Source organism: Mustelus asterias, chromosome 9 (genome assembly GCF_964213995.1).
Source record: "Mustelus asterias chromosome 9, sMusAst1.hap1.1, whole genome shotgun sequence".
NCBI lineage: Eukaryota > Metazoa > Chordata > Chondrichthyes > Carcharhiniformes > Triakidae > Mustelus > Mustelus asterias.
The window spans coordinates 51,522,729-51,666,907 of NC_135809.1; the positions used below are offsets into that span (position 1 = coordinate 51,522,729).

Sequence of the window (144,179 nt, forward strand, 5' to 3'; positions counted from 1 at the left end):
TACTGCCCAAGGACGTGGCAACCTGGGAGCTGGTGATTTGGCAGGCTGAATACAAGAGTCCTACTTTTGTTCTAATTTCTAACATTAAAAGCTCTCTTGTGGAAATAATCATTGGAGTTTTCAATAAATGCTGAATTCATCATGGGAAATAAATATCATGAGGTCATCCTGATCTTGTGAGTACAGTCTGCCAGACAAATGACTGAGGTATAATCAATTTAATACTGCAAATAATGTTATCATAATAATCACACCAAAGGAATCAATTCCACATGAAACCGCTTTATATTTAAACAGCAGCTTGAAGTCTCCACAAATACGCTTAATTATAGAACATACACAGCCAGATAGGGAGATTACTATATGGATTTTGAGGTGGAGAGAGTGATGCAGAGCCAGGGAGGTTTTTAGAGGAACTTCAAAGGACATCAATGTCTTTTTATACTGTTATAAAGGCACCCATCATTCATAAGGGATGGTGTAAACACCTTGTGGATTCATTTATTAAGACCAGGTACATGAGAACATACATATGTGGATAAAATACTTGAAGACATCAGCAGCGGGGCTGTGGGTGCTGTGTTCTGCTCTAGGACAAAGCAAAACTGAGGCTGGATCTCGTGACACACTTCCCTTAAAGTGATGGAATGCTATCACTTAAAGACATATTACAACATTCCCCTTTCATTTTAAAGATCCAGAGTCTTGGGGTGGGATTTTCCGGCCGCGCTCACCGGAAAATCATCCCCGAGGTCAATGGACCTTACCATGGTCTGCCCCTCGCCCGCTACAATTCCCATGACGGACGGAACGGGAAAATTTGCTCCTTGACGTCCCCGGACAGGCTAAACTTATGATGAATTTTTTCTTGAAGTATTCCTGTTGCACTTTAATAAAAAACTGTTTGCCTGGTAATCCTATTCTTTGTTTCCTCCATTGGTGAATTCTGAAGTTAGGCGGGGAAGGAATGTGGTAGTATGGCCCTTTAAGGAGGTATTAACTGAGGGCCACGCATTCAGGTCGGACACTATGGATTGTCAAGGTGGGAGGCTGAGCCAATGGGTAGCAAAGGCGCATATCTCAGGGCGAAGAGGTCCTACAGCTGGAGACTGGGAGGGAGGCTGTATGGTTGCATTGTTGATTCAATCTGACCTTTTGTTGTAAATACTTATTGTTGGCAATAAATCCCTTATTACTTTGATCCACATCAAATCGCCCTCGATTTATTACACCTTCTCACCTCTCTCTGCTTCTTTTCTCCTTTAAAACACCCCTTAAAACCTACTTCTCGAACAAAGCGTGTGGTTATCAACCCTAATATTTCCTTATTGGCTCAGTGTCAAATTTTACTTGATAATGCTTCCACAAAGTACCGTGGGACATGATACTATGTCTAAGGCACTATTTAAATGCAACTTGTTATTAATCTGTAATCAGCATTGCATAAGCTAATTGTTCATCTAAATACAAGTTTCGCTGGTGTGATTAACATAAATATTGTATTGTAAGAAGTGGATTATCTCAAATTAGTTTGTTTTCAGAAGCATAATTCAAACAGAATCAGTCAATTGCTCCTTTTCAGTTAATCCCCCAACAACTGATATGTGGAGTAAAAGAGGTTGGAATTAGCAGAAACTGCTGTTTGTCTGTGTACACAGCCATTTGGACTCGTCCCAGTTGTAAATAAACTTCAGCTTTATCCTTATGTTAAGTTACCATTAATATATTAAGCAAACAACAAATTATGGAAATTGAATTCTACTGCCACACTATCAGACAGATAGCTTAATGTCATGAAGCTGCTTTTGCAGTGTTCAACTGTATCAAAGTTTTGTACTTGCTGGGATATTATGGTTAACTTGGCAAGCGTTTTGCTATTGAAAATAAGCTCCAGTGGCAAATCTGAAAAATGGCTCGAAGTAAGGCAGGTTTCTATGCAACACGTGTGGCATGAAATCTGTGAATAAATATTTCCTAATTTCACTCCTGAAAGATCTGTCTAATTTTTAGATGATGCTTCCTCGTGCTGGACCCCCGAACCAGCGGAAATGTTTACTCACTGTTATACCTGCTTCCCTTAACATCTTGTAAACTTTGATGGAATCAGCTCGTAAACTTCTAAGTATAAGGGAATACAACCCAAGTTTATGCAATCTCTTCTTGCAACTTAACCATTGGAGTCCAGCAAGTAACATGGGCAGCACAGTGGTTAGCACTGCTGCTTCATAGTGCCAAGGACCCGGGTTCAATTCCAGCCTCGAGTCACTGTCTGAGTTTGCAAGTTCTCACTTTGTTTGCGTGGGTTTCGTCTGGGTGCTCCGCTTTCCTCCCACAGTCTAAGGATGAGAAGGTTAGATTGATTAGCCATGCTAAATTGCCCTTTAGTGTCAGGGGCACTAGCAGCGTAAATATGTGGGATTACAAGGATAGGGCCTGGGTGGGATTGTTGTTGGTGCAGGCTCGAGGGGCCAAATGGCCTCCTTCTGTGCTGTCGGGATTCTATGTTTCTATGAACATTCTGGTAAGTTTATGCTGTACTCCCTCTAAGGCCAGTATACCCTACCTAAAGTATGCTGCCCAGAACTGCTCACAGAATTCCAGGTGTAGTCGAACCAGGGCTTCGTATAGCTGAAGCATGACTTCTACCTCCTTGTAGTCTGGTTCTCTAGGTATAAAGGTCAGGATTCCATTAGCCATTTTGATTATTTGATTATTACACAAAATAACATCTGTTCATTAGATTTTAATGATCTATGTATGCGGATGTTCAAGTCTCTTTTAACCTCCACTGTTTCTAACTATTAAAAAATATATTCATTTTGGTTCAAAGTGGATGACATTGCCTTTGTGGAAATCTGTTGGTCACAGTTGTGCCCATTCAGTGAACCATGTTTATCTCTTTGTAATTTTATGCTTCCACCTAATGTAGTCATAATGTTGCCTATCTTTGTATCAGCAGCATACTTCAAAATGCAGCTTCTTATCCCATCATACAAATAGAAAATTAATATGGTGAAAAGTTGAGACCCCAACACAAATCCTTGCCGGACACCACTAGTCACGTTCTGCCGCTAATGCTTACTCTCAGCGTCCTGCCGGTCAACCCCCTTCTCAGCCAGCTCAAAAATTTGCCTTCCATCCCACCTTAGCTAACCATCTCTTAAGAGGGATTTTATCAAATACTTCAGGAAGTCCATATAAATAACACCTATAGACTGGCCCTACATCCACAACTTCAATCACTTCTTCAAAAAATTCAATCAGATTTGTTTGGTGTAGCCTACCCTTTACAAATCTATGTTGCTTTTCAATGAACAATTGAAATGTCCAAGGCATTCAGTCATCCTTCTCCTTAATTATAAACTACAGCATGCGGCAACATGGTGGCAGTGGCTAGCAATGCTGCCTCACAGTGCCAGGGACCCGGGTTCAATTCCCGACTTGGGTCACTGTCTGTGCAAAGTCTGCATGTTCTCCCCGTGTCTGCATGAGTTTCCTCCGGGTGCTCCAGTTTCCTCCCACAGTCCGAAAGACGTGCTGGTTAGGTGCATTGGCCATGCTAAATTCTCCCTCAGTATACCTGAACAGGCACCGGAGTGGGGAGACTAGGGGAATTTCACAGTAACTTCATTGCAGTGTTAATGTAAGCCTACTTGTGACTAATAAATAAACTTTTTTTAACAGTAATTTCCTGACAACAGATACTAAGCCAACTGTTCAATAATTCCCTGGTCTTCTTAAGTCACCCTTCTTAAACATTGGAGTGACATTTGCAATTTTACAATCCAAAGGAACAGTTCCTGAATCAAGAGAAGATTATTTACAAGATGGTTGCATCTGAAATGTTGCCTTCTTCTTCCTTTAAAATCCTGGGATAGAAACCATTTTCCCCTGTGATTTGTCACTCTTTAGTGCCATTATTTTCTTCATTATCTTTATTTTGCTTGGGTTAATTATGGTGAGTCCTTGACCCTGATCCAACATTAGTTCCCCTGAGATTTCTAGCATACTGACCTCTTCCGCCATCCGAAATATTGATGCGAAATTCAGCAAGGTTGCTATTTCCTTGTTTTCATTGACAATAAGTTTTTAAGGTGTCCACATGACTCTTTTCCCTAAGTATTAAAATTCCTTTGTGTTGATTTTGATATCACTTACAACCTTCTTTACATACTCCTTGTTTTAAACTCTACTATGGGATTTTCCAATCCCACCGTGGCAGGAATCATCATAGTAAGAAGTCTCACAACACCAGGTTAAAGTCCGACAGGTTTATTTGGTAGCAAATACCATAAGCTTTCGGAGCGCTGCTCCTTCGTCAGATGGAGTGGGGCTCCAAAAGCTTATGGTATTTGCTACCAAATAAACCTGTTGGACTTTAACCTGGTGTTGTGAGACTTCTTACTGTGTTCACCCCAGTCCAACGCCGACATCTCCACATCATAGGAATCATCATGGCCAGGATGGAAAATTTGATGAACGAACCAAAGGTTCATTGACTTCGGGTGGAAATTTCTGTTCCCGCAGTGAGCAGATCCTGAAAATCTCATCCTATGTGTTTGCTGACTCTTTGATATCCTTAGTATCTTTCTCATTTGCCAGGATCTGTGCTTTTCCTAATTTTTGCAAGCTTTCCTATTTAATTTGTGTTGTTTCTTACCATCTCTGTTGACCATGACTGCCTTTTGGGAAAGCAAAAATCTTGCCCATTAGGGGTATAAACTGGTTCGAAATTCCTTTTTGAATTCTCCCCACTGGCCATATATTGTTTTACAGATTGACGGATTTGCCCAGTCTCTGTCTCTTCCCATTGAATTCAGTATTTATTTTGTGCTTTGTCCTTTCAGACAAGTCTCTTCTGAAACCTATCTTGCTGGTGGCTACTCAAGTCCAAAATTGAGACTTCAGTCCTCTAAGCTGTTCTGCTAACCTTGTGTAGAGCTCTAGAACTTGCCTACCAGATTTCAAACTACAGCAATCTCTTCACAGCCAGGATGGGTAGCAGCCAGTATGCAATTGCCTTCATATGTCCAATACTGCACCGTTCCCTGACATTCTCGGTGACTTCAGTATTGCTCTTATGCTTGTGAGTGCAATTCAAGGAAGTTGGTGGGAATATATGCACGTTGAGCAAGAATTTTTTTGGACTTGACAGGACTTGCAAGCCCATCATCATTCATTGTTCAGGCTCATAAGTAAAGAATGGTTGCTTGGGCATTGCAACGAAAATTTGTACCTGTGGACAAATACAAAGCTCAGGCTGCTATTCTTTGGAGAGGGTAATGAAGGGAAAATCATAGAATCCCTACAGCACAGAAGGAGGCCATTTGGCCCATCAAGTTTGCACCAACTCTCCAAAAGAGCATCTTTCTCAGGCCCACCCCCTGCCCTATCCTGTAACCCCGCGCATTTACCATGGCTAATCACCTAAACTACACTTCTTTGGACAATAAGTGGCAATTTAGCATGGCCAATCCACCTAACCTGCACATCTCTGGGCTGGGTGGAAACAGGAGCACCCAAAGGAAACCCAAGCAGACACGGGGAGAATGTGTAAACTCCATATATGATAGGCACCCAAGGCTGGAATTGAACCCTGGTCCCTGGCGCTGTGAGGCAGCAGTGCTAACCACTGTGCCACCATACCGTCCAAAATTCAGGGACAAAAAGAAAATCAGGACAACAAATCATAAATATAACTCAGAGAGGCCACAGGATGTTTGTTGTGTGATCTGGGGACATTCAGGTGCAGCAGTATTTTTCAGTTAAGGCAGAGTAAAGTGAATGTTGCTTCAGATCAGGTTGTGCTACACCTGTGATAACAGGTGAAAAAATCAGAACACAGGTCTCATAAAAAGTTAATCAGAAAATAACAATTAAATGTAAAAGTCATAAACATTTGCAAAATAAAAAGTAAATTCTGTGTGTTATAATCGTGTTTCTTCCCAAATGTTTTGCACTGAAATTGAATATAACAAACAGACCCATTTGTTTTAACTGTGCATATTCAACTTTTGCTCTTACTTTGTTGTAAGTCTTATTTAATCGCCTAAATAGAATCACCAAATGTCAACACAGTACAAGTTCAAGGTGTAAAGCATTACAATCAATCTTTCTGACACGTCCATAAGAAATGTACCCAGGTCACTGACTTTCATTACAACGTTATCTGGCCCAGTGATTGTACAATCAAAACAAGCAGGGGCAGGTCTGTGGTTCGTTGCTGGACTTGTATCTAAACAACAAAGCCCCATGACCTTAAACACAGGAAATAATTGAGTGCACTGTATTCATATCATGAACTAAAAGTAAAGCAGCAAAAGATAATTTAAATAGGTCATTTTGAAAAGATTTATCTGGCTTCTAAACAAAAAGGGAGAAATAGAATTTGCGTAAAATGACATATTCCAGCACTCTCTGGCAAAAAGAGTGGAGGACAGTTACGACGGGAATAAAAACTACTGTTGATAGGTGTCGTAGCAAAACCAACATACAATTTTCAAAGACCGAGAGCTGGAAAGGTATTATACTGTAATACAGAGACAGGCATTATAAATATAACATAGTGCAATTTTCATTGATATCTACTGCACCCTCCCCCCTCAACACAAGTTTACCAAAATAATTCTTTTGAAACCTAGGCCAATGTGAGTTTTTAACAAACTGACTGGATTTTACTTCCTTTCTCCTCTCTCATTTCGTCATTCACTTTTATTCTCCTCTTTTATTTACCCACTCAGCTCCATCATTTTCTTTTCCAGTCTCTTTCGCTTTCTCTCCTTCCTTCTTTTGGTGATTATTTAATCCTTCCTCTCTTTCTTTCTCCTTCTGCCCCTGAATCTTCCTGATTCCACCCTTACCTTCCAATCTGGCATTATATTCCCTCCCTGTCACTCTTAGAATTGAAAAGCAAAGAAGTTTTGCTGGACAGACCTCACCTAGAATACTGTGCACAGTTCTGATCACCACGTTTTTCAAAAAAAAGACTTAGAAAAGCGATACCAAAAATGCAGATATACTTATCAGGAGATGATAAACGGGCTGGGTTGCTTTTCTCTTGAAAATAGAAGACTGAGGGAGTGAAGTCTTTTAACTTATGAAATGTTTCGATTGAGTAGATAGAGAGAGAATGTTTCCACTTGTGAAGAAGAGCTTAACTAGAGACCATCAATGTAATTTTCCCATCCTGCCTGCAATGGCTTTCCTGGTGGGCGGGAGCGGAGAATCTTAATGAGAGCCAAAAAATCAGAATCCTGCTGGCATGAAATCAGTTTTCAATTCTCCAGATAGTGGCTTAATGGCAGGTCAGTTATCCCACTGACGAGTGATATGATGGCACATGCATTCATCACCATCTCATGAATGTTCTACTGCTGGTGGGAATTAGGTGGCACCTTCCAATCTTGCATCACATCATTGAGAAATCATGCCGGTCTGAATAAGAATATTTGGAAAAGAGTGGTATGCAACAGTTGGATCTCACTCTACGTATGACTTCGAGGTGAGTGCAATATTCACAGCCTTCCTGCCCCAGCCCTGCACCAGTCTTGTTGCGATGTCAATGACACACCGCGCTGTGTGACTCGATGGGTGACTCGATATTCCTGAAGGATACCAGTGGTACTCAGGTACTCATTCCAACCGGGGAGGGGAGAAAGGATAACTGACACATTTGAGGCAAAGGGGCAAGAAGACAATGCAAAGAGTTGGGAATGGGGGGTGGAGGGTGGAAGGAGTAATGATGAAAGACAAGCAGGAAAGCTTGTCAAGAGGGTGGAGGACGAAGGGGAACAATGGCAGACAGAGGGGAGACCAAGGGGTAGGAAGCCAGGGACTGACAAGGGAACCTGAAACGCAGCCTAATACTTGGATGGATGGGATATCACATGGAATGGGAGGGAATGCATGCAGACTCCAGAGTAGGTAAGGGAGGAGGTGGTGTTAGTGTGGCACAAGTGAGATGGATTGCATTCAGACTCACTCCCAGGTCCCTCAGATATTCAAAGGACCTGAGTGTTTACATGGATGGTGCTTGGTGATAAGGGGTATTCAATGAAACATTGGCTCGTGACACCTGTGTGTCAGCCTCAGAATGCTTCAGATGAGAGGTACAATGCAGTTCACAGCACCACATGGTTCCTAATTGAGCAGACTATTGGCATTCTGAAGATGTGCTTCTGATGTTTGGACCACTCAGGTGGGCACTGCAGTACACTTCAGGTAAGGTATCCTACATCATTGCTGTGTGTTGTACCCTTCACAACCTGGTACTCCAAGGGGCAAATTCCTTGCCAGAGGGAGAAATTAAGGAGGATGAGAGCTCCTCAAAAGAAGAAGATTAGAAACCCGAAGAGGGTGAGCTTTCAGGGGAAGTTACCATCGAGGAGGCATGCTACGGCTCATGTCAATTTAATGGCCACCAGATTCCAGGAGGGATAAAGCGAAGGCAAGTCCTGTCCCTTGATACCATGCCATTGCATTGTAACTAGTCACATGGACAGCAACTTACCATTCAGACTTGCACCTTCCAGCCTTATGATTCAGCAGACTGTGATCTCGAAGGTAAGCAGTGCACCCTATATGTGCTTACTCTGGGAAGTGAAAGTCAACACAACAGCAAGAATACTGTGGAACTTACTTGATGCAGTCGACACCACATTAATGAGAAACTACAGCGGCCAATGAGATGAAAATACGATTGGGGATATCATCCTCCTGTTCAGCTCTTGTCCTTTGGCACAAACACTGAGGATAAACAATTGCAGCGAATCCTTCAAGGCAGCTGAGCTGCCCTCACAAAATGATGCATCTTGAGGATAAAAGGTTACAAGTGCATTAATCACACACTTCCAACAAATTATTTAATCACATCTCCCTGATGTCACACAAGGATACAGAAACGGGGAACATGCCAGAGTGGGTCGCCATCGTTGGGACTGGGAGATGCCGCCGACGGAATGGAACAGAAAATTTCAGCCACTGAGTGGGAGCATGGTTGAATGTCAAAATAAGAGGATTGATATGTACAAAATTGGGACACGTTCAGTGCACCAAGCCATTCACATAAATATCAAATGTATTAACAAAAGGGCAATATTTTTACAGTGGTTGCACACCAGTAACCCAAAAGTGATTTCCATCATTTTTTAATTTTCCTAACCCTACCACTATGCCTGGGTACAGACCCCACACCCACAGCAGAGTGGAGATAGCCTGCTGACTGCTTTGTCCTGATGAGTGATTACCTTTGCCAGACGTCCCCTGGTGGCCCTGAGGCCAGATGGGCCCCAGCCTGATAACGTTCTCCTGCTCAGGGGCAAATTAGCCTGAGGAGCTGGAGTGGATGGGGTCACAAGCAGAGGGGATTCAGAGAAGCTGGACATCCTTGAAGTGTTCTGAGTGGAGGCCCCTGAGGTGGCAGAGCAACTGAGATCATTCATCCTCTTGCTGCTCTGGATGGCGTTGTGGGTGCGATGGCCAGCTGCACTGACCTCCTCTGCCTTGGCCTTCCAGGCCCGAGAGGTGAGGGTGGTGCGCTTCTTGGAGCCATCTCTGGGATAAAGCATATCCCTCTGCTGCCATGCAACTCTGATCGAGACCTTGAGGATGTTGGGGCAGAAGCAGAGTGCAGCCTTCTTTTTCTGGTTGCTGGATATCTCTAAAGACAGCTGGGCTGGAGAGAATGAAATGTGTGCACTCGGGTAACATTTAAGTATGGCGCTTCAACCTTCGACCCCATGAGGTAACAGTGGACTAGATGAATCAGCTCCCGGCCTGCCAAAAGATACTCACTTGTGCATAATTAATGATCATCCAAGCGTGGAATCAGGTGCGATATCCTGCCATTCCAACAAGTGGGAAATGCGTCACAGAACCCGCCTGCCATCGCACTTCATGAAAAAAATTAGGAAGTTCCACCTATCATTCAGAATGAACTTGCTCTAATTTTAAGGTTAAGCCCCATTGTTCTGAACTCTCTTGTCAGAGGAAATATCTTCCTTGTAGCCTATCAAATCATTTAATTATTTTAAAGACTTCAATTAGATGACTCTTTAATCATCCACATTAAAGAAGATACAAATTTAACCCATGCAATCTTCTCTCAGTGTAACCCTTTAGCCCCAATATCACTTGTCAAACTTCCCCACAATGAACTCTGTTTGCCACAGTTTTGTCTACTCATTTAATTTGTCAATGTCCCTTTGCAACGTTCTGCTTCCACCTACACTATTTATGTTGGCAGAGAACTCATGTTGTGACAAAAATTAGATATATAGCCCACTATTCCTTCATCTAAGTTATTTATAAATACAGCAAAAAGCTGTGGTCTCTACAGATCACTGAGGGACGCCATCAATAGTAACATTTAAATACAGGCCTATTAACCCTCCTCTCTGTCTTCTAACCCCACTCCCTATGCAAGTCACTTGAATGCCTCCAATTCCATTATGATCACATTTTTCTAAATGGTCTTTTATGTGGAACCATATCAAAAGTCCATATCAGTAACATCTATGGACAATCCCTTTTCTAAGTCAACTATCTCTTCAATATATTCAACTGGATGCATTAGATATAACTTAGCCTTTAAAATTCATGCTGGTTCTCTCTGATCAGCTCACATGCTCAGTCACTCTGTCCTCACTATCAGGTTTTAGTAACTTATCTGCAACTGATTTTATACTTATATTTGATTTGATTTATTATTGTCACATGTATCAACATACAGTGAAAAGTATTGTTTCTTGCACGCTATACAGACAAATCATACCGTTCATAGAGAAGGAAACGAGAGAGTGCAGAATTTACTGTTAAAGTCATAGCTAGGGTGCAGAGAAAGATCAACTTAATGCAAGGCAAGTCCATTCAAAAGTCTGACAGCAGCAGGGAAGAAGCTGTTCTTGAATCGGTTGGTACGTGAGCTCAGACTTTTGTATCTTTTTCCCGAAGGAAGAAGGTGGAAGAGAGAATGTCTGGGGTACGTGGGGTCCTTAATTATGCTGGCTGCTTTGCCGAGGCAGCGGGAAGTTAGACAGAGTGAATGGATGGGAGGCTGGTTTGTGTGATGGATTGGGCTACATTCTCGACCTTTTGTAGTTCCTTGCGGTCTTGGGCAGAGCAGGAGACATACCAAGCTGTGATACAGCCAGAAAGAATGCTTTCTATGGTACATCTGTAAATGTTGGTGAGAGTCGTAGCTGACATGCCAAATTTCCTTAGTCTTCTAAGAAAGTAGAGGCGTTGATGAGCTTTCTTAGCTATAGTGTCAGGGGGGACCAGGACAGGTTGTTGGTGATCTGGACACCTAAAAACTTGAAGTTCTCGATCCTTTCTACTTCGTCCCCGTTGATGTAGACAGGGTTATATTCTCCTTTACATTTCCTGAAGTCGATGACAATCTCCTTCATTTTGTTGACATTGAGGGAGAGATTATTGTCGCTGCACCAGTTCACCAGATTCTCTATCTTATTCCTGTACTCTGTCTCGTCATTGTTTGAGATCCGACCCCACTACAGTGTATCGTCAGCAAACTTGGAAATCGAATTGGAGGGGAATTTGACCGCACATTCATAGGTGTTTAAGGAGTATAGTAGGGGGCTGAGAGTGCAGCCTTGTGGGGCACCCGTGTTGAGGATGATCGTGGAGGAGGTGTTGTTGCCTATCCTTATTGATTGTGGTCTGTGAGTTAGGAAGTTCAGGATTCAGTCGCAGAGGGAGGTACCGAGGCCCAGGCCACGGAATTTGGACATGAGTTTTGTGGGAATAATAGTGTTGAAGGCTGAGCTACAGTCAATAAATAGGAATCTGACATAGGTGTCCTTGTTACCTTAGTTTATCACTCTTATACTTCTGAAATAGTGAAGTGACAGTGCAATATTCCTGTCCAAAGGCACAATTTCTGAATCAAGGATATTTTAGGAAATGGTTTGTAAAATTGTGTGGCCAAATTCTTCTCCAACTCCATTTTCTAGTTTGCTGATGACACCACTGTAGGGGTCAGATCTCAAACAATGATGAGACAGAGTACAGGAAAGAGATAGAGAATCTGGTGTACAGGTGCGATGACAATAATCTCGCCCTCAATGTCAGTAAAATGAAGGAGATAGTCATCAACTGCAGGAAGCGTAGTGGAGGACAAGCCCCTGCCTATATCAATGGGGATGAAGTGGAAAGGGTCACATTTCTGGGTGTCCAGATCACCAACAATCCATCCTGGTCCCTCCACGCCAACACTATCGTTAAGCAAGCCCGCCAAAGTCTTTCTCAGGAGGCTAAGGAAATTTGACATGTCTGCTACGACTCTCAACAATTTTTACAGATGCACCATAGAAAATATCCTTTCTGGATGTGTCACATCTTGATGTAGCTACTCCTCTGACCAATACCCCAAGAAACTACAAAGGGTTGTGAACGTAGACCAGTCCATCACGCAAACCAGCCTCTCATCCATTGACTGTCTACACTTCCCGCGGCCTCGGTAAAGCAGCCAGCATAAACAAGGACCCCATTCATCCAGGCATACTCTCTTCCACCTTCTTCCATCGGGAAAAAGATACAAAAGTCTGAGGACACATACCAACTGACTCAAAAACAGCTTCTTCCCTGCTGCAACCAGACTTTTGAATGGACCTACCATACATTAAGTTGATCTTTCTCTGCACCCTCGCTATGACTGCAACACTACATTCTGCACCCTATCCTTTCCTTCTCCCCTATGTACTCTATGAACAGTATGCTTTGTCTGTATAGTGTGCAAGAAACAATACTTTTCACTGTGTACTAATACATGTGACAATACTAAATCAAATCAAATTCAAATCAAAATGCTGTTCAGCATTGGACTGAATCCCATTTGCATGATACTATCCAACTAAGTCATGTGTATTTTAAATCCCAAAACAAACTGAAACTTGATTATAAACACAATGGGGTTGGCACGGTGACACAATGGTTACCACTGCTGCCTCACTGCGCCAGAGACCCAGGTTTAATTCGCGGCTTGGATCACTATCTGTGCGGAGTCTGCATGTTCTCCCCGTGTCTGTGTGGGTTTCCTCCGAGTGCTCCAGTTTCTCCCACAGTTCAAAAGAAGTGCTGGTTACACTACATTCTGCACTCTCGTTTCCTTACTTTTTTCCAATACTGTATGCGAATACATGTGACAATAATAAATCAAATGGTTAGGTGCATTGGCCATGCTAAAAATTTTCTCTCAGTGTCCCCAAACAGGCGCCAGAGTGTGATGGCTAGAGGATTTTCACAGTAACTTCATTGCAGTGTTAACGTAAGCCTACTTGTGACACGAATAAATAAACTTTTTTTAAACTTTAAAACAATCACCAACTTACGTGGTCTCAGGAATCAAATTGTGGAAACTCGACTTTCAGTTGTTCAACCCCACACTCTGCAGCTTAGTGCTCAGGACAGCATGAAGTGAATAAAGGGCGGAATTTTACCATTTTTTAGTGAAGTGTCACCTCAGGCGACAAAAGCGGAGGGTGGCCTTCCGCTTCTGTCAGGTTTTCCTGCCATATTTTTAAATACTTTGCCAAAAAAATTAAAGGGGTGTGTCCCACGATGTCATGCTGGTGGGCTGTCATTGAGGCTGCCCCACCAGCAAAATGGTGGCCAAATGTAAATGAATAGAAATTGAAACTCCACTCTCTCCCCCACCCCCATGCACAACCCACCACCCAACCCCCCCAATGGAATTGTCCCAGGCGCTTCCCTCACAGAACTCTGTCCCCATCCACCACCACCAAGGAACCCCCTCCACCGCACAACGCCGCATCACAAATTTACTTATTTCATACTGCCTGGGCACTGTCCCTGCCATTGTTCCCTAATACTGCTTGGACAGTGCTTCCTGGCAGTGCCTGAGCATGACCTTCACCACCTATGTGCCTCTGGTGGGTTCTGCTCACCAGGTGCATATGGTCGGGGACCTGATGTTATTCATGATGGCATGCCCTCAAATCGATGTGAATGGACAATTAACATGGAGGGACTATCAGGTGCAAAGTCCTGACAATGATATTTAAATTGATGCAAATGGAAACGCTAACTTTTAGAGTTGGGATCCCCGTTATGTCATTGGCAGGGGCTGGGGACAATCGATTGGTGAATCCCGTCAGCGTAAAGGCCGTCTGGGACTCCCACATGATTCTCCACCCCCTCCACCATTCCCACCACCCATCCCCCCAAAAACAGGAGTGGAAAACCCACCCCACCCCCCTCCCCAAAAGAGAGTCAGGGATATTTCCAAATTTTGCAATACCTTGCACCAGTGATGGAACGTGGTTTGCAGAGGTAGATTCAAATTAGCAACAATAGATTTATTGGAAGAGATGTTCTTTGCTCAGAGTACAACTGAAAGTAAAACAGCAGCCTGAAATACCTTAAGGACATCACCATCAAATCATGTGATCAACTCTTAAAGGAACCTGCAACCCTTTTAAATATATAACAGTGACAGAAATTGCCAGGTCGCCGCATCGATCCACTCGTCTTCAACGAAAATATTGTGGCTAATTTTGAAAAGTTTCAGGAGTGACATATTTACTGTGGTGCTGCATTTTCTGACAAGTTGAAAATGATACATGTTTATACCCCATTAAACCTCATGAGTCCCAAAGCCATCAAAAATTTGAGTCATACATAGAAACGTACATGGAAAATAGAAGCAGGAGTCGGCCATTTGGCACTTCGAGCCTGCTCTACCATTCATTATGATCATGGCTGATCATCAAATTCAATACCCTGATCCTACCATCGGGAACATTCTTTCTGAATATACCCTGTCTAATCCTATTAGAATTTTATAAATTTCTATGAGATCTCCTGTCACTCTTCTAAACTCCATTGAATATAATCATAACCGACTTAGTCTCTCCTCATAAAACAGTCTCATCATCCCAGGAATCAGCCTGGTAAACCTTTGCTGTACTCCCTCTATAGCAAGGACATCCTTCCTCAGATAAGGACACCAAAACTGCACACAATACTCCAGGTGTGGCCTCACCAACACCCTATACAGATGAAGTAAAACATCCCTATTTCTATATTCAAATCCTCTTGCTATGAAGGCCAACATACCATTTGCCTTCTTTACTGCACGCTATACCAGCACACTTACTTGCAGCGACTGATGCAAACGGACACCAAGGTCTTGCTGAGTATCCACCTTTCCCAATTTACACCCATTCAAATAATAATCTGTTTGTTTTCCAGACAGGAGGAAAAAGATGAACCTGTGATAATGCTGAAAGAATTCAAGAACATCTGCCTAGCTGTAAAAAACATAATCCTTGATAGACAATTTCACAAACCAAAAGGCAGATGAGTCAATACAATCCTACACAGCCACCCGAAACATACTGACAAAGAAATGTGCATTTGGAACTCTCACTGAAGGGTTAATCACAGATTGAGTTGTTTGTGGAATGCATGGCCCCAACCATTTTGCTAAATGCTGCAGATCCAAACTACAGCAATCCTTCTCTGCCATCAGCATTCTGGCAGTGGTGCGACGGTCCAGAGATAGGAGTGTCAGTAAGGTGAACCAATTGGAGTTCAAACAACGCAGTGAATCTAAAAAGCCTCCAACAACACTGTATGGCGGCAGTGTTGACAATGTCATAGGAAAGAGTGAGATCTTCACCACTCTGAACATAATTAACAGTAACATCAGACTTAAAGTCAAGATTGAAGCTGAAGTAAAGGATAATGTACTTACCAGTCAAAAGTTATGGGAAGTAGACAAGTATGCAGCACCAAATCCCAGCACCAGGATGTACCTTGTAATTTATGGTGTACAGACTATCCAAGCTGAGGGTGTAGCAATCCTCCACTGCACACAGGGAAATCTCAAGTTCCATATAATTGACCCCTAGTTCTGGACTCCCCCACCATCGGGAACATTCTTTCTGAATCTACCCTGTCTAATCCTATTAGAATCTTATATGTTTCTATGAGATCCCCTCTCACTCTTCTAAACTCCAATGAATATAATCATAACCGACTTAGTCTCTCCTCATATGACAGCTCTGCCATCCCAGGAATCAGCCTGGTAAATTGACTTTGAGACAGCATTGCTTTGGGGCTCATTCAACCTGGTCCACAACTGCATGCTCCACAACTCTCAGCCACAGAGATAACAGCTTTTAGAGACATCTTCCAGTGTGACGTCATTGGTAAGCCATCAGTATGCACCATATGAGACTAGATGATTCAATATCACCAATGGTCTATGATCCGAGAAGTGCAGTCACAAAACAGAAAGTTGTTAATGAGCTGCATCGGATGATGGCACTAGATGTCATAACTCCTTTAGATGAGGCCAATTAATGGGTTTCAGCAATGGTGGCCGCAATAAAAAATGATGGCATGGCAGGATATGTATTGACCCAATGCTATTGAACAAGGCGCTGCTCAGACCACATCACCCAATGAAGACAGTGGAACAGCCAATTTTAGACATGCCAAATGCCAAGGTGTTCGGCATCTTCGATGTGAAATGCTTATTCTGGCAGACCCAGTCAGATGAGGAGTCCTTGAAACTAACCACATTCATGTCTCCGGCAGGCAGATAGTGTTTTCTTCATATGCCCTATGGGATCTACATGGAGATTGAGCTTTTCCAGTGGGGCATGGAACAACACTTCGCAGGCCAACCAAGCTAGATCATTGTTGATGACATTCTTCTTTGGGATCGTATCATGCAAGAAGATGCTGCATGTCTTTGTCTCGTCATTGACGGAATCAGGACTACCCGATTAAGGCTTAACCCTGCAAAATGCACATAAGGTACCTTATGTGAGCAATTTACTCACAGCTGATGGTGTAAAACCTGACCCAGACAAGACAAGGGCTATACGACAGACAGTCATCCCAATGAACAAGCACGCCCTACAGCAGTTTTTTGGTTTGGCAAATTATCATTCTAAGTACATTCTGTGTTATAGTGAGTTCACTGGACCTCTTTGTCAACTTCTCTACCAGGATGGTGAATTGTGCTGGTAAGAGCACCACACAGCCGTCTTCAACAGATTCAAACAAGTGCCTGCAGTCCCATCAGTGTTACAATACTTTGATGTTCAAGCATCTGTATCCCTATCAGCAGACTCCTCCTAATATGGACTTGGTGCAGTCTGCATTTAGAAAGGCCAATAGCCTTTGTTTCTGGGGCCACTCACTGTCACTGGGACTCGTTATGAACAGAAGGAAAAGGATGTTCTTGCTTTAGTCTTTGCCTGCCAGAAATTTCATGACTTTACATATGGTCGTTGAAACTGTTGAAACAGATCACCAGCCACTCATAACTATCCTAAAGAAGCCTCTCCACATAACTATCCTAAAGAAGCCTCTCCACATAACTATCCTAAAGAAGTCTCTCCACACTACGTATGCACAGCTGCAACGCAATGCAGTGTTACAATGTCAGTATTATCTACAAATGTGGCAAGGAGGTGTACTTGGCTGATGCCTTCTCCAGAGATTTCTTACCCACCACTTTGCAGGCCGATCATGAGGAAGGAGCAGCGCTCCGAAAGTTTGTGATTCCAAATAAACCTGTTGGACTTTAACATGGTGTTGTGAAACTTCTTACCAAGAAAACATAGGCATTACGGCAAATGGTGTGTTGTCCTCTTGTCAAATTCAGGAACTCAAAGATGTGTTACAGGCAGAGACCACCTGCAGACAACTGCCCGACGTCATTCTGGAGGAGATGGTCAGAGTCCTCAAGGGAGCTTTCCCATGAGCTCTGCACATTCCTCGCCATCAGAGATGAACTGACACTACAGGATGGACTGATGCTGCGTGGCCAGAGATTCGTCATCCCTACTGCCCTCCAGAGGTACGACACCCAACAACTTCACCAAGGACATCGTGGCTTGGAAGCAACCAGATACAGAGCTATGGAATCAGTGTACTGTCCTCAATGTACGCAGACATGGAAAGGGAAATTTACAGGTGCGAACTGTGCAATGCACTCAAGCTGCATCAAGCAAAGGAACCTCTGCACTTACACGGGGTCCCAGACCTCCTACGGTCATTCACAGCAGCTGATGTCTTCAAGTGGAATGTAAATGATGGCTGGAATTTTCCGGCCATTCACGCCCCACTGTTCCTGCTAGAGAGGATGGAAAATTTGGCGCTCAGCCATATCTCCATTCACAGCAGTGGGATGGGAGAATCCCGCTGGTGTGAACAGCCAGAGAATCCCACCCAACATTTCATATTAGTTGATTTGTATTCCGGGTGGTTTGAACTTGACACCTGCCAAACATAATGGGCAGGATTTTCCAGCCGCGCTCGGCCCGAAATGGGAAAATCCCGCCTGAGGTCAATGGACATTTCCATGCTCCGCACCCCCCTGCCCATTCTGATTCCCGTAAAATACTCATCATCAAGTTGAAGAGACACTTTGCCACCGGCATCCCACGGAAGCGCATGACAGACAATGCTCGCCAATTTGTCTCCACTGAATTTTGCAACTTTGCACATACATGGGACTTTGGGTATGCTACAAGCAGTTCCCCATATCCACAGTCAAACGGTTTGGCAGAGTGGGTGGTTCACTCAGCTAAACACCTTCTCGGGAAATGTGCATGGGATCACACAGACTACTATGCTACACGTATCAGCGTGCAAAATCTACCATGACAGGGTCTGCTCTCTTCAGCACAATGCCTTCTTTCCAGGTGCACCAGAACCATGATTCATAATGCCAACACCCTACTGCAGTCAAATCTCGAAAACCAACCTGCATGTGGCCCTCCTGCAATGCAGATTGAAAATCAAAACACATTATGATCAAAATGCCCCTAGACTTGGCCGTCTAAAACCAGTCAAATGGTCAGGATTCAGACTGCGCGTAGCCATGACCAGTTGGCTGTGTACATGGTAATGTGTCACAACTGAACAACTATGTGGCCTCAAACAGTGTCCAGCAATCACCGCCACCTCCTGCAAGTAGCAGAACCAGCACCAACAAATTACAGACCACTTCCATTGTCCAGTTTATGGAACCAGCCCCCTGCACCAGCAGTCTCCTGCAGAGGCCAACATAACTACTCCTGCATCTGATGACCACACCGATGAAATGTCTCATATTGTTACCAGTGAGGACACTAGGTCACAGGAAGACCTCCATATGACCTATTGCTATAATCACATGCTCAGGGAACTTGAGCAGGCCGAACACAAGATTCCAGGACTTTATTACCACCTAGCCTAGAACTGACCTTTGAAGTGTAACTTCCTGTCCAACAGGAAAGATGGGAGAGTAGGAGACGCAATGGGCCAGGCACCAGTTTCCACAGCCTATGTTTCATTATATGTATGTAAATAGTTATGCATTATCAGTTGCTCCATTGGTACATAGTTTCTTATGGAGGACACTATCACATCTCCAGATACCACCGTGTATCCCGACTAAACAGGGAAGGTATAGACCAACGATCGCTTGACAACGTGATGACACACTACCAGGAAGGTCATGTGGTGGGAGTGTGGGAATCAGTTATCCCCAGGGTCTTGGGAAGAGCACAGTTATTGTTTGTAACTGTGAGCTTAGAAATAAGCAATGTTTGTTCAAAGTCCTTGATGTCGGTGACTAAAGGAACCCACAAGGTTCCACACATATTAAGTGACCTTTACAGGAGGATTTTCCCCCTGTTGACAAAACAGTCAAGTTTTTGAACACTGCTCACCACCCAGGGACCCCACTCCCCTGCACATTGTTTAGGAAGGTGAGCGCAGGTTGTCGCAGGTGGGCCAATCCAATCCTGTGTTGGCTGCAATATTCCGCTTCCCTCTCTGACCTCCGCACACATTCTAAAGCCTGTAGATCAATGCTATTTCGGCAGCCTCAGCTAGAAGTTAATGCCAGGGCACACTGTCAGGAGGAAGAGTGTCCCCACCACAAGATCCTTTGTTTATAAGCACACATTTATCATGGCACCACCGAGACAGGGAAATTGAATATGAGGAATCATGTGCGCAAACACCCTCAATTACTCAATGTGCTGAAGTTTCAACCATGAAACTTGTTCCCAATTGAATCCACAATTGAAAAGTGAGTGGGGCATTTCTAAAATAAAGTAATATAGGGTATTAAGAGGAGACTGGCTTTATAGCAATAATCCACACCTTGCAGCTGTGTACATTATGGATCAAAAGTGAAATAGCCTCTCAGAGTACACACATTTATTTTTAACAAAAGATATATTAACAATGCTTGAATAAAACAAGATGTGATTGATATTGAAAAGGAAACACAAAGAAATTGAAAAGTTGCTAGGGCTATGGTGAGCTGACTCCCAATGGTACTGTGATGTGATTCACTGGGCTTGCCCATTACACATTTCAGATCAAATAAACTGGCCAAGTAGTCTGCACAAACCACAAATGATTTGGTTTGCTAATGTACAGAGCTTCAGAGCAACCAACTCCTACACAGGCACAAGGTAGAGCAACAAGGACTGGAAGGATAATAACCATGAACACAATTGGCAATATACTTAAATTATTCCTCATTGTCTGTTTCTTTGGAGGAGGTGGAATACCTGGTAAGTTCCTTTACAAGCAGTGTGACTGCTTATTTTAATTAAAGCTGTTGTTTTCTTTTCTCTTAAATGTTTGATGGTTTCATTTAACCAAAAATAGATGTGTTTATTCTGCAATGCACTTTTTAAATAGTATCCTTGGATAATTATGATGTCTTGCTTTCCAAAAATGTAATTTTATTAACTATATTAAATATCATTTTTACTAAATTTTGGAAAACAAAGTTAGAAAATTATTGGTTAGTTTAAAATAAAATGATAAGAATATGAGAATGGTATAAAGGTATGCATGTAATTGTCTGATTCTTTCATTTATAAAAATAATTAAAATGTGATCCAACCTAATGGCCGAATTTCATGATGTCAATTTCACCAAGTTTAATGAAAGGGTGAGTTTATTTTCATGTGATTTCACTATCTGCTGGTTATACTTTGTTATGTCTGGACTTGAATCTCTTGGTCATCCTTCCACGTTCCATCCTCTATGAATTTGAGCTCATCCAGATTCTGCTACTTGTGTCCTAATTAGAACCAAGTCCAATTCACACACTGCGCCTGTGCTCACTGACCGATGTTGGATCCCCAACCCAACAATGCCCTTGATGTTAACATTCTCATTATACTGTAGTATCCAAATCCCTCCATGGCTTCAGCCCCCTCTATCTCTTACAAACATCTTTCAATCCTCTCCCCCTCTACCCACACCCCCCTCCCCTTCCCCCATCAAGATCTTTGCGTTCCTCTAATTCTGGCTTCTTGCGCATCCCCGATTTCCTTTGCTCATCCTTTGACCACCATTCCTTCTGCTGCCTAGAATCTGGGCTCTGGAGTTATCTCCCTAATACTCTGTGCCTGTCTTCTCTCTCTCTCTCTCTCTCCCTTTACGCCACTCCTTAAAACCTAACGCTTTTACCAAGATTTGCATTGTAAGTACCTCTTTTTGTAACTCAGTACCAAATTTTGTATGATAATGATCTTGTTGAGTACTTTGAGGCATGTTTACGATATTAGAGGTGCTGTAAGTTGTCCTGCTGAATTCAGTGTTTGGAATTCATGAGGAAATTTTAAAGCAGATATATCTTTTCTTCCAATATGGACACATGCTACACATTTCATGCAGAAAACAACTGATAACTTGAGAAACTTTAAAAGGATAAACAATATCAACAGTGGCCCAGGGGCGATTCTCCCAGCCCGGGCCGAGAGACTCAAGTGGAGGCCGTGTAGGGGGCTTCCCGCTGAGCTCCATGGCCTCCACGTGTCTCCGGCTGCTGGATTTCTGGCAGCATCAGCTCCGTGCCAGAAATCAGCGCAGAGCTGTATAAATTATTTAAATGACAATTGCAATATAATTAGCGGACCCGGGATTGAAGTCCCTGGGCATGTTAGCCTGTTTGCCCCCGCCAGGAATGTTTCACTTCAGTGGGGTTTACAATTACTCCCCACTAGCAGGAAGCTGGCGGCCTGACCCTGCTGGAGTGAAAGGGGACCACAGAGGCCCCCCAGGTGTCAGGGGTAAAGGGGGGGTGCCCACTGGACATTGCCAGCTTGGCAGTGCCCCAAGGGGCAAAGTGGCAATGCCTAGGGGCACTTTGGCACTGCACACCGGGTATTGCCAAGGGGCCGGGGTCACAGCAGTGGCAGGACTCTAAGGGGGAGATCAGTGGGGGATGGCGGGGGGGGGGGGGGGGGGGGGGGGTCCTGCTGCCATTCTGCATTTGGCAGTGACAGAGGGAGGGCAGCGATCGGGGCTGTCCATCGGCATCGGCGGGTGGGGGGGTGGGATTGGCCTGCCAGTGAGGAGGGTATTCGGGAGTTCAGGACTGCCAGGGAAGGTGGCAGGGAGGGGGAGGATCAAAGCGGGCCTGGGGGGGGTTGGGGCATGCCAGCGACCGGGGCACGGTGGGGGAGGGGGGTCGCATGGCCAGCGATGCGTGGTCACGGGGCTGGCCAGTGAATGAGCTGGTCAGCAATCGGGATGCTGGCATGCAGGACTACTGCACGTGCGCCGGTCTCTGCTCTGATGGATCAGCACATGCGCAGTGACCCGCTTAGCGCTATGCTGCTGGCCTCTCCAGTGGGAATAGGCCCCACCCACATATTAACGCTAGTGCACTTTGTGATGCACAGAGTGTGGGAGATTCATTTTGAAAGTTCCGCTGAAACAAACAGTGGGATTTACTCCAGTTTTTATGCAAATTCAACACTTAGTGTGGGATTTTATGACGTCGCTTGGGCAAGGCTCGTAAAATCACACCTGAGGCCAATGGAGATTCCATTCTGTGAGCCTCACCCGACCCGATTCCAGGGTGGGTGAGGCAGTAAAATTCTGGCCATGGAATTTTTTTTGGAGAATCCCACCCCTCATTTGACTTGAGGGAGTGGAGGGGGAAGTCGTTTATCTTTACTGTAGTTTACAGTACTATATACTAACCATGTCAATTGGCACATAAACAAACCTCCAGAGCAAAATATTATTCATACTGGCCTAGATCCAGAACACATAAATTGTCACACATAAAGCTTGCTTTAGAGTTTACATTTCATCCAATTCAAGGTCCAGTCTGACCTCCAAATTACCCAGGGCAATAAATATTTTATTCATAGAATCCAGCACAATTTTACTGAACCAACTATTCACCTAATGCTATATTGGAGAAAAGTAAAGCACAACTTCTTATAATCCTCAAAATGTACAGTCACACAGTGAAGGTGAAATAACAATAAGTCAGTGTAACCACCAGGAGACCCTCTGACAAAGACCATCAGGTTCATTAATGCTCAGTCTGCCCACGAGACAGTGCAATCTCTAGTGCTTTACCTATTAGTAGTAGTGTTAACTCCTGGAGAAGGGAGAAACTAAACACTAAGAAATAAAATTTTCAGAAAATCTCTGGAAAATAGCTCACAAAATCATTAAGCAATCAAACTCCAGGACCAAGTCATGTGAAACCATGGTATAATTAAGCAAACTCACCGACGTCACTTTTCCAACATATTGAATTGTCCTCCTAATTCAGCAACTGCTCATTTTCCCTTCTTCAAAAGGAAAGTAGCAATGCCAAGTGTGATAGCATGGCCCCCTTAAGGGGTGATCCCTTTGTGGGCCATGTGACCAGGCTGGAATCAATAGAACATTGAGCCAATCGTACGCATTCCTGGAACTCGAAGGCTTCACTTGGAGTTAGGGCATTTTTGGGAGGAGACCTATATAGTTGTGCTGTTTAACCCTTTGTTGTATATACTTCTCAACCAATAAATCCTTTAGTTTGTTACTTGCCACATCGAGTTGCCTTGAGTTATTACACTGGCGATGAGGACAAACTGGATCAGTCATTGAAACCTGTAGTGCAGAGTTAGAGGGAGAGGAGAGTGATCACTTGAAATTCAAATGAGAAAAAGTACAGTCTCCATTTTAAAGATGCCACTAATTGGGAAAATAAAGCTATTCGAACCAAAATTGAGAGTTGGGGCAACACATTGAGAGGCTGCGGTGTATTTTCGAAGCAAACAAAATAGCAGCCAAGGAGAAACCGAAGGTGACATTGCTCACAGTCTACGGCCCAAAGACTTAAATCTATTGAGGACTTTGATGTCACCCAATGCTCCAGACACAACAACACTTGACCAGTTAGTCAATTTAGTTAAGGATCACTATAACCCCCTGACCTTCCGTTATCATGCAGAAGTACAAATTCCATTCTGCCGGTACAGAGGCAGGAGAGACGATCTCTGGTTTCATGGCCAGACTTTGACAACTGACTGAACACTGCGAGTTCCAGCCTTCGTTGGGTGACATGTTGAGGAATCACTTGGTTTGTGGGATCAACAACCTCAACAACCAATAGAAGCTGCTGGCTGAAACCAAGATTTCACTGGAAAAAGCAGTAGAGAAGGCCCAAGAGACTGAGTGTGCTGAACAAGGTGTGTGTGAGCTGAAAGGTGTGCACAATGAGGTGAAGCAGTTGTGGCGGGAAACAGCTGCTCCTAGAAACAGACTGAGTGAGGGCCCAATGGAGCCTGTGAAGAGTCCTTTAGCACCAAGGTATATTTTCTGTTTGGGGAAGACCACCTGCAAGAGATGTGTCAATGCAAGATTTTAATCTGCTTCAGATTTAAACAGAAGAGTCAGCTGCAGGCTGTGTGTAGAGCAAAGCACAGAACACTCCAACAAAAAGGGAAATAATGAAAGGAAATGATGAATACAATGCCTGTGACTAAGCTGGCGGAGGAACCAAAGGAGGGATCTGAGGCTTACACACTCAATCAAGTCCAACTCAGCAAGAAACCTCCCATTGAGATTATTTTAATGGTTAACGGCTGTCCCCTGAAAACAGTGATTGACACGAGTGCTGTGGCCACTGCCATAGGCGAAAAAACATTCAGACATCTCCTGAAGGGACTGCAACACTTAAGTCTTAGCCATTCTAAGGCTACTTTGGTGACATATACTGGAGGGACATTGAAGATTGGGGAGAAAACCATTGTGTCTGTATCATATAGGAACCAAAAGAGAAGATGCTATAAAATCTCAGTAGGTCTGGTAGCGTCTGTAAGGAGAGAAAAGAGTTGACGTTTTGAGTCCAGATCACCCTTTTTCTTTTGGTTTCAGATTCCAGCATCCGCAGTAATTTGCTTTTATCATATAGGAATCAGTCATCTCAGCTACCCATCATGGAGATTGAAGGACAGAGGCCCAGTCTCATGGGACTGGCTAAAAAAAAAACTTGTCTGGCTGGAAATATTTAATGACCAGTATGGGAATTCAAAGAATTCCTATGTCAGTATCAGGAGGTATTCCAGAGAGAACTGGGTTGGATAAAAAGGATTAAAGCTGAAAATTTACCTTCACTCTGAGGCTACACCTAGGTTTTTCCAAGCTCGCCCAGTGCCAGATGCATTAAATCAGAAAGTAGATGTAGAACTGAAAAGGCTGGAAGGCCTGGGCATCATCAAGCCTGTCCAGTTTTCTGAATGGGCTTCACCCATTGTCCCCGTCCTGAAACCAGACCGTACCATGAGGACCTGCAGGGACTACGAACTAACAGTAAACAGGGAAGCTTAGCTGGATCATTACCCCATCCCGAGGGTAGATAACAAAGAACAAAGAACAGTACAGCACAGGAAACAGGCCCTTCGGCCCTCCAAGCCTGTGCCGCTCCTTGGTCCAACTAGACCAATCGTTTGTATCCCTCCATTCCCAGGCTGCTCATGTGACTATCCAGCTAAGTCTTAAACGATGTCAGCGTGCCTGCCTCCACCACCCTACTTGGCAGCGCATTCCAGGCCCCCACCACCCTCTGTGTAAAAAACGTCCCTCTGATGTCTGAGTTATACTTCGCCCCTCTCAGCTTGAGCCCGTGACCCCTCGTGATCGTCACCTCCGACCTGGGAAAAAGCTTCCCACTGTTCACCCTATCTATACCCTTCATAATCTTGTATACCTCTATTAGATCTCCCCTCATTCTCCGTCTTTCCAAGGAGAACAACCCCAGTCTACCCAATCTCTCCTCATAGCTAAGACCCTCCATACCAGGCAACATCCTGGTAAACCTTCTCTGCACTCTCTCCAATGCCTCCACGTCCTTCTGGTAGTGCGGCGACCAGAACTGGACGCAGTACTCCAAATGTGGCCTAACCAGCGTTCTATACAGCTGCATCATCAGACTCCAGCTTTTATACTCTATACCCCATCCTATAAAGGCAAGCATACCATATGCCTTCTTCACCACCTTCTCCACCTGTGTTGCCACCTTCAAGGATTTGTGGACTTGCACACCTAGGTCCCTCTGTGTTTCTATACTCCTGATGACTCTGCCATTTATTGTATAACTCCTCCCTACATTATTTCTTCCAAAATGCATCACTTCGCATTTATCCGGATTAAATTCCATCTGCCACCTCTCCGCCCAATTTTCCAGCCTATCTATATCCTGCTGTATTGCCCGACAATGCTCTTCGCTATCCGCAATTCCAGCATAGATGGCCTCTATGCTAAGAGAATAGGGGGCCTCAAATATACTAAGCTATACACAAGTCGCGCTGATAAACAACTGGAACAGGATGAGGACTTCAGAAAGTTAATTATAATAAATACCCAGAAGGCTTCCATGAAGAAGCTGTTGCCGTTGCGACTGGCAAGTTTTTTTGCTGTCCTACAATACTACACCTCACACCAACGCTGCAGTCACACCTGCAGAATTGCCAATGGGTTGGCACCTGCATGCCTGTTTGGACCTAGTGTTCCCAAATTTGTCAGGGAGGGTGGAGGCTGGGCAAGCCTCTAAGAAAGAGTGTCATGACTCTCAGGAAGGGGATAGATCGTTTCATGTTGACTGATATGGAAGCTCGCCACCACCCAGTGAACTTGTACCTCACACCCTCAACAGACAAGCTGAAGCTTTCAGAGTTTTAAATTGGCCTTTATTCATGCTATAGTGAGGAAGTCCACCTTCCACAAGGTGATGTACAGACTTGCTGAGTGATACGTGACATGGGCAGATATACTTTTGCTTATCTTACAAGTGATTTGCATCTCCCAATTACAAGTGTACATTTGTTCTGAAGCCATTAATATCCAATTATAACTAATACTTCTGATTACTTCATGAATATAGTTAACCAGTTACAGCTGCTATAATGCTTGTCTAATTAGTATGATTAATCACCAATGAAACACACCTACATGGCTACACCATCCAAATATGACACATGTTGTTATGGCTACCACCCGTGGTTATTGGAGTTTTCACTCTCTTGTCCTTTGGTCAGCTAGTTTGTGCTGCCCATCTGCAAGTGTGGGAACTGCACTGAAACATCTTCATAGCAGCTTCATAAGGAACCGTGCTGTACTTAATTCAGAGGGGTACTTAACTGCATTCAATGATTTTAATCCCTTCATTGATGAACTGAAGTAAATCATTATTAGTAAAGAAATGGTTTTGGGGAAATTGATGAAATTGAAGGTGGATACATCTCTCGGTCCTGATAATCTTCATCCCAGAGTATGGACCAAGAATTTCATAGCTCAGCATTTGGAAGGCAGTGGTATAATCAGATAAAGTTGGCAAAGGGGAAATTATACTTGATGAATCTGTTGGAATTCTTTGAGGATGTAACGAGTAGAGTTGACCAAGGAGAATCAGTGGATGTGGTTTATTCAGCCTTTCAGAAGGCTTTCAACAAAGTCTCACATAGCAGACAAATATGTAAAGTTAAAGCACATTGGATTGCAGGTAATGTCTTGAGATGGTTAAAAAGCTGGGGCGCAGATAGGAAGCAAAGAGTTGGCATAAATGGGTCTTTTTCTGATTGACAGGCAGTGACTAGTGTGTGACTACCGCAGGGATTTGTGCTAGCACCCCAACTGGTTCTGGGGCGTGAAGCTTATTCTGCCGATATAACAGGACTTGGCTCACCGAAAATCAGGCAGGACCAGGTCATAAGATCACACTCCTTGATTTTGTTTTAGCAGAGTGTCATTGGATCTGGAGAGAAACACACCAGTTTTCTCGACAGAAACAACACTGCCATTTTTTAATAAGGTTCCTCCCCCATGTGATTCTGTGCTGAGCAATGCGCTGCTGTATAAAATGTAAACTGTTTAAAAACCCAGGGAATGTAGCAATTGCATCAAAATCTATTATACTTGTGTATCAGGCCAATGTGTTGGGCGGGGGCAGCGAATCCTACCCGGAGATCAGTTGCCATGTAATGTCACTGCGTTATAAGGATCTGGCACGTCTAAGATTAATGTGGGACCGAGTACAATCCTACCCACCTAAGAGAACACAGGACCCACAACAAGGGGTCTAGCGTTGGACAGAGCTGTGTGCACAAGCACGCATGTAGACGGCTCCTGTCTTGAATCCTTTACTGTATATATGTATATAGTTCTTGTAGTTAATAAATGAGTACAGTTAACCCACTTAAGACTTAATTAAGACCTACAAAATGGTGTCCGATACCCTACAATAGTCACACTTGCCTACCTTGCACCATCCTCGCAGATCCACTGTAACTCGTCTGCGACCTTTCTGTGACATCTGACACCCAGCTCCACTTATGTCAACCCCCCTTTCTCTTGCCCTCTGCTTTGTCGGTGATTGCTGTATCTTTTCAGCTCTGATCAAATGGCCAAAATACTGACATTGTCTTTTCCGGATATTTCTTTTGGGAGTTCTATTTTGCTCTTGCAATTTCAAGCACATTGTCATTTGTCTTACGGTCTGTAATGGAGGTTTAAGAATATGTCTTCGCATTTCAAAGGCCTCCATTTTCCACTATATAAGGAACAGGAAATTGGATAGACCAAGCAAGGTCTAAAAATATAGAAATATTACTCTCTTTGTGGTCAAAAGCAAGATACTGAAAATGGTGGCAATCTGGAAGGTCACAAACCTCAAATGCTAATTTTGTTTCTCTTTCCACAGATGCTGCCAGACCTGCTGAGTTTATCCAGCATTTTCTCTTTTTGTTATTTTTTAAAAATGGTATTTGGTACAATTTTGGAGATAACATTAAACACTTTTCCCTTTTTCCACAAGGTGTCAGTGGCTTTATCAAGATACAGGGTCTCCCAGCCACTATCACAATACAAGAAGATACTCCTGCAGGAATTGCTATCTTTAACTTTTCAGTTGTGTCAACAATCACTGATGAGTTAATGTTAACACCTAAAATAGCAGCTACCAACCCAGTCAACAACTTTTTCATTGTCTCCGTTACAAGAAGATTAGACTTGGAGGTAAGACCATTTTTAAAAATAAGGAGTCTTACTACTGTAAAGGAAATTCAATTAATGTCGGGAATAAGAGAAAATCTGTTGAACATCTGTTCCTGTAAACTTAAACCCCTGGAATGGAATTGTTCCACAATAGAAAGATTGCTCATCATTCATTCGCCATTTCTTCTTGTGGTGCTTGGAAACTGTCTACAATTTGTACAATGTTAGGACTGTGGAAGGCAGCAATCAGCCAGATTTATATACACAGCCAAAATCTGGCAAATGGTATTTACCGCGGTAAGAGCAGTATTATGTATTTGGGGGGGACAAACAGATTACACCGACGCTTCACAAGGAACCAGGACAAAAATCACTTGAAATAGTAAAGTATCTTAGTGTTACAATCAAGAGAAATTCATGACCAATATTCAAAAACCAGAACCACAGGTAATTGTGTATTAGTTTACCTTAAGTGGACTTCAGTATAAAGCGAAGGGCACTAACTTGTTCTTGTCCAAGACCTTGATTGGATCACCTTTGGAATATTGCGCCCAGTTTTTGTTCCTTCATATGGCAAGTGATATAAAGGCTTTTGAATAGTTAAGTCATAATGGATTTATAGTGGAACTATGGTCCATAGAATCCCTACAATGCAGAAGGAGGCCATTTGGCCCATTGAATCTGCACCGACTCTCCCAAGATTCCCCTCTTAGAAAAAGTTAGAAAGGCTTAAAAAAGTTCTATCTATTCACTTTAGGGATGTGTACATTTAGTTGATTTTCCAGAAGTATACAAAATAATTAAAAGCACTCAATTATGTTCCCATTGAGTGACTATTCCAACATAATTGGTTGGGAAGACCTGGGTGTCGCATGTACAAGGAGCACAAGACTAGAGCTAGATTAGGTTTTGGGAGGTTCTTCTCATTCCAGCAGCTAGTTTGAACAAGTTACCAATTTGTGCAGCGAGTGACTCTCTGAAAACTTTCAAAAGAGAACTCGACTATTTTGTGGCTGGGACAGTGGTCCTGTCTTGTAAAAGGTAGATGACATTGCAAAGAATGCGATGATGGTTAATGTGACCCTCTGGGTCAGAGAGATATTTTCTGGAAATTGCCTCTAAATGTCCATAGGAGATTACTCAGCTGCTGATGGATAGGGAATGTGTAATTATGATGCTTCTTGGATCACAATTGTCCTGGACAGGCTTGATCCATCAGATGGTCTTTTCCAACTTGGCATTTTCATACCTTTGTGTTATTATTTTCTTTACTCCTCAGTACCACAGTTTTGTCACTTTTGTGATGACTTTGCAAGATGGTTATGTTTTTAAAAAGACCCTTTAAATTTACATTCTTTTCTGAGATGTGGGCATCACAAGCAAGGTCAGCATTTGTTGCCCATCTTCAACTGCCCTTGAGGAGGTGGTGAGCCTTGCACCTTAAACCACTTAATCCTTAAACCACTGCAGTCTATCTGTTTTGACTTTCTGTAGTAGCTTGGTACAACTGATTGGATTGCTAGGTGGCAAGGTGGCTTAGTGCTGCCTCACAGCACCAGAGATGCCGATTCAATCCTGGCCTTGGGTCACTGACTGTGTGGAGTTTGCACGTTCTCCCCGTGTCTGCGTGGGTTTCCTCTGGGTGCTCCGGTTTCCTCCCGCACTCTGAAGATGTGCGGGTTAGGTGGATTGGTCATGCTAAATTGCCCCTTAGTGTCAGGGGGATTAAGCAGGGTAAATATGTGGGGTTACGGGGATAGGGCCTGACTGGGATTGGTGTTGGTGCAGGTTTGATGGGCTGTATGGTCTCCTTCTGCACTGTTGGGATTCCTATGATTTCAGAAGGCAATTAATAGTCAACCACTTTGCTATAGGTCTGGAGTAACATGCAGTCACGTGCTACCAAATAAACCTGTTGGACTTTAACCTGGTGTTGTGAGACTTCTTACTGTGTCACATGCAGGCCAGACCACGTAGGACATTAGTGAAGAGTTATTCCCCCAAAGGACGTTAGTGAATTAAATGGATTTTTATAGCAACTGATGGGATTTTCATGGTCACTATTTTAGAGACTAGCTTTCAATTCCGGATTTATTAGAATTAATTGAATTTAAATTCCACCAGTTGTTGTGGTGGGATTTGAACTATATCCCCAGCGCATTAACCTGGACTTCTGCATTACTAGTCAAACAACATTATCATTACACCACCATCCTCCTGCAGTGAAACAGAACGTTCTGAGAAGGGAGATGGTAATGTCATACTAAACCCGCATTTAAGTTAAGCCCATGTGACCTGATTGCCATGGAGATAGATATTAAAGGCGAAATCTAGTGAAATACAAAGTGATAGTTTTCACACCTTTCCACAGTAACTCATATTAAAGGGACAGCTTCATTGAAAACAGGGAGAGACAAGGCAGATACTTCTGTGTGGAGAAGGAACAAAATTACTGACGTGAGGGCAGGGTGCATGTTGGAGTCAATTTACTGTTCGAAAGGAAGGGAGCAGAACTGACAAAACGTTTGGAGATTTGAGCAATAGTGAGTTACCAAAGTGGGCCTTGCTGGTGAAAGTTGGATCTGGAAGATCGAGGATAAGGGAAATGACTTTCGAAGGACACTGTAAGTTTCGGCCTGGTGTAGCAAGGAGAAGCGCGTGGTGGAGAACTGGGAGTGACTTGGGACATGTTTGTGTATTGTTGCAACATCTGCCGGAAGTGAACAAAAGTTGTAAGATATCTCTAAATGTGAAGTACCTTTCTGAGGGTGGCATGGTGGCACAATGGTTAGCATTGCTGCCTCACACTGCCAGGGACCCGGGTTCAATTTCGGCCTTGGGTGACTATGTGGAGTTGGCACATTCTCCCCACATCTGCATGGGTTTTCTCCGGGTGCCCTGATTTCCTCCCAGTCCAAAGATGTGCAGGTTAGGTGGATTGGCCTGGCTAAATTGTCCCTTAGTGTCCAAAGATGCGTAGATTAGGTTGATTGGCCATGGTAAATGCACAGGGCCAGGGTAAGGTGCTCTGGAGGAGAGTCGATGTACATTCAATGCCCTACTTCTGCACTGTGGGGATATTATGGTTATTATGGTTCTATGGATTCTATGGTTTGATGTATTAGTTGTCTGTTAAGTAATGTTTAATCTTTGATTATTTAGTTGGTTTGCATTATGATGGCCACGGGGAATTATCAATAGATCTCCCCGTGGACTTCGTAGAAGATGAGCTCCCCTATAGACGAGCACAGTCTCACCCAATAAGGAAAGAGCAGCGGGGATTTAAAACCAGCTGGCTCTACTCAGGCAGTTGAAGGACTTCAGGGTTTGTCCTGTACATTATAGTAGCTGAGCGCCACTTAACGCACGTTGTAAATAAAGATGACGGAAGACTGGCCCCGGCGGGAGTATTGCAATTTATTATAGCAAAAGTTATAACATTTGAAATCTGTTCTTCATTGTTCCCATCTGTTTCTGGGAAATTCATCTTTTAAAAAGTGATTGGTCTCTTGTAGCACTAGTGCAAATAAAAGAACAAACAGAATATAATTCCAACTGCTCCCATTCTTTTGACTCAATGCTATGAAACTTCTGAGAAAGCCAAGTCGAGGGTGTGGGTAGATAGTACCAGGATTGGTTTATACACAGAGGCAATCTATGTCCTCTATTGTTAGTGTTCAGCCATGATCAGATTTAAGTGTCACCTCCACATAGTTTAAACTTTGCATGAGTGCAAAAGAATTGGACAGATCAAAAACTGCTGATGCTTGAAACCTGAATCTAAAATAGAATATTCTGGAAACACTCAATGAGTCAGACAGCATCTAGAGAGAGAGACATAGAGTTGATATTAAACAGTAGTTCATCAATCTGAAACATTGGGCTGAATTTTTATCCTGGAGTTGGATACTGGGTGTAAGGGAATTTCCAGGCTCAACTCACTACCCTCAGAAAGAGTTCCGAGACAGCCACAGGTTCTGGATGCTGGGATGGGCTGGCTAAAAAGCTCACCTCTGAGCTGCCGGACTTTGTTCCAGTTGTAATAATGACGGAATAGCCCTCAAGCCCTCGCTCTTCCTCATATGCCCCATGCACCATCCGTACAAATCCATGTCTTTTCACTGACCCCTTAGCCTTCATGCCAAGCCATGGCTCCCACCCATCCCTATGGCCCCTCATATCCATCATGCCAAGCTATGGTCCCCACCCTTTCCCCTTGGCCTCACGTAACATCCATGCCAGTCTATGGCACTTCCATGACCAGTCACCCATGATACACTCTGTACTGAACAATGAACCTTACAATAACATTAAGACGTATCATAGAAATCATAGAAACCCTACAGTGCAGAAGGAGGCCATTCAGCCCATCGAGTCTGCACCGACCACAATCCCACCCAGGCCCTACCTCCACATATTTACCCGCTAATCCCTCTAACCTACGCATCTCAGGGTCAATTTTAACCTAGCCAATCAACCTAACCCGCACATCTTTGGACTGTGGGAGGAAACCGGAGCACCCGGAGGAAACCCACGCAAACACGAGGAGAATGTGCAAACTCCACACAGACAGTGACCCAAGCCGGGAATCGAACTCGGGACCCTGGAGCTGTGAAGCAGCAGTGCTAACCACTGTGTTACCGTGCCGCCCATGAACGTATGAAAAAGTTTTAATTGTTATGGTCCGGGTCAGAAACCCCGAAGTGTTTTATGGAGCCCACCTGGATCATAAGTTTAGCACCTTGAATTTGACTAGGATAAGCATGTTTTGTTTCACTTCAGGTACGATTCAAATGACCCACTAGGGATCTTTTGTCACCCAAAGTTGATTTAAGATTATAGTTAACATGTATAGTAGAAATATTAACAATAACTGTTATCAATTACAGACAAAACAAAACAACAACAATAATGTATAATCCCTAACAAATATATCTAAGATGTTCTAATCAAACCAATCCCTTAAACATAACCCTTCCACAGGTTTAATGCAACAAAGTCTAATGCTCATGTGACACTGGAACTGAGTCCTTTGGATGTATGCTGCAGTGCTCTTGATACAGTCAGAACAGTTTGAAGTCAGAACAGCTTCCCGGAATATCAGGGAGAGACTTTGGTCAAGCCATCAACAGCAGATTTTCTACCGCAGGGAGGCAAGAAGCCTTGCCTTCAGCTAATCAGCAGAACTTTGAAAACACAGGGAGAGAGAGAGAGAGACATTGCTTTCAGTCTGATGTCCACTTCCTTCTCAACTAAGCGCTGCTGCCAGCCAAAAACAGAAAATGAAACCTTGAATTCCCAAGGAAGGAAAAAAACTGACCAGAACTATGACCTTCCTCCTAACAATGCAGGGTCATAAACAAACCAGAGTAAAAATAAACAAACCCCATTTAAACCACCAGAGGAACAATAAAAGGACCCCTACAGAAAGCCCGGCAACACTGAGAGCTGGGAGCCACAGGGAACATGATTTTAAAAAAACTCTTAAAAGTACCCTCACATCACATAATATTATTCATAACTTTCTAATGATAAAAAACTGTCTTTACTACTGCCCCAAGAAAAGTGTCAATGATCCAGACCCTTTAAAGTATCAATAACAAACTATATATGCTTGACACCTTTTTATCTTGTGTAAATAAACATTGTGCAATTGGTAGAATAGATCAGAGAGTAGAACAATCAATCAAGCAGTGGTTTCCATTGGGTGCAGCTGTTTCAACAGAGTAAAGGATGCCTGGGTTTTCAGCCAAGGATGAATGATAAGGTTTGGCTTAGAGTCCAGACACCCATTATTCATTATTCGATTAAAACAGCTGCGTCAAAGGGAAAACATTTGATTGACATATTTTGTTCTCTGATCTATTCTGTCAATGGCACAATGTTTATTTAACCCAGATAGAGAGGCTTCAAGTGCGTACAGTTTCTGCTGAGACTATAACGTGTATGGCTGTGATAAAAGCAATTTTTACAAATGAATTACTTTTTTAAAGAGATTTTTCCCACACACCATTGTAACTATACAATTCAGCAGAGTGTATGCTGGGTGAACGAACATGGAAATGCCGTAGATTGGCATGGAGGATATGAGGGACCATCAGGGGAGGGATGGAGGGGCATAGATTGGCAAAGGGGCACAGTAAGATCGTTTGAACTTACCTCATCAAAACTGGCTCATGACTCTTCTTGGGGGCCTTGAGTCATGCGTCCTTGAAAATCTGGCCTGACTCAATGAAAATCGCAGAGGGCTAGGGAATGCCCATCTCCACAATGGAGTTGACCAGGTTGAGAGTTCAGGATGTGAGCTTGTGACCACACCTGCCCACACCCTTATCCTGCATTGGTAAAAATTGGGGGTGCTGAGATGGGGAACACGAATCCTGGAATTGGGTTCCGGCCTCCATTTTAAAAGATCCACAGAGTCTCTCTGACTCTGTAGAAATCCAGCCCATTTGCTATGTTGCTTTCATCATGGATGCTACCTGGTCTGATTAGTTTTTCTGACATGTTCCATTTCTATTTGAGGTGAATTGACACTTGATTCTGCAGCTGCCTTTCCACTTAGTTCCCCCTCCTGGTGAGCAGATATTTGGGCCTAAGGGTTATTTTATAACTTGGGTAGCCAAGAAGAAAATACAGGAGCTGAGTCTTTATACCCTCATAAACCTTTATTTAGAGAGACACACACATAGCATATCGTGCACCTTGAAGAAACATCCATGGTTTCTAGCTGCTCGTAAGTAGATGTGAGTCTCCAATTAATGCTCATGGCCTGAATATAATTAATGGCCATTTGATAAACAATCAACAAAGTTTTCACCAGAAAGATGTGAATTTCACCAGACAATCCTAATAAACATCCCATCAGAACTTGAATGAAAATCTTAGCCATTGATAGGAATCGTGCCTGCGATCATTTGTAGTGTTTTCTCTAAGTTATTTGTTTTCCCCATGTCCACACGTGAGTGAGATTATAAATTCCCAAAGTGAAGACGGTTTCTCAGGCTCAGTCCCATTCAGCCGTGACATTTGAAAGAGATTGTAGACTGAACACCTTTGTCATTATGATGTCCAAAAATGTGCTGGTCAGGTGGATTGGCCATGCTTAATTGCCCCTTAGTGTCAGGGGGACTAGCTAGGGCAAATGCATGGGGTTATGGGGATAGGGCTTGGGTGGGATTGTTGTCAGTGCAGACTCGATGGGCAGAATAGGCCTCCTTCTGCACTGTAGGATTCTATGATTATACCAAGTGGAGCGGAGGTGATGGCCTGGTGGTATTATTATTAGACTATTAATCCAGAAACTCAGCTAATATTCTTGGCATCCGGGTTCAAATCCCAACCCCCTTCCCCCCCCCCCCCATGGCAGATGATGGAATTTGAATTCAATAAAAAAAAATCTGGAATTAAGAATCTACTGATGACCTTGAAACCATTGTCAATTGTTGAAAAAACCCATCTGGTTCACTAATGTTCTTCAGAGAAGGAAATCTATCGTCCTTATCTGGTCTGGCCTGCATGTGACTCCAGAGCCACAGCAATGTGGTTGACTCTCAACTGCCCTCCAAGGGCAATTAGGGATGGGCAATAAATGCTGGCCAGCCAGCGATGCCAATGTCCCACAAATGAATAAAAAAGAACTAAAATATCAGTTTCTCGGCCCTTTCAATTAAAGTGCATCCATTAAACATGGCCCTTGTAAATGTGGCTGTAAATGGAGTAATGTAACCATCACCACAATCCCCTTCCAACGCCTGTGCAAAAAGTGTCAACTCCGCCACATGGAGAAAGTGCTTTTCTTCTTCTTAGTTTTAATTATTCCGACACATTTTTCTGGAACTACAAGCTGCAAGATGTGTGAAGTAAACTCTCATTTTGTTTTTCAGGTGATTGTCTCAGAAAATGCTGGACTGGACTACGAAACTCAATCTAATTACGCACTCTTAATCTATGTTGAGGATGATAAGGGGAATGCAGACTTTCAAATGCTAACAGTTTTATTAAGTGATGTTGATGAACCCCCAAGATTCCTGGATAATCTAGCAAACGGAGGTAGGCAGAGCTATACACACACTTGTAAAAGGGGAATGAGCAGTTTTCATGGATGGCATTATACAACTATTTTCAACCTCACTACAGGCACCGTTTAGAAATGTACCCTTAATTTTGATCTATTCATTTTTTATGGAAACATGGTTATAACATAATATAGGTTCAGAAATAAATATTTGAAGATGCACAACATTTTGAAAAGTCAGGCATAATGGAAACGAAGGAGTAGCAGCCCTGATAGTGAAGGATGACATAAGATCAGTGGTAAAGAAGCACCTTGGCTCAAAACATAAGCATGTAGAATCAGTATCATTGGCAGTTAAGAAAAACAAGGGTCAAACATGCTGGTGGGGATAGTCTATTGACTTGCCCAACAGCTGTTATACCATGGATAGCGCATTAAGCAAGAAATAATTGGAGTTTGTAACAAAGGCAGTGTTATAATCAGGAATACCTTAATCTTCATAGAGACTGGGCAAATCAAACTTGCAAAGGTAATCTGGAAGGCATGTTTGTAGAATGCTTTCATTATTGTTTTTCTGGAACAGTACATTAAGTAACCAAATAGGGATAAAGTTAGCTTAGATCTAATACTATGTAACGAGGCAGGTTTAATTAGAAATCTCACTGTAAAGGTTCTGCTGGGTAAAAGTGATCATGATATGATTGAATCTACATTGAGGGCAACACACTCCAGTCCCAAACAAAAATCTTAAACTTAAACAAAGCCAATTACACAGGCATATGGGGAGATCTGGCAATGGTCAATTGGATGAATTGTCTCAAAGGTATGGCAGTAAACAAACGGTTGGTAAGACAGAAAGGAACAATTAAAAATAGTTAACAAAGCACAGGCCATTAAAAACAGAAACTCGGCAAGAAAGATCCATTCGGTTCTTACTTGTTAGGTTAAGGTTAATGTTAGATAAAAAGAAGAAATTGATAATGTTGCAAAGAATGGTCGAAAGCTTGAGGATTGAGAAAGTTTTAGAAATCAGGAAAGGCAACCAAAAAGTTAATGAAAAAGGAGGGAAGAGAATGAAAGTAAACTAACCAGTAATATTAAAACAGATTGTAAGACCTTTTACAAGAATATAAAAAGGAAGAGGGTAGCTAAAGGAAATTGTTGGCCCTTCAAAGGATGGGAGAGATTATCATAGGAAATGAGAAAATGGCAGGGACATTGACAAAACATTTTGTGTCTTACTTCACAGTAAAATACAAATATACAGACTAGAATAAAGGGGTAACAAAAGGGCTAATAAGATTAAGGAACTTGAGATAATTAATATCAGAAGAGAAAAGGTAGCGGAGAAACTTCAGGGGCTAAAAGCTGACAAAACCCCAGGACCTAATGGGTTACATCATAAGGTTCTAAAAAAGGTAGTTGCAGGGAGAGTGAATGCACTGGATTCTAGAATGGTTCCAGCACATTGGAAGTTAGCAATTGTAACATTGTTGTTCAAGAAAGGATGAAAAGAGGAAATAGGGAACCACAGAGCAGTTAACCTGGCATCAGTCACCAGGAAAACACAAATCTATTATTAAAGGAGTCTTAATTGTGCACTTAGAATATCACAACATGATCAGACACCGTCAACATGGGTTTATGAACATTGTATCACCTGCCAACACAAAGGCCGGAATTCTCTGGCCGTTCATGCCAGCGGGATTCTCCATTCTACCAGCAGCTCATCCCCGGCTTGGGGTGACGTCAATGGAAATTCCCATTGACAGCGGTGGGACCAGAAAATCCCGCCGCTAACAAACGATGTGCCACTTCCCACCAGCAGGAAACACGCGTCTGGGAGGCCGTAAAAGCTCACCCAAAATGTCTGCTGAATCTAGTCTGTCCCGCGCATGTGCAGGAAGTGAATAATATTACTTTGCTGCGTCCAGTAGCAGTACACCTCTGCACGTGGATTACGTCAGCATGCAAAATGAAAGGTGGCATGGTGGCACAGTAGTTGGCACTGCTGCCTCACAGCGCCAGGGACACGGGTTCGATTCCCGGCTTGAGTCACTGTCTGTGTGTAGTTTGCAATTCTCCCCGTGTCTGCGTGGGTTTCCTCCGGGTGCTCCGGTTTCCTCCCACAGTCCAAAGATCTGTGGGTTAGGTGGATTGGCCATGCTAAATTGACCCTTAGTGTCAGGGGAATTAGCAGGGTAAATACGTGGGTTATGGGGATAGGGCCTGGGTGGAGACTTGATGGGCCGAATGGCCTCCTTCTGCACTGTGGGATTCTATGAATTGCAATATATGTATCCAGTTATTATATTTATGCAAAAACCATGTTTTTGCTTTAACGTCATTTGAAATTGGATATTGACATAATTGTCACAAATTGAATCTTAAGTTGTTTTCGGAGAGGTTGCTGTCACTGGCAGTCAAGGAATTGTTCACATGATTTTACTGAAATTGTAGAAAGGTGCTGACTGCAAATGGCTGGAGATTGACAAGTAAAAGCTTAAAATGCAAACAGATCAATTTAATTACAAAAGATTTATAACAATATCCTGTCTCCTACAACTGTCTGTACACAGGATAGAGTTATCAGGGAAGAGCAAATTGTAACTGAGCTTTATGCTTATTTCTTAATAAACACTAAATTGAACGATGAAACTTCGCCTGCATTTGCTTGCTATAGTTGTGTTGAAAATGATCTGGTCTCAAGTCCTCCAATGACCTTCTTTCAATAAACAATATATTTAATAGTTATTTTTCAGGGTTTGTGTGAATCATAGGAGCAAATATAAAATATTATCTGAGTTATTAAGTCATGGTAGCACCTTATTGATCACAAACTGTCTACATATACATCATAAAATTCCTACAATGCAGAAGGAGGCTATTAGGCCCATCGAGTCTGCGCCAACTCTCTGACAGGGTATCTTACCCAGGCCCTCTCCCCCACCCTATCCCCATAACCCCGCACATTTAAACGGTTAATCACCCCAGACTATACATCTTGGGACACTAAGGGGTAATTTATCAGGGCCACGCCACCTAACCTGCACATTGTTGGGAGGAAACTGGAGTATCTGGTGGAAAGCCGCGCAGACATGAGGGGGAGGGGGGGGGAATTTTATGAGATTGATTCTAGCATGATTTGATTTTTTGAGTTGATTTATTATTGTCACATGTATTAGCATTCAGTGAAAAGTATTGTTTCTTGAGTGCTATACGGACAAAGCATATTGTTCATAGAGAAGGAAATGAGAGAGTGCAGAATGTAGTGTTACAATCATAGCTAGGGTGTAGAGAAAGATCAACTTAATGCGAGATAGGTCCATTCAAAAGTCTGATGGCAGCAGGGAAGAAGCTGTTCTTGAGTCAATTGGTATGTGACCTCAGACTTTTATATCTTTTTCCTGATGGAAGAAGGTGGAAGAGAGAATGTCCGGGGTATGTGGGGTCCTTAATTATGCTGGCTGCTTTGCCGAGGCAGCAGGAAGTGTAGACAGAGTCAATGGATGGGAGGCTGGATTGTATGATGGATTGCCCCCCCACCCCCCATAAGCCATGCCCCCATAGGCCCTGCCCCATATGCCCCCCTCCCATTCCGCCTCCCCCAATAGGCACTGCTCCATGAAAATGGGAGAGTTCCTGATCCTTTTTTTGGCAAGTTTTCACACCCAATTGTATGCACTGAGTCATTGGAAAAATGGTGTAGACAGTTTCTGGCTGCTGTAGGCAGTGGGCTGGGCTTAATTCGTGCATTACATTCTGCCCGTAGAGAGAGCTACTGCGCATGTGCAGACATCTGATTCTGCACATGCTCAACCGGTGAGGCCATAAAGGCAAGTGAGCCGGGACGATTGAGCGCTCAGTTCACTAAACACATGTAAATTCAAATTTAAATATATTTAAATAAATGATTCAGCTTTTCACCCAGCAAGAGGCTGACTTCTCCAGAAATCCAACTTTCATAAAATCGCAAGAGCTGAGAAATCGGGCGTGATCCTTATATTTTGTCTCTCACATGATTTTACAGGCTCGCTCCACCCATCGATGGGCGGGGTGAGTTGGTAAAATTCCACTCGGGAAGAATGTGCAAACTCCTCATGGACAGTGACTGGAGGCTGGAATTGACCTCAGGTCCCTGGCACTGTACGGCAGCTAACCACTATGCCGTCTGGCCAGTTTGAGATCAGTACAAGAGCTGCCTTTATTTAATAACTCACGTTTTATATTTTCTCCTGTAATTAAATGTACTGTTATAATACATTTGAGAATCCTGCTTTGATAATCAGCTAATGTAACAGCCCATTGACAGGTCAGGTGATGTGACCCCAGACCCATTGAAACTACTTAAAATATTCCACCCATTTGATTTGATTTATTATTATCACATGTATACAGTGAAAAGTATTGTTTCTTGCATGCCAAACAATTCATAGAGAAGAAAACAAGAGAGTGCAGAATATAATGTCATACCTAGGGTGTAGAGAAAGATCAACTTAATGCGAGGTAGGTCCATTCAAAAGTCTGATGGCAGCATGGAAGAAGTTGTTTTTGAGTATTGGTACGTGACCTCAGACCTTTGTATCTTTATCCCGACGGAAGGAGGTAAAAGAGAGAATGTCCAGGGTGTGTGGGGTCCTTAATTATTCTGGCTGCTTTTCCAAGGCAATTCCAAGGGCAGTGTAGACAGAGTCAATGGATGGGAGGCTGGTTTGCGTGATGGATTGGGCTACAGTCATGACCTTTTGTAGTTTCTTGCGGTCTTGGGCAGAGCAGGAGACATACCAAGCTATGATACAACCAGAAAGAATACTTTCTATGGTGCATCTGTAAAAGTTGGTGAGATTCGTAGCTGACATGCCAAATTTCATAAATCCATCGTGTTAAATATTTAATGAGAATTGAGTTTATGATATGTCAATGCTTTCAGTAATGTGCAATCTTTCCAAGTTTGTGGGGGGAAAAAAGGGCAGTCACAAGTATCGTCCATTTAAATTATTACAGTGTACTTGTGTCCAAATGTTTCAATCAATTAATTTGATGCTTATTGTTCAACATTGGTCAAGTGTCATGTTAATTAAAGTAAACCCCAATTATTTCACAAAGTGTCAGGCAGAAACAAATTTTGAATTGTGAAACATTACCTTTATTATTATAAAACTCCAGCTGTGATTATTTGAATGTCTCCATTTTTGGCCTTGGCCACTGTGCACTCTGTTGCTCATTATGATGTTAGGGAGCAACAGAATCAATTACACATGCCTGGCATCGGCTATGGCACTGGCAGCTAATGCAACCTTTATGAAAGGAAGATCATGTTTAACCAATTTATCAACATTTTCTGAGAATAAAACCAGTAAGGTAGATAAAGGGGAAATAGTAGATATCGGAAATTTGGATTTCATTGAGTCTATTAAACGCTGAGATAGACAGATTTTCTGTCGCTCGGGAAGTTGACGGATATGGGGAACGGGCAGGAAAGTAGAACGAAGGCAGAAGATCAACAATGATCGTATTGAATGGTATAATAGGGACTGTATAGTTTACTCCTACTCCTATTTCTTATGTTCATGACACACTGTGGTAGATTTTGATTTTTAATTCAAGAAGGACTGGCCGTTACATAGGCTACTCAAGTCCTTAAATTGTCTCAAAGCATCTCACAACCAATTAAATACTTTAGTGTCATCATTCTTGTAAAGTAGGAAATGCCTCAGCCAATATATGCACAGTAAACTCTGGCAAATAACAATTAGGCTATGACCAGATAATTTGTTTTTAATGATGTTCGTTGAATGTTAAGTATTTGTCCCAGGACACTGGGGAGAACCTCCTTACTGTTATAGGTAGATGACTACAGAGGCATGGCAGAAAAGAATCCTGGGCCTCTTTTGAATGGGCATTCAAAGGCGACTCAATTAAAAATTGGCTCACAGGAATGTCAATTAGTTAGGATGTCAGATGGGGTAGGAGCGAGGATGGGGATAGCAGTTGCACATAGTTCATGGTCCAAACTGGTACCATCTAGAATTTTGGTGGAGCTCTGACCAATTCTATCCTGAAATACTACAATCCAAAGAATAGAATCCTACAGTGCAGAAGGAGGCCATTCGGTTCATTGAGTCTGCACCAACAACAATCCCACCCAGGCCCTATCCCACAAACCCACATATTTACCTTGCTAATCCCTCTAACCTGGGACACTAAGGGGCAATTTAGCATGGCCAATCAACCTAACCCGCACATCTTTGGACCGTGGGAGGAAACCACGCAGACATGGGGAGAATGTGCAAACTCCACACAGACATTGACCCAAGCTGAGAATTGAACCCAGGTCCCTGGAGCTGTGAGGCAGCAGTGCTAACCACTGTGCTACCTTGCTGCTCTAAAATAACAATCGGGACCCTTTGTATGTTATACTTGTATCTCCAAAGGAGGCTTGCTGCCTGACACAGGCAGGCAGTTTAGTTGCCAAGTGATGGGTCCATGTGAAGGTAGTTGTGGGCCGTTTGCCAGGGTTAACAGGACAATAAGGGTACTGGTCCCACTTCCATTACAACCCATGGCATTCTCTTTCTCTTGACACCCTAAGCTCCAAACATGATCAAATTATTCCGAACTTGCTGTCAGTACCTGTTATTTCCAATAAAAAAGATGTGCACTAGAGCAGGCTTAAAAATGTTCTTTTAGTTCTTTGATTTCTCTGGGGAGCTTCAGCTTTGCTACATTATTACAGTCAGTAAATTCAAAAGTACTTCCATTGGTTGTAAAGCGCTTTGGAATTTCTGGAGCTTGTGAAAGGTGCTGGGTAAATAGAGGCTCTTTCTGTCACTGAGTAACTAAATACTAACACGGCTGCTGAGATTCGCAAGAGAAAATAACAAACATATAATACCAGAAAACCTTTTAAAAATTCATTTATGGGATGTGGGTATCACTGGCTAGGCCAGCTTTTATTGCCCATCCCTAATTGCCCTTGGGAAGGTGGTGGTGAGCTGCCTTCTTGAATCATTGCAGTCCATGTGGTGTAGGTACACCCATAGTGCTGTTAGGGAGGGAGTTCCAGGATCTTGATCCAGAAACATAGATTTAATCCAAGTCAGGATTGTGAGTGGAAATATATTACTGTTCCTTCACTGTCACTGGGTCAAACCCCCTCCTCAACAGCACTTTTGTAGTGCAGTTGTTTTGACATAATTTCATTAATACATATAATGTAGGGTAGGTAGGAGAATGGGTTTAGGGAACACAGAACATTCACATCCAGGCAGATGGTTTCGGTCACAATAGTACGAGATGAAGAGAAAGACCTGGAAAGAATAATCAAATATATATCACCTTAGCTCTGATGCAGAAGGTAGCATTCTTGCCTCTGAATCAGAAGTTTGTGTGCTTTACTCCAGGGTAGCTTGTGTTTCAAGGTTGTTTGGTATCTCACTAAGAGGTCTCGAGGCTTGTGTGGTTGAACATAAGCTGGTACCCATAACTATGTACATTTCCAAGGTACAGCCTTGCATGGACGTTCTCTCCATGCTGGTTCCTTCCAAACTACTACTACACAGAGACTACCATTATGTGGCTGGAGGATTGGGGGTAGAATATTAGATTGGATTGAGGATTGGCTGACTGACAGAAAGCAGATGGTTGGGATAAATGGGTCCTTCTCTGGCTGGCGGTAACTAATGGGGTGTCCCAGTTGTCAGTCCTCAGACCTCAACTGTTTACAATCTATATAAATGATCTGCAAGCAGGGACAGAGTGTAACATAGCAACATTTGCGGATGATACTAAAATGGCTGGGAAAGCAGGCAGCAAAGAGGATAAAAAGACTCTACAGATGGACATAGATCAGCTAGGAGAATGGTCAAAATTTGGTAGATGGAGTTTAATGTGGATAAGTGAGAGGTTATACATTTTGGCAGAAAAAATGGAAAGGCAAATTATTACCTAAATGGAAAGCAGATTCAAAATGCATTTGGGCAGAGGGATCTGGGTGTCTATGTTCATGAATCACAGAAAGTCGGTATGCAGGTGCAGCACGTAATAAAAAAGGCAAATGGGATGTTGGCATTTATTGCAAAAGGGCTGGAGTACAAAAGTAGAGAAGTGTTGTTGCAATTTATTTTATTTATTTATGAGACAACATCTGGAGTATTGTGTCCAGTTTTGGACTCCTTATTTGAGGAAGAATGTGGTGGCATTGGAGGCAGTTCAGAGGAGGTTCACCAGATTGATTCCGGGGTTGATGTATGAGGCGAGATTAACCAGTTTGGGCTTGTACTTGCTGGAGATTTGAAGGATGAGAGGGGAACTGATCAAGGTATAAAAATTTTTAAAAGGGATTGATAAAGTAAATGTAGACCAAATATTTCCTCTTATGGGGCAATCTAGAACAAGTGGTCACGGTATAGGTTGAGAGGTAGTAGATTTTAAACTGAGATGAGGAGAAACTACTTCTTGCAGAGGGTGGTGAATTTGTGGAACTCGCTGCCCCACAGTGCAGTGGAATCTGAATCGTTGAAAGGTTTCAAGAGGGAGATAGACATATTTCTAATAAAAAAGGAAAAGAGGGATATGGGGAATAGGTGGGGAGGTGGATTTGAAACCAGGGAGAGATCAGCCATGATCTGATTGAATGGTGGGGCAGGCTTGAAGGGTTGAATTTGCCTACATCTGCTCCTAATTCCTATGTTCCTATGTACATCATACCATGGTAAGAAGTTTAACAACACCAGGTTAAAGTCCAACAGGTTTATTTGGTAGCAAAAGCCACAGAAGCTTTCGGAGCTCTAAGCCCCTTCTTCAGGTGAGTGGGAATTTTGTTCACAAACAGAGCTTATAAAGACACAGACTCAATTTACATGAATAATGGTTGGAATGCGAATACTTACAACTAATCAAGTCTTTAAGAAACGAAACAATGTGAGTGGAGAGAGCATCAAGACAGGCTAAAAAGATGTGTATTGTCTCCAGACAAGACAGCCAGTGAAACTCTGCAGGTCCACGCAACTGTGGGAGTTACAAATAGTGTGACATGAACCCAATATCCCGGTTGAGGCCGTCCTCGTGTGTGCAGAACTTGGCTATCAGTTTCTGCTCAGCGACTCTGCGCTGTCGTGTGTCGCGAAGGCCGCCTTGGAGAACACTTACCCGAATATCAGAGGCCGAATGCCCGTGACCGCTGAAGTGCTCCCCAACAGGAAGAGAACAGTCTTGCCTGGTGATTGTCGAGCGGTGTTCATTCATCCGTTGTCGCAGCGTCTGTGTAGTTTCCCCAATGTACCATGCCTCGGGACATCCTTTCCTGCAGCGTATCAGGTAGACAACGTTGGCCGAATTGCAAGAGTATGTACCATGTACCTGGTGGATGGTGTTCTCACGTGAGATGATGGCATCTGTGTCGATGATCCGGCACGTCTTGCAGAGGTTGCTGTGGCAGGGTTGTGTGGTGTCATGGTCACTGTTCTCCTGAAGGCTGGGTAGTTTGCTGCGGACAATGGTCTGTTTGAGGTTGTGCGGTTGTTTGAAGGCAAGAAGTGGGGGTGTGGGGATGGCCTTGGCGAGATGTTCGTCTTCATCAATGACATGTTGAAGGCTCCGGAGGAGATGCCGTAGCTTCTCCGCTCTGGGGAAGTACTGGACAACGAAGGGTACTCTGTCGACTGTGTCCTGTGTTTGTCTTCTGAGGAGGTCATACCATGGGCAGTACTATTCTCCAGTCCCACATAAACCCTTACTAACTCCTTATACTAATGCTTATTGTCCCATTGTAGTCTTGAGGGAATCAAGCACTGGTGGACTAATGAGACATTAAGTAGACGTCGCATGTAATCTCCAAGGTAAATGTAAAAAAGATCTTATGACATTTTTTGAAGAAAAGTCGGGAACTTCTCCCCAGTCCTGGTAACCTTTCTTCCCGAACCATCGTAATTAAAAGCAGATTATTTATATTGTCATGCACAAATTTGTACAAATATGTTTTCTATATTATAGTTTTGGGATGCCCTAAGATCATGAAAGGTGCTATATAAAGGCAAGTCTTTCTTTCTTTCACTCTACTCTGGATGGTGCAGGTTTGAAGGGCAAATGTCTTTTTGCTGAGGGCTTGGTCTTAAAACAGAGGTCAACAAAATAAGTAACTCTCAGTTCTGTATAGCTCCTGTGTAATTGGATTGATTACTGGCCAGAATGTCAGTGGATACTTGGTTTTGGTGTCAGAAAATTGTTCTCCCATCATCTGATGAAGGAGGACCAGTTCTTGCAGTTTTAAACATAGCACCAGGATGGAGCAGATATCTGCCACCAGTTAATCATGGAGAGATCTCACTTTGTAATCTTGAGGATCATGTCAATCTAATTTCAAGTCTTTTGTCTTTACAATAAAGATATTTCAAATCTTCACAGCCGATGACAATTTTAGGAATGTGTAATTAATCGACTTATGTTAGTGTCTGTCATTGCTGGAAACCAGGGCTTGGATTGTCCAATCTTGTTCATCCTGCCATTGCTACCAGCGAGAATGGAGAATTTGGCGCTCAGCCAAAACTCCATTCACTACCGTGAGACCGGAGAATCCCGGTCGCAGGTGAGGTCAGAGAATTCCAGCACAAAGTTGAAGCAGAGTACTCAAAACATAAACCACATCTACTGATCATCAAGTTTTTTTTAGCTGCCTCTAAGGGTAGGTGAAATTAGCTTATAAGGGGCCTCAACTTTATCTTGCAGCACCCAGCCTTGTGTAGGATTGAGGTGCTTACTAGGATCACAGAAAAGGGGAGGGCACTGATATTGTAGCCCTATAGAAATATCTGTGGGATATTTTGGAACTCTCCCATTTTCCATACTATTGGTCTACCCTGGTAGGATCTTTTGGAGAGTAACTCTCAAAAGAAATTTCAGAGCTGTAGTCGAGACAGCCCCTCGTGCCTGCTCTACCATTCAATAAGATCATAGATGATCTGATCTTGGCCTCAATGCCACTTTCTTCATAACCCTTAACTTCTCTACAGTTCAAAAATCTGTCCAACTCAGCCTTGAATATGTTCAATAATCCAGCCTTCACATTTCTTTGGAATAGAAAAGAAATTTGTCCTCACCGTGATTTTAAACAGGAGAACCTTTATTCGGAAACAATGCCTTAGAGTTCCAGATTCCCCATCAGGGGAAAAATCCTCTCAGCATTTACCCTGTTTCAATAAGATCACCTGTCATTTCTCTCCAATGTCTATAAGGTCAACATGCTCAACCTTTCCTCATAAGGTAACTTCTTCATCCCAGGAACCCATCTAGTGTACCTTCTCCAATGAAAATATATCTCTCCTTAAATGAGACCTAAACTGTAGGCAACACCCTCGGTGTGGTCTCACCAATACCCTCTACAGTGGTAATGAGATTTCCATATTTTATACTCCATCCCCTTGCAACAAAGGACACAATTCCATTTGCCTTCCTAATTACCTACATGCGGTATTCCATGTACATGGACACATTGATCTATCTGTATTGCTGAATTCTGTAGTCTCGCTATTTGGAATAATACTTTGCTTTCAATTCTTTCTACCAGAGTAGATAAACTCACATTTTCCCACATTATACTCAGTTTGTCAAGTTTTTGGCACTCACTTAACCGATCTAGTCCTTGCAGATTATTTGTGTCCTCCTCACAACCTGCTTTCTTGCTTATCTTCAAATCAGCAGCAAATTTGGCTACAACACACACTGCTCTTTCATCCAAACCATTCACATAGATTGTAGAATGATCCCTGCAGCATCCCACAGTTGCAATTTGCCAACCTGATAATTACCCATTTATCCTAATTCTCTGTTTCCTTTTGGTTAGCTAATCCTTCATCCATGTTAATTTATTACCTTCAAAACCATCTCTTAAGTAGCACCTTATCAAATGCATTTTTTCACTTTATCCACCCTGTTTGTTACATCTTCAAAGAATTTTGTTAAACTTGTCAAATGCTATTTCCCTTTCATAAAACCACATCAAATTTACTTGGTTATATTATGATTTTCTAAATGTTCTGATACTACTCCCTGAATAATAGATTCCAGCATTTTCTCAATGACAGATTTTAAGCTAATTGGCCTATAGTTTCCTGCTTTGTCACTCTACTTTCTTAATTAAGTGAATTTATACATTTGCAGTTTTCCAATCCAGTTGGATCCAGTATTTCTGCAGTTACTCCTTTTTAAGACCAGACCTGCAGGCCATCAGATCCAGGGCACTGTCAGCCTTTAGTCCAATTTCTTTGCTGAGTAAATTTTCTCTTGTGATAATGATTGTTTTAAGTTCCTCTCTCCCTTCGATCTCTGATTATCTACCTTTATTGAGATGCTTTTAGTGTCTTTTACAGTGAAAACCGATACAAATTATCTGTTCAAAATGTCTGCCATTTACTAATTTTCCATTATTAATCCCCCGTAGTCTCATCATTCACTTTAGCTACTCTCTTCCTGTTTATATACTTATTTAGTAGAAGCTCTTACTGTCTGTCATTATATTTCTAGCTAGTTCACTTTCAATCTATTTCTCCCTCTTTTTTAAAATCATCCTGGTTTCTAAAATCTTCCCAATCCCAATCTTACCACAAATCTTTGCAATATTATATGCCTTTTCTTTCACTTTGATACCATCCTTAACTTCCTTAGTTAACCATGTAAGTTCATTCTTCTCATAGAAGTTTTCTCTCTTAATGGAATTTACCTTTGCTCAGAACTGTGAAATAGCCCCTTCAGTGTATGTCACTGCTTATCTATTGTCTTACCTTCAAATGCATCTTTTCAAAGCACTTAAGCAATTCTGTCTTCAAACATTGATAATTGCCTTTTCTTAAAGGCATTAGTTTCAGACTGAGGTTCCTCAGCCTCAAATTGAATGATCCCTCAGCCCTAGGAAAATCTTGGCTCTGAAATAATTTATTAATCCAGTCTCATTATACACTACCAGATCTAAAATAACCTGTTTCCTGGTTATTTCCGTATTATATTGTTTTAAGTAACTGCAGCGAATACTCTATGAAATAGACCTCAAGGCTCCCTTTGCCAATTTGATTTGCTCAATCTGTTTGAAGATTAAAGATGTCCATTAATATCTTTTTCTAAACGCCCACTATTTCCTGATTTATTATTTGTCTTGCGAGCTGATACTTGGGGGTGGGTGTTTACAGACTGCTCCCATCAATAACCTATTCCCCTTGCTATTTCTTATTTCCACCTGGTCTGATTTTACATCTTGATCTTCCCAACCAAGATATCTCATTACTTCACTGATCTCATAGTTTATTAATTGAGCTATCCCACCTCTTTTTCTTTTCTGCCTAAGCTTTCACAATGCCAAATACTCCATAATATTCAGTTCCTTGGTCACCTTGCAACCACTTCTCTGTAATGACCATCAGACCATATTCATTCATTTTTATTGGTATCTTTGATTCATCTATCCTGTTATGAATGCCCCTTGTCATTTTAAAATCATATTTCAACCCTATTTGTTGGTGCATCCCTAAGTTTTTAAACTCTGTCCCTTCCTGTCACATTCTGGTTATTATTACCCATTTTGCTATCCTGCACTATTGCCTTTCCCTTCCTTTAACTTTCTAAACTTCCCCTTATCGGAACCTTCATCCCACCACACATCCCCCTAACTATTTCAGTGAATGCCATATTTATTCAATTCAACAGTATACTGGTCCCATTATAGCTCAAGCAAATCCTGTAGACCATGACAACGGGATCCTTCCCTTCCCATTCCCAATTCCCCCCTCTGTCCAGAGAAGATTCCTTAAGCTTGGCATAGGCAGGCAACACCGTCTTCAGGACTCAAGCTGACAGCTGAGTTTCTGTGCTGGTATTTCTACTGTCCCCTACCACATTCTCCTCATATCTGCATGGGTTTCCTCTTGGTGCTCCGGGTTCCTTCTACAGTCCCAAGATCTGTAGGCTAGCTAGGGGAATTAGCCATGGTAAATGTGTGGGCTTACAGGGGTAGGATGGGGAGAAGGCCCGGGTAAGATACTTTGTAAGAGAATGAGTGCAGACTCAGCGGGCCGAATGGCCTCTTCTTACTCCCCCAATTTGAGTGGCCCCCTGTACCATGGTGCTGTGGTCAGTTTGTTCAACTTCCCTGTACTTGTACCTGTTAGACAATTGCAAAAAATGAGGCTCCTCCAATGCTTCACTCTAGATCCCATAACTGCCTTACCCATAGCCACATCCTCCTGACCCTAACTACAGATCCAATCTGTACTTAACTTAAGGTGTGTGACTACTGCTTGGAACAAAGTATCTGGGTAACTTTCTCCAATATCACAGTGTCTGAAGCTCAGTCTCCAGATCATCAACTCTGAGCCATTGTTCCTGTGAACTACAAACAGTTACTGCAGGCAAGCATCAGGTTGGTTTCCACCAGCATCTACTATGCTACTACTGCAACATGTCACCCGCTCTACCCTCTCTGTTGTATTTTGTTCAGCTACTTAGATTCTCAACTTTTGAAATAGTCTCAATTATCTATTAGTAATTTTTAATCTAGGTCATAATCTTATTTCATTTATTATATTTAGGTTGTTATTTGTAACTTAGCCCACAACCCTATTTAACCCTCTTTGTTTGTGTATCAATCAGAACCTCTTAGTCCCACCTCACCACATTCCCACACTCACAAACAAAAATAGAAAATGCTGGAAAATCTCAGCAGGTCTGAGCAGCACGGTGATACAATGGTTAGTGCTGCTGCCTCACAGTGCCAGTGACCTGGGTTCAATTCCTGCCTTGGGGTGACTGTCATTGTGGAGTTTGTACGTTCTCCTCATGTCTGCATGGGTTTCCTCTTGGTGTTCCGGTTTCCTTCCACAGTCCCAAGATCTGTAGGCTAGGGGGATTAGCCATGGTAAATGTGTGGATTGACAGGGATAGGGCAGGGAGGGAGCCTGGGTAAGATACTCTGTAAGAGAATCAGTGCAGACTCAGGGGGCCGAATGGCCTCTTCTGAACCGTAGGGATTTAATGGTTGCATGACAGCATCTGTGGAGAGGGAACATAACTAACATTTCGAGTCTGGATGACCAATCAGCTCTGACAAAGGCTCATCCAGACTCAAAATGTTACCTCTATTCTGTCTCCACAGATGCTGTGGAGATGCCGGCGTTAGACTGGTAAACACAGTAAGAAGTTTAACAACACCAGGTTAAAGTCCAACAGGTTTATTTGGTAGCAAAAGCCACACAAGCTTTCGGAGCCTTAAGCCCCTTCTTCAGGTGAAGGGGCTTAAGGCTCTGAAAGCTTGTGTGGCTTTTGCTACCAAATAAACCTGTTGGACTTTAACCTGGTGTTGTTAAACTTCTTACTGTGTCCACAGATGCTGCCAGACCTGCTGAGATTTTCCAACATTTTCTAATTTTGTTTCAGATTCCAGCATCCGCAGTAAGTAGCTTTCACTTACACTCACAAAATTGCCTTGCGCACAAGTAAAGTTGCTCTGTGCTAATCCTCTTATTATCAATTCACTTCCTGTTTTAAATTTCCTGCTGAACTTAAACCAAAGCCCTAGTTGAGTGGAAAACAAATAAATACTCACCAGCCACTTACCTGCTTTCCTTTGGTATCACACTGATTGTTTTCCCACTTTTATTTTTGAACTCTTGATTCAAAAGCAGTCCATCCACTCCTGCTGCTGTTCCCAACCTCCTAGGTCCAAGCCTCAAGCTTTGTCAAAGTGCCCCTTTGCTGTTTGTTTTTTCACATTTGCTACTGTTCCCAACAGAATCTTACCAAAAAATGACATTGTTGTTTCAGGTGAGAAAACCACTGTGTTGTTCTCCAGAGAAACATATTGGTTTTCTCTCCAGATCTTATGACACTCTTCCAAAAGATATCAAGGTGTTTCACGCCGTCAACTCACTGGCAAAATCCAGCTGCATTGAGATCAGGACGTTATGTTTAAAGAGTGCCCCGATCATAAACTGAGTAAACCTCTTCCCCCTTAACCCAGCACAGAGGTCTCAGGGGCTCCCCTCTCCACCCCCAGTTGGTGTTGGCACTTCTCTCCCACACTCCCCCAATTGGAGTCAGCACCTTTCTCCCCCATCCCAAATCATCAGCTGCACCCACCCCATCCCCCACCACCGCCACCATACCCACCCCCGCACCCCCCAAAAGGCCATTGCTGGAATCCCCTGCTCTTCGATCCATTCCTGGCCACAACCAAATCTAAATGAATCCCCCCCACCCCGCCTCATGAGGCTCCCACTGGAGTCCATCCCTTGACACAAGTTGGCACTGCCAGGTTGGGGTTGACATAGTGCTAACCTGGCAGTGCCAACTATATCAAAGGGTCTCCATGGCGACATATACGTATAGCCTCCGGGGAGACCCCCATGACAGGTTCATGTCTGGGTGTACCTATCGTAAACTGTGCCGGTGTGACGTCACGTCAGCGCAGTGTCATTATACAGGTGGGGGTGTCGATATATGGCAAGAGTGTGGGTTAATAAGATTCAAATTTATTGAAATGCATGTAAAGCATAACGGAAGTGCACCCAATGAAGTCAGGCAAGTGATGGAGAAGATCCAAAATCGCGACATTGTCGACGAGAGCTTGAGCCCCCGCCAGCATTCACACAGACGGTGAGCATGTGCTCAAAATTGCCCACTGTCTGTACAGCGGAGTGATTTACTATCTTGGCATTTCCTTGCTCTCTGGAGTACTTTTCTTGTTCAAACATTTAAATAATTCCCTCTTACATGTCTTGATGAACTTAACTGAAATAGCCACTTATGGTAAAACATTCCATATATTAATGATGTTTTAGCTATCCAAAGATATCTTCTACCTCTGATACCAATTCTACGTTTACAAGCCCTTGTTATTAATTCACCAGTGGAAGTCTTCCAATATTTAGACTTTCAAACACTGCAGTATTTTGAAAACGCCAAGAGGTTCCCCAATTATGAAAAGTCACTGTGTATTGCCACAGTATGCTACTAGTGTATGTAATCACTAGTAGCATATTGGTTTTATACAAGCTACGCTGCCGTCATTATAGACATCTAAAAAATGCACCAATCAAGTTTACAGTAAGGTGAATGGTGCACTGTCACTTCAGCTTCTCCCCCTCTCTGCCATTGAACCTGCCACCAACAAAATTAAGAGCAAATGGAATTGAAAGAATCCCGACACCTAAATTAAAAAGAACACAAGTTAGACTGTTAGAAGGAAACATTAGACACTAAGATCCAGATGACATCAATTGTTATCTACTCTCTTACAACATTTCAGCTTCAGCATTACTTTGTTGAATGTTGTTTTTTCGTTAATAAGGAGCATTATTCTAACAGGTTCATGAATAATTGTATCTAGAATATCACATCAATATGCTCATTTATTTTGTGTTACTTCACAGCTGTATATATTGACTTTTTGGAGAATTTAGCAGTTGGTGAAATGATATACAAAGTTCAAGCAACTGATCCTGATAAGGATGACAACACTCTCTTTGTAAGTAACTTCTGAAATAGATGAACACGTATTCTAACAAATGCAGAGGGCACTCTGTAAAGTATACTTCTGCATGCTGTGCTAATTCAATGTTATTACAATTACACAGCTCTTCTTTGGAGCTCCTTCCTGCCTGGTTGATGCTCTGTAATCGTAAAGCTAAACATGAAAACGTATGGGTTACAAAGAGTAAGCCATTCAGTCCATCAAGCCTGATCCACCATTCAGTAAGATCATGGCCGATCTGATTGTGGTCTCAAACTGACATTCCTTAACCCTGGTAGCCTTTGGCTCCCTTGTTAGTCAAGAATCTCTTTACCTCTGCCTTAAAAATATCCATTGACTTTTTCTCCATTGCACTCTGGGAAAGGGAGTTCCAAAAATTCATGATCCTCAGAAAAAGTTCTCATCTCCATCTTAAATGGGTGATCTCTTGTTTTGTCCCCTAGTTCTAGTCTTCCCCACATCCATCCTGTCAAATCCCCTCAGGATTTTTATGTGGTTCAATCTGATCATCTCTCATTCTTCTATCCAATGGATACAGGCCCAACCCGTCCAATCTTTCCTCGCAAGATAACACCCCAATCTCAGGCATCAGTCTGAACCTTCTCTGAACTGCTTCTAACAAATTTATATCCTTTCTTAAATAAGGAGACCACGAAAGAAAAAATGAAAATGATGTATTTTCATGAGAAGCTCCCATTTCACTGAGGAGGCTTCAGGCCAATCTACATCCAACAACTGCTCTGAAAACTCTGCTCACATTATGACAGCTGTGAGAAAATCCACCTCAGCAGCTTATAGAATCCATAACATTCTAAAAAAATAAGTCAATTCACCCTATCTCGCAATGTTAATATAACCTTTAAAAAAAATCCAGGCTCCAGATTCATATCTTTGCCAAAAACTAATCAGTCCTCCCCCAAGCTATACCCTATCCGCGCATGAAATTTTATTGAAATTCATCCATTAGTTCTGTGATATATTGCATTCAGACAAAGAGACTAACAAATGGGGGTGAAAACCTAGCTTAAAATAGCAACCTGCATTTTTTTCTTTCCTTTTTTGAAAGGTGGGTCTCATTTTGGTGTATTGATGCACCAGTGTCTGCAGGATTACCACACCCATGTGACAATCTTTTCACCTCCAAGCTTACATTGCAACTGGCAGTGGAGTGTGGGGAAAAGGGCATCACATTCAGAGTTGACCTTGCCCTCATCAAGATTTTTCACATGCTCCTTTTCCTAATCGGGATTACTGGATAATGAAGGGAAGGAACCCACTTCGCAGACTAGCAAACTGTGGCTAATTGTATCACTGTAAATCATAGAATCCTACAGTGCAGAAGGAGGCCATTCGGCCCATTGAGTCTGTACTACTGACCACAATCCCACCCAGGCCCTATCCCCGCAACCCCATGCATTTAACCTAGCTAGTCCCCCTGACACGAAGGGGCAATTTAGCATGGCCAATCCACCTAACCCGCACATCTTTGGACTGTGGGAGGAAACCGGAGCACCCGGAGGAAAGCCACGCAGACACGGGGAGAATGTGCAAGCTCCACACAGACAGTGACCCAAGCCGGGAATCGAAGCCGGGTCCCTGGTGCTGTGAGGCAGCAGTGCTAACCACTGTGCCACCGTGCCGGCCTAAACCAGTCAAGATCAGCCAATTCAGCACAAAGCCTGTATTCTCTCCCATGTCTCTGAGATTCGGGACCACACTGCGAAGTGCTTTTGCCTGCTGGGGTACAGGAGAGTTCCATGATAAAATGTTTATCAAAACAAATCATTAAACATCCAGCCAATCTCAAAGGCAGAAGTTCACACCAAAATAAGCTTTACTGGATACTTGGTGAAAATTTCAGCAAAGCCCAGTGTTTTCCAACAACTATTCTGTAGGAACCAGTTGCCAATAGTAACTTCCTATTTCCAATTTAAGGATTTTTTGAGGTCATATTACTATTTAGTTTTACTTGACTTAAAAGAAAGATGAAATGCAAAATATACCCGATAACAAGTGAAAATGTTTAAAGTATTACCTTTCTATTTTTCTGAAATAAAAGATGGGTATCTGTTGCAAATTCAATTTTTTTTGCACATTTTCAAATTTAAAATGTTATCTTGCGATGTGTAAATCCAGTAACTGAAGTATTGGAACAGCCAATAACTTGCATAGACAGATAGCAACGGCCATAAGAAAGTAATATAATTGTAACGCAATAAACACAACATAGCTCAGAAAATGATCTATTTCTAAATTATGCCATTACATGGTGGTATTCTGCACTTTGAGAGGCTTGTGGTTTGCTGGTCCTTAACTAATCTTTAGGAAAGTGCTTCCCAACCAATGTGCCTCAGCACACTGATGTGTGAAGACCTCCCCAAGTGTGCCGTGAAAAAAGATTTAAACTGATTTAAAATTCATGTAATTAAACTAGAACTAACCTTCGTCTTCAGCTTTGTGGTTGGCATCTCCAAGATCCGACTGACCTCAGGCCTCCCACGCAAGGACCTGCTGGGAGAGAGCGGCACGTGTGTGGTTTAGATGTTTTATATTGGTCAGGCCCATGCAAGGGGCCATTGGGACTTGGAGCTGAAGACAAAGGTCCCTTGTGCCTGCACAAAAAGGGAAAACAGAAAAAGGGGGCAAAAACCCTGGGAGAAGCAAGAGAGCTGGTGTCCTGTTGCCGTGTTTGTGAACAGAACTCCCACTCACCTGATGAAGGAGCAGCGCTCTGAAAGCTTGTGGCTTGTGCTACCAAATAAACCTGTTGGACTTTAATCTGGTGTTGTGAGACTTCTCACAGAAGCAAGAGAGGGACAGGGAGATTTTTTTTTTGAAACAGGCAAGAGGACAGGGAGAAACTAAAAACAAAGTTCCCAGCAATGGAAGAAGACAGAAAAAGTAGGAGGTATGCCTCATTTTATTAATAGTATAAAGGTGTGCCAGGACATATAAAAGGTTGGGAAGCATTGCTCTGGGATTCCTCTCTGAAGTGTTTCGAATAGCTCATCACATTCTTCAGGCTGTCTCAATGCCCAATTTCACTAAACATTTGGGTTCCTTCACTGTTGGGGCCCAGTTAGTGGCTCCTACTTGTTCCCATCAGGGATATAGGCTACTTCCGTGGCCATTGCATTGCAAAGCCAGAGTCCCTGCTAAGTGTGAGTGTGTATAAGAGTGAGTTTAAATCAGAGTAGGAGAAAATTCAAACATAATCTCTTTCCATTTTTAGAAAACAAATGTTGATCAAACTGTTGCATTTCAGAAGGTAACTAAATGCTTTGGCTTTATTTCAGTATTCAGCGAACTCCTCCATGGTTACTATGATTTCCAATGGGGCAATTCTTGCAGCAAAATCATTTGATTATGAGAAAGATTTACACAGGTAACAATTATTTTCCTTTCCCTTTCAAAATTATCTTTTTTGTTCATTCATTTACCATTTAATATATGGATTACTGATTTATATATATTTTTAACAGCTTCATTGTATTGGTGACAGTAAAGGATGCAACAGGTCATAGCATCTCTGGGATTGTGGTGGTTAATTTAATTAATGTGAATGACAATTGGCCTGTCTTTAAGCAGTAAGTACATAAATATTATTTTTTCCTTCGCTCTCAGGTGAATGCTCAGTGAAAACCTTTCATCAATGTCACAATGTAACCAACGGTAACATGCTGTGAGGGTCAGCTGACCCAGTAGACAATGTAACCAATGGCAAAATGATGTGATGGTCAGCTGACCTGGTATAAATAGAAAGCAGATGGGGATTGTGGGAGCTTGTGTGGCCCAGGGTATGGCCCTGAACTGCTGGTGTAATGAAGTTTCTTTATTAAACATTTTTCTTTCATTTACTTTCTGAAGTTAGTTCTTTTATTGCTTGTGACTGAAAATCCTTACTGCTAGATGAACAGTCAAGGCACATGCAGCTGTAAGAAAAAGGGCTATGAAAATAAGGTTAAAAGTTTTGACCCTATTCCATAATAAAACAATATGCGCAGGAGGCAGTCCAGAGAAGGTTCACTAGGTTGATTCTGGATATGGGTGGATTTTCTTGAGGAGAGGTTGAGTAAGTTGGGCCTGTGTGCGTTGGAATTTAGAAGAATGAGAGGCAACTTTATTGAGAAATATAGAATTCTCTGGGGGCTTGACATGATAGATGCTGGGAGGTTGTTTCTCCTTGTGGGACAGTCTAGGACCAGAGGACATAATCTCAGAGCAAGAGGTCACCCACTTAAAATGAGGAGGAATTTCTTCTCTGAGGCTAGTGAATCTGTGGAATTCTTTACAGCAGAGGTCTGTAGAGCCTGAGTTGTTAAGTGTGTCCATGGCTGAGATAGACAGATTTTTAATCAGTAAGGGAATCAAGGGTTATGGGGAAAGGCAGGAAAGTGGAGTCGAGGATTATCATTTCAGATCAATCATGATTTCGTTGAATGGCGGAGCAGACTGAATGGGCTGAATGGCCTACTTCTGCTCCTATGTTTTATAGCTACATTTCAATTAGTGACTGTTAACTAATCCTGATGGATAAGTTCTGATGAAGAGAGGCACTTAAGAACATTAACTTTTCTTTCCCCTTTAAATTGATGAGAAGTATATTTCCATGCATTGCTATTTTTATTTCAGATTGCTTTCATTTAAAAAAGTATTCTTTCTCGGGATGTTGGCATTGCTGGTAAGGTCGACATTTTATTGCTCAATCCTAGTTACCCTGGAGGTGGCGACGCTCTTCTTCCTGGACTCCTGGTAACAGATTTGATGTATCTGGATGGCTTGCTAAACCACTTCAGAGCACACTTAAGGGTAAACCATACTGGATGAAATTAGGAAGGACAATATGTTCTCTTCCCTCATGGACTGTAATCAATCACTTGACTCTGAGGGCTTCATGGTCATTTTTATTGATGCCAGCTTTTGATTTCCAAATTTAAAAAAAATATACACCTTAATGGGATTTAAGCTCGTGCTCTGACTGATTCATCCTGTAGCAGAACCCCCCACCACACTATCATACCTGATTTACAACTTATCCTTTGATTATGAAAATTTACTTGAGAAAGTGTATGGGATTCATCTTTACCTTGATTTTTGGTTACAATTTCAGACAAATGGATTCACTGGTTTTGCTGTTGTTATAATTTATTAAGAAGTTTAACAACACCAGGTTAAAGTCCAACAGGTTTATTTGGTAGCAAAAGCCACACAAGCTTTCGGAGCTCTTAGCCCCTTCTTCAGGTGAGTGGGAATTCTGTTCACAAACAGGGCATATAAAGACACAAACTCAATTTACATGAATAATGGTTGGAATGCGAATACTTACAGCTAATCAAGTCTTTAAGAAACAAAACAACGTGAGTGGAGAGAGCATCAAGACAGGCTAAAAAGATGTGTATTGTCTCCAGACAAGACAGCCAGTGAAACTCTACAGGTCCAGGCAACTGTGGGGGTTACAAATAGTGTGACATGAACCCAATATCCCGGTTGAGGTCGTCCTCGTGTGTGCAGAACTTGGCTATCAGTTTCTGCTCAGCGACTCTGCGCCGTCGTGTGTCGCGAAGGCCGTCTTGGAGAACGCTTACCCGGATATCAGAGGCAGAATGCCCGTGACCGCTGAAGTGCTCCCCAACAGGAAGAGAACAGTCTTGCCTGGTGATTGTCGAGCGGTGTTCATTCATCCGTTGTCGCAGCGTCTGCGTAGTTTCCCCAATGTACCATGCCTCGGGACATCCTTTCCTGCAGCGCATCAGGTAGGCAACGTTGGCCGAGTTGCAAGAGTATGTACCGTGTACCTGGTGGATGGTGTTCTCACATGAGATGATGGCATCCGTGTCGATGATCCGGCACGTCTTGCAGAGGTTGCTGTGGCAGGGTGTGTGGTGTCGTGGTCACTGTTCTCCTGAAGGCTGGGTAGTTTGCTGCGGACAATGGTCTGTTTGAGGTTGTGTGGTTGTTTGAAGGCAAGAAGTGGGGGTGTGGGGATGGCCTTGGCGAGATGTTCATCTTCATCAATGACATGTTGAAGGCTCCAGAGGAGATGCCGTAGCTTCTCTGCTCCGGGGAAGTACTGGACGACGAAGGGTACTCTGTCCACTGTGTCCCGTGTTTGTCTTCTGAGGAGGTCGGTGCGGTTCCTCGCTGTGGCGCGCCGGAACTGCCGATCAATGAGTCAAGCGCTATATCCTGTTCTTATGAGGGCATCTTTCAGCATCTGGAGGTGTCTGTTGCGATCCTCCTCATCCGAGCAGATCCTGTGTATTCGGAGGGCTTGTCCGTAGGGGATGGCTTCTTTAATGTGTTTAGGGTGGAAGCTGGAGAAGTGGAGCATCGTGAGGTTATCCGTGGGCTTGCGGTACAGTGAGGTGCTGAGGTGACCGTCCTTAATGGAGATGCGCGTGTCCAAGAATGCAACCGATTCCGGAGAGTAGTCTATGGTGAGTCTGATGGTGGGATGGAACTTGTTGATGTCATCATATAGTTGTTTCAGTGAGTTGTTTCCAGTTTGTGAACAGAATTCCCACTCACCTGAAGAAGGGGCTTGGAGCTCCGAAAGCTCGTGTGGCTTTTGCTACCAAATAAACCTGTTGGACTTTAACCTGGTGTTGTTAAACTTCTTACTGTGTTTACCCCAGTCCAACGCCGGCATCTCCACATCGTTATAATTTATGACAGAGTAGATAGGGAGAAACTGTTCCCGCTCATAAAAGGATCAAACATGAGAGGGCACAGATTTAATGTGATTTGCAAAAGAAGCAAATGTGATGCCAGGAAAACCTTTTTTACAGTGAGTGGTTTGGGTCTGGGATGCACTGTCTGGAAGTGTGATGGAGGCAGGTTCAACTGAGGCATTCAAGGAGGCGTTGGATGATTGTTTGAATGGAAACAAAGGCAAGAGAATAGTGCTAAGTCAGAATGCTCATCTGGAGAGCTGGTGCCGACATGATGGGCCAAATGGACTCCTTCTGTGCCATAAAAACTCTATGATTCTGAATTGGTACATGATGTGCCAGCTGTTGTAATTTTTCTTGTTATCTGTTCCAGAAACAAAACAATATTTGAAATATCAGAAGAAAAGCCCCCACACTCAGTCATTGGGAAGGTCACAGCCTATGATTCTGATGATGATAGTGCATCGAGCAGTTTGATTTATGTTATGAGCCCTGCAAATCGGTACATCACTATTAACTCGGGTATGTGAAATGAAAGTCAAGCTCCTCCATTAAAACATCATCCGAACTTAGAATTTAAAATGTACCAACTATTTTGGGATTGCGCCCAGGTTCAGAAACCAAAGACCTGTACAAAGCATAAACTCCATGGGTGTGATTTACTGGGCCTGACAACGATGGGTGCAAATCCCGTAATGGCCACTAAATCTCCTGAGAGGTTAAACAGGATTTGCACCGGCAAGATTTCTTATCACGATTTTCCCGGGCTCTCCCCAATGACACAATCAGATTCACACTCAGGAAGGGCACCAACTTGATTAACGTGAATTGGAATGTATTATCATATACTTAGCGGGCTTAATGCCGCATCTTCAACCCTCATCAAATCTTCCTACCCTCCAGCCATGACGTCATGCTAGCGTTAATCACTACTGCTCTTTGAAAATGGGAACCAGGCACCATGACCTCCCCAGAGGGAGGAAGGAGATGTGTACCACTGTCTAAACTGAGCACCAGGGAGACAAAGGGGGCAGAGGCCTCTGTGCAGCTCCGGGAGCTGGGGGTTGGTGAGAGAATCATAGAATCTCACAGTGCAGAAGGATAATTATATCGATATGAATAATTACTATTCGGCCCATCGAGTCAGCACCAACCACAATCCACCCAGGCTCTATCCCCATAGCCCCATGCACTTACCCTAACTAATCCCCCTAACACTAAGGGGCAATTTAGCATGGCCAATCCACCTAAGCCGCACATCTTTGGACTGTGGGAGGAAACTGGAGCACCCGGAGGAAACCCACGCAGACACGGGAAGAATGTGCAAACTCCACACAGACGGTGACCCCAAGCCGGGAATCGGACCTGGGTCCCTGGCGCTGTGAGGCAGCAGTGCTAACCACTGTGCCACCCCTGGTCAGCTATCGGGGGGCAGATGGCTTTACTTTGCGGCTGATGTCAGTGGTCTTGAAGTTTGCAGTTTGTGCTGTGAGACTCTGTGTCTGGTACCAAGGCAGCTGTGGGACACATGGGGAAGGGAATGGAATGTGATTGGAGCCAGGCCGGATGGGCTGAGTGGATAAGACCTTGAAAGAAAAAGCAACTCTGCCCAATCTGAGGGTGGAATGGAGGTGGGATGTCAACCTAAAGATTAGCTATCCAGTCCGCTTAAATACAGAGGAATGACAGCAATGAACTCTCTGAATTATCCAGTCTGACTAAGCAGGGTGCCTGTTAACTCTGCCACTCCCTGACGGAGAAAACAATTGTGCCTTGTTACATTCCTGAGATTCAGGCTTGTGACACAAATTGGCCCTAAAGAATTAACCCTCAGCAACATCAGCTCCTCACAGTCTCAAAGTCAAGGCTAGGTGTCAGCCTCAGGTGCCAGGGCTCTCAGCTTGGTGGGGGATTAGGGGCGAGGGTCTCGGGTTCACTGAATCGTGCCTCAGTTCTATCACTGCAAACAAAATGTTCTCAATGTGGGGGCCAAACCGTCTGCCTGACATTGAGGCCCAGTGAGGATAACTGTCCAGATGGGGAGAAGTGTCATTCCACTGGGGGTAGATTTAAGAGTCTGTGGCATTAAAGTCGTGAACAACAATAACATTTAATTCAGTAACACCCCAAAATTTGACAAGTGACAATGCTCCCCAACGACTAATGCCTAAATTCACCCATGCCCACACTGTGCCGCTACAATTCCTTACACTTGCAAATCCTCCCACTATATCTAGGTGTGTCCCCAGGATGCACATCAGATGTGGCGGCTGCCTGCTGTCTTCTATACCCTGTTGCCTGAGATGCCCTTGGTGGGCGTCCTCTGGAGGATGTCGGGGGCCCCAGCCTAGTTTTGGGTGGCGCTGGTGTTGTCGCGTGACCCTGTTCAGCTCACTGTGCCTGAGTTGCATGGGTCTCAGAAAGGGGGGATTCAGATTGGCTGGTCACTGCCAGGCTCTCCTGGGTAGAAGAACCCCGGGATGTGCTTCAGAGGATCCTTCTCCCTCTGGGTGCTCGTGGGCCTCTGGGTTACTCCATGGGATGGAGGGGCACCTGGCATCCTCTGGTGCAGACACAGGCCCGCCAGTGTCTGCACCATGCAGTTGAAGCCCTCAGCCATGGCACTCTGGAATTGAGCACTGCTTTGGAGTTTCCCCACCATGGATCTTACTACTAGCCCCAGGCTTTCCATTGCAGACACCACTCTTGCAATGTTGGCCTGGGTGCCACACATTGCCGGTACCATCTGCTGCAACAAAAGGTTTTGGTACTCCTCCATTTGGCCCCGCACTCGCATGAATGACAGTGTGACACCCCTTTCTGGTACTCCCGGCTTTGCCTTTGCATCTCTAGCAGCTGAGGGATGAACATGTCCAGACGCGTGGCACGTGCCTGGGGTACAGCTGAAACCTGGGATCCGGCTGTCTGATCCCTGAGACATTCCTGCCTCCAACTAATGTGCATCAGAAGCAATACGGTGCTCACTAGATGGTGGTCCAGAAGCCTTCCTGCTACCGAGGTGTGTGTCTCTGCACTGGTGGATGGTTTGAGTGGTAGCCATGACACCTCTTCAGTGTCCTCCTCTGAGATGTCCTCCGATGTTGATTTGAGGATGGATGGTGGGACCCTGCTGGTGGACAGGCCAGGCTGTTTGGATGATGTTCCTGAAAGGATAGGGCCGTGGTATTAATACATGGCCAGGACAATGATCCGGGCCTTGCCAGGTGGCAGCATGTGGGGGTCAAGGTGGCATTCCAAGATGGCAATGTGGAGTGCAGAGAGGAAACCCTGACAGAATGGAGTAGGTCATTCATCTTCTTGTGGCATTACCCTCTTGGCAGCGTAAATCCCCTTATGGCCTCTGTGCTGCACAGAATGCCAGAAATTCATTTTAGTAAGCTCGCCAGCTCTTGTTTTCCCACCCTTTGGGCACTTAGTTTATTTTTCGGAAAATTGCGCCCATAATGTTTGGGCATGTATTCATTAATCATAGGGGACAGGAAAGTATATCATTCATGCCGGATTCATTTTTTAAAATCCCACCAAAGAATCTGTATGAATAAGACTGGTAAACAAGCAAAATAATGTGAGGGGCAATTTTTTCACAGAGGGTGGTGAGTGTCTGGAACGAGCTGCCAGAGGCAGTGGTCGAGGCGGGTAAAAGTTTGTCTTTTAAAAAGCATTTAGACAGTTACATGAGTAAGATGGTATAGAGGGATATGGGCCAAATGTGGGCAATTGGGACTAGCTTAGTGGTAAAAACTTGGCGGCACAGACAAGTTGGGCTATAGGGCCTGTTTCCATGCTGTAAACCTCTCTGACAATTAGCATTTGGAGATTTAAGCACATTTTACAATGTAAGATCTGTGGAATAAATGGGGCCACATGACTCAGAAAAAGGTTTTTACAAACTTTATGATGTTTTGCATGAGTATCAGTAAAATATTAGAAGGCTCACTATTTTTTCTGTTGTAGGTTAATAAATGACAAATTCTATTAAGATGTTCACATAATTCCAAATACGACACAACAGATTGGCAAAGGAAAAAGAAACAATTGGGCTGTCAGAAGAATCACATATATAATATGCGACACAGAAATAGGCTCTTTGACCCAGTTTTTCCTTTCTTTCTGCGCTGGTGTTTATTCTCTGTTTCGATTCCATTTGTCTCATCTCAGCCTTTCAGCACACAGGAAGTCCTCCCTGCACAATGCCATTTTGTGTTAACGTCACTCTCTAATTAGAACCCTGCTTTCTCATCGTCCTGCTGCAGTTTCATGTTGATGTTACCGTGTGTCTGGATTTTCCCATGTTAAACCATGTGTTGAGCCTGTGAGAACTGGGCAAGATGGGCAGGCAATCTTGCGAGGGGGTTATGAGCCTCAGACAAACTGGGCAGAATTCTCTGCTCTGGGACAAGTCCCATGGTGGGGGCAGGAATGGAGAGTATTTCCCACGGCAGTCGACAGGAAACCACGCCATATCTTTTGGTGCTGACCTCCTTAATTAAGCACCCAGGGGTTTTGCACTTGTATTCCATGGCAAGACGGGCATGTTGGTATGAGTTCTGCCATCATATTTGGGTGCCATATTGAAAAAGCACCCAAAATCACCAACCCAATGTTGAAGAAAGAAGATGGACCTTCTGAGAAAGAAGATGGACCTCCAGGAACACTAAGGCTGGAACATGGACCTCCTCGATGACAATGAATCTGAGAGACCCACTGTATACGCTCCCCCCATGCACTGCTGTGAAATTCTGGGGTCTATGGTTGCTGGCGGCCTCCATCCTGAACTGCAGAAGTGGCCCCAGGCATTCTTCAGGAGAGTCCTGACTTCTGCATGCTGGACCGCATAGTTGTTGCAGTGAATCGGGAGTGTGGGTTTGGGGGGTGGGAGATTCTGTTTGGGCCTTTATTTGCATCCTATTAATGGGATGCAAATCCATTTCCTGCCAGCCTCTAGCGAGTTTTCTGATCTGTCATGGCGGGCATCAGTGGAAATTCACACCAGCGTAAAACTAATTTTTGGAATCGTGACTCATTCTCCTCCCGCGCCTACCATTGAATCCACCAGCAGGGCCAAGGGAGAATTCCACCCTTTGTTCCACACAATGTTGTGTTTTCCAGGAATCAATTAACAGCATTAAGCAAGGATTTATATTCCTTTCCTTACTCATGTACCCATCTGCTTTCCTTTTGAAAGCATCTTTGTTTTATCCACTTCCTGTAAAAGCAAGTTGCATATTTTAACCACTCTGGAAAAAAAATCCTTCCTTATTTTCTTATTGGATTCTTCAGTAGCTATCTTATATTTATGCTCCCAACTCGTGGAAACATTCTCATTGCCTTTACAATGAAGAATGGATTGGATAGGGTCAAGACCTCTATCAGGTCTCCTCGAAGCCTTCACTTTTTCCAAACAGAAGCTCCAAGCTGTTCAATCTTTGATGGCTGTAATCTCCACAGGTCGGGAACCATCTTTGTACGAAGATAAGAATTAGGAACAGGAATAGGCAATTCAGTCCCTCGAGCCTGCTCTGCCATTCAATATGATCATGGCTGATCTAATCACAGCCTCAACTCCACTTTCCTGCCGTTCTCCATAACACTGCAACCCATTACTAATTAAAAATCTGTCCACCTCCTCCTCAAATTTATTCAATGGGCAGAATTTTACCGGCTCGCCCTGTGCATCAATGGACAGAGCAAGTCGGTAAAATCGTGTGAGAGCCGAGGAGTCGGCATGATCCTAAATTCTCGGCTCTCACAATTTTACGAGAGCCAGATTTCCGGCGAGGTCATCCTCTTGGTGGAAATGGGTGAGAGGCTGAATAATTTATTTAAATATATTTAAATTTGAATTTACATGTGTTTAGTGAGCTCTTCGCTCAATCGTCCAGGCACACTTGCCTTTATGGCCTCATCAGAGAGGTTCTCTCCGGCGAGGAAAACACCTGTTCCCCACGAACAGGGAACAGTCCTGTTGACCTCACTAGGCCATTGAGACCCCCAGGAGAAGACAAGAGCAAGGAAGGTGCCCCTTGGGTAGTGCCAGCCTGACAGTGCTACCATGGTACCTTGGCACTGCCAGCCTGGCACCTGGGCAATGCCCACTGGGCACCTTGGCACTGCCAGACTAGGCAGCCAGGGGGCGGGGCTTATGGGGATGGAGGTTATAGGGTGCGGCCTGAATGGGGTGGGGTCTGAAGGGGTAGCCCGATGGGGGAAGAGTGGGTCTGCTGCCACTCTGCAACGTGATTCGGGGAGGCAGGGGGGCCCACTGCCATGTGTGGTTAGATATGCTGGTTAGGTGCATTGGCCATGCTAAATTCTCCCTCAGTGTACCCAAACAGGCACCGGAGTGTGGTGACTCGGGAATTTTCACAGTAACTTCATTGCAGTGTTAATGTAAGCCTACTTGTGACACAAATAAATAAACTTAAATCTTAAACTTAGCAGCAGGGGTCTGTCATCTTTCTCTCTCTCTCTCTGTCAGACCCCTGCTTTTGGAATTGCAAATATGCAACTTCAGTGGTCTGCACATGCGCAATAACTCCCTCTCCTGGCAGGCTGGTGAATTAAGCCCAGCCCACTGTCTGCAGCAGCTAGAAACAGTCTAGCCCATATTTTCAAAGACAAAGTGCATAAGATTGAGTGTGAAAACTCACCCAAACAGGAATCAGGAGGTCTCCCATTTTCTCTCAGTTAGAATCAATCTTGTAAAATTCCGCCCAATATCCCAGTATCCACTGCACTCTGGAGTAGTGAATTCCCCAGATTCATGACACTTTGAGAGAAGTAGGCTGGGATTCTTCCAAAAAAATTCTAAGAGCCGAATTCGCGTAAAAACGGGAGTAACTCCTGTTGGTTGTTGCCTCAGGGAGATTCATGCTAAAACCCAGGGAGCGGGGCTTTTTCCCGCTGGAGAGACTGGCAGCATAGTGCTGAGCGGGCCACTGCGCATGCGCTGATCTGTCATGGAGGAGATTAGCGCATGCACAGTAGCCCCACACTGCTGGTGTCCTGATTGTTGGCCAGCCTCACGACACCCCAATCATTGACCTCCTGGATATCTCGGGGCCAGTCCTGACTCTCCCCCCTCACTCTCCCCTGCAGCTCCAACCCCCCCCCCCTCCCCCCCGGCAGCCCCCTCCATCCCAAGCTTGCGATTACCCCCTCCCCTTCCTCTGCCACTGATCCCGACTGCAGAGTGGCAGCGGGACCCTCCACCCCTCTGGCCCTGCCCCCCCTTGGCACTGCCTGATGCCAGGTTGCCCCTTGGGCATTGCCACTTTGCCCTTTGTGCAGTGCCAGGGGGCCAAGCTGGCACTGCGATGTTGGCAATGCCCAGGGGCACCCCCCCTTACCCCTGACCTGCTGGGTAGGCCTCCACGGCCACCCTTCACTCTAGCGGGGTCGGGCCGCTTGTTCCCCATTAGTGGAGAACTGTTGTAAACCCGGTGAAGTGAACCACTCCTGGCAGTGATGGGGGAGGGGGGTAGGTTAGTGGACCCGGAGACTCCATTCCCAGGCCTACTAATGGGATTCAAATGCAGGTATAAATATGGAGATCAGCTCCGCATCGATTTCAGGCATGGAGTTGATGACACTGGAAATCCTGGCTCCGGAGACTCGCAGAGGCTGTGGCACGCAAGGTGGGGAGCCCGCTAAACGGCCTCTGCTAGAGCAGTGCAGCGGGCTGGGAGAATCGCCCCTGTAGTTTCTCCTCATCTCTGTTTTAAATCGGTTACCCCTTATCCTAAAACTATGAGCTCTTGCTCCAGATGGCCCCACAAGAGGAAGCATCCTCTCCATGTCTACTTTATCAATACCTTTTATCACCTTATATCCCTCAATTAGAGCTCCTCTCATTCTTCTAAACTCTAGAGAGTACAGGCCTAAACTGCTCAATCTCTCTTCATACGACAAACCCCTCATCTCTGGAATCAATCTAACGAACCTCCTCTGAACTTCCTCTAATGCCATTACATCCCTCCTCAAATAAGGGGAACAAAACTGTACACAATTCTCCAGAACGATCTCACCAATGCCTTGTATAATTGCAGCAACACTTGTATCTTTTTGCACTTTCACTAATTCTTCCAGCTCGCTTTATTCACCAGCCAAAACCCAAAGTGTTCTCCATTATTCCTTCTCTTTACTTCTTAATTTACATGGCGCAATGGGTCGAAGGTGACTCATTGTGGCTTCGTTAAGAATGAATAATTATCAATATCGTACATATACAAGGTAAGGGTCTGACTGAACTACTCTCTTTTCCTCGCTGGCTCCAACTGAGATTCCTCCCCATTCCCGGAGGCACACCCTTCCTCCTGATTATTTCAGCTTCCAGCGCCCCCTCACGATCATGTGGCCCATAAAGGAGTCACTTTACCACACCCAGTTTTACTGAATGGATTGACACCTTGCTGGAGTGCATTTGAAAAGATAGCAGCACTCCTGTAGGGGCGGCACGGTAGCACAATGGTTAGCACTGCTGCCTCACAGCTCCAGGGACCCGGGTTCGATTCCCGGCTTCGGGGAAGGTGACTGTCAGTGTGGAATTTGCATGTTCTCCCCATGTCTGCGTGGGTTTCCTCTGAGTGCTCAGATTTCCTCCCACATTCCAAAGATGTGTGGGTTAGGTAGATTGGCCACGTTAAATTGTCCTTTAGAGTCAGGGGCACGAGCAGGGTAAATACATGGGGTTATGGGGTAGGGCCTGGGTGGGCTTGTTGCCAGTGCAGACTCGATGGGCCAAATGGCCTCCTTCTGCACTGTAGGGATTGTATGATTCTATTCTATTCTAACCAACACAGTCACGTTTGAGTGACAACAGGCTGTTCTAGCACTGGAATAAGGGAGGGGAATGGAGTCACAGTTGAGTTAGATCTTACTTTGACCTGGTGCTCCAAAGGTTTCCAGCAGGGATTCCTCTTACTAATATTTGCAATGCTTTATTTCCAAAAATATTCAGAAGTCTATAAAAGCAAAACCTTCGTGCGGTCTGATGGTTTTCTGTTGCAGTTACAGGTGAGTTGATCGTGTCAGCTATAATTGACAGAGACAATGGACCTTTCAGGGTTATTCCAACCCAAGAGTTTGACGTTGTTGCGAAAGACAGCCCTTCTGGAGAACATACAGCTTCACTGACAGTAATAGTCATCATAAAAGACATCAACGATAACCAGCCCTTCTGTTTTCCACATACGCACAGGTACCTTGTTAGTTAACTATTTTGTTCCTGTAATACCAGAAGAATTCGACTGGGCAATGTTAAATTTCATTGCACAATGGGGACTGGTCATTTACAGGAGGAGGGAGATTTGCTCTGTGTGCAGGTTGTGGCAAGACTGGAACAGATTTTTAACTTGATGACTTTGTTTAATAAGGTTCTTTACTTTTTGAAAGTTGAAAAGATTGATTGGCATGGGCTTGTATTGAAGGAGAAAATACTGAAGAATACTTGTGTCAGCCTGGATTTGAATCTCCTCCTTGTTTGTGTGGCACCGGGATGCTGGAAACAGAAGGGAAAAAAAACACACACTCTTCACATTTTAAAAGTATTTTGTCATCAGTTAGAAGTCCTGGTCCTGGAAGAGGTGATGGTTATGTCGGCAAGAACCAAGGCGATACATCCACACTGAGCATGTATCAGGGTTCAACTGTCAATGTGGATGTACATTTGGGCAAATTGTGCAGATTATTACATACTCAGTCTTGTTCTGTTCTTCTTCACGTGGCATTTTATGATACTGAGGAGATCTGCCACCATTGTGTTCATGAAGGCTATTGAGACAAAAACCACAGAGTGCCTGAATGATGCTTCAAATCACTCTGTGTCCTTATAAAATATGCATTAGCTGATAGCTTCTTTAGCCATGTTGGGTTTTCAAAATGGTTAATGCCAGCTGATGTGCTCCCTTTTTAGTTTCACCAGTGTGTAGTTCATGCCTCGTTGAAGTTTCACCCTATCTCTAATCACTAACTGCTTATCAAGGGCACCCCGATTATCGAGAGCTTCACTAGCGTCCATTGGTATCCAGTCTGGCGTAACAATCTTCTGGTCCAGAGGAAGAGGAGCTGGCTGTGGAGCCAGCAGGCAAGGCAAATGCATTCACTTCGTAGGAGCTTAAAATAGTATTTTTACATTGCCATCATGAATACCCAAAGCAATCCAACCGAGACATCTTATAATTCAGAAGGGAAACAGTTACAGAATTTTGTAGTCACCTGGAGTCAGACCTCAAATCTATTTTAAGAGTACAATAAGAAGTCTCACGACACCAGATTAAAGTCCTACAGGTCTATTTGGAATCACGAGCTTTTGGAGTGCTGCTCCTTCATCAGGTGAGTGATTTTAAGAGTGATAGCTCTTTTAACTGCTGTGGTGGCAGTTGGGCTGCATCTTTTTGTCACTAGCTCTTTCTAGACAACAAAAGAGTATGTTAAATCAAGTCTCACAGCCAGTAGAGGACAGAATGGAAGGAAATTGGATTTGTCAAAGGATTGTAGGACTGGAGGAGGTTACAGAAATCAGAAGGGGTCGAGATCATGGAGGCATTTGAAAACAAGGATTGTTGTGTCATTGTGACGATATAATCCTTGAACTCATATACTATACAAAACACAAGGCACCAATCACTCATATGGGATTGGGTAAACACATTGTGTCATTTAATAAGATGAGGCACATGAGAACAGTCTTATATTGCTGCATAGTTTGGAGACATTAGGAGTTGTCTGTGCTCTGTTCAAAGGAAAAATGAAACTAAGACTGGATGACGACACATTTCCCTTCGAATGATGTCATGTTGATATTCCTTAAAGGCATATTAGTACAACGATGAGAATGTTAAAATTGAAGCATTAGTGGACTAGGAGCCAACATAGGTCAGCAAACTCTGAGGTGAAGGGTGAAATATACTTGGTGTAAGCTAGGATATGAGCAAAGCCTTTTTACAGCTACTGACTGATAGAATCCTTACAGTGAATAAGGAGACAATTCAGCCCATCCAGCCACAATCCCACCCAGTTCCTATTCCCGTAATCCCACATATTTTACCCTGCTAATCCCCTGACACTAGGGCCAATTTAGCATGGCCAATCAACCTAACCTGTACATCTTTGGACTGTGGGAGGAAACCAGAGGAAACCCATGCAGACACGGGGAGAATGTGCAAACTCCACGCAGAGAGTGACTCAAGCCAAGAAACGAACCCAGGTCCCTGGCGCTGTGAGGCAGCAATGCTAACCATTGTGCTATCCACTCCAGACTTTCCATCTCTTTCCTTCCACGCAAGATTGGATAGGTACCAGGAGCATTGCTAATTTCTCTTAACTTTCAAACCCCACTATCAGCTCAAAGCGCTATTGGGATATGAAACTCTGCAAGGGGCACAGAATGGCACAATAGGATCACATTATTGACTGTCCTTCAAGGGAGCTGGCCAGCGGATCAAATCCTTCCAAGATCACGGATGCGGCACCATAAAAATTGCTGTAGTCACATTCATATATCCCATAAAGCCTTAACTTCCTATATTAATCCAAACATAGAAGCAAAAGGGCAGCAGTGACATTTCAAACCTCACTTCTGGCTGTAAAATTCTGCTTCAATCAATACTTTTCCCTGGATTTCCATTCCACTGTGTACAGCATTGACCATCACTTGTGAACGAGAATATGGAATATGCTATGGGAAATCTGATAGTCCTTATGCACCAGTGCAATTCCTGCAGGTCCTCTTGCACTCCCACTGATCCTGGTGCTCCATTGTGTGAGATATCTGCCCTGTTTCCACGTGCCTGGCCACACCTTGTTTTTTAATGTGACAAGTATTGTACAAAAACTGTTGTTCAAAATTAATAACAGAGATATAAGAAGGAAATTCAGAAGGAAGTCCTGATTTTGAATTCTGAAAATACTAACTGCTCATTTTGTCCTTTGCTCAGCATTCAGATACCAGAAAAAACTGAAGAGGGAACAACGCTTGTTACCATATCCTGTCGAGATAATGATGTGGATCTCGCAAACAGCCAGTTCACTACTTCACTTCAGCCTGGGCTGAGGACTAATGGAAGATTTGCTCTGAATGGGAAGAATAATGATACTATTGTGGTACGCGAGTCTCACTTTTCAGCCTACATAGGGATAAATCATGGTGGCACAGGTCTCACAGCGCCAAGGACCCGGCTTCGATTCCAGGCTTGGGTCACTGTCTGTGCAGAATCTGCACATTCTCCCTGTGTCTGCATGGGTTTCCTCCGGGTGCTCCGGTTTTCTCCCACAGTCCGAAAGACATGCTGGTTAGGTGCATTGGCCGTGCTAAATTCTCCCTCAGTGTACTCAAACAGGCGCCAGAGAGTGGTGACTAGGGGATTTTCACAATAACTTCATTGCAGTGTTGATGTAAGCCTACTTGTGACACTAATAAATAAATGTAAACTTAAATCATGCCAAATCAATTGGTCTATTAAGATTGTAAAATAAGGACTTCATAGAAAAAACTGACCCTCCATTTAAAAAAATCTCAGATGCATTCCCATGACAACCAGGTAAAGCCTGTCTGATGGTTCACTGATGAAAGCACCTGCAATGTCTGGAACTGTATCATAATCCCTAGCAAAAGCCTTGGCATTTTCTGTGGTATGAAGGAGGGGTGCTGCGTTTGGCATCAGTGCTCACTGACTTGGGAAGGTGGTGGGGTGGGAGTGAAAATCAGCTAAAACTATCACGTAAGGTGGAGATCTGATTGCAATTGCTGATTATAACTCCACCTCCCTTTGTGGTGTCCTTCACATGACATGGGCTACCTGAGCAAGGCATCTCTGGGTGCAGCGATAGACATATCTTTGTCACCTGTGCAACTATACCTTGACAAAGAGGGAGGGAAAAAAATGCAAAAGAATTCAAAAAGCTTTAACCACGCCTTTTAGTTTCCATTAATGAAGTTAATCGGTGAGATGGGGAGGTTAGATAGTCAAGTGGACTTCCTGAGGTAGATTATCACCTTATTGCAATGCTGACTGCTGTTCAAACTTCAAGCACAAATGCTGAGGCACTTTCATTTAGTTGTTGAGCTATTTCAATGCTGAAGTCTCCATTACAATTAACACCCTCCATTCTGTTCTGGTAGGTTATTGGGAAGTTGAACTTTGAAGCTGTTACTAATCTTGAAGATAACAATATCTATGTGTTGTCGGTAGTTGTCACAGATATTGCCCCCCCATATTACCAGGGTAAGTGACTAACCTTATAAGTTATGATGATTTGAAATGCACTGTCTGAAAAGGTCGTTGCAACAAATTGTTTTATAATGAAACTTTAGAATATATTTACAAATCATATATTCTGAATGTCATATTTCCAATTTATTTTTAAATTAGGAATTTATCTTGCAACTGCCCTTTGGCTAGGAACTCATCAGGAAGGGCAATTGATTTAGTCATTCAACATTATTGACAAGAGAAAAGAATTTTACATTTCCGAGGACGGAAAATTTGGCTCCTTAGTGCCCAGTTTTATCGGTGCTATGAATGCCCGACTGACCCCAAAATGGCATCCACGGCAGGCGAGTAGGTATCTGGTGTGAGAGACACTGAGTGTCATTGTGGTGAAGGTGTCAGCCCACACAGTGAGTGTCTACTGGACGTGCAGAGCAGGCAGCTCATGGTATCAGTGTTTAATGTTAGCGCTGCTGTTCTGGAGCTTAATGCTCCAGCTGATGTTATCTCATAACCAAGCACAAGAGAACATTCATTCATCAGCAGAGAGGGCCCCTCCCCCCCAAGCCCGCCTCAACCCCTATTTGAAGGATCCATCAGCCACTTGCAGGTTAATCACTGATTGATTTACATATTCCGTTCCTACAGAACTCTGAGCCACCTATTTCAGCCACAATACAACTCTCCTTTAGGTGGTGCAAACCAGCTTTGAGCAGTGCGGGCTTGCTTTAAGTGGTGTGCCCAGCTCATTAATGGTTCAGTTAGCATTGATTAGACATTGCAATCATTAGAACAGGAGACAGCATGAAGTAGGCAGTCAATGGACATGGCTTAATCATGCATGTCCATGGCCTATCTACGTTAGCCCTCGAGATTTTAGTTTCCTAGATATATTATTTTTAAGAGCAAACATTACAGGAATAAAATTGAAAAACAACATGTTCTAATTTTGAAAGATTTGCATGCTGTATATGACATATTACATAGGAAGCTACTAATTTACTAGTTATTTCATGATATCGATTTATCTCACCTAGATACAGTAACTGTATACGTCAGAGTTACGCCAGGAAATGAATTTCATCCATCTTTCACCCAGATGTCTTACACTTTCAACATATCCGAATTCAGTGAAAGTAAGTAAATATCCAATGGCACTGAGGACAAAATAGCTCATTATTTCTGGTTAAGGTGCATGAGAAATTGGCTCAACAGTTTGATGATAAAACTTGGTACAAAACAAGGGCAAAATAAGTATAAATGAATCAGGGCCCGAGGAAGGAGTACGATAAAAGCCACCTTCCTGCTTTAGATCCCTATTTATTTATGTTAAAGAAATTAAAGTTTGGTGCTATCAGGCCATCTTGATCCATTGGAGTTTAGAAACATAAACATAGAAACTAAAAGCAGGATAAGGCCATTCGGCCCTTTAAGCCTGCTCCACCATTCATTTTTCATCAAATTCAATATCCTGATTCCCCCCTTCCCCCCATATCCCTTGATCCCTTTAGCCCCAAGAGCTATATCTAATTTTTTCTTGAAATCAGACAATGTTTTGGCCTCAACTACTTCCTGTGGTAGTGAATTCCACACATTCACCACTCTCTGAGTGAAGAAATTTCTCCTCACCTCAGTTCTAAAAGATTTACCCCTTATCCTCAAATTATGATCCCTAGTTCTGGACTCTCCCACTATCGGGAACATTCTTTCTGAATCTACCTTGTCTAACCCTGTTAGAATTTTATAAGTTCCTATGAGATCCCCTTTCACTCTTCTAAACTCCAGTAAATATAATCCTAACCCACTTAATCTCTCCTGATACGACAGACCTGCCATCCCAGGAATCAGCCTGGTGAACCTTCACTGTACTCGCTCTATAGTAAAGACACCCTTCCTCAGATAACGACACCAAAACCGCACACAATACTCAAGGTGCGGCCTCACCAACACGCTATACAATTGCAGCAAAACATCCCTATCCCTATACTCAAATCCTCTCGATGTGAAGACCAACATACCATTTGTCTTCTTTACTGTCCGCTGTACCTGGGCACTTACTTTCAGTGACTGATGCATAAGGACACCAAGATCTCGCTGAGTATCCACCCCTCTCAATTTACACTAATTCAAGTAATAATCTGTCTTCCTGTTATTGCTACCTACGTGGATAACCTCATGTTTATCCACGTTATACTGCATCTGTCATGCATATGCCCACACACTCAGCCTGTCCAAATCACGCTGAAGCATCTCTGCATCCACCTCACAGCTCACCCTCCCGCCCAACTTTGTATCATCTGCAAATCTGAAGATAATACATTAAGGTCCCTCTTCCAAATCATTAATATATAATGTGAACAAATGGGGTGCTAGCACAGATCCTTGTGGAACCCCACTAGCCACTAACTGCCAATCAGAAAAAGACCCATTTATACAAACTCTTTGCTTCCTATCTGCTAACCAGCTTTCTACCCATTGTTGTTTCTTAACTTGACCCATATAGATTCCGGATTATCTATGCTAATATTTTTGCTCAATATCGTATCAATATCATCCTTAATCAACAATTCAACTCCACCACCTTTTTCTTTCTGTCTGTCATTCCGAAACACTGAATAGCCCTCAATGCTGAGTTTCCATCCTTGGCCACCTTGAAGCCACGTCTCCGGAACGCTAATTATAGCATAACCCTTTACAACTATCTATGCAAATAATTCATCCATTTAGTTTCGAATGCTCTGAGCATTCAGATACAAAACCTTAAGGTGAACCCTTTGAACATTTCTTGTCTCTTTCCTACTATTTTTTACTCCGTCCCTATCTGAATCTGACACTTGATTCCTCTATCACTTTCCTTATTCTCCTTACTGTCTTTTCTGCTTGTTCTTAGTTTCCCCCGCTCTGAATCCTTGCAAAGGTTCTCATCCGCCTGCCATTTTGGTTTAAACCTTCCCCAACCACTCTAGCAAGTACCTCCCCCCGCAAAGGACATCAGTCCCGGTCCTGCCAGGTGTAACCCATCCAGTTTGTACATGTCCCATCTCCCCCAGAACCAGTCCCAATGCCCCAGGAATCTGAAACCCTCCCCCTCATACCACCTTTTCAGTCACATATTCATCCTATGTATCCTGCTGTTTCTACTCTGACTAGCACATGGCACTGGTAGTAATCCTAAGATCACTCTGTTTGAAGTCCAACCTTTCAGCTTCAGAGATCGATTTTGGGACAGAAAAGCTTGCAAACGGCCTTCCTGCCGTGAGCCTCTCAAGTAACCCTTCAGGGCCACTCAAGGGCCTCATCCCACTGTCACAGGTATTCAATTAGCACCGGCAGGGACTTGCCAACCTGATATGCCGAAGCTGGGTGGACTATCAGGGAAAAGTCACTCATTCACTGGCATCCCTCGCCAGCAACCCCCTCCATCCTTTCCAGACTCACCTCTGTCCATTGCTGATCCTCTAGGTAGTCTCCACTGTACTACTGGCAGTGGCCACTGTTCCCACTTGTAGCTGCTGGTACTGGTGAGCTGTCAGTCTCTGACTGGCTGGCTGCTCTCAGTCTGAGATTTCTGCCCAAGTGGGGACTTAAAATCGGGCAGATGGCCCAATATTGCCCCGGTCATTGGCCGATTGGGATTGAGTATCACTAGGCCTCACAGAGGAAAATAACACATGCCTCCACTGGTTCACAAACTTGGGACAAGATCCCTGCAGTCACCCACATTAAATTCCAGCCAGTGCTTCAAATCAAAGCTAAAAGTCATCATTCACTCTGCAATTGCTGTCCATGTATATTACTGATGAAAGATCATAGAATCATCGACCTCTCTACAGTGCAGAAGGAAGCCATTCAGCCCATCGAGCCTGAACTGACAATAATCTCATGCAGGCCCTAAACACATAACCCCCTGTATTTACTCTGCTAGTCCTTCTGACACTAAGAGGCAATTAACATGGCCAACCTAATCGGCACATCTTTCGGACTGTGGGAGGAAACCAGAGCACCCAGGGGAAACCCACGCAGACATGGGGAGAATGTGCAAACTCCACACAGACAGTGACCCAAGACTGAAATTGAACCCAAGTCTCTGACATTGTGAGGCAGCAGTGCTAACCACTGTGTCACGGTGCTCATTAACCTGAAACATGAACTCTGGGGGGGGATTTTCCACCTCAGTTTTCAATGAGCAGGAATGACAGTGGGTGGATATTGAGAAAGAGTCCCAAAGCGGCTTTTATATCGGTAGTATTTGCCCTCTCGATTGTCCCAGCCCTCTGCCAGTGATGTAACTGGATTCCCACTATGCAATGATGGAAATCCCATTTGAATGCATTTTAATATAATTAGCAGGCCTCCCTGCTATAACATTCCCTCATGTAGGAAATTCCCCCCACCCGGCAGGGTTCACAACAGATTTTTAAAATCGGGGAACTGACAAATAGATCCCACCAGAGAGGAGAGGGACATGCCAGGGCAATACGCTGGCACTGTGAGGGAGGTGCTGGGGATTTTGTGTTTGTGTGTGGGTGGGGAGTGGGGACAGAATTCTGTTGTGGGGTGGGGGGGGGGCTTCCATGGTAGGGAGGGTGGTGCACATGGTGGGTTCCTCTTTTATTTTTACCTTCTTTACATCAGGGCCCGGTCAGTCAGGAGCCGATGTTGCTGGGTCAGTGTGAGGTCATGGGACCCTCCCCTTCACTTTGGCTGGAAAATCTGGTGGGCTACACTCTGCTTTTGCCACCTGAGTTCACATTTAAGACACAAAATGAAAAAAATCTGTTCTCTGTTTCTCTGTCCACAGATGCTGCCAGAGTATTCCCAGCATTAATTTCAGTGTTCCACCTTATACAGTACTTTGTTTTTGTTTTGTTGTGCTGTGCAGTCACATGTGAAAATGGAAAAACTGGAAGCAGAGAAACCTGCCAAGAGGAAACAAAATGAGGGGATAGGGCAGACACAATGAATCACATCAGTACAATTAATAATGACTACTCTTCAATTGTGAAAGAACTTAGCTTGAGGAGTGGGGGAAACCTTCTCTGCATAATTTGATTTATTATTGTCACATGTATCAGTATACAGAGAAAAGTATTGTTTCTTGCGCGCTTTACAGACAAAACATACCGTTCATAGAGAAGGAAAGGAGACGATGCAGAATGTCGTGTTACAGTCATAGCTAGGTGTAGAGAAAGATCAACTTAGTGCGAGGTAAGTCCATTCAAAAGTCTGATGACAGCAGGGAAGAAGCTGTCCTTGAGTCGGTTGATACGTGACCTCAGACTTTTGTATCTTTTTCCCGATGGAAGATGGCAGAGAGAATGTCCGGGGTGCGTGGGGTCCTTAATTATGCTGGCTGCTTTTCCGAGGCAGCGGGAAGTGTAGATACAGTCAATGGATGGGAGGCTGGTTTGCACGACAGATTGGGCTAAATTCATGATCTTTTGTAGTTTCTTGCGGGTAAGTGGAAAAAATGGGAATTGCAAGCGTTTTCCATTGAAACATTCCACATTTTCGAGGGGTAACATTAACCATTCTGACAAGCACTGCTGATGTGCATGTCAGCACAGGCAACAACTACTTGTACTTTATATAGCACCTTTAATGTAGTAACTTGTCTCAGGGAGCTTCACAGGATCAAACTTGGGCAATCATCGACGGCAAGTCAAATAAGGAGACATTACATCAGGTGATCAGAAGCTCTGTCATGGAAATAGGTTTTAAAGGGGGTGTTAAGAAAAAGAGAGAGGTGGAGGGACAGGAGGTTCAGGGAGGTACTTCTCGAGATTGGTGCCTACACACAAGGAAATGCAACAAAAGAGCAGGCCTTAAGGTCTACTCCTGCTCTTCTTCTTTATGTTCCGATTTCAGGGCTGTAAGGAGTTACGGATAAGCAGATTGAATGAAGTGAAATTAGTAATAGTGCCAGCACCGCAATGATCCCTATACAGTAAGAAGTCTCACAACATCAGGTTAAAGTCCAACAGGTTTATTTGGTAGCGTGAACTTTCGGAAGGCTGCCCCTTCATCACTGTTGGACTTTAACCTGGTGTTGTGAGACTTCTTACTGTGCCCACCCCAGTCCAACACCGGCACCCCACATCATGATTCTATACGACATTGTCTGGTAAGTCTTTTCTGTTCTTTGTTTTCCAGTAGGAACAAAGGTTGGGCGAGTGCTTGCAGAAGACAAAGAGTTCCCAGAACTTAAGTTCAGTTACTCACTTATAGGAGGGGGAAGCACGCTAGGCTACAGTCAGTTATTTTGGATCAACCCAGACTCGGGCGAAATATACCTTGTGGCTCAACCAGATTATGAGGCAACTGCCCAACACTACCTGATGGTGCAGGCTGTTGATAAAGATTCTAGTGATCCAAAGACTGCTACAACTACTGTAAGTGGTTTCTAATGCTGCAGGTTAGTCCACTTGCAAATCTCATGGTGATTAACATTAAATAGATATTGAGCTGTGTGGGTAGGGAAATCATTGTTTTTATTTAATGAGAAAATTAATCCAACGTTCAACTGTTCACCAAAACATTTGTGTATTTTTTTTAAACTCAGCCTCACTGTTAGGGTTTTCAATTTTCTCTCAGTACCAGGGGGACAAGTTGACACCCGAAGTGTTTTAAAATTGCCTGGCTCAATGATCACTTGTTGACCTTGCCTGACATTGTGAAGGTATTAATTAAGGAAGTTAAGTTTAATATAACTCAGGAATTTGCTTGGCGCATTTACAATACACATTCTTGAGTTTTGGCCAGATCGTGAGTTAACGGAGTCAGAATGCCACACGACTGGAGGAGGATTGTTAACTAAAACACTCCCCACAAACACAACTCCTACTGGCCTGTAAAAGAATGACTTGCTGTGTTAGTTCCTGCACCCCTCTCACCCCGCAGTCTTGTCTTTTGTGTAAGATTTTCTACTCTTTCACTCACCAACATGGGCCACCCATTGCTGTTAATGAGGGCCTGCCAAATACAAATTGGCTGCTGCGTTTACAACAGTGACTGCATTGGCTATAAAGCACTTTGGAGCACCCTGAGGTTGTGAAAGGTGCTATATAAATGCAAGTTCATTCTTTAGGAACTCGTCTGAATAGATTTGCAGTCTATAAGCAATTGGTACAGATAAATTCCAGATGTTTGGTTGAACCAACAGGCACAAAACTGTTGTCATATGCCTCAATAGTTGCAAGAAAAAATCTCCCTTCTCGTCCTAATGTCATTGAATATCCAATTGAATGGGATCTTCCTATTGTAACTATAGTAACTGCAGAAACTTTGGAGAAACAGCGTAAGCAAAATAAAGCTTGCAACTGCATACCCACTTTTGCTGAACTTTTTGAACTGAACTTTTAACTGCTGTCCTTTGTAGAGATGGCACCCCCTCTACCAACATCCACTCCTTCCAAAACTGATACAATGGCAGCAGTGGGCACCATCTACAAGATGCGCTGTAGCAACTTACCAAGACTCCTTAGACAGCACCTTCCAAACCCACAACCACCCAGTTGAAACAGCAAGGGCAGCAGATACATGGGAACATCATCACTTGCAAGTTCCTCTCCAAGTCACTCACCATTCTGACTTGGAAATATCGCCGTTCCTTCACAGTTGCTGGGTCAAAAGTCTGGAACTCCTAACAGCACTGTGGGTGTACCTACAATAAGAAGTTTAACAACACCAGGTTAAAGTCCAACAAGTTTATTTGGTCGTAAAAGCCACAAGCTTTCGGAGCCTTAAGCTCCTTCTTCAGGTGTACCTACAACACAGGGACTGCAGTGGTTCAAGAAGCCAGCTCACCATTACCGTCTCGAGGGCAATTAGCAATGGACAATAAATGTCGGCCTGGCCAGCAATACCCAAATCCCACAAACAAATTTTTAATAAAGTTCCATCTGACATTTTAATTAATGGGGGAAGTAATAGCTTCTGTAGTGGCTCACCGGGTAATTCAGGAAAGGCCCAAGTTTAATCCCTGCCCTCTGTTAAATTGGCTGATCTTGGCCATGGCAGCATGGGTGCGGCATTGACCAAATTTCCTGGGGCAGGAAAGGGACTCAAAAAAATATTCAGTGAGGGTTTCCATTTCTGATTGCAAAGCAGCGATTCTTTACATGATAGACAATGGAAGAGGACAACGATCAGAATTTGCTTAAATGACCCCTCAAAGAGATTTTAATAGCTTAAATTCAAAGTTGATGGTGGATGACTGAGATCGAACAACAGTTTGGTAATGATAATAAAGCGGGAGGCTGCTGATCGGCTTTGGATTGGCTCTGGTGGATTGAGGTAATTCAGGAAACAGTGTGCTTTTCTGTTAACTAGATGCTATTATGTTTCAGGTCACAGTTCATATTTTTCCAACCAATGATGAACCACCTGACTGTCAGCCAAAGGATTATTCACTGACAATTCTCGATGACACAGCTGTGGGTACAAACATTCAGGGGTTTCAGTTGTTCTGTACAGACGCTGATTCTTCCCCTCAGTCTTTCCGTTACTCAATAGCTTCGGGTACGTTCATGAAGTGCCTGGTGGAACCATTGTGGTTTTTCGAGGCTGATTTGGACAACTCCCTTCATGTGTGTCTGTCCAGTGTTTTTTTTATGTGCCTCTGTTTATATTGTTTCCTAGAGTGCAGAGAGAAAGAAAGAAAATGTTTGTGGAAATACATGGAAATGGTTGAATTTTTGTAATGCTTTCGCGTGGTGTAGCAGGGTTAAGTGGCTGTCAGTCCAAAGATGTGCGGGTTAGGTTGATTGGCTATGCTAAATTGTCCCTTAGTGTCAGGGTGATACGCTGGGTTATAGGGATAGGGCCTGGGCGGGATTATTGTCAGTGCAGGCTTGATGGGCCAAATGGCCTCATTCTGCACTGTAGGGGTGTTCAAGCAGCAGTAGGGATATTGCAGTTGCAAGCAATAAAAGAACTAACTTCAGAAAGTATATCAAAGAAAAATGTTTAATCAAGAAACTTCATTACTCCACTTGGGGCCTCACCCTGGGCCATACAAGATCCCCACAATTCCCATCTGCCTTTTATTTTTACTGGGTCAGCTGACCACCACGTCATTTTGCCATTGGTTACATTGTCTCCCTAGTCAGCTGATCCTCACAGCATGTTATCATTGGTTACATTATAACAAGGGATTCTATGATTGAGCAGAGTTCGATTCCATTTGTAATTGTAATTTTTCAAACAATCCTGGTCCTCTCGTGCTGGGATTGTGTCAGCAGTCCACAATCAGTAGGAGAATTGTTAAGTTTGGAGTTGATCCTTCATGATCGATTGAAGAGTGAAATAATGTGGTAGCCTCGATGATACATGCTCCCAGGTTATTGGGATTGATATCATGTTTTCAATAATCTGCAAAACCGTAGGACCAACCAAGCCGGAACCCTAAAATAATCAACCAGTCATCTTTGGTGATCTATCACGCAGATTCTGGTTCCAGTTTTACTGAGTTTAATACTATCAAGAAGGAGCATTAAAAATAATTCAGACATCCAGTGAGCTCTTACTGCAATCTCGGTACAGAAGAATTGCACTGTACATTGTTGGTACACCTCCTTTAATGGGGTTACTGTATATGTCATGACAGCAGATCAAGCATAAGTAGCATTATCAATGTATTGTTTTGAGATTGCACAAGTCTCTACATTCTAGTTCTTTGTTTTGTGCCTCTGTCTGCTATTCATTTTCAAAAATGTTGAAATCAAGCACTCATGTGGCAGCACAGTGGTTAGCACTGCTGCCTCACAGCACCGAGGACCTGGGTTTGATTCCCACTTGGGTCACTGTCTGTGCGGAGTCTGCACATTCTCCCCGTGTCTGCGTGGGTTTCCTCCGGGAGCTCTGGTTTCCTCCCACAGTCTGAAAGACATGCTGGTTAGGTGCATTGGCCATGCTAAATTCTCCCTCAGCGTACCCAAACAAGCACTGGAGTGTGGCAACTAGGGGATTTTCACTGTAACTTCATTGCAGTGTTAATGTAAGTCTACTTGTGACACTGATAAATAAATAAACTTAAAACTTCATCTGTCTCTACTTCAAAAGCAGAATAAAGAGCACTGAATCCTATTCTCAACCGCAGTAACATTATGTCCATTAGATCAGAATGTTGGTTCTCAAAAGCTTTGGGTTTTTAAGTTATTGAGCTGCAGTTGAAGTTGCCTCTTGTTTTTACTGTTTTAATCTTTAACTGGTGCCAGAAATATTAATTATTTTCTGTAGTTCTTTTCAATCATTACCTAAGAGTACCATGTCACATATGTGCAACTTAATAAAGTATAGGATAAGTTACCTTTAAAGCCAGAGGAAATTTTGTCAATTATTTGCCATTTAAATGACCTTAACCAGATTACTTTCTGTGCCAGGTAATATCAACAATCACTTTAGACTGTCTCCTAATGCTGGATCTAACATCACAAAGCTGATACTCGCACTTCCTTTCGACTATACACATGGTGTTGACAAAGTGACAAATTATAACCTCCTTGTTCTAATAACTGATGATAACCAACTGGCTGGAAGTAGACAGAGGAAAGTCGTCCAGACAGGGAGAGTAAAGATCAACATCAGAATTATTATTCCGACACCCAGTACTCAAGAAACGACCACAACTGTAAGTACATCAGAGAGCTGAGCTACATAGAAGTTAAATGAATGCTTTTAAAAATAAATACTCTCATTCAAAAATCTCAATTCCTTGAAATTGACCAAACAAGAAATGACTGAGTTCGTTAATATAGTGACATGGGGCAGAATTTTTCTCTGGACTTCCCTCAGGGTCAAATAGGGTTAGAAGCTCAGGCTTGTGGGAAACATTCATTGTGATTTTCCACAAAGCGGTCAACTCATAGTCAGAATGTGGGCTTAGTGTCCAATTCTCTTGATGCGTGATATAACTCACGAGGCTAGAGGTACTCGGGGAAATAAAGGCTTTTATTGACTACAACAATAGAGCTACCATATATAATACACGATCCCAGACTAAAGGGTCCCAGACAGAGCAGTGACCTTTATACCTCTCCCAGGAGGCGGAGCCCGACTGGGATGTACCATAAGAACTATATTACAGGTAGAACAGCCCAAGCCGAACCCCAAAAGTAGCATGTAGAACAGCCCAACCCTAACCCCAACAGTAACATATATACAGACTCATAGTACTGGCCAGACCCTGGCTCAGCACTACCTGGTGGGAACCAACAATGGTTCACCACATTCACCCCTCCTTTGAAAATAAAGGCCGGCAGGGTACAAAACACAGAACAATTGTTCATCAGTCTATAAGTTCAGACGGTCTGGGGGACCGCACCGTCGTTGTGACCTCCTCAACACCGGCGATGACACCGGTGTAGGCACTCGCGGTGGCGTTCTCCCCAAGGCGGTGTCCAACGGCTCCTCCAATGTCTCACGGGCCGGTAGACCCCGAGGTGGTGACAATCCGCTGAACTCGGGCACGCCTTGAAGTGGCGACCATCTCCTGGACTCAGGCAAGCTGTACACGGGAGTAAAAGGGTTAAATGATGGTCCCGATGCTGCCCACGCCGTGTCAGGAGGGGAAACAATAGTTGGGGGGTCTCTAACAGGAGGTATGGGAGCGACAGGGGTTTCCAAGCCCCCTGCTGGCGCCAGGTCTCGAATCGAGACCGTGTCCTCTCGCCCGTCAGGGTATGCCACATAGGCATACTGAGGGTTGGCGTGGAGGAGATGGACCTGTTCAACCAAAGGGTCGGACTTGCGGGTCCTAACATGTCGCCGCAGGAGGACAGGTCCTGAGTACGTCAACCAAGACGGTAATGAGGTCCCAGAGGAAGACTTCCGAGGGAATGAAAACAGTCTCTCATGGGGAGTAGCGTTGGTTGCCGTACACAGGAGTGAGCGTATGGAGTGGAGCGCATCAGGGAGCACCTCTTGCCAACGGGAGACTGGAAGGCCTTTAGACTTCAACGCCAGTAAGACAGCCTTCCAGACTGTAGCATTCTCACATTCAACCTGTCCGTTAACCCTAGGGTTGTAGCTCGTGGTTCTACTAGAGGCAATTCCGTATGAGAGCAGAAATTGCCTCAAGTCATCGCTCATGAACGACGAGCCCCTATCGCTATGGATGTAACAGGGATTCCCGAACAGGGTGAAAAGATCACGAAATGCCTTGATAACCGTGGCAGCGGTCATATCGGAACAAGGAATGACAAAGGGGAATCGTGAGTACTCATCAACCACATTGAGGAAGTACACGTTCTGATCTGTCGAGGGAAGGGGGCCCTTAAAATCTACACTCAGTCTTTCGAATGGACGAGTGGCCTTAACGAGTTGTGCCCTGTCAGGTCGGTAGAAGTGCGGTTTGCATTCCGCGCATACCCGGCAGCTTCTGGTTATAGACCTGACATCCTCCACCGAGTAGGGTAGATTCCAGGCTTTTATGAAGTGGAAGAGCCGAGTGACCCCCGGATGGCAGAGGTCATTGTGGAGAGCCTGCAATCGATTCTCCTGCATACTAGCGCATGTTCCACGCGACAGGGCATCCGAGGGCTCGTTGGGTTTCCCTGGACGATACATGATGTCGTAATTATAGGTGGAGAGTTCGATTCTCCATCTCAAGATCTTATCGTTCTTGATCTTGCCCCGTAACGTGTTATTGAACATGAACGCCATGGACCACTGGTCCGTGAGCAGGGTGAACCGTTTTCCCGCCAAGTAATGGCGCCAATACCGGACGGCCTACACAATGGCCTGGGCTTCCTATTCCACCGCCGAATGTCGAATTTCGGGGCCTTGGAGGGTGCGAGAGAAAAAGGCGACGGGCCTGCCCGCCTGGTTAAGTGTGGCGGCCAGGGCGAAATCCGATGCATCACTCTCCACCTGGAAGGGGATGGACTCATCGATAGTGTGCATCGTGGCTTTCGCGATGTCGGCTTTTAGTTTTTCAAAGGCCAAACGAGCCTCTGGTGCTAGGGGAAAAGAGGTAGACTTGATGAGCGGACGGGCTTTGTCCGCGTAATTGGGAACCCACTGTGCGTAGTAAGAGAAGAAGCCTAAGCATTTTCTCAGTGCTTTTACGCTAGTGGGCAGGGGAAGTTCGAGGAGGGGACGCATACGATCTGGATCAGGGCCAATGACCCCGTTTTCCACCACGTATCCGAGGATAGCTAGGCGGCGCGTGCGAAATACACACTTCTCCCTGTTGTAGGTCAGATTCAGGCGAGATGCAGTGCGTAGGAATCTAAGAAGGTTGGCATCGTGGTCCTGCTGGTCATGGCCGCAGATGGTGACGTTATCCAGGTACGGGAAGGTAGCCCGCAGTCCGTTATGGTCCACCATTCGGTCCATAGCACGCTGGAAGACCGAGACCCCATTCGTGACACCAAAAGGAACCCTTAGAAAATGGTACAAGCGACCATCTGCCTCAAAAGCCGTGTATTGTCGGTCCTCTGGGCGAATGGGGAGCTGGTGGTAAGCAGACTTTAGGTCGATGGTGGAGAACACCCGGTACTGCGCAATCTGGTTGACCATGTCAGATATGCGCGGGAGGGGATACGCATCCAGCTGCGTGTATCTGTTAATGGTCTGACTATAGTCTATGACCATCCGGGGTTTGTTCCCACTCTTGACCACCACGACCTGCGCTCTCCAAGGACTAGCGCTAGGTTGTATGATCCCTTCCTTGAGGAGCCGCTGAACCTCAGATCGAATGAAGATCCGATCCTCAGCGCTGTAACGCCTGCTCTTAGTCGCGATGGGCTTGCAGCCTGGCACGAGATTCTGGAATAAAGAGGGTGTGGTAATCTTAAGCATCGAGAGGCTACAGATGGAGCGCGTTGGGCAATTTAGAGGCTGCGAGTCTCCCACTGAAAGTGGAGGGAGTGGCCCACCGTACTGTAGGGTTACACTCTTCAAGTGGACCATGAAATTTAGTCCTAGGAGTATTGGCGCACAAAGGTGCGGTAACACCAGGAGCTTGAAGCTCTCGTAAACCGTGCCCTGCACCGTCAGATTTACCACGCAACTCCCTAGCACGGTGATAGACCGGGACCTTGACGCCATCGAAATTGTCTGCTTGACAGGCTGAATCCGGAGGCCACACTGCTTCACGGCGTCTGGGTGAATGAAGCTCTCTGTGCTCCCGCTGTCAAACAGACAATAAATCGTGCGTTTGTTTACCTGTACGTCCATCATGGACTTGTCGAGTCTGTGAGGCTTTGCCTGGTCCAGGATGATCGACGCCACCGTTGGTTCGTGGGCGCCACTGCAGGCAGCTGAGATGGATGATGACGACCCCTGCTGGTCATTCGCGGTCGATGCCGACCAAAATGGCTGCCCCCATAGGTCGCACGTGGGCGATGGTGCCAAAACCAGCGGCCCCTGGTGGTCGCGCGTCTCTTGCGACTCCGTCGTCTGGAATGGCAACGTCCTGGCCTCGCACGTGGAAGAAGCCCTTGACGATGCCGACGACGAGGAAACCGGCTCCGGGGAGTCACACGCCGCACTGCTGTTCCTGGATGGAAGTTTGGATCGGCATACCTTCGAATAATGCCCCTTCTTGCCGCAGGCGGAGCACAACACTGCTTTAGCGGGACATCGCTGCCGAGGGTGCTTCACTCCCCCACAGAAGTAACACCGCGGGCCGCCTGGAGCTGCTGCCGTTGTCAGGCCCGAGGGTGGGAACACAATCACGCAGTTTTTCGGTCCCGCTGAATGAAGTGGGGTCTGTGACTGCCCCTGCCACGCTGTCTCCACGTGGTCGTCGGGATACATCGCCAGACTTTTGGAGGCCGTTTCTAGCGCATCCGCTAGCTCTATGGACTTAGTGAGATTGAGATTACCTTGCTCCAACAGCCGAAGGCGGATGTAAGACGAGCCGATTCCCGCCACAAACGCATCTCGAGCGAGGTCGGTCATGTTCTGGTCTGCCGACACTGCTTTGCAGTTACAGCCCCTGGCTAGCTGTAGGAGCTCGCACGCGTACTGTTCCGTCGTTTCGCCGGGCTGCCGCCGTCGAGTGGCTAAGAGATATCGAGCATGCATCTCGTTCGGCGGTTTAATGTAGCGCTTCTTAAGAAGCTCGAGGGCCCCTTTGTAGTCGGTGGCCCCATGGATCGCTAAATATACAGCGTCGCTTACCCTCGCGTGGAGGACCCGGAGTCTGTCGGTGGTGACCGCTGCGGAGGCTTCGAGGTAATCCTGAAAGCATTTCAACCAGTGGTCGAAGGTGTTCGAGGCGCCCGCCGCACGTGGGTCCAACGTTAGCCGTTCGGGTTTAAGCATTTGCTCCATGTTCTCTGTGTCGTTTTTTTTTTCAACGAAGAGAGTTCAATTGTAGTCAATAAAATTGATGCGCGATATAACTCACGAGGCTAGAGGTACTCGGGGAAATAAAGGCTTTTATTGACTACAACAATAGAGCTACCATATATAATACACGATCCCAGAATAAAGGGTCCCAGACAGAGCAGTGACCTTTATACCTCTCCCAGGAGGCGGAGCCCGACTGGGATGTACCATAATAACTATATTACAGGTAGAACAGCCCAACCCTAACCCCAACAGTAACATGTAGAACAGCCCAACCCTAACCCCAACAGTAACATGTAGAACAGCCCAACCCTAACCCCAACAGTAACATGTAGAACAGCCCAACCCTAACCCCAACAGTAACATATATACAGACTCATAGTACTGGCCAGACCCTGGCTCAGCACTACCTGGTGGGAACCAACAATGGTTCACCACATCTCTCAAAGCTGGAAAGCCTCCGATTGGTCACCTGGGGGCTCGAAAGGAGTAGGAGCCACAATGGCAGTTAAGTAAGGGGGAGGTGACTTCAAATTGGAGGCCACCTCCTCTCCAAATTAGCTTGATTTTATTTTATTTTTTTAAAAGGCTTTTTCGGCCTGCAAGGCCGCCACTGTGGTGGGGTGAGTGGGGGTGGGTGTTTAACCCCTCCTCAGGATGGCCTGTGGCTGTTCCTGCAGCAACTACACAGGAAAGGAAGGCCTCTTGGCTTGCCTGGCACAGGGTCAGCCCTCCCCACAACCGAGCCCTCCCCACAATCTGCCCTTCAGGCAGCTGAATATACCACTACCATCTGTGGGAACCTGAAGGCTGACTGGAAAGTACCCGTCATCCTTCTTCAATTGACCATGTGTAGCCCTTCCACTTCCACCTTCATGCCTCTGCACAAAATGCCCAGGGATGGGATGGAGTCGGGAAGTTGGCCTTTAAGCTGGGTTGCTCTATTTTTTAGTACCCACTTGGCCCCACTGAGGTTACAAATCAGAGTAAGAAGTCTCACAACACCAGGTTAAAGTCCAACAGGTTTATTTGGTAGCAAAATCCACTAGTTTTCAGAGCGCTGCTCCTTCGTCAGGTAAGTGGGAGTTCTCAGTGTCGCTTGTTGTTTCCTGCAGCTTCTGCTCTCCTTCATTCCTGTCAGCTGAATTCACAAACCAGGAATTAAAACAAAATACACAGCTACCTTATTGATTTGCGTGACTATTCTACTCACCATGGTTATAATCTCATGCTCTATGTGAAGAGTGCAAGAACAATGGAGAGAATAAACAAACCATTCATTTCAAGTCATTGGTGGTTTCTGACTAACAGTTTCTTTGCTTTTCTCTCTCCCACAGCCCAATATAACCTATATCAGGCTGTCACAAAACACCTATCAAGCAGATGCTTGGTACATACCATTCATCATCACCTTGGGCTGTTTATTGTTGCTCGGAATGCTGGGATACTTGGCATACCTCCTGGCTGAATACATCCGCTCCATACCAAAGTCAAAAGTTGAGAAAAAGCCAACGTGAGTTATTATTATCACTCTGTTCATCAAACCACTTCATTTCTGTCAAACTGAGTGCCCATTACAGAGTATTTTGGTTATTTATTTCTGATTGACTCTGGAAAGCCGCATATTTACTCTCCTATGAATTTAATTTCTTGTAGTTTGTGAAATTATTTTGCATGTTGCTGTACTGCCATTGGTAGCTATTGAAAAGGACCCTTTAATATAAAATTCCACACTCCATCAAATTATGTAAGGGCAATATTTACACGACCCCATCGCCATTAGCCCGGCTCTTATCCAGTTAGGTCACCCCTATTCTAGTTGGGCATGTTGAAGTCAACTCAATCAAATGTCAATAATGAAATCCTAACGCAAAATTCCATTTGCTGACAAAGGGTTTTGCTAAAAATAAAATAGAAAACAAAATTTCAGACAAATGTGTTGACAAATTGTTTCTCGAATCGGGCTGTCTTCTCACTTCCCCAATCGGACTGCACCACGTTCAAACACAATTGTGATGATGGCTAAAAACATTGCTGATGTAGGAGATGGTCAACATGCTTAGCTAATGTTGAGGTTAAGACTTGTGGGACAGAGCAGAGGAAGCTTGATATGGTGTTTGGTTTCAGTTCTACTTGACCCAAAATGCATAATGCTGGATGTTCAAAGTGAAGTTTGGTGACTTTTAAGTGATTAACAATACATTAATTTACCAAAGAAACACAATACACTCACACAGCACATTTTACAACTTCATCTGAAAGTATGTTAGAAGTCACTGTTCTGTTACAGAGAACACAAGTAGAACACAATTTAGGTACAGTAAGGTACCACAACAGGAATGTAATAATATGTTCTGTTTTATTGAAGTAGGTCGAGGAATGGGTCACCTGTCATAATAAGTGTATACAGAGGGGATTGGACTAGATCTCACACCCAAACTAAATAGAATGGGCACCCTGAGCTATGACGCACTATTGATCAAATAAAGTGATAGAAGTTCATTCAAACAATTTTCCTTTTATGTTTCAGGATGAATGAAGAAGGTGGGTGCTTTAATTTTCCTGCGCCTTTCAATGTGAATTCAGCTATATTTTCTTTCAATGCAATGCAGTAAGTGAACTTTTCCTTTGTTAAATATAGAACCCAAGTCAAAGAAGCAGCAGCACGTGATTTTGGTAAGTTTCTAACCACCAGCAGAGGATTGACTCTTATTCTTAAATTTATTTTTTTTGCACGTGGGGCTCATGTTTTTTTAAATGTCTGTTTTACATTGCCTGGTGTACTCATCTCCTCTAGCAATCTGGGAGCTCCAAATGATCATTTGATTTGATAGTGAGAACTGGTCCACTCTAGAGGACTGGCATTCTCTGTATTTCGTTTGCAAAGTCCTTTTGCAAAAGAAACATGGTGATGTCCGACGGGACCATGAATTTACCTGTCCGTTCCAATTCTCTTCCTGCACCTACTGGTGCACTGAGGCAGAATTCGGGAATCTACACATACGTGTCTGAAACCTGAAGAAATTCAAAGCCCCAGGTGCTATGCAGATGGCTCCAATTCAAAATCCATGCCCAAAACGTCAGTGTCCCTGCCTGTACTATTAGTTTGCAGTTGTGCAGACAAGTGTCAATGAAACCAGTCAGAACAGCACATTGCATTATTTTCTTTTATTGGAGTTTTATCCCATATCACAATTAAATCTTGCCTTGATTTCATAATTGATTTTCATAGATTTAGAGTTCGTATTCTGTCCCCTCTCAACACAGCATTGCAGCCCTATTTTGTTGTTATTGTAGGGAATAGTGTTTGTGCAGAACATTTTACTTCTGCTAAAAGAAAACTTGCTTCTACAGGCTTTTAAAAATTTATTCATGGGGTGTAATCATCACTGGCAAGACCAGTATTTATTGCCCATCCCTAACCGCCCTCACAATGCTGGATTTGAGCTGCAGTTTTAATGTAGGAAATACATGAGCTAATTTGCACATAGCAAGTTTCCACAAACAATGATGACCAGATAATCTCTTTCAAGGTCATTGGTTGAATGAGAAATATTTGCCATGAAGGAACACTCAAATTAGGAACAGCGGAGTAGGCCATTCAGCCCCTCAATCCTGTCCTGGCATTCAATAAGATCATGGCCTCAACTTCACATTCCGCCTACCCCCAATAACCTTCAACTCCCTTGTTAGTCAAGTTGAAGGTTATCTATCTACCTCTGCCTAAAAAATATTCATTGACCCTGTCTCCCCTGCTCTCTTGGGAAGTGAGTTCCAAAGATTCATAACACTCTGAGAGAAAAAAATTCTTCTCATTTCCATCTTAAATGGGAGATCCCTAATTTTTAAACTGTGCCCCCTCATTCTCCTTCCTCCCTTCTCCCACAAGGGGAAACATCCTTTCAGCATTCACCCTGTTAAGTCCCCTTAGAATCTTACATGTTACATGTTTCAACAAGATCACCTCTCAGTCTTTTAAATTCCAATGAATACAGGCCACGTCTGTCCAACCCTTTCTCATAAGATAAACTTGATTCCATCGCCGCCCCTCCCCCCCCTCCCCCAACACCAGTAATCCCAGCAATAGTTAACCCTGCTGTCACGAACGGCGTGGATGTTATTTGCGAGGACACCTGAACTTGAAACACTGATTCATGGTGGTGCAGAGTTTTGTTTTTGAATGGTGTGAGGAGTCATGTGAAACCTCCCCCATTGAGAAGAACCAGACTAGTCACCGTATAACAATTGCTAAAGACTATTTATTAAACTAAAGTAATTCACTTTGTGTGAATTACAAATACACACAACTGCACTATAACACTCGAAGACGATTATATATATGAACCATTAAACACACCCACAGTTTATATAGAAATTACCTCTTGTTCCAAAATATATATCTGCGATTACTGAACTCCTTAAGACTTTCCCATTTCCAAACAACATCCAAATTGAATAAATCTGAGGTAAATTCACCTTTATAGTTACTGCACAATAAAAGGTGGATAATCAAGTCTGGGAAATGTCTTTTCCTGGTCTTGTGAAGATACTTAAACTGCTTTTGTGAAGGTTCCTGCGCTGCCTTGGCTCTAAGACTTCTTAGATGTAAAAATGGACTCTTGGCTGTGAGATATTAAACAGGCCTGTCCACTCTTAGATGTTACAGTGCCTCTTGGCTCTGAGATGTAAACTAACCTACCTGCTTCTGCAGGTACTGGAAATTATATAGTTCCTCTTTGACTCTCCCAAGTATTTGGGCTGTCTGCATCTCTCACATTCCATGGCTCTCAAAATTAGCATTAGCATACCTCCACTGATCTCTCAGTCATCTAGGTAAACTGTTTCCTGATGATAGGATTATTTACACCTGATTCTGTCTGGGTGCCTTCTAATCTTGTTACTGGGAAAAATTGCATCTCATTCTCTCCCTCTGAGTGCTGGCCACTGCTGTCACTCAACAGGATTTAACTTGTTGTTGGGAAGATCATATCCTAATCGTTCCTTGTTAAATTCTTGTTCCTGCAAATCCATGACACTGCCCTCTTCAAATAATATCCTGTGATTTTCTGCATCCACCGGAGAAGGCAGTCAGGGACTAGGTTTAACATCACATTCTCAAGATGGCATTGCTGACAGTGCAGCATTTGTGCCTAGATTTTGTACTTGTCACTGAGTTGGAATATAAACTCACAGTTTCTGACTCAGAGTTGAGAGTACCATCATCTGAGTCCAGCTGGATGTTCTTCAAACAAAATACAACATTGCATGATGTTGTTATTGTGAAACTTGTCTCCTTGTTTTAACAGAATGCATTCTGAGACAAGAATGCTCCAAACCGCAATTCCACAATGATCTGTAATCCCTGAATCCTGGCAGTGGAGCTGGGGAAATCCGAGCAAAAATCACTCCCATCTGTGTGCATATTGGTTATTTCATTGCATGTCCTTTTCACATTTTGGACAATTTTAAGCACTGTTGCTGACAAATAAATGAGAACAAAATGGTTTGTCCCATCTACGGATGGGATTTTCCACCCCTTCCGGGAGATTCGTCTGCCCAGCCAAAAGCCCATTGACTTTCGGTGTGGCGGGGGGGCACTGGATGATCCCAGTGGTGGACGGGCTGGAAAATCCCACTCTATGTAAACCGAGTGGTTAGCACTGCTGCCTCACAGCGCCAGGGGCCTGGGTTCAGTTTTGACCTCGGGTCACTGTCTGTATGGAGTTTGCACATCCTCCCTGTGTCTGCGTCCGTTTCCTCCGACTGCTCCAGTTTCCTCCCACAGTCCAAAGATGTGCAGGTTAGGTTGATTGGCCATGCTAAATTGACCCTCGTGTCAGAGGATAAGCAGAGTGAACATATGGGGTTACGGGAATAGGGCCTGGGTGGGATTGTGGTCAGTGCAGACTCGATGGGCCAAATGGCCTCCTTCTGCACTGTAGGGATTCTATGGATTCTATAATAGGAACATTGACGTCAACGTTATATCTGGCCCTGATGTTGCATGGTATAAAGTTGTGTAGAAACTCTTCTCCCAGGCCATCCTATCGAGGGTATAACTTCCTGTATTCCAAATATCAAAGTGTCAAGTAGAAACGTACATTTTCGTAACCATTCTCCTTCCAGCCCAATTAAAGTGGTCAATCGGGCACAAGATAAAGCTGAAGAGAATAACACAAAATGTGAGCCTATTGTTTTATGCATTTCAGGAAATGATCACACGCAATACGATATTTGATGGAGAAGCTGTGGATCCAGGTAAATTAACACTCTTCATATGTACATAGACATGACAGTTTTGACATGAAACACATCAGCTGGTTTCTACCTCACTCTTCCTTCCCGGGGCCCATCTTCATTTTTCTGATTGCCTCTGCAGTCTCGCATTGCTAATTATTTCTTTTATCGCTGTTTCTGCCTTCATTTCAGTTGAGCGGTCTTGCTCTCAAAGAACCGGTCCCTCTAATCAGGTTTTCTTTTTCTTCTCCAGTGACAAGTATTTCTTTTCCCCGCAAACATGGAAACAAAGCCGAACGTGAAAGTAAATCAACATTTGATTTCCTTCAGACTGCACTCCTTCCGTACACACAGGCTTTTCTTTTCAATGAAATGGCCGAACCATTGCCACCTTGACCTAATCCGCGACCTTCAATGATGTAGTGAAACTCTTGTTCGCTCCATTTAGTTGCAGGACTCGAAATGGAAAATCTTGGAAAAATTCAGGCAGTCTGGCTGCATCTGTGGGAAGAGAAACCCGGTTAATGGGCTGAATTTTAGTCGTTGAGGCCAGTAGTAGAAGTTGGTAAACCTCCTGGCTCAGCAGGCCCACCTTAGAGGAAAGTGCCTGCAAGGGCAGGATTTTTGTTCTGGTGGTCGGGTGCGGGTGGGCGTTGTTAACTGGAGTCGGGCCTACTATTTCTGGAAACAGTTCAGAGGCAGCCACAGAGGCTGCCGAGTTTGGATGTGGGCTGTTTAAAAGGCCCCGCTCAGTGTTTTGGGATTCCAATACAAACGATAAAATGGAAAACAGCCCTTTAATCCCCGTCACCCCCACTCCAACACACTCCACATGCCAACTCATTCCCCTAATGGCCATTCATATCCTCCATACCAATCTATACTGCTTCAATGCCCCGTTACCCAGCTTACACTTTGTATAGAATCAATAAACCTTATAGCAACAATCTCATGTGTGAAAAAGCATTAAAACAAAGTCAGTCATTTTTAACTTTCTTAGAAAGAACACCTTCTACCACAGCCCGCATCAATAAATGAGCCAGCCTTTTACAGTATCAGCAGCAGAAACTGTAAGCACTTGACACCTCTTTATCTTGAATAAATCAACATTGGACAATTGAGAAATAGATCTAAGAGAAACAAATCAATCAAGCAATATATTTCCTTGGATACAGCTGTTTCAACAGACTAATGGATGTCCGGGCTCTCAGTCAAGCCTCATTATGTATTTTTGGCTGAGAGCCCAGACAATGATTAACCTGTTGAAACAATTGTTCAAGGGAAAACATTTCTTGATTGACAGCTCTGGCTCCAATATATATTATGTCAATTGCTCAATGATTATTTGCACAAGATAAAGAGGTATCAAGTGGCCAGTTTCTGTTGCTGATACTTTAAAGGGCTGGGAGTTGACCTTCGTACAGGGTTGTAGGAAAAAGAGTATTTTTTGTAAGTAAGTGATAGAATTAATTATTGTTGTTTTAAAGCTTTTTCACACATGCCATTGATTCTATACAAAGTGTATACAGGGTAAATTGACAGTGACGTGCCATAGTTTGACATGGTGGGTATGACTGATCTTTGGGAGTGGGCAGCAGGACAAAGGTTGGTATGAAGAGCATGGGTAAGACCTTTTGAGGTTAACTTTCAAAAGGTTCCCTCATCCAGGCTATGGTTCACAACACATCTATGAGATTGGGAACCAGAACTACCATGAAATTTCAATGTTTCACTGTCTCTGAATGGAGCCGGCCAGCATTGCAGTGGGTCGACGATAGAAAGATGAGCATGAGAAAAATGTGGTGAATTAAAATAGTAAGCAACCAAAAGATTGGGGCCATGCTTGAGAATTCAGCAGAGGTGATTTGCAAAGTGACCACCCGGTCTATGTTTGGTCTTCCCAATGTAGCGGTGACATCATGAGTAGCAATATGCAATATTAAATTGAAAGAAGTGCAAGTAAACCACTGTTTCCTCTGGAGGGGTCTTTGCTACCTTAGATAATATGGAGAGAGGATGTAAAAGGGCTGTGTTTGCATGGGAAGGTGACCCGGGAGTCCGATTTATGGGTCCGCACGTGCTTCCGGAGCAGGACAGGGCCAGGGGACGTCAGCCACGACGGTAGTGAGGTCCCCGAGGAGGACTTCCTGGGGAAAACAAACATTCGTTCATGAGGGGTGGCGTTGGTAGCCGTGCACAGTAGTGACCTAATTGAGTGTAGCGCATCAGGGAGGACCTCTTGCCAGCGGGAGACTGGAAGACCCTTAGACCGGAGAGCTAATAAAACGGCCTTCCAGACTATCGCATTCTCCCTCTCCACCTGTCCGTTCCCCCTGGGGTTGTAACTGGTGGTCCTATTCGAGGCTATGCCTTTGGAGAGTAGGTACTGGCGCAGCTCGTCACTCATAAAAGAGGACCCCCGGTCACTATGAATATAGCTGGGGAAACCAAACAGGGTGAAGAGGCTGTGCAGGGCCCTGACGACCGTGGCCGAGGTCATATCCAGGCAGGGGATAGCAAAGGGGAAACCGCAAATATTCATCAACGACGTTGAGGAAGTATATGTTGTGGTTAGAGGAGGGGAGGGGGCCTTTGAAGTCAACGTTCAAAAGGGTGGGTGGCTTTGATGAGGTGCGCTCTGTCTGGCCGGTAGAAGTGCAGCTTGCGCTCCGCGCAGACTTGGCAGTGCCTGGTTACAGACCTGACTTCCTCGATGGAATAGGGCAGGTTCCGGGTCTTGATGAAATGGAAGAACCTGGTAACCCCCGGGTGACAGAGGTCATCGTGGAGAGTCTGTAACCGGTCTAGGTTCGCGCTGGCACAGGTCCCCCGGGACAGGGCGTCTGGGGGCTCATTGAGCTTCCCAGGCCGGTATAAAATGTCGTAATTGTAGGTGGAGAGCTCGAGCCTCCACCTCAAAATCTTGTCGTTCTTGATTTTGCCCCGCTGCGCGTTACTGAACATAAAGGCAACTGACCGTTGGTCCGTGAGCAGGGTGAACCGTTTGCCAGCTAAGTAGTGGCGCCAGTGCCGCACAGCCTCCACGATGGCTTGTGCCTCTTTTTTGACAGAGGAGTGTCGAATTTCAGGGCCCTGGAGGGTGCGCGAGAAGAAGGCCACGGGTCTGCCCGCCTGGTTAAGAGTGGCGGCTAGGGCAAAATCAGACGCATCGCTTTCCACCTGGAATGGGGTGGATTTGTCTACAGCGTGCATCGTGGCCTTCGCGATATCCACTTTGATGCGGTTAAAGGCCAGCCGCGCCTCTGCCGCCAGGGGAAAAGATGTGGATTTGATGAGCGGACGGGCTTTGTCCGCATAATTGGGGACCCACTGGGCGTAGTACGAGAAGAAGCCTAGGCATCTCCTCAGTGCTTTGAGGGTAGTGGGGAGGGGAAGTTCCAGGAGGGGACGCATGCGGTCAGGGTCGGGGCCGAGGCCGATGACCCCGTTCTCCACAACACAACCAAGGATGGCGAGGCAGCGCGTGCGGAATACACACTTCTCCTTATTGTAGGTCAGGTTGAGGAGTGCCGCAGTGTGGAGGAATTTTTGGAGGTTGGCGTCGTGGTCCTGCTGATCATGGCCGCAGATGGTGACGTTATCCAGGTATGGGAAGGTGGCCCGCAGCCCGTTCTGGTCCACCATTCGGTCCATCTCACGCTGGAAAACCGAGACCCCGTTGGTGACGCCGAAGGGGACACGAAGGAAGTGGTAGAGACGGCCATCCGCCTCGAAGGCGGTGTATTGGCGGTCTTCCGGGCGGATAGGGAGCTGGTGGTATGCAGATTTCAAATCAATGGTGGAGAACACCCGATATTGCGCAATCTGATTGACCATGTCAGATATGCGGGGAAGGGGATAGGCATCCAGCTGCGTGTATCGGTAGATGGTCTGACCGTAGTCAATGACCATGCGAAGTTTCTCCCCAGTCTTGACAACCACCACTTGGGCCCTCCAGGGACTGGTACTGGCCTCAATGATCCCCTCCCCCAGGAGGCGTCGCACCTCGGACTTGATGAACGCTCTATCTCCAGCGCTGTACCATCTGCTTTTGGTGACAATGGGCTTGCAGTCGGGGGTGAGGTGCTCAAAGAGCGAGGGAGGGGCGACTTTGAGGGTCGAGAGACCACAGGTGGTGCGCGGCGGCTGGTCTGTTATCTGTGGATTTTGGACGGAGATTGGGGGAAAAGATCCATTATACACCATGGTGACGCTCCCAAGGTGACACATGAAATCTAGCCCCAGTAGTACGGCAGCGCAGAGCTGTGGCAGCCCGAGGAGCCTGCACTTCTCGTACACCATGCCCCGTACAGTCAGATTTGCCACACAGTACCCAAGGACATTCACTGACCGAGACGTCGAAGCCATAGAGATTGATTGCTGCATTGGCAGTACTGGCAGTGCGTAGCGCCTCACCGTGTTAGGGTGGATGAAACTCTCCGTACTCCCACTGTCAAATAAGCAGTTAGTAGTGTGGCCATTTACCTTGACATCCAGCATCGACCAGGCGAGCTGGTGAGGCCTGGACTGGTCCAACGCGACCGAGGCCACTGTCGGATTAGGCGATGCGGTGGACGGTTCCCAAAATGGCGGCACCCGTGAATCGGCTGATGTCACCCAAGATGGCGGCTCCCGTGGGTCGCACATGGCTGATGGCATCCAAGATGGCGGCCTCCGTGGGTCGCACACGGCCGTTGGCGTCCAAAATGGCGGCACCCGTGGATCGCAAGCGGCCGATGGCGTCGGCGACGGTCCCTCCCGCGGATCGCACGCGGTGCTACTGGGCCTGGGGGCCGATTTTGCCCTGCAAACCTTCAGGTAGTGACCCTTCTTACCGCAGCCAGAGCAGGTCGCGTCTTTCACCTGGCAGCGTTGTCGTGGGTGCTCCTCCAGGCCGCAGAAGTAGCATCTCGGGCCTCCAGGGACTGCCGCAGTGGTTAGTTCGGCTTCGGGACGGGGCGCCCTCGTGGTCGGGGGTGTAGGCCTCGAGGTTCCGGAACGCTACCTCCAGCGAGCCGGCAAGTTCCACAGTTTTCTTAAGGTCCAGCCCACCTTGTTCCAGCAGGCGCTGCCAGATATCGGTCGACCTGATGCCCGTGACAAAGGCATCTCTGATCAGGTCGTTGGCGTTTTGGGCGGCTGAAACGGCCTTGCAGTTGCAGGCTCTGCCGAGTGCACGCAGTTCGCGCAGGAATTGTTCAGTCGATTCCCCGGGCTGCTGTCTGCGAGTGGCCAGCAGGTGTCTGGCGTAGACTTCGTTCGGTTGCCGGTTGTACTGGCTCTTGAGGAGATCGATTGCCTCCTGGTAAGTCTCTGCGTCTCGGATCAGCGCGAAGACGTGAGCGCTGACGCGGGCGTGGAGCACAGGCAGTTTGTCGATGTCTGTTACGACGACGGAGGAGGAGGAGGCGATGAAGGTCTCAAAACAGCGCAGCCAGTGATCAAAAGAATTAGAGGCGCCAACTGCCTACGGATCGAGATCCAATTTGTCAGGTTTCAGGAGTTGCTCCATTTCAAAAATGTTGTTAATAAAATTGATGCACCATTGATTCACGCAAAGGCTAGAGGTTGCGGAACAACAGGCTTTTATTAACAAGAACAGAAGCACTCCCAAACCGATGGCCAACTCGAACTGAGGCAAAGGGGCGGAGAGCAGCCACCTTTATACCCCGAGGAGGGCGGAGCCCCGGGCCAAGGCAGCAGGGGCGTGCCCAGGCACATCCCACACACAGACAGTGTTACAGTGGTTCACCACACTGTGAAATGGGGGCAAGGTGTTGGGGTGATAGGGGAGTGGAACAGGGTGTCACGGAGGGAGCAGTGCCATGGACTCTGTCTCCATTTTGATTCTTTTTTTGCCAAGTGCCGGTCTGTATCTTGTTTCCATGTATTGCTTACAGACCGAACTGTCCTTTGTTCTTACTCTCCATCAGACATTCCCAAACTGGGGCCTGTGGACTCCTAGGAGTCCATGAAGGTCACCAGGGGTCCATGAAACTGGTGTCCACCACATGACTAGGTGACATGGTAGCACAGTGGTTAGCACTGCTGCCTCACAGCGCCAGGGACTCGGTTCAATTCCAGCCTTGGGTCACTGTCTGTATGGACGTTGCACATTCTCCTCATGTCTGCATGGGTTTCCTTCGGTTGCTCCTGTTTCCTCCCACAGTCCGAAGATGTGTGGGTTAGGTTGATTGGCCATGCTAAATTGCCCCTTATTGTCAGGGGGATTAGCAGGGTAAATATGTGGGGTTACGGAGATAGGGCTGGGTGGGATTATTGTTGGTGCAGTCTCGATAGGATGAATGGCCTCCTTCTGCACTGTAGATTCTATGATTCGAAATGCCAATTTGAAAAGAGCAACTGAGCAATTTTAAAAATAACTAGAGCAAAGAAATAAGTCAATCAGAGAGCACTGGATGCTGATAGTCAACCTATCAGCTTCCAGTGATCAGAGAGACTTTTTTCTGATTGGCCCATTTGATTCATTATCTCTTGCTGTTGCTGGGAAGAAAAGCCGATGTCCAACAACAAAGTTGATCCTTAGAATGGAACCAGAGGCAAAAATAGAGCATGGGAAGCTGTGAGAAGCCTCTGAAACGTGCAAGTGGGAGAGCTTGGGTGGAGGGTGTGTGGGAGGAGGAGGAGCTCCCTTCGGCATTGGTTGTGTGAGAGCGAGGGGGGCAGGAGGGTGCAGGGGTGCTGAGTGTCGTCTGTGAGAGAGAGGAGTGAGTGTGTGTGTGAGTCGGGTGTGTGAGTGGGGTGTGCGTGTGTGAGTGGGGTGTGAGTGTGTGTGAGTGGGGTGTGTGTGTGGGAGTGGGGTGTGAGTGTGAGTGGGTGATGGGGGGGTGTGTGAGTGGGGGGTGGGGGGTGTGTGACTGGTGTGTGTGTGTGAGTGGGGGGTGTGTGTGAGTGGGGTGTGAGTGTGTGTGAGTGGGGTGTGGGAGTGGGGTGTGAGTGGGTGGTGGGGGGGTGTGTGGGTGGGGGGGGTGTGTGAGTGGGGGGTGGGGGGTGTGTGACTGGTGTGTGAGTGGGGGGTGTGTGTGTGAGTGGGGGGCGTGTGTGTGAGTGGGGGGTGTGTGTGTGTGTGAGTGGGGGGTGTGTGTGTGAGTGGGGGGTGTGTGTGTGAGTGGGAGGTGTGTGTGCGAGTGGGGGGGGTGTGTGTGAGTGGGGGGTGTGTGTGTGAGTGGGGGGTGTGTGTGTGAGTAGGGTGTGTGTGTGTGAGTGGGGGGGGGGTGTGTGTGAGTGGGGGGGGGTGTGAGTGAGTGGGGGGTGTGTGAGTGAGTGGGGGGTGTGTGTATGTGTGTGTGTGTATGTGTGTGTGTGTATGTGTGTGTGTGTATATGTGTGTGTATGTGTGTGTGAGTGGGGGTGTGTGAGTGGGGGGTGTGTGTGTGTGTGCGTGTGTGAGTGGGGGATGCGTGTGTGAGTGGGGGGTGTGTGTGTGGGGGGTGTGTGTGTGTGCGTGTGTGAGTGGGGGGTGCGTGTGTGAGTGGGGTGTGTGTGAGTGGGGGGTGTGTGTGTGTGTGAGTGGGGGGTGTGTGTGTGTATGAGTGGGGGTGTGTGTGTGTGTGTGGGGGTGGGGGGGGTGTGACTGGTGTGTGTGTGTGTATGAGTGGGGGGTGTGTGTGAGTGGGGGGTGTGTGTGAAGGTGGGGGGTGTGTGAGTGTGGGGGGGGTGTGAGTGGGGGGGTGTGTGTGTGTGAATGGGGTGTGTGTGTGTGTGTGAGTGGGGGGGATGTGTGTGTGTGTGTGTGGGGTGTGTGTGTGTGTGTGTGGGGTGTGTGTGTGTGTGTGGGGTGTGTGTGTGTGTGTGTGGGGTGTGTGTGTGTGTGGGGGGTGTGAGCGTGTGTGGGGGGGGGTGTGAGTGGATGGGGTGAGTGGGGTGTGTGTGTGAGTGGGGGGGGGTGTGAGTGGATGGGGTGAGTGGGGTGTGTGTGTGAGTGGGGTGTGTGTGTGTGTGTGGCGGGGGGTGTGAGTGGGGGGTGTGTGTGTGTGTGTGGGGGGGGGTGTGTGTGGGGGGTGTGTGTGTGTGTGTGTGTGGGGTGTGTGTGTGGGGGGTGTGTGTGTGTGTGGGGGGTGTGTGTGTGTGTGTGTGGGGGGGGGTGTGAGTGGAGGGGGTGAGTGGGGGGGGGTGTGAGTGGGGTGTGTGTGTGTGAGTGGGGGGGTGTGTGTGTGTGAGTGGGGGGGTGTGTGTGTGTGGGGGGGGGTGTGAGTGGAGGGGGTGAGTGGGGGGGTGTGTGTGTGTGAGAGATAGTGGGTGTGTGTGTGTAAGATAGCGGGGATGAGTGTGTGTTTGTGAGTGAGAGAGCGTGTGTGTGTGAGATCGGGGTGTGTGTGCGTGAGAGAGCGGCTGTGTGAGATGTGAATCAGTTATCCAGCATCTTTCCTCCAATTAAAAATGGCAAAGGTAATACTGAAGTTTTTTTTTAAATAAAAAAACTTTTTAATTATGACTAGATTGCCAAAACTCCTAAACTAAAAGAGAAAATGCTGGAAAGTCTCAGCAGGTCTGGCAGCATCTGTAAGGAGAGAAAAGAGCTGACGTTTCAAGTCCAGATGACCTTTTGTCAAATCCTGTTTAACTCGCTGCCACTTTCCAGCATCCGCAGTAATTTGTTTTTACCCACTCCCAAAGTGGGTCCTGCTTCCAGGAGTCAATGTGAAGGGGCAATGGGGAGGTGGCTTGGGTTAATGTGAGGGGGACATGCAGCTGGCGAATGACCATGTGCCTCTTCCAAATTCCTAACATATGCACAGTTCTCGCTCGACAAGTCTTCTTTACATTTGTTTTCTGTATTCTCTCCGATTCCATGGCACAAAAAGAGGGGTTGATGTTATGAGAGTGCTTGGTGTTCCTTGATGCCCGGGGTGGGTGGAGGAGGGAGGGGGGGCATTAGGGGTTCCGCAGTTTGAAAAGTTTGGGAAACACTGCCGTGGACTAATGCTTTATTTCTTTAGTACAACCATTACCATGTCCTTTGCCTTTTATCCCACAACATCTTTGTCTCTCCCGCTCTCTAACCTACTGCTGACTTTCCCTTTTGTCCTACGTGCCCCTTCCCCCTTCGTCAGCAGCATAAATCTCAACAAGTTTCAATCTCTCTTCAGTTCTAAAGAAAAGTCAGATTGGAGGGAAAATGTTGACTCTATTTCTCTCTGCACAGATGCTGCCAAATCTGCTGAGTTTTACTGATGCTGCTTTTATTTCCAACATCTGCCCTATTTTGCTTTCATTTTGGTTGTGGGACTGTTTATTTGGCATTGAAAGGTGACACTAACTTCCTTCTCTTCAGGCAACTAAAGAAAACCTGAAAAATGAGATTTCTCTTCTGAAAATTTGACTTAAAAAGATGAAAAAATAATAAAATTGAACAATCTTTTATAAAGAATGAAATAATCTCATATTTGTGGCCCATGGAGGAGGATTTTCAGACTTGGTAAAATTAATGTCATCTAAACTCAGCTGCCCATGTCTTAAATCACAGCAAGGCCCATTCTCCTGTCAACCATGTTCGCTGAGTTAAACTTTAACGTTTATTTATTAGTGTCACAAATAGGCTTACATTAACACAGCAGTGAAGTTCCTGTGAAAATCTCCTAGTCGCCACACTCCAGCGCCTGTTTGGATACACTGAGGGAGAATTTAGCATAGCCAATGCACCTAATCATGTTACATTGACTCCCAGTCATGCAACATCTTGGGCGGGATTTTCCCAAAAAACTCCAAGTACCAAATTCACATAAAAACTGGAATAAATCCTGTTGGATTTTTCAGTGGGATTTTCAAAATGAATCTCCTACACTCTGTGCACTGTAGAGTGCACTAGCGTGAATCTCATTGAAAATCAGTGGGTGGGCTGTATTCCTGCTGGAGAGGTCGGCAGCATAACGCTGAGTGGGCCACTGTGCATATGTTGATCTGTTATCACCGAGATCGGTGCATGCACAGTAATCCCGCACTGCCAGCCTCCTGATTGCTGGCCAGTCCCGCAATGTCCCCATCCCTGGCTGTGTGAACCCTCCCAATTGCAGGCTGGGAGAATCGCCCCACTCATCTTTGTTTTCCAATCCCTCCATAGTCTTGCCCCTCCCTATCTCTTGAATCTCCTCCAACCTCACAACCCTCCACTAATTCTGGTTTCTTGTGCACTCACAGTTTTAACTGCTCCACCATATACCTTCAGTAGGCCCCAAGCTCTGGAATTCTCTCCCGATGCTCCATACTTCACTTTCCTTCCTTAAAGACCATCCTTAAAATTTACTATTTGACCAAGATTTTGGTCATAAGACCATAAGACCATAAGACATAGGAGCGGAAGTAAGGCCATTCGGCCCATCGAGTCCACTCCACCATTCAATCATGGTTGATTTCAACTCCATTTACCCGCTCTCTCCCCATAGCCCTTAATTCCTCGAGAAATCAAGAATTTATCAATTTCTGTCTTGAAGACGCTCAACGTCTCGGCCTCCACAGCCCTCTGTGGCAATGAATTCCACAGACCCACCACTCTCTGGCTGAAGAAATTTCTCCTCATCTCTGTTCTAAAGTGACTCCCTTTTATTCTAAGGCTGTGCCCCCGCGTCCTAGTCTCCCCTGTTAATGGAAACAACTTCCCTACGTCCATCCTATCTAAGCCGTTCATTATCTTGTAAGTTTCTATCAGATCTCCCCTCAACCTCCTAAACTCCAATGAATATAATCCCACGATCCTCAGACGTTCATCGTATGTCAGGCCTACCATTCCTGGGATCATCCGTGTGAATCTCCGCTGGACCCGCTCCAGTGCCAGTATGTCCTTCCTGAGGTGTGGGGCCCAAAATTGCTCACAGTACTCCAAATGGGGCCTAACCAGTGCTTTATAAAGCCTCAGAAGTACATCCCTGCTTTTGTATTCCAAGCCTCTTGAGATAAATGACAACATTACATTTGCTTTCCTAATTACGGACTCAACCTGCAAGTTTACCTTTAGAGAATCCTGGACTAGGACTCCCAAGTCCCTTTGCACTTTAGCATTATGAATTTTGTCACCGTTTAGAAAATAGTCCATGCCTCTATTCTTTTTTCCAAAGTGTACGACCTCGCACTTGCCCACGTTGAATTTCATCAGCCACTTCTTGGACCACTCTCCTAAACTGTCTAAATCTTTCTGCAGCCTCCCCACCTCCTCAATACTACCTGCCCCTCCACCTATCTTTGTATCATCGGCAAACTTGGCCAGAATGCTCCCAGTCCCGTCATCTAGATCGTTAATATATAAAGAGAACAGCTGTGGCCCCAACACTGAACCCTGCGGGACACCACTTGTCACCGGTTGCCATTCTGAGAAAGAACCTTTTATCCCAACTCTCTGCCTTCTGTCTGACAGCCAATCGTCAATCCATGTTAGTACCTTGCCTCGAATACCATGGGCCCTTATTTTACTCAGCAGTCTCCCGTGAGGCACCTTGTCAAAGGCCTTTTGGAAGTCAAGATAGATAACATCCATTGGCTCTCCTTGGTCTAACCTATTTGTTATCTCTTCAAAGAACTCTAACAGGTTTGTCAGGCACGACCTCCCCTTACTAAATCCATGCTGACTTGTCTTAATCCGACCCTGCACTTCCAAGAATTTAGAAATCTCATCCTTAACGATGGATTCTAGAATTTTGCCAACAACTGAGGTTAGGCTAATTGGCCTATAATTTTCCATCTTTTTTCTTGTTCCCTTCTTGAACAGTGGGGTTACAACAGCGATTTTCCAATCCTCTGGGACTTTCCCTGACTCCAGTGACTTTTGAAAGATCATAACTAACGCCTCCACTATTTCTTCAGCTATCTCCTTTAGAACTCTAGGATGTAGCCCATCTGGGCCCGGAGATTTATCAATTTTCAGACCTTTTAGTTTCTCTAGCACTTTCTCCTTTGTGATGGCAACCATATTCAACTCTGCCCCCTGACTTTCCTGAATTGTTGGGATATTACTCATGTCTTCTACTGTGAAGACTGACGCAAAGTACTTATTAAGTTCCTCAGCTATTTCCTTGTCTCCCATCACTAGATTACCAGCGTCATTTTGGAGCGGCCCAATGTCTACTTTTGCCTCCCGTTTGTTTTTAATGTATTTAAAGAAACTTTTACTATCATTCCTAATGTTACTGGCTAGCCTACCTTCATATTTGATCCTCTCCTTCCTTATTTCTCTCTTTGTTATCCTCTGTTTGTTTTTATAGCCTTCCCAATCTTCTGACTTCGTGTCTCTTTTTGTGGCTTGGTGTCAGGCTTTGTTTTGCAACCTTCTGGCGAATTACCTTGGGATGTTTTAATGTGTTAAAGATGCTGGGCCGGATTCTCTGACCTCGCCAGCAGCTGGGATTCTCCAGTCCCGCTGCAGTGAATGGAGATTTGGCTGAGTGCCAAATTCTCCATTCTCGCCGGCAGCATGATGTGAACAGCCAGAGAATTTGTTCTTCGCTTGAAGTTTGACTGGGCATGGTGGTACTCTATGAAGTTTTCCAATGAAATGCCGAGAGGTGGGCAATTGCCTACAGCTCTAATTGTTGCTTCAGGTTATGGGGGAGGGTGGATTGCTGGTTTTCACAATTAGAAAGGGAGCTGGTGAATCTCACAAATTTAATGAACTTGATGCCCAGTTAAAAGGAGTAATAATTTCCCTCCAGTTGAACTTCACACAACTGAAAGCAAGGTCTCTAGTCTTCAATACTTTTGGATGCAATTCAAGTCTGAGATTAATAGATTTCTACATGTTGAAGACATCCAGGAGATAATGCAGGAAAATGGTGTTGAAGCAGAAGATCAGCCCTGATCTCATTGAATGGTGGAGCCGGCTCAAAAAGTTGCATGGCCTGCTCCTGCTTCTATTTCTTGTTATTTGATTTGATTTTGTTATTGTCACATGTATTAGTATACAGAGAAAAGTATTGTTTCTTGAGTGCTGTACAGACAAAGCATACGGTTCATAGAGAAGAAAAGGAGAGGGTGCAGAATGTGATGTTACGGTCATAGCTAGGGTGTAGAGAAAGATCAACTTAGTGCAAGGTAGGTCCGTTCAAAAGTCTGATGGCAGCAGGGAAGAAGCTGTTCTTGAGTCGGTTGGTACGTGACCTCAGACTTTTGTATCTTTTTCTCGATAGAAGAAGGTGGAAGAGAGTATGTCTGGGGTGCGTGTGGTCCTTAATAATACTGGCTGCTTTTCCAAGGCAGCGGGAAGTGTGGACAGTATCAATGGGTGGGAGGCTGCTGTGAGTGATGGACTGGGCTTTGTTCACGACCCTTTGTTGTTTCTTGTGGACTTGAGCAGAGCAGGAGTCATACTAAGCTGTGATACAACCAGAAAGGGTGCTTTCCAGAAAGACCATGTTATGGTCTTATGATCGTCATATTTAATATTTCTCCTAGTCATGCTCCTTGTTTCAGGTTTAAATATGTTGAAATTACATTACCATTTGAAAATATAACATTTAAAATTGATTCGCTTACTGTCTGGGCAGGATTAATATCCAGAAAATAATACAAACTCCAGGCTTATTTCACCAGGTGTTTGTCTTTGAAGTTACTTTGTGAAAGTTGGACACCTATTTTACTGATTTTGTGTGCCTGAATTAACAATCAGCTCAAGGGAGATTTTTTTTGTTTCTGGAACAAGTCCCACATCAACTGGTTGACTGTTGGCTGCACTCCACTATTTAAGAAGATAGGGAGAGAGAAAACAGGGAACTACAGACCCTCATAGAATCACAGAAACCCTGCAGTACAGAAAGAGGCCATTCGGCCCATCGAGTCTGCACCGACCACAATCCCACCCAGGCCCTACCCCCATATCCCTACATATTTTACCCGCTAATCCCTCTAATCTACACAACCCAGGACACTAAGGGGCAATTTTAGCATGGCCAATCAACCGAACCCGCACATCTTTGGACCCTGTTAGCCTTTCATGGGTAGTAGGGAAAATGTGAGAATCTATTATGTATGATGGGCCATAACTTCCTTGGAGCAGCAATCAGTGTCTGATTGCCACTCTGTATCCACTTACCTGTGCCCAATTCCCTCTGTGCCCATCTTGCCCGACCTTCTGACTCAGGCTAGGTGAGATCCAGGCAGTGCAGCTGTCTCCAAAGCCCAGAATTGAAGTCTAATAGAGTCGGAGTGAAGGAAGACACTCCCCTATATTTTTTTTAACACACGAGCCGCCGTAACGCAGGTTAGTTTAAAGATCTGATTGAAATTGGAAGGCCAGGGAGGAGGTAAATATCGAAGGTACGTGGATAGGATTTGGGGGTCAGATGTTAGGTGGGTTGGGTTGGACATGGGGGGGCGGTTTCAAATGTCAGGAGAAGTTGGGGGAAACTGATCATTAGCGTAGGGTCAGGGGTGGAATATTGGGGAGGGAGAGGTGGGATATTGTGACCGAGGGGTGGTCCTTCGGATGGGGGTTAGACGTTAGGAGGGGCATGGGGGGGGGATGTTGGACATTGGTGGGTGGGTCAGGTTGGGAGGTGGGGGGTCAGGTCAGGAGGTGGGGGGTCAGGTCAGTGGGGAGAGTCAGGTCGGTGGGGTGATATGCTGGCATGAATTAAGGATTGGTTAACAGGCAGAAAACACTGGCAGGCTGTGACTAGTGGGGGTACCACAGTGATCGGTAGTCGGGCCCTAGCTGCTCACACCATGGGCGGGATTTTACACCTTGCTTGGGCGAGATCGTGAAATCTCGTCCAAGGCCAATGGAGGTTTCCATTCTGTGAGGCGGTAAAATTCCAACCTATATAACAATTATTTGGATGTGGGGGCCAAATGTTATATTTCCAAGTTTGTGGATGACACAAAGCTGTGTGTGTCATGAGAAGATGCAAAATGGCTTCAATAGGATTTGGGCAGACTTAGTGAGTGGGCAAGATGGAATATAATGTGGCAAATTGTGAGGTAATCCAATTCCACAGAGTATTTCCTCAATGGCAAAAGTTTAGAACGTGTAGATATTGAAAGGAGTTGGCTCAATAAATCATTGAAGGCTAACATGCGGATGCAGCATCTGATTAGGAAGCTCATGGTATGTTAGCCTTTATCACAAGTGCAGGAGTAGCATAGACTTGCTTCAGTTGTATAGAACCTTGGATAGACTGCACCTGGAGTACTGTGTGCAGTTTTAGTCCCCTTTCCTGAGAAAAGATATCATTGCCCTTGTTCTGGGGATGTCAGGACTGTCCTATGAAGAGAGATTGGGCAAACTGGGCTCGTATTCTCTAGAGTTTTGAAGAATGAGAGATTATCACATTGAAACCTACAAAATATTTAAAGGGCTGGACAGTATCAAAGCAGGTAAGATGTTTCCCCTGGTTGGGGAGTCTAGAACCGGGGGGCACAATTTCAAAATAAGGGAAAAGCCACTTAGGACCGAGATGAGGAGAAATTTCTTCACACGGAAGGTTGTGAATCTTTGGAATTGTCTACCCATGAGGGCTATGGAAGCTCAGTCATTGAGCATGCTTAATCTAGAGATTGTCAGATTTCTAAATGCTAATAGTGTAGAGGGATATGGGGTATTGTGGGAAAAAGGCAGTGAAGTGGATGATCAGCCATAGTCGTATTGAATGGTGGAGCAGGTTCAATGGGCTGAATGGCCTACTCCTGTTTCTGTTACACTGAATGGGTCTTGCAGGCCACTTCGCCATATAAAGTCTCAGTAAGACAACCCATCACAGGCAACTGGAAATAAATTTCAGCGACAGTCACATCAAGAATATTTAAAATAAAATTGATGTAATATTTATTTTCAAAATCAGTAAATTAGAATCAGGTGAAAGTTTAAGGAATTATTTTAGTTTAAGCCTTCATTAATCGAGGGATTGAGTTTAGGAGTCGGGAGATAATGCTGCAGCTTTATAGGACCCTGGTTAGACCCCACTTGGAGTACTGCGCGCAGTTCTGGTCACCTCATTACAGGAAAGATGTTGAAGCCATTGAAAGGGTGCAGAGGAGATTTACAAGGATGTTGCCTGGATTGGGGGGCATGCCTTATGAGGATAGGTTGAGGGAGCTTGGTCTCTTCTCCCTGGAGAGACGAAGGATGAGAGGTGACCTGATAGAGGTTTACAAGATGTTGAGGGGTCTGGATAGGGTGGACTCTCAGAGGCTATTTCCAAGGGCTGAAATGGTTGCTACGAGAGGACACAGGTTTAAGGTGCTGGGGGGTAGGTACAGGGGGGATGTCAGGGGTAAGTTTTTCACTCAGAGGGTGGTGGGTGAGTGGAATCGGCTGACGTCGGTGGTGGTGGAGGCAAACTCGTTGGGGTCTTTTAAGAGACTTCTGGATGAGTACATGGGATTTAATGGGATTGATGGCTATGGATAGGCCTAGAGGTGGGGATGTGATCGGCGCAACTTGTGGGCCGAAGGGCCTGTTTGTGCTGTGGCTTTCTATGTTCTATGTTCTATTTGGCTTTAATGCACAGCCCACAAGAACAAATATATTCTCTCAGTAATGTTTGAGTACGAAAGGGAACATGCTCATGTTGAATGATAACTTAATGTTTCAGTCACAGGCAATGTGTATCAATATAACACAAACTCTGGAGCCAGACGTTGGAAGGACATTAAGTTGCCCATGGAAGATTATAGGAATTTTCAAGCTACAGCTCTTAATTTTAAATCCAATATCAACAAAACCAACAAGACAAATTTTACACAGGACAACAACATGAAGGATGTGCATGCAGACCAAAATGCACTGCAGAAGACAGACAATGACCAACCTGCTCCAAAGCTTGGAAAGCAGAACAAAGTCGCGCCACTGCTACCAGAAGCTCCTCAAATTTTAAATTCTTCCACAAATGCGTAAGGCCAGAGTAAAGTGAATAGCGGATAATAAATTTGAATTGTTGTGTTGCTGAGCATTTTTTGATGCAACTTCAAATGCGATTGGATTGTCTCGAAAAGGTTACAGAGGAAAATAATAAAATGACCCGAATGTGTCTCGTCAGACATGGTTTTAGCAAGCTTGGTTTTAATTTTGCAGAAACAGAGTTCGAAATAAGTTAGAAGTTAGAAATTGAAAGGACATTCAAACCAGGGAGCAAATATCTGACCAGGCAAACTTCACAGTGAATTATCTTAAGTTGAAGTGTATAGTAACAGGTATTAGCAAACAACAAGTTGTATTAATACAGCATGTTTATCATCACAAAAGTACTCTCACTGATAATTTATAGCTAAAAGATGTAGATAATCTTTGCATTCAATGGTTAGCAGATGAAAATCTCAATGTCACATCAATAGCTCAATAGCTTCCATATGCATGAACCTGTGTCATCTGCAGTTTGTAGTGACTCTCATTTTTGTATTAATTTCATATTTTTTCACGACCAATAAATTGACATGCTACTCATTTATTTTGTGCTTGTTAAGGTTAGTCATGTGCCTACCTGTTTGTGAATTTTAATTTCCCCACCCATTAGAAAGTAGGCACAGTGAGTGCGGGCAGTAAACAGATAAGAGATAATACAAAATTTTACCTTTATCAATCTCCACTGTAGTTGCAGTTGCTTCTTTTTTAAATAAAAAGATCTCGAACAATTTTTCATTTCAGACTTAACTTTCAAATGGTTGCTGCAGTCTCATTTTCTCTGGCAATTTAATTTTAAACATTATTGGATTACCATGTCTACTATAGTTTGACATATACACTACTACTCATCCCTTCAAATGTTGGCTTAGGTTTTGAGGCAGAGCCTACATTTTATGAATGAAAGAAAGCACTAGAGGTCTATCTGGAGTAGGGACAATACCAGGACTGGTAGGTGAACAATGTTGCCATCCATTTCACAACAGACCCATGACAAGGGACATTAACTTCTGTTCTGAAGTGCAAGTTGTTGAAAGTGAAACTGAATTTCACATCGTTTCCTGATTAATGGTTAGAGTTTAAAACATTTCAACAATACATGACTGATTATTGTAAATGCTTTTGATATGTCCGGATATGCTCTTCAGAAATTGAACAGAATATTGGCTGCAACAATTTAGCACTGGAAACTATTGGGTTTCATGACTTGGGAAGAATATTCACTATTCGTACTGAGACAATATGACTCTGCAGAAACTATTGGTTTATTTGTTTCATTTCCCGATATTATTTACAGTTGCTGGTTTATCACTCCCCATGGGTTCTTCACAAAAAGTCTCTCATTTGCTTTTCAAGGCACCCTAAGATCAATCAGCCATTTGAAAAGTTGTAGACGCAATCCAAAACTGTTTTTCTAAGTCTGACAGTTACTTCAGCATCTTGGAACACTCCCTTTGAGTCACCGAAACAGAGGGAGACATGAACTTTGCACAGAGTGTCATCAGTTTTCTTGGAAATGAGGAACATTATTTATCTTGCAAAATAAATTTTGCTAAACATAGCAGTGTTGCCATAGTGCATTTTGACATGAGATTAGGGCTACGTATTTCCTTTCCCAGAGAGTCTGTGCCAAGCAAAAACCAGCTCCTTCCATAGATAAACAGCCAAGGAAATTCAAATACAAAAGCAAAATACTGTGGATGCTGGAATCTGAAACAAAAACTGAAAATGCTGGAAAATCTCAATAGTTCTGACAGTATCTGTGAACAGAGCCAATGTTTTAAGACTAAACGTTGGCTCTATTCTCTTTCCACGGATGCTGTCAGACCTGCTGTGATTTTCCAGCATTTTCTGTTTTTGTTGTGAAAAGTAGTAACACCCATATGAAGCAGAATTTTATCCAGTACTGAACAGCAGGTTAAAAAATGAGTAATAGATACCATTTATGGACATGTGATTGATACTCGCCTTTATATTTATGGTTGAATCTCAACGTTGTCATACATTCATTAGTAAAATAGTAACAAGAAAAGCAGAGTTTATTTTTGATCGGTGTGAAATTTATCACTGTGATTACTGTTCATTGGTTATCAGCTAAAATGGTGCACAACAAGTGAAAACGCCAGACTTCGGACCACATTGCTGATGTTTCCATGGTGCAGGAGAGAGGGGTTGTCACCATGGTCAGCTAAACCAATAACCAGTCCAGGCCAACAAAGGAAAGGCAACCACAATGGTTAGCACTGCTGCCTCACAGCGTCAGGGACACGGGTTCGATTCCAGCTTTGAGTGACTGTCTGTGTAGAGTTTGCACGTTCTCCCCGTGTCTGCGTGGGTTTCCTCCAGGTGCTCCAGTTTCCTTCCATAGTCCAAAGATGTGCAGGTTAGGTAGATTGGCTGTGCTAAATTGTCTCTTAATCTCCCAGGATGTGTGGGTTAAGGGAATTAATGGGGTAAATACATGGGCCAAATGGCCTCTTTCTGCACTGCAGGGATTCCATGATTCTATGAACCCAGTCAATAATAAATTGTTCCTGCTGCAGGAGGCTCACCTTATTGCTCACACTTTCTACCAATGGTAGCAAGCATGGCATGTAAGGCGTTTGAAAGGTTTTTACTCCTCTTTGATAGTGTTTTGGAGGAAAGGACTGCAGCAGGAAAGGTAACCACAGGTAGCATCATGCTTCCAGGAACATCCCCAGAGAAAGTGCTTCAAACAGTAATTGTAGCAGGTGGACCTGGTCACCAGGTAAAGTATAGTGCCATCCACCCAGTTAATATCAAAGTTGGTGAAACAGTTCTACCCCCGAATATCAGAGGGACTAAAGTTGCTTTGGAAGATAACCACTACTACTTATTTAGAGGTGGAGATATTCTTGGAAAATGCACAGCAAAAGTTTGGATGCTGCTCCCAGCTTTAAGAAGTTGACCATTTCGTGAAGTACCTGTCTTCTTGTTTCAGCCTGTAAATACCATATTTTTGAGCTTTGGTACGAAAAATTCATTGTTAAACCCCACAAAAAATGTAGAAGTAGTTCTAACAGTGATGGTCATAGCAACAGGCAAGCAGCACTTGTGTTCTGAATGAAGAGTCGAGTTGGGTCTGGCACATGCATTGCATGAGTCAACATTCTCAGAAATCACTTTAATGGCACAAAAAACAAGAAGCTACACTAAGATGTGCTGCAAATCCAACTTTGGTGTAAGAGGAAGAATGCAAGAGTTTGCACTGAGTGAGGCTGATATTCCCGAAGTAAATAAAAATGCAGTTTAACTGATGGTCACTGCCATCCCTATCATTAGTGAACAATATTTACTGCACAACACTGGGCTAGATAGACAAGTTACATCTTCACGTGTCTGAAACTATTTCTAGAAGAATGATGGAAAAGATTAGAATCTTTCCATAGAGAGTTATTAGAATGTTTTGCCACAAGTGACTATTGGAACATAAGCTAAAATATTATTATAAAATTGGGAAAAGGGTATAAATGGATTAGAGCAGATAGCTCCAGTTGAAGTTCTAACATCAGCATAATAGATTCTATATATTATGAAGATAGAACATAGAACAGTACAGCACAGAACAGGCCCTTCGGCCCACGATGTTGTGCCGAGCTTTATCTGAAACCAAGATCAAGCTATCCCACTCCCTATCATCCTGGTGTGCTCCATGTGCCTATCCAATAACCGCTTAAATGTTCCTAAAGTGTCTGACTCCACTATCACTGCAGGCAGTCCATTCCACACCTCAACCACTCTCTGCGTAAAGAACCTACCTCTGATATCCTTCCTATATCTCCCACCATGAACCCTATACTGGAAGAAGGAGTAACTGGGGTGATCAGTAAGTTTGCGGACGACACAAAACTGGCAGGACTTGCAGATAGTGAGGAATATTGTCAGAGGCTACAGAAGGATATAGATAGGCTGGAAATTTGGGCAAGGAAATGGCAGATGGAGTTCAATCCTGATAAATGCGAAGTGATGCATTTTGGTGGGAATAATGTAGGGAGGAGCTACACGATAAATGGAAGAACCATAAAGGGTGTAGAGACGCAGAGGGACCTGGGTGTGCAAGTCCACAGATCTTTGAAGGTGACGTCACAGGTGGAGAAGGTGGTGAAGAAGGCATATGGCATGCTTGCCTTTATAGGACGGGGCATAGAGTATAAAAGTTGGGGTCTGATGTTGCAGATGTATAGAACGTTGGTTCGGCCGCATTTGGAATACTGCGTCCAGTTCTGGTCGCCACACTACCAGAAGGACGTGGAGGCTTTGGAGAGAGTACAGAGGAGGTTTACCAGGATGTTGCCTGGTATGGAGGGGCTTGGTTATGAGGAGAGATTGGGGAAACTGGGGTTGTTCTCCTTGGAAAGACGGAGGATGAGGGGAGACTTAATAGAGGTGTATAAAATTATGAAAGGCATAGATAGGGTGAACGGTGGGAAGCTTTTCCCCGGGTCGGTGGTGACGTTCACGAGGGGTCATAGGTTCAAGGTGAAGGGGGGGAGGTTTAACACAGATATCAGAAGGACATATTTCACACAGAGGGTCGTGGGGGCCTGGAATGTGTTGCCGGGCAAGGTGGTGGAGGCGGACACACTGGGAACGTTTAAGACTTATCTAGACAGCTATATGAACGGAGTGGGAATGAAGGGATACAAAAGAGTGGTCTAGTTTGGACCAGGGAGCGGCGCGGGCTAATTGTTCCTGGTTTCTCGTTTCAAGGCTTCATTCTATGATCATCTTGCTGGTGCCAGTACAGAGCGAGACTGCGGGTAGTTGGGAACCTGTCTCGGGGGCAGGGAATTCATATGGTGTTCGTGGAAGTGGAAATGACTAGGGTTGGGAAGCATTTTCCGATCGGGGCCATTGTGATCTCCTGGACTCGTTTCGATCGCCTCAGGGGGTCGGAGAGGAATTTCCCAGATTTTTTTTCCCCATATTGGCCCTGGGGTTTTTCACTCTGGGTTTTCGCCTCTCCCTGGAGATCACATGGTCTGGAATGGGGGGGTGGGGGTAAGTTAATAGGTTGTAATGAACAAAGCATCGTAGCTGTGAGGGACAGCTCGGTGGATAGGATATTGGTATGTAGATAGGCTGGAAAATTGGGCGGGGATCCTGGATTCAGGATTCAATCCTGGACCGGGGAGCGGCGCGGGCTTGGAGGGCCGAAGGGCCTGTTCCTGTGCTGTATTGTTCTTTGTTCTTTGTTCTTTGTTCTTTGTTATGCCCCCTTGTAATAGCTCCATCCACCCGAGGAAATAGTCTTTGAACGTTCACTCTATCTATCCCCTTCATCATTTTATAAACCTCTATTAAGTCTCCCCTCAGCCTCCTCCGCTCCAGAGAGAACAGCCCTAGCTCCCTCAACCTTTCCTCATAAGACCTACCCTCCAAACCAGGCAGCATCCTGGTAAATCTCCTCTGCACTCTTTCCAGCGCTTCCACATCCTTCTTATAGTGAGGTGACCAGGACTGCACACAATATTCCAAATGTGGTCTCACCAAGGTCCTGTACAGTTGCAGCATAACCCCACGGCTCTTAAACTCCAACCCCCTGTTAACAAAAGCTAACACACTATAGGCCTTCTTCACAGCTCTATCCACTTGAGTGGCAACCTTTAGAGATCTGTGGATATGGACCCCAAGATCTCTCTGTTCCTCCACAGTCTTCAGAATCCTACCTTTGACCCTGTAATCCACATTTAAATTAGTCCTACCAAAATGAATCACCTCACATTTATCAGGGTTAAACTCCATTTGCCATTTTTCAGCCCAGCTTTGCATCCTATCTATGTCTCTTTGCAGCCTACAACAGCCCTCCACCTCATCCACTACTCCACCAATCTGGGTGTCATCAGCAAATTTACTGATCCACCCTTCAGCCCCCTCCTCTAAGTCATTAATAAAAATCACAAAGAGCAGAGGACCAAGCACTGATCCCTGTGGCACTCCGCTAGCAACCTGCCTCCAGTCTGAAAATTTTCCATCCACCACCACCCTCTGTCTTCGATCAGATAGCCAGTTACCTATCCAATCGGCCAACTTTCCCTCTATCCCACACCTCCTTACTTTCATCATAAGCCGACCATGGGGGACCTTATCAAACGCCTTACTAAAATCCATGTATATGACATCAACTGCCCTACCTTCATCAACACACTTAGCTACCTCCTCAAAAAATTCTATCAAATTTGTGAGGCACGATTTGCCCTTCACCAATCCGTGCTGACTATCCCGGATTAATCCACATCTTTCTAAATGGTCGTAAATCCCAGCCCTAAGGACCTTTTCCATCAATTTACCAACCACCGAAGTAAGACTAACCGGTCTATAATTACCAGGGTCATTTCTATTCCCTGTCTTAAACAGAGGAACAACATTCGCCATTCTCCAGTCCTCTGGCACCATCCCCGTGGACAGTAAGGACCCAAAGATCAAAGCCAAAGGCTCTGCAATCTCATCCCTTGCCTCCCAAAGAATCCTAGGATACATTTCATCAGGCCCAGGGGACTTATCGACCTTCAGTTTATTCAAAACTGCCAGTACATCCTCCTTCCGAACATCTATTTCCTCCAGCCTATTAGCCTGTAACACCTTCTCTTCCTCAAAAACATGGTCCCTCTCCTTGGTGAACACTGAAGAAAAGTATTCATTCATCACCTCGCCTATCTCTACTGACTCCATACACAAGTTCCCATTACTGTCCTTGACCGGCCCTAACCTCACCCTGGTCATTCTTTTATTCCTCACATAAGAGTAAAAAGCCTGTGTTGTAGATGTGTTGTATAAAATATTAATTTATTATGTTATTGAACCTGTTTTAAAAGGACACTTTTCCTACGTAAATGACACTGGCTTACAGCAGCTATAATGTTGCATTGGTGAAGGACACAAGTTACTTTTTATGGAGACACAGTGGGCTGTGGAGCTCTGAAAGAGAGAGAGGAGGTGGCACGATGACACAGTGGTTAGCACTGCTGCCTCACAGCGCCAGGGACCTGGGTTCGATTCCCAGCTTGGGTCACTGTCTGTGTGCAATCTGCACATTTTCCCTGTGTCTACGTGGGTTTCCTCCGGGTGCTCCGGTTTCCTCCCACAGTCTGAAAGATGTGCTGGTTAGGTGCATTGGCCATGCTAAATTCTCCCTCAGTGTACCCAAACAGGCGCTGGATGTGGCAACTAGAGGATTTTCACAATAACTTCATTGCAGTGTTAATGTAAGCCTACTTGTGACACTAATAAATTTAGGTCATGTTATCAGCTCAAGGATGAAAAGATACTGGATTTTGATCAGTCAAAGAGAGACTGTCAAAGGGCAACAGTCTCACCTCATCTCTCTTTCTTTTGAAACTTCTCTCAAATCTGATCTATTTTTGATTTGGAAAAAAAACACTAGAAGGTCTCATTGCTGCAAACCAAGAGTTCTTAAAAAGAATTCTGAATCAACTTGCCATGACTGCAGATCAACTTCTCTACTGTGGAAAAGAACCTACAGCTGCATACAAGCCTTTGGATAATCTGCAAATATTTCTTTGCTGACTTTACTTGTTACTTAGTCAAGTTCTTCAAGGTATGATACACTGCAGAGTTTTATCTCTTTTTGTTCAAATTTAGGGGAATTTGTACGTGTGCGGTTTTTTTGCATTAATACATATTTGTACATTTTAAAGCTGTTGTTAATAATTTCTGTATCATTCTGCATTCAGATTTTAGCAATTAAACTAACTCTTTACTTGTTAACTTAAGGAACCTGGCTGGCTTATTTCTTGCACTGAACTATGCACAGTTAAATGTAGAAATATAACATTGTCAATATTATCTCCCTTTTAAATTCAAACTCTCTTATAACCAACTCAGAAGCGAGTCAAAGAGTTCATTCCTGCTAACCTGGCCATAACACTATACAATTAGCTCATAATTATAGTTTAGAATGGAAATATAGCACATCTCAAACTGTTCCATGGATTTACTTCATTGTTTCCATCGTGCAGCTGAATATTCAGCTGAACACTGAGGCCAGTATTTTACCACCATTCACGCCAGCGGGATTTTCCCATCCCGCTGCAGTGGACGGAGATCTAGCTGACCAACAAATTCTCTGACTTTGCTGCAGCGGGAGCGTGGCGTGAATGGCAAGTAAGATCGCGCCCGGAGTATCTGACAGAAAGTATCTGACTGTACTGCCAGTCCCAAAGAGTGTTCAGAATACAAAAAAAAGTATGTGAAACAGAAGAAAGTACATTAAACACCCATCATAAATACTGCAGCTCCCCCATCATTCCAGGGTGTAAAAAGATGCTCTGGGTGTCTAGGGTGTATTTTAAATTTTACTTTTGCCTTATTTGCAGTCATTCTAATAAGAGCCACTGGAGGGTGCAGGAGTATCAATTATTGAGTCAGTCACATGCAAAATGATTACCTGATTCCAATTGAAAATAGTTACCCTCACTATAGTTACAAATACACTGGGGAGTAGTGGATGAAGAGGAGGTTGCCAACCCTCCAGGATTGGCCTGGAATCTCCAGGAATTGAAGACCAGTCTCCACGAAGACTGCTGTGTGCAACCCTGGAGAGAAATCATTATTAAATTCTCTTTACCCGATATAAAAATATTGGCTGATAGTCAGGCATCATCCAATTGGGTAATGAGTCTTTTTATGTTGCAATTGGCGTAGGAAGGCAATGCGTCACAAGGGTGAGTGAGTTGGCCAAGTAATTCCGAGAAGATAGGACAAGTCTTGTGGTGAAACTGCCAGGAATACATTTACTCACAGTTGCCAATCCTAATAGTGGCATGTGCAGGATCCATAAATCCTGCCACCACTACAGCTGATTCCACATAAAGGAGAATTGCATTAAGTAAATGGGAATCAGGCATGCATATAATGGATTTCATTTATGGAATTGGCTTCTCTATATAACACAATTATGCAGATCCAGGGGGGTATTGATTTACTTCAGCACAGATGGGTTCAGAAAGTTGGCAAACCTACTGCATCTGGTTAATGGGAATTATAGGGGGCAGTGTGACAGGAGCTGCCATTTGTCTGCAAACGTGTTTCACACAGTTGCTGTAGAACAATTTCATACCCCAAAACTTAAAAAAACACATTCATTTTGAAACCACTTGCCCCTGACTTTCCTCGGTGTTTGTTGCACTGTTGCTGTTCCAGAACATTTAAAATGGTATTGGATTGCTATTTGAAAAGAGAGAATGTGTGAGGTTAGGGGGATAAGGCAGGGGAGTAGGACTAAGTAGAATGCTCTGTCAGAGAGCCAGTGAAGATTCGATGGGCTAAATGGCCTCCTTCTGCACTGTAAGGATTCTGAGAACATGCTGGTCACCAACAGAGGGAGATGCAGACAAATTTCCCCAAGTTGGGAAAATATTAAGGTGTGATTGTGCTCTCTAAGACCCAGATCTTACAGTCTCTGGATAGTTAGAGTCTGGACATACACCCCAGGATATGCTCTACAGGACTCCTCAGACATCCCAAAGCAAGAACTCCACTGGGATCAAGATGGTGGCATAGCTGTAATGTCCCTCGATTAGTAATCCAGTGTTCCAGGCTGATGCTCTGGGGACATGGATTCATATCCACCATGGCAGCTGATGAAATTTAAATGCAATTAATAAATCTGGAATCGAAACCTAGGGCCTGATTTTACCAAAATTTTGCACCCGTTTTCGGGGTGCGAGGCTCCGATCCGATTGGCGCCCGCGCATTTACCGTGTTGCTGAATTCAAGTCCGATAGGGCTTCAACTCGGCAACTGAACCGCCGAATCGCCCCCCCCCCCACCCTTTGTGGACTGCCCCCGCGAACCACCCCGGCAGCCCCTCCCCCCACCCCGATCGGACCACCCTGGGATGCAGGCCCTCCAGGATCCCCCCCGGGATCGGACCCCCCGGGTCCCCGACCTACCTTGGTCGCTGGTGTCCATCGAAAGCATCTTGCGATCTTGGCTCCTGGCCTTGCTCCGGGGGTCCTGATGGGTAGGATGATGTCTCTTCACTGAGGGCGGGGGGGGGGGGGATTGTGACATCTCTTCCCTGAGGGGGGAGGAGGGAGGGGGATGGGGATGTGACGTCACTTCCCTGAGGGGGGAGGAGGGAGGGTGTGTGACGTCACTTCCCTGAGGGGGGAGGAGGGAGGGGGATGTGACGTCACTTCCCTGAGGGGGGGGTGCTGTAGGGGGGGATGTGACATCTCTTCCCTGACAGTGGGGGAGGCGGGTAGGGGGGCAATGTGACATCTCTTCCCTGAGAGGGAAGAGCTGTCACACCCCCCCTCAGGGAAGAGACGTCAGATCCCCCCCCCCCCCTATCCTCCTCCCCCCCCCCCCCCCCCCCCCCCCCCAGGGAAGAGACGTCACATCCCACCCCCCCACCCACCCCCCACCAGGGAAAGTCAAAGGCAGCACAGACAGCAGTGCAGCAGTGCTGTCAGCGCTGCCTTTGACTTTTGCACTCGGGCGCGCTGAGTGCTGTCGGATTCGAACTGCGCATGCGCAGTTCGGTGCTCCGACAGCTGCAAATGCACTAGGCCCCGTCTACTGGAACTGCGCCGAAAAAAGGCGTATGGGGGCCCTGGAGCGCGGCTGCCGGGCGCGGGTCTGATTTACGACCGCACCCGGCACTTAGAGCTGATTTGGTAAAATCGGCCCCCTAGTCTCAGGATTGGTGACCATGAACCTTATCATTTATTGCAGTAAAAACCCATCTGGTTCACTCATGCCCTTTAGGGAAGGAAATCTGCAGTCCTTGCCTGATCTGACCTACCTGTGACTCCAAAGTCACAGCAACGTGGTTGACTCTTAACTGTCCTCTGAAATTAACGGAACTGCTCACTGTGCCACCCGGTGTGTGTGTTTGGCGAATGAGTTTGTGTGCGTGGGGTGGGTGAGTGTATGGGTGTGTGTTGGGGGGGGGAGGGCATTGGTGGTGGGTGTGTGTGGGTGTATGTGTGTGTGGGTGTATGTGTGTGTGGGCAGGTGTGTGGGTGTGGGTTTATGTGTGTTTGTAGGTGTGTGTGTGTGTGTGAGGGCATTAGTGGTGGCTGTGTGTGTGGTGGGTAGATGGGTCTGGATGTGCATGTGTGTGTGTGTGTGTGTGTGTGTGGTTGGGGGGGGCGGCGGTGGGGTTGGGGCTGGGATTGGAGGGTGAGTGAAGATTACCTAGAAGGGCAGCTAGCCACTGCTCCTGGGGAAAGACTGCTGGAAAGTCCGGGTTGGAAGATGTTGCAAGGATCCTATGATTTGATGGTTGGGCTGATGGAGTGGGGCATTGGGTAACAGGATACCCCGATTTTCCTCTTGGGCCTCGGAGAACAAAACTTTGTTTGGACTTTGAAAACATTTTTAAAGGAAGCGATCGAAATGCCGAGGTCGATGGATTTCGGGAGGCTGTTTCAGAGAAATGGCTTGGCTGATGACTCAGCTAAAGGTCTTCCCCTTTTATAGATTTAGTGAACAATTTTAAACAGCGGAGGATGGAATAATGTGGTGGAGGGTGTAAGTTTGAAGATGGTTGCAGCAATAAGGTCAGGAGCTTAAAGACAAGAGCGAGGATTTGAATCCAATCCATGGAGCCTGAGAGCCGATGTAAGTCAGTGAGGCGCTGGGTGCAGGGTTTAGCATGAAGCAAAGCCCTCTGTGTAGGCTGGTGTTGGACTGCTCCTTGCTTCTTGACATTGAATATAGACTTTCTGACAGGCTTCTCCAAGCACAAAGGATTTTGATGTGTACACCCATTAGTCTTTTTTCAGTTGCCTGGTCTATCAAGGTTTAAATGAAGAAGGGACGGGGGCTGGATTATGATGAGGGGTAAGCAGAAATAAATAAATGCATGTCTAAGTCACAAAGTTAGGAATGAGGAAAAAAATGGGACGGGGGGGGCAGTGAATAGGTAGCAAGATACCATCGCTTCTTGCTGCACTGAATCTGGGTTCTTCAGATTTAATCCTGGCATTGATCTCCACTATCCTCTCGTGTATGGAGGTTCCCCCGCCCGAAAGATACAGGGCATCTTCAGTTGCTGAATGACTCACAGAACCCGCTACAGCCACACTGCATCTCCACTTTAAAAGATGTAGCTCAGCTTTAAATAATGCAAACTGGATTAAAGACCTTCAAGTTACTAATGATTTTGGACACCCTGCTAATGCACGCAGCTCATAAATGGCAAATGAAATGTTGGCTGTATGCAGAAACCATTATAATCACCAGGCAGCAATTAGTGTTATGTCTGCATTCCGATCAATAGCTGTGGGTCACTTGCTCTATCTTTTCGCTATGGGTCATTGGCTCGTCGCGATGCCTATTTTCAGGAGGTTGATAAATTTATAGCCCGGCCAATCCCATTACCCTACCAATTTCACACAATATTCCTTTTCAAAATAGTTATCCAATTAGCTTCTAAATTGTTATAATCCTTACACCAGCAACAACATGTGGTCAAGAATTCCGTCTTTCAATAACCTCCTGAAAACATTTCTAATTCCACTTTTCATTCTTTTAGTGATTATCTTGAATTTATGCTCCTTGCCGCCAACTCACCAATAAACTGAAGCAATCCACCTCAATATCTATTATTATTCCAAAAATCTCTATTAGATCCTCAATTAACCTTTGTTGTTCCAGTCAAAGAAGCCTGACTTTTGAGCCATTATAACCTTTTATTATTGGTTTCATTCTAGTGAATTTTCACTGCGGTCTTTCACAGTCTAATGCACTCTATAGAGGATGCCTGAAATTAAATGTAATTTTCCCTTTATGAATTGACCAATGCTTTGTACAAATTCAACACCACTTTCTTACTTTTATTTTTATTAAAGGCCTTATTTCATAATCCAGAAGGCCATTTGCCAGTTTAATCTATTTTGTCACCTTAAGGATATCTGCAAGCCTAAAATTCCTTCTATTATTTTGGGCATACTACCTTTCATTGTTTATTTTCTAAAACATTCTTCTCAGGTCTGTGCTGAACTGTATCTGCTACCTACTTGTCCACACCGATTGCTGATCTAACTTGTTGTATTTTTCCTTGTCGTTTGCTAAGTCCCTTAATTCAGTATTAGCAATTTTCAATATCATTCTCTTTGCACCTAAGTTTAAATGTTTATAGAGACGGAAAACAAAAGTAGTTCCAGTACAGAACCATTGGGCACTTTACTAACACATCGTGCTGAATCAAAATAAATCCTTCCATTCTGTCCCTGAGTCATCATTCTATCTATGTGACTCCATCCCCTTTAATTAAGTGCTTTAATTTTTGTAATAAACCGACTGACACCTTCACCACTTCCTTCCTAAGATCTATATACACAGGAGCTGCCTTCCCTTCATCCATACCGTCTGCTTTCCTTTTCTCTTAGACTTTAATTCCCAAAGTACTGGTAAAAATCCTAGAATAAGCCAAAATAAAAATGCATTGACCTGTTCATTATCTGTAAAACAATGGCCCTAAGGAAAATACATGCCATCTACTGGTACAAGGTAATGTACCCTCTGAAATACTGTGAGATTTATTGGTATTTTGTATCAAAATGGCATGACTGCATATATTTCCTGTTCATTGTCTCACACTTCCTGTCGCCTGCTGCCTATCGCATTTCTTGGGTGGATTTTCTATTTGTACAATAGTGTAGAACAGGCAATAATGAACATGACATTTCTGATATTTTCCCCCCAAGTTCAGTTTTCATTTCCAAGTTGATCTTTGCTCTTGTACACTGCTTTGTTCCTTTCCTAGAATTAGAACGACAGTTATTAGTCCTGAGGAGGTGGAATTGGGTTATTGGCAACAAGAGCTGACGATCTTATGGTGAAATTTTATATTCAAATAAGGTGGTCTCCATATTTCCTGAGCACAGATCAGGGGATGTGTTACTAGTCGCCACACTCCAGCATCTGTTCGGGTACACTGAGGGAGAATTTAGCACGGCCAATGCACCTAACCAGCACGTCTTTCGGACTGTGAGAGGAAACCAGAGCATCCGGAGGAAACCCACACAGACACTAGGAGAACGTGCAGGCTCCGCAAGGGCAGTGACCCAAGCTGGGAATGGAACCTAGGTCCCCAATGCTATGAGGCAGCAGTGCTAACCACTGTGCCACCCCGCTGATTCAGGAGGCTTGTTCAGGATAATAGTTTTACTGCCATTATCCTAAATGTCATTATAAATCCTTCTGCTGTGCTGAGCTTTATTTCTTTGCCAACAGCCAAATGGTGTGATCCCATCACATTCCACCCACCACCCCCCCACAGCTGTCACTATCCCATCAAATGGTCGAATACAAAATTCATGTCCCGCTACCAAAGGCTGTTAAAATAATGCAACAACTGCGAGGAACATTTGTTCCTGCCCTCAATAAATGGGGCAAAATCTTAACGCCTAAGAAAGTCAGGACTGAGGAGTTTTCAGAGTTTGAAATCATGCTGGCATTGCCGAGCAAGACTGAGTTACTTTATCGTGTGTGGTAATTATTCTCTGAGGAGGTGTCTGGGAAGTGAATAACTTGTTGTTTTCTGCAGAATCTCCTTCAGCTTGTCTTCAGACTTTGTTTTTTCTCTTCATCCTTAAAATCACATTAATGGGGGGGGGAGGGGGGAGGGGGTGGGGGGAGGGGGGAGGGCGGGGGGCAACTCACATGATGTAAGCACAGGAGCGGCTGTGTTTATGCAAGCTCCGGCACAAGTCACCTTTTAATCCTTTTACTTATCCTGATGCACAACCCATTATTATTTAATGATGAAGTGTACCTCCGTGCTATGCTCCTGGAAGACCCTGGTTAAATAGTTGGTGATGAGGAGCCATGTTAATTCAAGAAAATCTTTGTTTAAATCCTCAGTTAACTGCTGTTGTTTTAGTTCCAGTCAAAGAAGGCCGGGGTGGGGCCTTGTTCACAATGACGGCTTCTGCTGATGAGAAAGCTCATCACGGCTTGTGATGTCACAGGCATTGTGAGTAAAGTTATGGACAATGGCTTCAGCTCCCTGGCACAGATCATTGGTGCTCACATTTATGGATTGCAAAATATCCTTAAGAAAATGGGTGAAGTGGAGATAAGAATCCTGTCAATTGAGAAGGCAGTCTCCTTAACTCCAGTCCTTGGAAATCCTGCTGCATCGTATGTCGAATATTCTGGTTAGTTGCGAGGAGCTGAGGGTGAATTCCCAGTTGAATTTGAAAACCGGTGCCATGCTTTCATAGCCTCGATTTTGGTTGGACGTTTCAAGTTCAATAGAGCCTATTGTATCTGATCTTCAAGACCTGGGGTCATCAAAGATGCCGATCATTGACCTTATGTACTCTTGACCTTGGTGTTCATTGAGAAGAGCTGGAGGTGGCTGGGTGTGACAAGATCTCGCCACCTGCCAGGCCTAGATCACTCTTCACCAGGACTTCTTTGGATTGAGTGTTTGCAATATGGAGATATTTTCCTGTTTGTGGATAATGGGTGTCCTTCGCTCCATTTGGGGAAGGTGCTGTGCTGCTTGTATGACATTAGGGTTGTGCTATATTTATCCCATTATTTGTTTGTGTTGTCATCCTTGCATTTTCAGTGAAGGAGTTTTTTCTTTGGTATCCTTTGCTTTGTTTGTGGATAAGATGATTAGCACCACAGTAGGATGGTGGGCAGATGGTATTGTATAAGGGTGGTGGGTATGGCCTTATGAGTCCTCATAGTGGGTGAGGGAAAGATCTATTAGATCTTATGGTGTCTCTTTTTTCATACTTTTGTTACTTTGGGGTTAAAGAATCCTTTGTTGGAGTAAAAGTGAGACGCTGCCAGAGGGAATCCCGAAATTAGAAGATACAAGATGGTTACCTGGTACAAAATGGACTCTGTGGAAAGACATTAAAATGTGCTGACTTAGGCCTAGACATTGCACAACAAACTAAATCCTGTTATTATCTAATTACTACAAAACAGACAAAAAAACCAGATCTTGAGGTCCAGATGATCAACTTAGCTTAAGATAAAGCAGAACCGAAACAATAAGTTTTGTTAACAAGGTCAGTTGTTGCTAGGGGGTCATAATTGCTAATGATGTGATAACTGCTAATGTCTGTACTTGTCAACTCTTTAAAATGTATAAAAGAAGTTCAGCTGCATTGCTAATGATGTGATAACTGCTAATGTCTGTACTTGTCGACTCTTTGAAATGTATAAAAGAAGCTCAGCTGCCATTTTTTAAATTGAGAAGGTGATTGCGAGCACTGCGGAGTGCCCAGCGCTTCTCCCAAAGCTTTGTCCAATAAACTGCATATTGAATCTTCAAATCTGACTCCGAGTGGTGATTTCCCACAACAAATTGGAGTAGTCAGCAAGATCTCACTGCTGGTGAGTTGATCGGTTGGCCTCGATCGGCGAACTGGAGTAGAGATTATTGAACTGTGGGAGTCAGACTGAGCCAACAATGCAGTTTAAAAACGGGTGAAAATTAGGGGAATTTATGGGACTATCGGATAGAAACAGGACCTGATTGCTTGTGCTGATCGACTAAGGACAAGGAAGTGCCTGTCTCAAACACGCAGCCTTAGACTGGTTGTTAAGAGGGGAAATCCCCCACATGAAGGTCAGGACCCTGAAGTGGGTGTAGAGGCACCAAGGCACTTAGGATTGTGAAGCACAAGTGATAAAGGTCATTTCGCATCAAACTCTGCAGTGGTGAACAAACGCAGAGTTTGCCATCCGTTTGCATAAAAGTTTGTGTATCTGTCTCTCATGTTGTAAAGCGGTGCGGTGGGGGACTGACCACCCCGACCTGGAGCCGGACTCCGGTGGAGGAAACACGTTACTGAGAAGGTAGTCATGGCCATGAGTATAAACAGAGACCCTAGCGAGGGGGCGTAGAAGTCTGCAAGATGGCAGGTAAAGAAACTAAGTGGGGACCTGCGGGTTCCATTATTGGTAACTATGTGACAGACAGACACTTGTTGATTAAGAAGATGCAAAAGGATGGCTGGGATGTGTCTCAGACCTTAGAACAACAGAGAAAGTGGGTAGATGGGGAAAAGAAAAACAAAACAAAAAAGGCAGGGGTATAATTAGTACATGAATTAGCTGGACTAATTGGACAAGTAGCCGCTTTCACTAAAAAGTGGAATGAAGATAAGGATAAAATTAAGAAATTAGAACCTAGGGTAAGGGAATTAGAGAAAAGGAATCAATTATTAGAAGAGAACCAATGGGGCCCTTTGCCCCCTTATGAGACAACGAAACAGGAAGCGACAGCCCCCCCAGAAGAAGGAATAACGTCAGAGCATAACCTGGCGCCAGTAACCCGGGGGGGGGGGGGGGGGGGGAACGGGCGCACAGCCAACAGCACATTACAAACCATTCACCCCGGGCGAGAGACAACAGATAATGGCCTCCCTGGGTAAACTACAACCCAGAAGCGCAAATATGAAATTCTGGGCAGAACTAGACACAGTCTGGGTAGGATGCCAACTGCACTTAAGGGATAGACACCAACTAGTTAGGGCCGCGTGCCCAGCGGACAAATGGAGGTAGGTAGCCGGAGGGCCCGCCGCCCAACCCGGAGAAGACTATAGTGGGGGTGTTCAAGTGAGATTATTTCCAAATAAAAGTTGAAGCGATCACTTCAAAAAAACCATCAAAATTGCTGGGAAAAGTGGAAATCCTGCAGATTGGAATAGCTGTAAGAATAAAAGCAGAGTTTGTTTTTAAAAAGCATAAATAAAAGTACTTTGCTATGAAAACGAAGGTTTTGTGCTGATGGATTTGTGCTGATGATCTATGAAAACAAAGGTTTTCATAGATATTTAATAAATAATAGACCCATTACATACAAGAAATCCAAATTGGGTAATAAGGAAATGGAACACTTATTAAATAAGTACTTTGTACTTAGCAGTTGAGGAAGAGGATCAAAAGTGCAGTAAATTCTAAAATTCACCAGGGGGATCTTTTTTTTTCGAATACAATTTTATTAAAACAGAAATATATTTGCATTAAGATGGTTTCTACCCTTTAGTAAGGAATAAAAAAGGTTCCAAGGCATTAGATTTAGGAGTTCTGTTTAAGAGTTGGGAAACTTACTCCATTGTGTACAAAAGCCATGTAACAAGGCCTGTCCATTTAACATCAGTTGGATAGTTACTTGAGTCTTTGAAATAATGAGTGAGCAATTGGAGAAATATGAACAGCACAGAATGGACATGGAGTTGTGCTGATGGAATTTGATATTTTGCCTTTTAGGTTTATGGCCTGGTCTTGCTCAAAGACCTTGCAGTGTGGATTAACAGTCTTCAAAGGTCAAAACCATAAAAGGAGATGGGTTGGCAAATCAACTTTTTCTGCCATATTACTTAGTGAACCCAAACCACATCTCTATGGCCAATAAAATTCTTTCTGTAAATTTAAGCACAAATTGTCTTCATCTTATTGCTCGAGAGGGTCTACTTTGCACAACTAACTGAAATAAGATCATATTGTGGGTTCAAATACAGTTGCGATTGTATAATGCAGTATGTGGAGCTCTTGCACTTTGGTACTATTCTAATCCTGTTGTGCAACCCTGTTACTTGGTGGACAAAGGGAATGTAGTTAAGGGATATCTCTGGTCAGAAGTACTCTCACTGAAGAGATTTTCAATTTGTGGAATTGTGCTGTACAGCAAAATCTGAATTTAACCTAGGTTTAAAAATTAATTTGAGTAATATCATTATTTAACCATATCCAGAGCTCAGTTTCTAAAACATTGGCTTGGCCTTATTACTTACATGCAGATCTTTTTCTGTAAAAATGCATGGAACTACTGTATTACTTGTGTAGCGTTTTGAGTTGATTAGATATCATGAGTGCTAGACAACAAGTCTGTTCAGAATTTGAGCCCCACCCAGATAACTTGCACAATGCTGCTAAATGTTGGTGCTAAGCATTTGAATGCACTTCTTTGTAGGATTGAGTGGAAAGACAAGTGAACCGAGCAATTGGCGGTATATACAGCTCATACAGGCCAATAACCAGGATGTTAAATGTTACCGAGCCAACAGAGGATTTGTGTTCCTCCTCGATGGCACCTTCTGGTCCTCTTTGCAGTAGGAACAATAGGACCACTCACTGTTCCATGCCCTCAAAAAGGGCATACCCAGCGAAAGATCATAACCCGGGCCATCAGCAAGGAATTCTGTGCGGATTGGAAGGATCCGGTCACACTGGGATCGTCACTCGGCTACGGGTTCATTACAACCTTCCCATCTCAACATCGAATTCAACAACTTCAGATTATTTGCTCTATCCCATCTCGACCCCCTCTGTTTTCATTCTATTTTATTTCATTTTTTACTATTCTCAATCAACTTTTATTTCTTTATTATCTTTCTTCATTCCCCCTACTTAATCCCCCTTCCCTTACCTTTTCTCCCCCTTTGCTTCCCCTTTTCTAAATTTTACCTCTGTCCCATCCATTCTCCCCCCCTACCCCTCCACATCTTCATCTGTCACAGCTTACTCTGCCGTTTGGCCATTCACACCCTTTATTCTCTCTGTGGACAGCCATTAGCAGTCTTTTCCCCTGGTTTCTGTGGCTATGACTCATCTTTCATTCCCTCACCCTGCAGTATAAATATCTCCCACTTTCTATGCCTTTTAACTTTGACAAAGAATCATCTGGACTCGAAACGTCAGCTCTTTTCTCTCCTTACAGATGCTGCCAGACCTGCTGAGATTTTCCAGCATTTTCTCTTTTGAATTTAGTTATGTGTATGTAAACAGATACAATTGGATAGAGATAAGAGAATAAGGAAGTGTAACTTAGTGATTGGTAAATGCAAATGAACTGTTATCTGTATAACAGTATAAGGATGATGTATTGATTGGAGAGAATCTATCTTATGGGTATAACTCCCCGCAAATGCTTGAATAAACCAGTGGACAATAAAACCTAAGTCTCGTCTGGTTTCTGCGGAATTGGAAGGTACTGAATTCCCCCACCCCCGCCCCCACTCCCATGCCATTTCAGAAGATATAATTTTCAAAAGAGATCGGATCACCGATGTTCCATCTTGGTGCTCTTTACTGCATAATAGGATGTTCGCCCCAGTTAGCATAGGCTCAAAAACACTAATTCTTTCCAAAAAAGATCATCAATGAGTGTTTAAACCTTACACTTTTCCCATCCAGGAAGGACAGTGATTAGAAAAGTGTTTGATGAAAGGTTTTCATTTACTGGACCAGCTTACGAACTAAAAGTAGAGGGAAAGCTCATGTAAATATAGCCTATTCTCCAGGAACATATAACAAAACAACTGGAGGTCTTGTGGTACAGTGTCCGTGCCTCTGAAGCAGAAGCTCTGAGTCTGAGTCACACCTCAGGACTTGATGGCAAGGAAGATGTGTTCATAACAAGGCAAATCTGTAAAATCCTTCCAACACACAGCAGTGGCAGGCCGTAAGATACTCCTGGTTAGCATGCTTAACGCAGAGAGGTTTATAAGCTATAAACCTCTGGCAAGAGGCTAGCGACCTGTTCCAGAAAAAACCCTTGCTCAGCTCGAAAGATCTATGCACATGCACTCACAATTCTCTATCCCTGCACCCTCTCTTTAGAACCATACCATTGGGTTTATATTGCCTCTCCCTTCTGCCAAGATACATCACCGTACACTCCGCTGCAATAAAAACCATCTGTCACTTGTCTACCCATTCTGCTAGCCCATGTCCTATTGCAGTCGATTGGTATCACCCTCATTGTCAGCCACACATCCAAATTTGGGATCAATAGCCTTTTTATTCAGTCAAAGGATGTGAACATTGCTGGCTAGGCCAGAAGTATTGCCCATTTCATTTGCCGTTGAGAAAGTTGTGGTGAGCTGCCTTCTTGAAGCGCTGCAGTCCATGTGGTGTAGGTACACCCACAGTGCTGCTAGGGAGGGAGTTCCTGGATTTTGCCCCAGAAACATTGAAGGAACAGTAATACTCTTCCAAGTCAGGTCATTGATGAAGCAGCTGAAGGTGGTTGGGCCCAGGACGCTACCCTGAGGAACTCTAGCAGTGATGTCCTGGTGCTGAGATGATTGACTTCCAACAATCACAGCTATTTTCCTTTGCGCCAGGTATGACTCCAACCAGCGAAGAGTTTTCCCCCGACTTGCATTGCTAGGACTCTTTGATGCCACACTCGGGTAGCTGCAGCCTAATGTCAAGTGCAATCACTCCCACCTTACCTCTGGAGTTCAGCTCTTTTGTCCATGTTTGCACTAAGACTGTGATGAGATCAGGAGCTGGGTGATCTGGCAGAACCCAAAGTGAGCATCGGCTGAGCATGCGCTACTTGAGGAGACTGTTCTTGACCCCTTCCATCACTCTACTGATGATCAAGTGTAGGCTGATGGAGCTGTAATTAGCCAAGTTGGGTTTCTCCTGCTTTCTGTATACAGGACATACCTGGGCAATTTTCCACATTTCTAGGTTAATGCCAGTGTTGTTGCTGTACTGGAACAGCTTGGGTAGGGGATGTGGCAAGTTCAGGAGCACAAGTCTTTGCTACTATTGCCAGAATATTTAGGGTGGCATGGTGGCACAATGGTTAGCACTGAGGCCTCACAGCGTCAATAATCTGGGTTTGATTCCGGCCTTGGGTGACTGTCTGTGGGGAGTTTGCACATTCTCCCTGTGTCTGCATGGGTTTCCTCCGGGTGCTCCGGTTTCCTCCCACAGTCCAAAGATGTGCAAGTTAAGTTGATTGGCCATGCTAAATTGACCCTTAGTATGAGGGGGATTAGCAGGGTAAATCCATGTGGTAACGGGGATAGGAACTGGGTGGGATTGCTGTTGGTGCAGGCTTCATGAGCCGAATGGCCTCTTTCTATACTGTAGAGGTTCTATGATTCTATTCTATGAATAGTATCAGGGCTCATTGCCTTTGCAGTATCTAGTGCCTTCAGCCATTTCTTGATATCTCTTGGGATGAATCGAATTGGGTAAAGTCTGGCATCTATGATGCTGGGGACCTCCAGAGGAGGCCGCAATGGATCATCTACCTGGCACTTCTGGTTAAAGATTGTTGCGAATGCTTCAGCCTCATCTTTTGCACTGATGTGCTGGCCTCCTTTGTCATTGAGGATGGGGCTATTTGTGGAGCTTCCTGCTCCAGAGAGTTGTTTAATTGTCCAGCACCATTTACAGCTGGATGTGGCAGGATTGCAGAGCTTAGATCTGATCAATTGTTTAGCTCTGTCTATCACTTGCTGCTTATGTTGCTTGGCACACAAGTATCCCTGTGCTGCAGCTTTTGACACCTCTTTTTTAGGTATGCCTGGTGCTGTTGCTCCCATTCCTGCTGCTCCCATTCCTTTACTGTCATTTTAATTCCCTTGCTCCATCAGAGAGCACTAGTCCTGCTCTTGTCTTTGCACAGTCCGGCTTGAGCACTTATATATGCACTGGACCAATTCAATGTTTCATTTATAAGTAAACTATTCAAGTTAACTTGCCTCGATGGAAAAAAATGTGTTCATAGTTCTTCAGAAAGGAGAATTAAAACTGTCTTGTGAACCATTAATGAAATCACACTCTGTTAATTCGATGTTGCTTCAAGAATCCATTACTGTAAGTGATAGAGTACTTCCTTTCAAACATAATGAACCAGGCCATGATTTCCTGGCATTTGTCCAGTTACCTCAAAGCAAACAAGCTCAGCCAGTTCTTGGTTCATTTAACGGATTTGAAGATAAATGCTCCTATCAGCAAAGGTGGAGAATGATTACTTGCTGGTTTGACTGTTGCCAGCAATTGTAGGTGGTAATTGCAGTGATGATGAGAAAGCCACATACCAAATTATCCCACACCAACAGCTAGTGAGAAAAAGCTGCACACATTAGGACTATCTTAATATAAAAAAACTTCAATGAAATCTCCAAGCTGTCAAAATTAGAAACATATTTTTAAAAATATATTTGCTAATGGAGGGGGGTGGTGAATGCCTCTGGCAAAATCAGCATTTATTGCCCATCCCTAACTGCCCTTGAGAAGGCGGTGGTGAGCCACCTTCATAAACCGCTGCAGTCATTTGGTAAGGTGCCATACAAAAAGTTAATACACAAGGTAAGATCACATGGGGTTGGGGTAATTTATTAACTTGGATAGAGGATTGGCTACCCAATAGAAAGTAGAGAGGTGGGATAAATAGGTCTTTTTCTAGTTGACAAAATGTGACCAGTGGGCTGCCACAGGGTTCGGTCCTCAGGCCCCAACTATTTACAATCTATATTAATGATTTGGGCACAACGATGGAAGGTACAATATCCAAATTTTGCAGATGACACTAAAATAGGTGGGATAATAAGTTGTGATAAAGAAAGAAGCAATCTATAGATGGATATGGATAGGTTAGGTGAATGGGCCAAAATTTGGCAGGTGGAGTTTAACGTGGATAAGTCTGAGATTATCCATTTTGGTTGGAAAAATGGAAAGGCGACTTATTATCTAAGTAGAGAGAAACTCCAGAGTGCTTCGGTGCAGAGGGACCTGGGTGTCCTACTGCATGAACCGCAGAAAACTAGTATGCAGGAACAGCAGGCAATAAGGAAAACAAACAGAATTTTGTCATTTATTGCTAAAGGAATAGAATATTAAATTATGGAAGTGTTGATGCAACTGTAGAAGGAATTAGTGAGACCCCACCTAGAATGTAATTTTGGTCCCCTTACTTGAGGGGGGATATATCCCATCTATTCTATTTATGCGGTGGTAGTGTCACACAACAACAGTATGTGCAGTATGAAGATGGAACTTTGTTTCCACAAGGACTGTCTGGCAGTCATTCCTACCAATTATTGACAAGTACATTGGTGAAGACCAGTTTTTTTTAACGTGTATTGATTCCCTCATTATCAGTCTAGCAGATATGTACTTCAGGACTCAGCTAGCTCAATCAGTAGTGGGGCTATCAAGCTACTCTTGGTGATGGACATTAAAGTCACCCTGCTAACCATCCACAGCGCTTCTACCATGTGGTGTTCAACATGGAGGAGCACTGTTTCATCAGCTAAAGGAAAGCCCTAGGTGGTAATTAGCAGGAGGTTTCCTGGCCCATGGATGATACATTGAGACTTCATGGGATCCAGAGATAATGTTGAGGACTCCCAGGGCATTGCTTTCTTGGCTGTATGCCATGGTGCTTGTTGGGTATTGTTGGTAATTTACCATGGCAATTCTCCTAGTCTGAACATCTTTGGACTGTGGGAGGAAACTGGAGCTCCTGGCAAAAACCACTGCAGACATGGGGAGGACATGCAAACGCCACACAGATAGGTAGCGAGGCCAGAATTGAACCCGGGTCCCTGGAGCTATAAGGCAGCAGCACTAACCACTGCGCTATCATGCCGCCCACTTTCAATCTCATATTTAATCAATTGAATTAATTAATTAATTGAATTCAAGCAACACCACCTGCAGTGAGATAGGTGAACCCGGGTTCAATTCCGGCCTCGGGTCACTGTCTGTGTGGAGTTTGCATGTTCTCCCACGTCTGCGTGGGTTTCCTTCGGTTGCTCCGGTTTCCTTGCACAGTCCAAAGATGTGCAGGTTTGGTTGATTGGCTTACTAAATTGACCCTAGTGTCAGGGGGTTAGTCGGGTAAATGGGGGTTATGGGATTAGGGCCTGGTGGGATTGTAGTTGGTGCAGACTGAATGGCCTCCTTCTGTACTGTAGGGATTCTGTGAACATGATTTTTTAAAAATCTTTTCATCACAATCACTAATACAATAAATCAGCTTTATGCAAATTGGAATGATCAAAAGCAATGGAGAGCAGAGTCAAATAAAAAAATTCTAGCTTCTTAATTTACTAGAGTTTAAAAATGCTGGCTTTGTTTTGAAAGTGTTATGTTGTCATTTCAAATAGTTTGGAACTGGTACATTCAAGCTATCAGTGATAAGTGGCACATAACAAAATCGAAAGGGATTTAAGAACACATTAATATTGAATTTATTGTTGTACAATATAGATAAATACTAAATCAAACAGCAACCAGTACAGTGGAATACAAATACGAATGGTGAAACTGGGAAGGAAATTGATTTTGTTTTGCTCTTATTATTTAGCTGTGAAATATTGCAATAACTCGAACCACTGGGTCAATTGGTTTCAACGGCACTTCAATCTGGAGACATTTCAATCAGCAGTCTGGGTCTATCCCTAATGAGATCCAAGATGATAGCCCAGATGCTTTTACATTCAACCTCATTGACTCCCAGTTGTGTCTAACCTCAAAACACATGCAAGCAGATTTGCTAGACTTCCAAGCCTCCTGCCTCAGCACATTCCAGAAGTTCCTCTCATGCTCTCCTCACAGCACCCAGTGGATTTGGCTCTGCTTAATATGTCGATGCAGGAATATAACACAATGACACTCAGCTGGAATGCTCAACTTCAAATTCTGGATTTGCGACAGCGTGTAAGAGGCTTGGTCCTTCTGTTCACATTTTGTGTTTGAAAGCGCGGAAGGATTTAGAAATCAGACCATGTACTATCAGAGGGCAAACAAAACCGTATGTTAGATTTTCTTTGATTCAGTGTGAAAATGGAAGATCAGGCAGTCCAGACTAACAATAAATTGAAGCTATTGCATCCACTGTGGCAATGAGTGAAACAAATCCATTGTTGGGATCAATATAGTGAGGTAAATCTACTACAATATAAGTCATTGGCGTGACTGCAATTAGAAACAGTGCACAGTTCTGGTCACCGCAGTACAAAGAAGGATGTTGCAGCTATTGTGAGGATACAACAGAGGACAATGAGATTTGTTTTATTCATGCATGGGATGTGGGCATCGTTGACAAGGCCAGCATTTATTGCCCAGCCCAAATTGCCCTTGAGAAAGTGTTAGTGATGAACCACTTTCTTGAACCGCTGCAGTCTATGTGGTGTAGGTACACCCACATGCTGTTCGGGAGGGAGTTCCGGGATTTTGACCTAGTTACAGTGCAGGAATGGTGATTATAGTTCCAAAACAGGATGGTGAATGGCCATAGCTGTGGGGTGATCCTTTTTGACCTGCAAGTATATGGGGTGGCACAGTGGTTAGCACTGCCGCCTTACAACACCAGGGACCCGGGTTCAATTCTGGCCTCGGGTCACTGTCTATCTGGAGTTGCACATTCTCCCCATGTCTGGGTGTTTTCCTCTGGGTGCTCCGGTTTCCTCCCACAGTTCAAAGATGTGCGGGTTAGGTTGATTGGCCATGCTAAATTGACCTCGTGTCAGGGGATTAACAGGGTAAATACGTGAGGTTACGGGAATAGGACCTGGGTGAGATTGTGGTCAGTGCAGACTCAATGGGCCGAATGGACTCCTTCTGCACTGTAGGGATTCTTCCTGTGGGGGAGCACTTCAGCAGTCACGGGCATTCAGCCTTGGATCTTCAGGTAAGCATTCTCCAAGGCGGCCTTCACGACACACAACAGCGCAGAGTCGCTGAGCAGAAACTGATAGCCAAGTTCCGCACACATGAGGACGGCCTCAACCGGGATGTTGGATTTATGTCACATTATCAGTAACCCCCACAGCTTGCCCCTGGTCTTGCACAATCTCACCAGCTGTTCTGTCTGGAGACAATACACATCTCTTTAACCTGTGTTTAATGTTCCCTCCAACCACATTATCTGTACCTTTTAAGACCAGGCTGGCTGTAGAGATTTGCATTCTAATTAATATTCTGTAACTTGATTTCTGTGTCTGTGCACTGTTGGAGAACAGAGACCACTCCATCTGACGAAGGAGCAGCAAGCTCCGAAAGCTTATGGTATTTGCTACCAAATAAACCTGTTGGACTTTAACCTGGTGTTGTGAGACTTCTTACTGTGCTTACCCCAGTCCAACGCCGGCATCTCCACATCGGGATTCTATGATACATAGGCTCAACACATTCTTACTGGAACAACAACGGTTGACAGGTTACATAACAGCTATTATTTTGATTCCAAAAAGGGCAAAACATGACAAAATAATAAGCTGTAGCACCTAGTTCAGAATGGTAGGCCTGCAGGCAAAGTGAATGTCAGGGGGACGGCGATGGGTGAAGGTGTGTGGAGCTTAAGGCGAGTGGAACTTGATGTGGAATCGGGTGTAGAGTTTGAAGGTGGATGATGGGATGTTGGCCAGTCTGGAGAGCATTGGAGTAATCAGGCCAGAGGTGTAAAAAGGGGTCTCAGCAGCAGATAGGCTGAGGTTGCAATCTTACGGAGATGAAAGTAGTCAGTACTTGTGAAGAAATATGGTTAGAAATTCAGCTCAAGGTCAAACAGGGATTCAAATAAACAGACCCACTCAGCTTGGGAGTGGAGGGGTTAAGTTTGCTGCAAGAATACAGAATTTATGGCAGGGTTCCAAGACAATGGTTTAGATCTCCCAATGTTTGATTGTGGGAAATTGTAACTCATGCAAGATTGAATGTTAGATATCCAGTCTGACACCATAAAGGCAATAAAGGAACAGGGAGTCAGTGGCGTCATTCAGTGGGTGTTTTAGAATCGCTACAGTGCAGAAGGAGGCCATTCAGCCCATCGAGCCTGTACCGACAACATTCCCACCCAAGCCTTATCCCCGTAAGCCCACATATTTACCCTGCTAATCCCCCTGACACTAAGGGGAAATTTAGCATGGCCAATCAATCTAACCTGCACATCTTTGGACTGCGGGAGGAAAACAGAGCACCCGGAGGAAACCCACGCAGACACAGGGAGAATGTGCAAACTCCAAACGGTCACCTGAGGCCGGAATTGAACGCGGGTCCCTGGCACTGTGAGGCAGCAGTGCTAACCACTGTGCCACCCTACAGTTATTAATCTACCAGTGGAAGATGACTATATGGACGAGATTTTGGAATTAGGCACGTATCTCAGTTTCCAAACTCAGACCTACCTTTGTTAAAAAGTTCATTGAAATGTTGACTTTTGTTCCTGGGAGGATTTAGGTGCAGGATAGATCAAGGTCATCCATCCCAGAGGAGAGCATAGGTGGCCTCAGGAGTGAATGAGTGCCAAGGTGGGCTGGTTGGAAGGTCCGCCTTTGTTGTCTGGACAGCGTCCTAGTTGATAGACCCTCTAGCCCTCATTTCTCACACCTCCCACCCATTCCCTCATACACAAATGGTCCTTCATACCCTCTGTCAACTCAAGTCCATGCCATCCCCATGGCGCCTCAATACCCCCACCCACCTGTACTCCATGGCCCTTCATACCCGCCATGCCACATCTATAGCCTCTTATCAAACTACCTACCATGGACAAACCTCAGGAACTGATAACCTCTGGAAATGAAAAATGATAATACAGCTCTGACTTCTACTGACTTGATATTAAAAATAAACACCTCCCATTTATAAAAGCTTCAAATGGGTTTTTAAATCCCAAGTGGTTAATTTCTTGTGAAAACAAACTTTGATTTAGACCCCAAAAAGACATCTAATCCTTTAATAGACTGTTTAAACTATAAAACTTTAAACTCTGAACCCCTGCTGAGATAATTGTATATTTTGAAACTCAGCCAAGCATTGATAATGACCAAATGTTAGCCCTTGGAGAAATGTGAATAAAGATCTCGATTGAAACAACATGATCAGGTCTTTTCTTTTCTAACCTGCATATGATCTGCCAAAGCAGTTCAACTGAGGGCTGTTTTTAAAAGAGCTCTCAGTCGCAGTTTTTTTTTAAAGAGTCGGATATTTAAAACAAACTTCAGATCAGGGCAGTGATACAGACCATGCCACCCTTCAAAAGTGTTTATGTCTACTCTATCAAGTCTTGACTCCAAAGTACAGGTTAGGGATTATGGAACAGCCAAAATAGGAGCTGTTTTCCACATTAAGTTCAAATGATCCTGCTGAGTTTGGGTTTCCATCATGTTTGCATCACTCCCCACCCACCTCTAGCAAAATAAGGGATATGTTGGAAATGGGAGGTGGGACTTCTGCATCCAGATTCCACCTTCTATTTTCAAAGGTTTATGCTGTATTCCCGACTCCGTGAAAATCTGCCCCCTGTATCCGTGGATGATATTGTCAAGAAGCAGTAAGCGAGGATGAGCTGGGAGTTAATTTATCGACAAACTCTGGAAGTGGTGGCATGGGGGTGGGAAAGCAACTCATTGTTGGATGTTTCTGATTATAGGTAAAAGTAGAACATTCGACCAAGAACATTCATACTGAGCTGGAGAACAGAGAGACAGTCTGAAGGAGGCAAATGCAGGCCACTGTGTTGGAAGCTGTTAGAGAGGTTGAGGTGAATGAGGAGGAATGCTACACTTTGACAGTCACAAAGTATATCATTTATGACTTGGCTTAGGACCATTTCCATGCTGTGGAGTTTCAAATATGGAATTAAAGATGCGTGGGCATGGAATTGGCAGGTAATAGGTTCAAAGGCAAGAGAAAAGGAAGTTTGGAGTGAGGCTAGATGGTTGAGGAAGGTTGATGATGGCTGTTTTGAAAATTAAGTTACAGTAGGATGTATAGCAGATTATCCATGATCATCTATGCGCTTTTGAAATAGATTGTAGACAATAACACTAGGAGGGGGAAGGATGACAAGTTTTCTTCCCTTTTTTTGGTGGGAGGGGGTGCGGGGGAGGATGGTTATGGTCTCTGTCTTCCTCCACAATTGGAATTGGGCACAATGTACCCCCACCCCAAATTCTTTATGCATGCTTGTATCTCTGAAATAGAGGTCATTTAAAAGTTTCTAAAAGGATAATGAATCAAAATTATTTGACACCAAAGATGACCCTGTTCCACATAAAGTAAGGAAATGGACCATTGGAAAATAAGGAAATGGACAAGTAAGAAACTTTAAAGCAAAATCTGGGCCTCTGGGGTATGTATGTATTCTCTGAAGAGCCACAGGGTTCAGAGTTCTACCCATAGGTCAGAGTTTGTGTATTTAGTTGATTTAAAAACCAAACGAATGCTTATAAATATATTCTGTAAATGACAACCCAGTTATCCTTTTAAGCTACTGTAACTATCCTCCCTAGGTAATAAATGAGGTACTGGTGAATGTCTGAATAATTTAAAAACACCCCCCACATAACCCAGTTTGAAATATACTGTTTTTCACAAAGATAGTGCGGGCAACATTGTGGCACAGTGGTTAGCACTGCTACAGCACCAGGGACACAGGTTCAATTCCCGGCTTGGGTCACTGTCTGTGTGGAATGTGCACATTCTCCTCGTGTCTGGGTGGGTTTCCTCTGGGTGCTCTGGTTTCCTCCCACAATCCAAAGATGTGTGGGTTAGGTGGATTGGCCATGCTAAATTGCCCCTTAGTGTCAAGGAGATTAACAGGGTAAATACGTGGGGTTACGGGTATAGGGCCTGGGTGGGACTATATCAGCGCAGTCCCGATGGGCCTAATGGCTTCCTTTTGCACTGTAGGGATTCTATGTTTCAATGTGTATTTAAGAAGACGAGAGCTCTTTTGCATAACTATCTGCCTAGGTTAAGTCCAAAATTTATTTTGCACTGACGTAGCAATGCAGTACAAGCCTGTATCCAAAGTTTTACTAACAGCCATGGACTTTGGTTTCTCTGGCAGGAGTTAATGTTCAGTCCTGTCAGGCTATTTGTATTTGCTAATGAGCTTCCTACTAGCATACAATATACCGCATAGTAAAAGAGAAAAAAACATTACAGAGGCCTGTTGAATATTTTACAACCACTCCCACATCCTCTGTGCACTCACGCACTGTACACCCAACAGTGCTGATAGCAAAGAAAAGTTCAGAGAAGTTATTCTAACATGCATTACTTTATGATCAGGGTGTCAACATATTGATTTTGCAACTCATTTTGAGAAAGTAATTATTGCATTACATGGGTAGCCAGATTTAGGTAAGATAATGTACATTTCAATCTTTATATCATGTCAATTATCTTGATGGCAGCACATTGGTACAGTGGTTAGCACTGCTGCCTCACAGTACCAGGGACCCAGGTTCAATTCCAGCCTTGGGTGACTGTCTGTGTGGAGTTTGCACGTTCACCCCGTGTCTGCGTGGGTTTCCTCCGGGTGCTCCAGTTTCCTCCCACACTC

The 144,179-nt window shown here is 44.5% G+C and overlaps 1 protein-coding gene across 1 annotated transcript; it reads left to right on the forward strand.

The window, feature by feature from the left end:
• The first annotated feature begins 17,953 nt into the window (after positions 1–17,953).
• On the forward strand, positions 17,954–95,342 carry LOC144499225 (cadherin-related family member 3-like). Its single transcript, XM_078221344.1, has 22 exons — positions 17,954–18,085; positions 24,419–24,615; positions 25,440–25,582; positions 29,117–29,316; positions 37,182–37,347; positions 52,730–52,744; positions 54,724–54,818; positions 58,121–58,209; positions 61,869–62,017; positions 67,168–67,317; positions 70,526–70,715; positions 73,453–73,618; positions 74,637–74,739; positions 75,762–75,860; positions 77,930–77,992; positions 80,878–81,116; positions 83,073–83,244; positions 85,107–85,331; positions 91,336–91,537; positions 92,555–92,568; positions 92,666–92,700; positions 95,331–95,342. Exons 1-22 carry the CDS (start codon positions 17,954–17,956, stop codon positions 95,340–95,342), a joined length of 2,856 nt encoding a protein of 951 aa, XP_078077470.1.
• Positions 95,343–144,179: the final 48,837 nt, after the last annotated feature.

Coding starts and splice junctions, on each gene's coding strand:
- LOC144499225 (XM_078221344.1), top strand. CDS start 17,954: ATGGAAAGGGAAATTTACAGGTGCGAACTGTGCAATGCACTCAAGCTG. Junction 73,619..74,636: donor AGAATAATGATACTATTGTG/GTACGCGAGTCT, acceptor CTGTTCTGGTAG/GTTATTGGGAAGTTGAACTT. Junction 74,740..75,761: donor TGCCCCCCCATATTACCAGG/GTAAGTGACTAA, acceptor TATCTCACCTAG/ATACAGTAACTGTATACGTC.